The 144,179-nt window shown below is 40.2% G+C and overlaps 4 protein-coding genes and 1 pseudogene across 6 annotated transcripts in view; 3 read left to right on the top strand and 2 right to left on the bottom strand.

Annotated features, from left to right (window-relative positions):
• Window positions 1-17,899, top strand: part of LOC124133834 (protein DENND6A-like) — a 51,571-nt gene extending 33,672 nt beyond the window's left edge. For both annotated transcript variants that reach the window (XM_046498399.2, XM_046498398.2), the window contains 11 exons: window positions 602-663; window positions 2,148-2,243; window positions 4,159-4,253; window positions 6,903-6,971; window positions 7,836-7,900; window positions 9,900-9,986; window positions 10,807-10,860; window positions 11,064-11,173; window positions 11,685-11,787; window positions 12,697-12,771; window positions 14,088-17,899. In XM_046498399.2, coding sequence (XP_046354355.1) covers window positions 602-663; window positions 2,148-2,243; window positions 4,159-4,253; window positions 6,903-6,971; window positions 7,836-7,900; window positions 9,900-9,986; window positions 10,807-10,860; window positions 11,064-11,173; window positions 11,685-11,787; window positions 12,697-12,771; window positions 14,088-14,207 — 936 coding nt within the window. In that variant the 3' untranslated portion in view covers window positions 14,208-17,899. The remainder of the gene's footprint in view (window positions 1-601; window positions 664-2,147; window positions 2,244-4,158; window positions 4,254-6,902; window positions 6,972-7,835; window positions 7,901-9,899; window positions 9,987-10,806; window positions 10,861-11,063; window positions 11,174-11,684; window positions 11,788-12,696; window positions 12,772-14,087) is intronic.
• An 18,986-nt stretch (window positions 17,900-36,885) lies between these two features.
• Window positions 36,886-38,901, bottom strand: LOC124133875 (annotated as a pseudogene).
• Window positions 38,902-44,241: 5,340 nt separating this feature from the next.
• On the bottom strand, window positions 44,242-50,249 carry LOC124133891. Its single transcript, XM_046498477.2, has 4 exons — window positions 50,151-50,249; window positions 47,590-47,793; window positions 46,006-46,932; window positions 44,242-45,269 (listed from the first exon to the last, which is right to left on the bottom strand). The coding sequence occupies exons 2-4, from the start codon at window positions 47,785-47,787 to the stop codon at window positions 44,955-44,957; spliced, it is 1,440 nt and encodes a 479-aa protein (XP_046354433.2). The 5' UTR covers window positions 47,788-47,793; window positions 50,151-50,249; the 3' UTR covers window positions 44,242-44,954.
• An 11,571-nt stretch (window positions 50,250-61,820) lies between these two features.
• On the top strand, window positions 61,821-63,844 carry LOC124133892. The gene is made up of 3 exons (XM_046498478.2): window positions 61,821-62,073; window positions 62,455-62,883; window positions 63,288-63,844. The coding sequence occupies exons 1-3, from the start codon at window positions 61,870-61,872 to the stop codon at window positions 63,711-63,713; spliced, it is 1,059 nt and encodes a 352-aa protein (XP_046354434.2). The 5' UTR covers window positions 61,821-61,869; the 3' UTR covers window positions 63,714-63,844.
• A 15,011-nt stretch (window positions 63,845-78,855) lies between these two features.
• LOC124133836 (glucose-6-phosphate 1-dehydrogenase-like) lies at window positions 78,856-138,704 on the top strand. 2 transcript variants are annotated; one of them, XM_046498400.2, is made up of 12 exons: window positions 78,856-79,011; window positions 90,580-90,617; window positions 91,069-91,177; window positions 92,007-92,215; window positions 95,129-95,290; window positions 100,781-100,906; window positions 101,412-101,505; window positions 103,136-103,262; window positions 104,762-104,851; window positions 106,511-106,719; window positions 108,976-109,145; window positions 131,925-138,704. In XM_046498400.2, the coding sequence occupies exons 1-12, from the start codon at window positions 78,913-78,915 to the stop codon at window positions 132,016-132,018; spliced, it is 1,527 nt and encodes a 508-aa protein (XP_046354356.1). In that variant the 5' UTR covers window positions 78,856-78,912; the 3' UTR covers window positions 132,019-138,704. The 2 variants fall into 2 exon arrangements, with proteins under 2 accessions (XP_046354356.1, XP_046354357.1); XM_046498401.2 differs by lacking the exon at window positions 131,925-138,704 and adding an exon at window positions 125,037-128,586 and having other exon boundaries at window positions 78,857-79,011.
• The last annotated feature ends 5,475 nt before the right edge of the window (window positions 138,705-144,179 follow it).

The following is a 144,179-nucleotide window of genomic DNA, read 5'->3' as shown; positions in this document are numbered from 1 at the left end:
CTCCAGTCAGGAGATTGCTTTTGCTAATATTAGAATGAACTTCCATTATCCACTTTATAACAGAAAGTGGTCAATTATTCACTTTCGTTGAATATATAGAAACATTTCATTTTGGGGGGATTTGGTTAGTGTGGCAAGGAAGGTTTGTGTTTCTGTCTTTAGTCTAATTAAAATGTCCGACATGATATTTTTGACTTGTTGTTTACTTAACGGGGAATAAAAAGTGCCTCATTCTTACAAAGTTTTATCTTGTCTACTTGCAAAATATTTCCTTGTTGAAGCTTTAAAGATAATTTTTCCATAGTAAATTTGTATTTGTATGCTACTCAAAAGAAGTTAAGGACCACCCGATGCTTTCATATTACTGGAGTTCTGCCCTGATCCTTCACTTCTTTTGAGTAGTATGTCTGGGCAGTATGTTAATGAGTTCCTGAGAGAAAGCTCATGTGATCGCTGTCTGCGCTATACACATGAGTACCTGACCAGCAACAACAAATACAAATAAATGAATTAAAAAATGTGGAAAAAACTCCTTGTCCCATATGAAAGAAATGTGATGTGCTAGTGTTTGCGAGCGTGCTGACTGATGTCTGTGTTTCAGCCGATTGTTGTGATGGCCGCCTCCCCCTCGGTCACCAGCAACTGTGTTCAAGCTTTAATCAAGTGAGTAGTGATTCACACCCCAGTGTCTTATGCTGCTGACTCAAGAATTTTCAGTATTTGCAGCTAAAGTGGATACCTAGCTAAGGATGGACAACATGTGTTAGCTGTCTTTTTTTTGTTTTATGTTTAAAATGGTTCACAATGGAAGCCTTTTAGGGCCATTTGGTTTTTTTTGGGTTTTTTCCATACTATCTTGAAATTTCAAGATCCTAAGTTGAAATTACAAGAAACTAAGTTGAAATTTCAAGATACTAAGTTGAAATTTCAAGATATTAAGTTGAAATTTCAAGATACTAAGTTGAAATTTCAAGATAATAAGTTGAAATTTCAAGATACTAAGTTGAAATTTCAAGATAGTATCTTGTATTCCAAGAAAGTATCTTGAAATTTCAACTTAGTATCTTGAAATAGAAGTATAGTATCTTGAAATTTCAACTTAATATCTTGAAATTTCAACTTCTGTATCTTGAAATTTCAAGATAGTATCGAAAAAAACAAAAAAACACATGGCCCTTTTTATAAGGCTTCCGTGGTTTACGGAAACCACCATCTCTAAATATCTCAAATGTGGGAAACAATTGTTGAAGATTTTCCCATCATGTCTGCCCGTGTATGTCTCCAGAAAATGATAGTGTCACAGTCAGGGGCCCAAATTTGAGGCCCTCAACATGAATGTTTTATTGTTTGTATTAATTGCTGCTGTTGTTTACTGCAATCTCATTAAAATCAAATCTTTGTACTCGCTACTGCTAAACAAAGATCTGAGGACATCCCATTAGGGGTCACGTCAGAACGACCTTTCATCCGACCAATCAGAGCGTCGCTTACCAGATCATGAAAGTGACAGTCGGAACGTGTTTTCTAATCATGCAACCACAAAATATTTGACACGGGGTATTCCGAACTACAGTTACGGGTTTTATGATTATATCCATACAATCTAGGCCATCTATAAGCCATTCCAGAGTGTTCTTCTTATCAGTTTTATGTTTCGAAGCGTAGTCGCCAGTTGGAAACTAGTGGTGTAAAGCTCGAGAAAGCTGCCTTCTGATTGGCTAATGTCGATTTCTTGTCAGTCATTTCATTGGTTGGTCAAAATTCGAGAAAGGTCGTTCTGACGTGACCCGTAATGGGATGTCCTCAGATCTTTGTTTAGCAGTAGCGAGAACTAAGATCTGATTTTAATGAAATTGCAGTAAACAACAGCAACAATTAATACAAACAGTAAAATGAGATTGTTGTTTACTGGTTCCGGAATTTTGGCTTTTAAATTTGTTATTCATCATATGTGATTTTTTAAAACATTGGCTTTGCTATTGCAGTTATATTTTCTTGTTTATTTTGACCACTTAAAAGAAATGTGATAAAAGATAAAAAACCTTAAGTCCAAGAAGTTAGGATCCTAACTAGTGTCAGAGTACCAGACTAGTATCCTATCTGCCCTGGATAGCCGATACTAGTGAAACGGTGTGCGCTGTTTGCAGCTTGATCGCCCCCCTGCGATACTGCTCGGACTTCCGGCCTTACTTCACGATACACGACAGCGAGTTCAAGGAGTACACCACTAAAGTACAGGCGCCGTGAGTACACTGGGTTTCCTTGTACACGCTGTGGAGCTCATTTCGGGGTTTCTGTAGAAATATCGGGACTCTACCGTTTCCCTTCACCATGTCTTTGTTTATTACTACATAGGTCTGGGGATTGACCCAGTAGAAAAGTCATCCAAGTACTTCTATTTGCCTACAAATCCAAAAATAGTTTTGAAAACCTTTTTTTTCCTGTCTCTTCTTAAACAACCTACATGTTATACCGTATTCGACGTAATAAGCGCCCACGGCTATATTTGCTAATATATTGGCAAGTGAACAATCCACTTCCGTCTGAACAATGTACACACGACTTATTTATTCGTGTATAATACGCACTCGTGTTATATGTCTCTTAATTAAAACCAATTAAATTCTGGAAAAATATATCTGTTGTATATAAACATTTCAGGCTGTCAGCATAAACCACGAAATTTAAGGTCTTTGAACTTCTTTTTTTTCACCTAAATAATATTCTAATAAGAGCCCCCTTTTTCTAATTTTGAGAGCGCTCTGGGCGCTTATTACGTCGAATACGGTACTTTGTTCATTGGAAGTGAACATGGAATAGGGATTCCAGAGTGAGCAGGACTCCAATATTTCTTGATGAAACTTGCTATATAGATCAATCTTATGATGAACTGGTGTCTTTGGATAATCGGGGCGGTCGGGTAGCCTAGTTGTTAAAGCGTTCGCTCGTCACGCCGAAGACCCGGGTTCGAATCCCGACATGGGTACAATGTGTGAAGCCCATTTCTGGTGTCCCCCGCCGTGATATTGCTGGAATATTGCTAAAAGCGGCGTAAAACCAAACTCACTCACTCACTCACTTTGGATAATCAACAGCATTTTCTTCGTCTCAGAACTGAAGGTATCCAATGGCAATGAACCAAAAGTAGACTCCATTTTGAAATTGCACCAGATGGGGGGATGTGTCATCTGCAGATGACTCTTGTTTCTATATTGTCTCGGGTCTGAGAGACTAATGCAGCATCAGCCTTCTACCAAATTTGTTAGAGGCTCCCTCACACACAACCTTACATTGACTGTAAACATATATACAGAGCCCACTTTCTACACTTTAGGATGTTGGTTGTTACCCCGGCTTATGCCTGATAAAATAACATGCTTCTAAATGTTGCTTTTGCTATCAGGAGGGCAGAATCTGGAGCTGCCGAGGAAAAATACATTTTTGGTTCCTGAGTGTAGAACTTAATCATCCTTTCTGTGTGGAAAATAGACTTTATTCTTGACTCAGTGACTATTAACTTCCTATTTATTTTTGGAAATTGTTTGAGAAAGGACGTTCAGTTGTTTGACAAGATTCCAACATTAACCCACAAAAAAATTAACGTATTCGACGTAATAAGCGCCCAGGGCGCTCTCAAAATTAGAAATAGGGGGCTCTTATTAGAATATTATTTCGGTGGAAAAAACAGAGTTGAATGATACGTTTCGAGGTTTATGCTGACAGACTGAAATGTAATATGCAACAGATATATTTTTCCTGAATTTAATTGCCCATAATTAAGAATGCATATAACACACGAGTGCGTATGATACTCGAATAAATAAGTCTTGTGTACATTGATCAATCGGAAGGGGTGCTAATTGGGATTGTTCACTAGCCAATATATTAGCAAATATCGCCATGGGCGCTTATTAGAGCGGTGCGCTTATTATGTCGAATACGGTATGTATTTTTTATCATCTTTTCTCATTGTCTTTTCAATAAAACGGTGAATGTGGTGACAAGAAGCTATCATTGTTAAAGAAATATAAGATGGGCATACTCACTCACTCACTCACTCACTCCACTACTAACTTGAGGGATATACCTTTGCTGGAAGCTATTCAATGATAACCAAGGTTTGCTTGCTCTGTCCATGGCTTTCCTGCTCTGTTCCAGCCCCTCGGTCATCCTGGGAGTGACCAACCCTTTCTTTGCCAAGACCCTGCAGCACTGGCCTCATATCATCAGGATCGGGGAGATGGGTGGGATAGGTGAGACTGATGCCAGCAGGTGCTTGTACCCGGGTACATGTCATCATGATCGGGGAGAGGGGTGGGATAGGTGAGACTGATGCCAGCAGGTGCTTGTACCCGGGTACATGTCATCAGGATCAGGGAGTGGGGTGGGATAGGTGAGACTGATGTCAGCAGGTGCTTGTACCCGGGTACATGTCATCATGATCGGGGAGATGGGTGGGATAGGTGAGACTGATGCCAGCAGGTGCTTGTACCCGGGTACATGTCATCATGATCGGGGAGATGGGTGGGATAGGTGAGACTGATGTCAGCAGGTGCTTGTACCTGGGTACATGTCATCAGGATCGGGGAGATTGGTGGGATAGGTGAGACTGATGTCAGCAGGTGCTTGTACCTGGGTACATGTCATCAGGATCGGGGAGAGGGGTGGGATAGGTGAGACTGATGTCAGCAGGTGCTTGTACCCGGGTACATGTCATCATGATCGGGGTGATGGGTGGGATAGGTGAGACTGATGTCAGCAGGTGCTTGTACCCGGGTACATGTCATCAGGATCGGGGAGATTGGTGGGATAGGTGAGACTGATGTCAGCAGGTGCTTGTACCTGGGTACATGTCATCAGGATCGGGGAGAGGGTTGGGATAGGTGAGACTGATGTCAGCAGGTGCTTGTACCTGGGTACATGTCATCAGGATCGGGGAGATGGGTGGGATAGGTGAGACTGATGTCTGCAGGTGCTTGTACCTGGGTACATGTCATCAGGATCGGGGAGAGGGGTGGGATAGGTGAGACTGATGTCAGCAGGTGCTTGTACCCGGGTACATGTCATCAGGATCGGGGAGAGGGGTGGGATAGGTCAGACTGATGTCAGCAGGTGCTTGTACCCGGGTACATGTCATCAGGATCGGGGAGAGGGGTGGGATAGGTCAGACTAATGCCAGCAGGTGCTTGTACCCGGGTACATGTCATCAGGATCGGGGAGATGGGTGGGATAGGTCAGACTGATGTCAGCAGGTGCTTGTACCTGGGTACATGTCATCAGGATCGGGGAGAGGGGTGGGATAGGTGAGACTGATGTCAGCAGGTGCTTGTACCCGGGTACATGTCATCAGGATCGGGGAGATGGGTGGGATAGGTGAGACTGATGTCAGCAGGTGCTTGTACCCGGGAACATGCCATCAGGTGCTTGTACCCGGGTACATGTCATCAGGATCGGGGATAGGGGTGGGATTGGTGAGACTGATGTCAGCAGGTGCTTGTACCCGGGTACATGTCATCAGGATCGGGGATAGGGGTGGGATTGGTGAGACTGATGTGAGCAGGTGCTTGTACCCGGGAACATGCCATCAGGTGCTTGTACCCGGGTACATGTCATCAGGATAGGGGAAGGGTGGGATAGGTGAGACTGATGTCAGCAGGCGCTTGTACCCGGGTACATGTCATCAGGATCGGGGAGATGGGTGGGATAGGTCAGACTGATGTCAGCAGGTGCTTGTACCCGGGTACATGTCATCATGATCGGGGAGAGGGGTGGGATAGGTGAAACTGATGTCAGCAGGTGCTTGTACCGGGGTACATGTCATCATGATCGGGGAGAGGGGTGGGATAGGTGAAACTGATGTCAGCAGGTGCTTGTACCCGGGTACATGTCATCAGGATCAGGGAGAGGGGTGGGATAGGTGAGACTGATGTCAGCAGGTGCTTGTACCCGGGTACATGTCATCAGGATCGGGGAGATGGGTGGGATAGGTCAGACTGATGTCAGCAGGTGCTTGTACCCGGGTACATGTCATCAGGATCGGGGAGATGGGTGGGATTGGTGAGACTGATGCCAGCAGGTGCTTGTACCCGGGTTTATGTCATCAGGATCGGGGAGAGGGGTGGGATAGGTGAGACTGATGTCAGCAGGTGCTTGTACCCGGGTACATGTCGGCAGGTGCTTGTACCCGGGTACATGTCATCATGATCGGGGAGAGGGGTGGGATAGGTGAAACTGATGTCAGCAGGTGCTTGTACCCGGGTACATGTCATCAGGATTGGGGAGATGGGTGGGATAGGTCAGACTGATGTCAGCAGGTGCTTGTACCCGGGTACATGTCATCAGGATCGGGGAGAGGGGTGGGATAGGTGAAACTGATGTCAGCAGGTGCTTGTACCCGGGTACATGTCATCAGGATCGGGGAGATTGGTGGGATAGGTGAGACTGATGTCAGCAGGTGCTTGTACCTTGCGTCCTTTTGCATTGGTTATTGGAGGTTTAAAGTGTATCACAATATTTTATGATGCACAAGGCTCTATTGCAAAACATAACATGACATATATGATAATTCTGAATTTTGGATTCAGAAGCAATTTGAAACACCAGTGCATGAATTGAAGTTAATAAATGAAACAAAACACGATGCTGGTACAATAATTATTGGCAAGTAATAATACTTAAGACATTATAAAAACTGCTATTTGAAATTACCCGATATACCGAGCATTAACAAGTGATATTGTGATCCCTATTGTGGAAAGAATGAACCAAAATTTACCAATATAACGGTAATACCGCACACCATTACTGTCTCTCAGAACTCTTCTGAAGGAGAATTCACTTCTCCTGCACACAAACGTATAAGATTGTCAGTTATTTGATGGACGGTGCTTTTGTGGTTTCAGGCAGTTCCCCAAAGCCTTTCAACAAATTAAAGAAAGCAAGTGCCCTGAAGACCTTGGACTCAAAGCCAGGTGAGCTACACTGCTTGCTCCGGGTGGTAGCTGCTTCCTACCTCCTGTAGAGATACATACCGCAATACATACCGCGATACTTGAGTCATGATATGTCCATTGTGATTCGAACATTGTACATGTGACCCTTGAAGATCCAGGGTAGAATAGGTCTTCAGCAACCCACGCTTGCCGTAAAAGGCGACTATGTTGGTCGTAACAGGAGACTAATGGGATCTGGTGGTCAGGCTCACTGACTTGGTTGATGCATGTCATCGTATCCCAATTCCGTAGATAGATGCTCATGATGTCAGTCACTGGATTGTTCATGTTCTAAGGCCTGACAAGACGATTTTGCTTTCAAGCTGTTTGTGTTGAACTTTCATGACCGGTTAATTTAGACTTGTACTAATAGTGTTATGCAGTCAGATTTAGCATTTTGGTAATAATGATGATAACAATAATTATCTTGCTGTGTTGTTACAAGGCTTCATGTTTCAGCATTAAGGAAATCCACTCCCACTTCCCTTTCAAAAAAGAAAATTACAAGATGTAATGGCCTTGGACGTTGATGCATTGTTAGGGGGCACGGGTGGCCCAGCCGTCTAAGGCACCGCGATTCACTGTGCAGAGTTGCGTCCCTTGGGCACGCCAGAAACCTATGATTGTGGCTTTGAATCCCGGTTCGCCCTGATTATGTTTCTAGGTTTGTCAGCACCATACCCGAGCTTGTAAACTTCGGGCTTTCCTCCCACATTAAGCTGACACGCCGCAATATAACTGGAATATTGTTAAAAGGGCGTTAAACCCAACTCACTCACTCACTGATGCATCGTTGTGTAGTGGTGTGTGTTAACCAACTACTCACTGCTGTATATGTTACAGGTGTATACACACGTTACAAAGCCTTTCTGAGTAAGGACAAGGCAATTCTCAAGAGACTCATAAAGGTAGGTGGTTGCAGTTCAAAAGTTCATCTACTGATAATATCCTTATTACTTACTTTAGTACCCATGATGATCTGAGGTGAAATTGGTCTTCAGCGACCCATGATTGTCATGAAAGGTGACTATGCTTGTCGTAAGAGGCAGTTATCGGGTGGTCAGGCTCGCTGACTTGGTTGATGCATGTCACCGTATTCCAATTGCTTGGATTGATGCTCGTGATGTCAATCACTGGATTGTCTGGCCCAGACTCGATTATTTACAGACCGCCGTCATATAGCTGGAATATTGCTGAGTGCTGTGTTAAACAAACAAACAATTTTATTTCAGTCTTTCAATATTCAGAATATTCTGTATTCCAGGGGATAAGTTAGAGTGCATATTTACTGACGTCTTGGGTGTAAATTTGAATAAATTCAATCAGAAAATGAAGGACTAGTTCATTTCCAAAAGTTATGAGGTATTTCATCTGTGGGCATGATGGCCACGTCATCTGAAGCGCTTTCGCTGTAGTTGTGTCCCCTTGGCATACCAGAGACCTATTATTGTGGGTTCAGATCTGAGATACACCCTGATTACTCTAGGTTTGTCAGTTGTATTCCAGTGCTCATAGGCTTCACGTCTTCTATATCTCCAGGTAAACCGACACTAGCCCCCATTCGTGTCCAACTCGTGTTATTCCGGGACAAGCCGAATAGCGACTCGTGCCCCTCTCATGGCCATTTTTGTGACCGGGTTCCGTCTTAGCGCAAACGGGCATACCTAAAACAATTGTCAACTCGTTGCGTAATGGTTCACATATATTTCCCCATATATTATATATATTTCAGATGCAATTTAAAGCACATCGGGACGTGCAGAATTATACAGTATGACTGAACACATTTAACTGTGTCTTGGGTATATTTTTAGATGCAAGACATATGTAAAATCAAAAATTATTTCTGAGGGATTATTTGACGAAGAACTTGAAATCATACGCGCATTCTGATTGGTTTGTCGTATTTTCGCACAAAACATTCATCGATAGGGGGACGAGTCATCTTGCAGGTTACGGAAAGGGGCGAGTGGTGACGAATGACTCGCCCCTAGTCCACTCCCGTGGTTGTGGCAATCGCAAATTACCTGCCCTTGTTTTTCATGATCATTCAAACATCGAGATAAGGAAAAAGGAAATGGGTTGAATGGTAATGAAGACACCCTTTCCATCAAATATAGTTTTTAGGGCTTTTGCGTGTCAGTTAGTTCTTCAGACTTGAATTTCTTGCAAACTCAAACGTAATCAATGGGCCTGGCCGCCATGTTGTAGGTATCGCAAACCAAACATTGAGGCTGGTTTTTAATTTGCATTCTGATGAATTTGTTAGACTGAGTAGTATAGCAAATCAAATTGGTTAATGAAAATCAAGGGCATGTAATTATCCCCCGCCCAACAAAGTTAGCGGGGGATATAGAAACGGACTCTGTCCGTACATCCGTACGTCCGTCCGTCACGTTTCGTTTGTCACTTTTTCGTTTCTGGAGCATAACTCAGAAACCATTCAATATTTTTTCATGAAACTTTGCAGGTCTGTCAAGTACATGCTGAACTGGTGCCTTTTGCTATTTAGAAATTTGAGAAATGTTTATTTTTTACGTTTCCATGGCAACAAGATGGACTTAGGTTCCAAACTCTTCTTTATTTAACAATTTCCATAACAAGTTCCACCTCGGTGAAAAAAGGTTAGGGTTTGTTTAGATTTAATTATGTCATAAATTCTGCAACAGGGGCGGGGGATATAGCCACGTTAGTTGCAAACTTTTGTTTGAGTTTGCAAGAACAACGGGAATGGATCCAGTGGTGGGTGTAGATTTACCAAAACGCAAGCCCTGGAATTATAGGAGACAGGTTTTCACCAAAGTGGCAGACGTGCTTTTCTTCAGGCCATCCTCCCACACCAAGCTGAAATACTGTTAAACCAAACTCTGGATGTTCTGTTTCTGTAATTGGCTGTATGTGTTCCAGGGACAGATGCATCGACCTGTGGAGGCCCAGAACGCCATCCTGCGGCGCCATTACCTGGAGCTGACACAGAGCTTCATGATCCCCCTGGTAGGTGCCGTCCCAAACAATCTTCTTGTGTTTGTGTCCCAAACTGTCCCAGTGGCTCTGTGTGTCCCTCCTCCTTGGTCTGATGACTTCGTTTAACTAAAATATGGTGTCCCACATCGCTGACTGTTCATCAAGTATGAACGGCCGGCCCAGTCGTCTAAGGCGCCCCGATTCGCTGTGCAGAGTCGCGTCCCTTGGGCACGCCAGAAACCTATGATTGTGGGTTAGAATCCCGGTTCGCCCTGATTATGTTTCTAGGTTTGTCAGCACCATACCCGTGCTCGTGGGTTTCACCGAAGTGGTAAACGTCTGAGACCTGCATCACTTCGGGATTTCCTCTCACATTAAGCTGACACGCCGTGATATAACTGGAATACTGTTAAAAGCAGCGTTAAACCCAACTCACTCACTCACTCACTCACTCACTCATCAAGTATGATATGCATCATCAGTTGGATTTAGGCTGACACACCGTTAGACCATAATTCCACAGAAAGAAAAAGTCAGCGACTAAAATGAAACAAAAACAGTTGCTTTACATCTTCAACAATTGCCATTATTCACAATGACAAGCCTGTTTTCGGTTAATGTAAACTTCATTTCATCACAAAAGTTTGTGAGTTATTATAGATGACCACAGTTTTATATCGATAATCGTTAATATTTCTTCCCATCGACGATAATTCCAATTAGCGACCTTTTTAGCCAATCCTCCATACAGCGGAAGTCAGTATTGCTGAGTTCAACGTTAACCATTAACAAACAACAACAAAGTCAAGCACTAATAGAATAGTTCACCTGCATGATCTTGTGTTTCCAGGAACGTTATATGGCAAGTCTCATGCCCCTGCAGAGAAATATCTCACCACACAAGGTAGGCAAAGTATATATACTAAACACTGAACACGCTTCATGGAAAGAATTTCCAAGAGCTTAAATATTTGCAAAGTATGTCACAGTTTCTTGGCTTTGATAGCTTTGTGTTAAAGTATTTGTTTTTGAAAGAATAAAACACCAGAGAACTCTTCCCAGTGCTATTTATTGTGTCATCATATTGCGATGCTGTTTTATCCTTAGGCACCTCCACATCTACGACCTTTTGACCCTGATGAGTTCCTCCGGACAGTGGAAACCTCGGGGCCACAACTGACGTCCGGCACCAAGGGGGACTGGGAGGGCCTGTACAGGTAGGGGAGACAACACAAGATAAATGTAATTATCCATTCGGAGAAAGTAACTTGTATATAGGTATTTCTTACTAACAATTAGGATCATCAGTAGTCTTATTGGAAGATAGTGTCTCCTGCCTTGGTGTTGCTGGAATATTGCTAAAGCAGCTTAAGGCCTCACTCACACACTCACTCACTCACCCACACACTCACCAACTCAATCACTCACTCACACACTCACCAACTCACTCACCACCTCACACACTCACTCACTCACCCACATACTCACTCACCCACCCACCCACTCACTCACCCACTCACTCACCCACTCACTCACTCACACACTCACTCACTCAATCACTCACTCACTTACTCACACACATTCACTCACTCACTCACTCACTCTCTCACACACTCACTCACTCACTCACTCACTCACACACACACACTCACTCACTCACACTCACTCACTCACTCACTCACTCACACACTCACACACTCACTCACTGTGTATGCTGCTCTATTACAGACGGTTCTTCCGCTCGCCCAACTTCGAGGGCTGGTACTTTGAGAGGCAGCAGGAGGTGAACAAGAAGCTTCAGATTCTCCACATGGACGTGCTGTGTAGTGCGGTCAGTATACCTGTACACAGCCAGCATGGGTTGCACCAAAGTGGCAAACAACTGAGACCTGGATCACCTCAGGCTTGCCTCCCACATTAAGTTGCCTCGCTGTGATATATACAGTTCATTGTTGTGTTGGGGGGCACGGGTGGCCCAGTCGTCTAAGGCGCCGCGATTCTCACTCACTCACTCGTTGTTGTGTTATACCCATCTTCTCGGGGCAAGGGAGTTAACTGACAACAAAAGTCCAGTTTCCACCCTTGCTGAACTATCCTGGAATTCTAGAGTTCCATTTGGCTTGACTAATGAGTCAATGCATAGTCCAATCAAAATTATACAACGAACTAGACATCTGGTTTGTAAACAACATGGATTTCAATATTCAGACTTTGATCGATATATATTACTTTCACTGTAACAATCCGAAAAAATAATTCCAGTTTTGACTTTTTAATGACCAGCCTCATACTCTTCCTTATGAATAAACATGAAATATGTCTCTCCCTGTACCATCCCTATGTTCTAACATTCGCTGTGCAGAGCTGACAGAATCCTATGATCGTGAGTTCGATACAGTAGCCCTGATTATGTTTCTAGGTTTGTTAGCACCATATCCGTGCTCAACGGTTTCGAAATATTTTTAGTCCTGCACCCCTTCAGGCTTTCCTCCCACATAAAGTTGACACACCATAATATAACTGGAATACTGCTCAAAGTGGCGTAGACCCTAACTCACTCACTCCAACAAAAGCACAAAAACATAATTCAAAAATCAAAATAATTTTTATTTATTTATGTTTTTATTGTGACCTCTTACCAAAGTCTTTGAGAGAGAAAAAAAGTGTAAGCCAACTAATAATGTGTCAACACTGCCCTGCCTCTTCCTGCCGTGTGTGATGTTTCCGTCTGTGTGTGCAGAACCTCGTGGACTGGGTCGCGGACAAGGAGGAGGTGGAGGTGGTGGATCTCATACTGCGACTCCGAGAAAAGATGGTAAGTGTCGACGGCATAGCAGAATTGAATTTGATAAAAACAATCAGAGCTCCAGATAAGCTTTAGGTGTTGTGGGTATTTTACCCATAAATTTTATAATAATTGGGTATCAGTAATTCTGGAAATAATGATATGGCTGGAGCAACTGTTTGAATTGTTAAACTCCAAGTCGCACATAAACTCACTTCTCCAATGTCCTTGGGACATTTCAGGTTATGTTGAAGATCCGGGGTAGAATAGGTCTTCAGCAACCCATCAAAGGAGACTATGCTTGTCATAAGAGGCGACAACGGCTTGGTTGGTGAAGTTCGCTGACTTGGTTGATGCATGTCATCGTATCCCAATTTTGTGAATCGATGCTCATGATTTCAGTCACTGGATTGTCTTCCGCCGTCATATAGCTGGAATATTGCTGAGTGCAGCATTAAACAACAAACAAAACAAAACAAAAAATCAGGATATGTTGATTTTATTAAAATCATTACACTGGCTTCCAATAAGATCTAGGATTGAATACAAAGTCGTGTGCATTGCATACCAGTGCTACTATAGTACAGCACCTTCCTATCTGAGGGAGGGGGCACGGGTGGCCCAGTTGTCTAAGGCGCCGCGATTCGCTGTGCAGAGTTGCGTCCCTTAGGTACGCCAGAAACCTATGATTGTGGGTTCGAATCCCGGTTCGCCCCGATTATGTTTCTAGGTTTGTCAGCACCATACCCGTGCTCGTGGGTTTCACCGAAGTGGTAAACGTCTTAGACCTGCATCACTTCGGGCTTTCCTCCCACATTAAGCTGACACGCCGTGATATAACTGGAATAATGTTAAAAGCGGCGTTAAACCCAACTCACTCACTCACACTATCTGAGTGAACTTCTTACCCTACACCAGCCAGCACGAGATCTCAGATCAGCACATAAACTCCAGTGTTGTGTCCCTATGGTCTCACTCAAAGCATTCGGCAACAGAACTTTTGCTCACACTGCATCTGTGCTCTGGAATTCCCTTCCAGTGGAAATTGGACAATCTCCAACCCTGGACACTTCCAAGACAAAACTAAAGACATCTATTTAGATGTGTCTATGACCCTGTGTGAGGCGCTATGAGCGACTACGTAGACGGAAATGGCGCTGAAGAAATGGACTTTATTATTATTATTATTATTGATTGAATTTAACCAACAGTGTGTTCATTTGCATCTTGCAATTTAAAAGATGACCTGTGCTGCAGTTATATTCATAGGTCTGCTGACGTTAGTTTATCATCCACAATCTTTCAGGTTTTCACAATACTGAACCTTTTCTATTTTTGTCTTGTAGAGATTTGCGGGAAACAATCAACTAATCGTGGCAAAGGACAGTATACAGAAACTGCAATCTCATCTAGACAGTATAATCACATCTCTCCCAGAAGATCTGCAGGTTGTTCTCAAAACATGACCTTCACCTTCACAGTAGGTCAAGGTCGTAATGGATGTGCAAGGCAGGCTACATTGACCTCTGTGAGGTCAGAGTTCACTTCTAGGCATCGTGGTGCAGGCGCCAAACCTCAGCTACGAGCGTGTGACAAAATGTGACATCTGTGTGACAACAACCGATGCCTGAATGAAAAAATGAAAAACAACACGAAGCCTGCAGTGAAATAGTGCCATCATACCAACAGATAGAAGGTTGTGTCCAAGAGTGCTACACATTAGCTGGGGCTATATACCATTCCCAGAATCAGAATCATTTCCATTTTGCCTTTATTCATTGTTTGTGCCTCTGTTGATTAAGCCTTTGGTAGTGTAGCCTAATGACACCAGGTATGGCAGTCTTACTTGGCAATGGTCAGCCATAGTTCAAACAGTATACTGATCACAGTACAACTAGTATTCTTGATTTGTGACATAGAATCGATTTGTATAATTTGGAATGGTCAATATACATATGGCATTTGAAAAAAAGCAAGCATAATGGCCAAAGTAAAGTTTGTACCCAAAGAAGTAATCGATTAATGTGCAATACAGTCTCCTCAGTGTGCATTTCTGAATGTCAGAATCAGTACCTAGGAAAATAGGTTCTGGACTGACGTCTTTGCATTCAATGACAAACCAAAGCATGAGTTGCTGGCATAATCTGGGGCAATCGGGATACAGTCAACAGCAACAATTGTCAATGGGCTTGGATAAAAAGTACTTGTTAATCCTTGATCAAGGATTTTTAGAAATTTTGTTTCCATTGTATTTAAATTTTGTTTACACATGATTTTATCTCATATGAAATGAAATTTGATTTTAGTTTGAATCTTGTTTTATCCCCCCAAATTTATCTTCAGTGAAGAGAATGACAAAAACCTAGAATGGGATCATCAGATTACTGAAATATTTTTGTTAACAAGAACAGCAAAATGATAACAATTTCATAAGCTTAATTTTTAGAAAGTAAACCAAACATAAGATTATTTAAATTTAAATAAAAGACATGTCACAAAAAAACAGGGTCCGTGGTAGAGGAACAAATTATACAGGATCCAAAGTTACCTTGATTTTTAAGGTGTTCATTTTAATAGAAAAATTACGGGAAATGTCATCATAGAGAATGACAATAAATATCAGCACATCATCATCATCATCATCATCATCATCATCATGACCTCATTTTCATTGTTGAAGCAGGGTGCATGTGATTAATATTCTAATGTATTGGTTCTAGTATTACAACAGTACTATTTTGTGTATGAATAGTACTTCCATGGTGGAAATGTCTCAGTTTTTTATATGTAAATGTCTGTAAGTTTGATGGCTCTCTGCAATCTCTCATGTCCCAATCAAGTAGATGTGCTCAGAACAGGTTGTGTAACAGTTGTCTCCCTTCCCTGCCAGAACTTCCTGGGTTTGAATCCCAGCTGTGAAAGTGTAATGCCTTGGTTTTTGGTTTCTTTCCATTCATCATATTGTTCAGTTGCTTGAATTCAAAGGAAACAAGATATATGACAATCTAGTCTGTTGGAATTTGCATTTTGATGCACAGAAAAGGTGTGAACAGGGTTCAGGGTTAACAGTCTGAACCTTGAGGTTAACTGGTGCTGTAGATGCTAACGGGTGCTTGAAAGAGCCTTATTTGACAGATTATTGAAATGCTAACCGGTGCTTGAAAGGCAAACAGCTGCTTGACAGGCTAACCGGTGCTTTAAAAGCAAACAGCTGCTTGAAATGCTAACCGGTGCTTGAAAGGCTAACTGGTGCTTGAAAGAGACTAATTTAACGGCTGTTTGAAAGAGGCTAATTAAACGGCTGTTTGAAAGAGGCTAATTTAACAGCTGCTTCAAAGGCTAAGTCATGCTTGAGAGATTGCAGAAAACTATTTCTCCACATCCTTGTGCTCTATAGTTACCATGGTTACATCAAACCTTCACCACACAACCGAATTCATCTCCACCAATCAGGAATCTCACTGAAGAGTTTACAGATGTTTTTGAAGACAGCCTACTGTTTTGTTTTCAAATATGATTTTGAAATATCAAAGATTTCAATGACTTGCAGTATCTGCTCTGTATTCGTACCCCCCAGTGTGCAGGGTGTCTCTGGTACTGGGTTAGATGGAGGGAAGCACATGGACAGTTAAACACCCTTCCAACTGCAGTCAAATTTTGTTAAAGAAGTTTTGTAATGTTAAAGCACCCCATTCAAAGTGAAATTGAGGTATGTTCCAAAAAGTTATTTTCTTTTTGAGGTACACAAACCACTGAAAATTTTAATATTGAGCAAGCTGAGAATTTATGCATGTCATACGTAATTTTAATGTTACGCAAAGCCTTCTTGGTAAATAGATATGGCAAGTTTTGTTTGTGGATGTCCTTTTGCTATTCGCCTGTCGAACTGGTTCGACACTAGCAACACGGCCAGTGACACACTATGTCTAAATGGTTCCACAATAGCGTTGAGAGCCTAAATGAACATCTGTTTCATGTAGAACCATTGAAGTGAACAAAAAAACAAAATTCTTAAATTTATCTTCAGGGCTAGAAAATATTTTGTATGTGTTTTTTTATGACGTTAAAAAAGTAACCAGTTATCCTAGCCTGTTTGATTGTAAAAACTGGTACACCCATTTCGAAACGCTTTAGTATGTATACTGAGAGAAAAAAGTTACGGATCTTGAATATTTTGGTGGATATTTTTTTAAATAGCATGCTCTGTCTTCACTAAAATATCCGTCAAAATAATCATGATCACTGCCTCTTGTTATTCAGTATATTTTTGTGATAAGTAAATCTGACTTGACAGCAGTTTTGTTTTTCACATTTTGCACGTGCATCTTGGCATATCTGTCGATCAATAACAGTGTGACGGAAGAAAGGCTGTTGATCGAGCCTGGATGTAATGTATTTGTATGCTGAATCCACCTCAAACAATATTTTTTGTAAATAACTGAGAATCGTAACCACACTGTCAACTGTGATCTTCCTCTGGTGTGTCATAATGGAATATGTCGGACATAGTTACACGACCAGCATTGTTAGGGTGTGTGACATTGTCTCCTTCAGGATAAGAGTTTAAAAAAAGAAACATGCTGTCCTTGACCTTAGTAAGTTGTTATGTGAAGTATTCTCAAAGGACCAGATTTGGGGTAGAAGGTGCTGTGTTGAAAACATTTGTCAGGGTAAGGCTTTTAGTACAGATGTAAGGACATTTGTGTTTGGAGTGAGATGATGGCGTTATGAGATTCATCTGTCGTCACAGACTAAAGTGTCTGTTGCCGGTCATACTGTGAGAGCTGAAAGATTGTAATACAAGTTTCAGCAGATGCGGAACCTTTCAAAAAGAGGCTCACAAAAACGAATCAAATTGTTTTGAAGTAAGTTTTGTAATTTTCTCTTTTAAGACAAAATGCTTGTTCTTGAATGAAACTGTTTTTTGCTGACTTTTCAAAATCGCCAAAAATGATTCCTGGAAAAAACTACAGCATTCGTAGCGCTATCATTGCTTTGTCAAACTAGTGCGAGGGCACGGGTAGCCTGGTCGTCTAAGGCGCCGTAATTCGCTGTGCAGAGTTGCGTCCCTTGGGCACGCCAGAAACCTATGATTGTGGGTTTGAATCCTGGTTCACCCCAATTATGTTTCTAGGTTTGTCAGCACCATACCCGTGCTCGTGGGTTTCACCGAAGTGGTAAACATCTTAGACCTGCATCACTTCGGGCTTTCCTCCCACATTAAGCTGACACGCCGCGATATAGCTGGAATACTGTTAAAAGCGGCATTAAACACAACTCACTCTCTCATTCAAACTAGTGTCTGACCCTCAATGCATCATTAACATGAACAAGATTGGATTTGTTAGTCTGGCATTAATTGTTTTTTTTTCTCAATTTGACAGTGACTTTAGCCTCCATAGCATCGCTGTCGTGTATCACAAGGCAATAGACACTCTACATCTGTACCCAGAAACATCCAACTTGTATATATTTATTGTTCTCCTGTGCAATTATCAGTATTTTCTCATCTTAGTCATTTTATCGCCATTGATCTTTGTTATGTTCATAATGAATGCATGGTCAGCATGTGTGTGTGTGTGTGGAAGACTTTTAAGAAGTTTTTTTTCTTCTGAAAGTTTTTACGGTTTTATTTACAAGTAATACATTATGGCTATGAAAACAGTCATAGTCTTTTAGGTAAGCTTAGTAGTCACTGGATATGCTTGTGAAATATTTTTGTAATAATTGAAAATTTGGATATTATAAGGGTAACGCTATTTTTCAAGACATTATCATTTGCAGAAGCCCGAGGTCTTCCATAAACTGCCCAACGAAGGAGGGCAGTTGAAAAAGAATGAGGGCTTCAAATGATAATGCACTGAAAAATAGCGTTACCGTTATTATAGCTAAAACGGATGGAATTTGTTATCAAATAAAAATAAACAACAATATGGGTTTTGAAACATTTAGTGCAATCAACACGAATTTCACTGACCCACTTTTACAGATATGGAAACGTCATAGAACAAACCAGATGACGTCACAATTGAGCATGATGTCACTTAACCCCTTTCCTATGACGTCACCTAACAACGGGCGTGATAATGGCCCGTCGTCAAGCAATATGAGGGCATTATCAAGTTACAGTAAGAAGATAACATGCGGGCGGTTTAGTGATAATTCTATCCATTTTAGCGATAAAGTGTTGATAAACTACAAAGATCAGATTTATTGTTCTTTTGTAGCTGTGTTTTTTGGCTACAGATCATTTAGGGTTATTTTGTGACTATTTGTCAGCAGTATATTAATAGGTTCAGTGGTGAGTTATTACCACAGTTCTACTCACATTTCTATTTTGTCTGTAATTTTGTGGAATGTGTTTTTCCTGTTGTTAACTTTTTGCTTATGCCAGGCTATTTACTGTGCTGGTCTGTCAGGGTGACCTAGCTTTGGTCATCATGGCGCCAGTACCTGCAGGCTATTTACTGTGTGCTGGTCTGTCAGGGTGACCTAGCTTTGGTCATCATGGCGCCAGTACCTGCAGGCTATTCACTGTGTGCTGGTCTGTCAGGGTGACCTAGCTTTGGTCATCATGGCGCCAGTACCTGCAGGCTATTCACTGTGTGCTGGTCTGTCAGGGTGACCTAGCTTTGGTCATCATGGCGCCAGTACCTGCAGGCTATTCACTGTGTGCAGGTCTGTCAGGGTGACCTAGCTTTGGTCATCATGGCGCCAGTACCTGCAGGCTATTCACTGTGTGCTGGTCTGTCAGGGTGACCTAGCTTTGGTCATCATGGCGCCAGTACCTGCAGGCTATTCACTGTGTGCTGGTCTGTCAGGGTGACCTAGCTTTGGTCATCATGGCGCCAGTACCTGCAGGCTATTCACTGTGTGCTGGTCTGTCAGGGTGACCTAGCTTTGGTCATCATGGCACCAGTACCTGCAGGCTATTCACTGTGTGCTGGTCTGTCAGGGTGACCAAGCTTTGGTCATCATGGCGCCAGTACCTGCAGGCTATTCACTGTGTGCTGGTCTGTCAGGGTGACCAAACTTTGGTCATCATGGCGCCAGTACCTGCAGGCTATTCACTGTGTGCTGGTCTGTCAGGGTGACCTAGCTTTGGTCATCATGGCACCAGTACCTGCAGGCTATTCACTGTGTGCTGGTCTGTCAGGGTGACCAAGCTTTGGTCATCATGGCGCCAGTACCTGCAGGCTATTCACTGTGTGCTGGTCTGTCAGGGTGACCAAGCTTTGGTCATCATGGCGCCAGTACCTGCAGGCTATTCACTGTGTGCTGGTCTGTCAGGGTGACCTAGCTTTGGTCATCATGGCGCCAGTACCTGCAGGCTATTCACTGTGTGCTGGTCTGTCAGGGTGACCTAGCTTTGGTCATCATGGCGCCAGTACCTGCAGGCTATTCACTGTGTGCTGGTCTGTCAGGGTGACCAAGCTTTGGTCATCATGGCGCCAGTACCTGCAGGCTATTCACTGTGTGCTGGTCTGTCAGGGTGACCAAGCTTTGGTCATCATGGCGCCAGTACCTGCAGGCTATTCACTGTGTGCTGGTCTGTCAGGGTGACCAAGCTTTGGTCATCATGGCGCCAGTACCTGCAGGCTATTCACTGTGTGCTGGTCTGTCAGGGTGACCTAGCTTTGGTCATCATGGCGCCAGTACCTGCAGGCTATTCACTGTGTGCTGGTCTGTCAGGGTGACCTAGCTTTGGTCATCATGGCGCCAGTACCTGCAGGCTATTCACTGTGTGCTGGTCTGTCAGGGTGACCTAGCTTTGGTCATCATGGCGCCAGTACCTGCAGGCTATTCACTGTGTGCTGGTCTGTCAGGGTGACCTAGCTTTGGTCATCATGGCGCCAGTACCTGCAGGCTATTCACTGTGTGCTGGTCTGTCAGGGTGACCTAGCTTTGGTCATCATGGCGCCAGTACCTGCAGGCTATTTACTGTGTGCTGGTCTGTCAGGGTGACCTAGCTTTGGTCATCATGGCGCCAGTACCTGCAGGCTATTCACTGTGTGCTGGTCTGTCAGGGTGACGTAGCTTTGGTCATCATGGCGCCAGTACCTGCAGGCTATTCACTGTGTGCTGGTCTGTCAGGGTGACCTAGCTTTGGTCATCATGGCGCCAGTACCTGCAGGCTATTCACTGTGTGCTGGTCTGTCAGGGTGACCAAACTTTGGTCATCATGGCGCCAGTACCTGCAGGCTATTCACTGTGTGCTGGTCTGTCAGGGTGACCTAGCTTTGGTCATCATGGCGCCAGTACCTGCAGGCTATTTACTGTGTGCTGGCCTGTCAGGGTGACCTAGCTTTGGTCATCATGGCGCCAGTACCTGCAGGCTATTCACTGTGTGCTGGTCTGTCAGGGTGACCTAGCTTTGGTCATCATGGCGCCAGTACCTGCAGGCTATTCACTGTGTGCTGGTCTGTCAGGGTGACCAAACTTTGGTCATCATGGCGCCAGTGCCTGTTTCTTCATAACAGGATTTGGCCAGAGTGGTGCATCAGAATAAATTTGAATGATTTATGGCCCTCTGAAAAAATATGTAACAGATTTGATGTCTTGAGCAACAGAATGGTTTTTAATTGTAGTTGAAAGAAACATTTTTGTGTCATGTTTTTACTTTTTTTGTAATTTGATGACATCACAAGAGTTAATGCTGAGTTTTTATAGAATAAGGAGATAGTATCTCAAGATGATTGCCTAAAGCAATGATGTTCTGTTGCCAAACTGCCTGTATTGTCCACACGATGTCACTCAAGTGCATATTTATGTCATGAAGCTTTCCTTCCCAGCTTTAACTATTTTTGTGATATGTATTTTTGATACTAATGTGTTTTGACAAATGCATGTTCTTCTTTGTGCTAACGGTCTTTCTGACCATAAAGTAAAAGTGCAAATTTGTAAGCAATTAATTGAAAAAGTAATCTTTTTAAAAAATATTAAAACATAAAAAACATTAAAACATCAAAACATGCAGTAACCAAATCTTATCATTTGACACTAAAATACATTTGATAATTTTATGTGAAAAATACATAATGTTAGTTGAAATTAAAATATGGATATTCTCTGAATTTGAACACTTTCGTAAGGACAAAGATTATGAGTTAACAAGAGAATGCATTTTCTGATTTTAATTCCTAACTTGCAGGTCTGCATGCATTCAGTCAGAAGGTTACAATACATGTAAAACATTCATCTTGCACACACTAATGTCAATGTTTGCGTGTATCATGATCTGTGTGTGATAAATGTTTTATTCTTCACAAAAGCCTTGATCCCTGCCCTCACTTGTGTCACCATGTTTGTCCTTGTCATTATTTTCAACACCTTTAGCAGGCCACAATGCATTCATTACTTGTTTCATTAATGTTTTGCTAACAATCTTACAAATATAGGTACCGTAATTAGCTGGGGGTAGGGGTGGGGGGTGGGGGAGGGCAGAATCCTAGGATCACTGGTTTGAATCCCAGATTCGGCCTGATTATGATTCCTGGTTTGTTGGTACCATGCCCATCCTTGTAGGTGTTTCCAATGTTGTCTCTAAGCTGGAATTTCCAGGCTTTGCTATTTTGATTTCAGCCTAGTTTGTCAAGGGTGGTAACTGGATTTTATAGTCAATTAACTCCCTGCCTCAGGAAGATGAAGACCTGCGTCCATAAACTTTCCTCCCACCTCAAGCTGACACTCCCCGAAGCACTGTTCAAAGCGGCATTAAGCTAAACTCACTCATTCACAGCAGTGTTAAACCAATGTCCCTCACAGGTTTAACATAGTGATGATCAGACAGGACCAGGTGGTCAGCCCTTGTGTGTGATCAGATGACTATATTCATACATGATCAAATGAGGTTCAGATCAGTTTCTTGATTACACTGCCTAACCAAAACTTGTAAAAACTTGCAATCACAATCCACATTCTTTTTAAGGCTTACAAAAATAAAAAGAATTGGTTCTCAGGCAATGTTTTTTGAAAATATAGTGCGGGCGGGCGGTGTCTTTTTTTAATTTTTGTTGTTGTTCAAACTGGTATGTAACTACTAAACAGTTGTGTACAGTTATGTACCCTCCCTACATAAATTCATTGATGAGTAAAATATTGGAATACAGTATTTGACTTGGAATATTTAAGGATTTAAAAAAAAAAAAAATTAAATTGAAGGGACACATGTGGCAAACTTTATGATGATGCTGGTGGTGCCAGAGAACCAATACTATTTCTCTTTTTTTAGCCTAACTCACAATGTTATACTGTGTACAATACATTTGTGGCTCTAGTATTGTAGCGAGTAACTTGTAAATGTGCAATGCAGAGCTGTATCCATGGCATTTGATGCAATCTTAGTAGCGTCACACCTTCAGGTTCAGGGTCCCGTTCCACAAAGCGATCTTAGCGCTAAGATGATCGGAACGCCCATGCTTTAACATGGGTTTACGACTATCTTAGCGCTAAGATGATCGTAACTCCCATGCTTTAACATGGGTTTACGACTATCGCAGTGCTTAGATCGCTTTGTGGAAATGGGCCTTGTGTTTATACACTTGGCTCAAATACTTATTGGGTAGGTAGGATGTTGTAGTTAGAGCACACAGCAGTTTATTAGATTGTGATAGTTTTAGTGTAGAAGACATTCTCTCGGTCAAGTAATCCACAGGGTATCATGGTTGCAGGGTGGAGATACATGTCCTGGGTGTCAAGATAATTTATTTACAGGGTGATCGCAAGCTTCGAATTCTCCAGGTCTTAAGCACAAGCCAATTGTTATTTCAACACATGCTATCTCTATTCACCTTGGTATTGCAAAGATTTTTTTGTTTTTTTTCTACCAAATATGACATGACAATAATATTTTGTAATTATTCAAATCTGATAAAAGTAAGTGTGGAATAATGTAACTTCAATACCCATTTGGTTTTTTTAGGTGTGTTTTTATGACATTTTTAGACGTTTTTACAGAATATTTCTTTATTTTATTAAATTGCATGACTTATCATTAAGTTCAAACCATTTCTTATTCTGGGGTTGCCTCAGATATTTATTTTCCCAAATAATCTATTCCCTAAAGTCCTTTAAAGAAATATTTTATCCTTAGTTCGGGAAGCCTAATTAGTTATGCGTTCGCTTGTCACACCAAAGCCCGGGGTTGGATTTTCAGAATAGGTACAATGTTACCAGAAGGATTGTCCTGGTTTTGACACCTGACATATGCATAAATTATTTTGTATTATTAATTAACATCTTGGGCTCAAGCATTAAGCTTGTAGAATATGCTAGAAACTTTGCTTTGGCACTCATGTTAGTCATAATATAGAGAGACATATTCGTGTGAGGTATGTGCTGCTCTCCCAGGATAATATTTATGTAATGTGTTGGGATATTTTAACTTAATGAGTGAATGGAGTGTGAGAATGGTTTCAATATGAAAATAAACATTTTCAGAAATAGTTTAATTGTTTGTCTTTTTGAATATTATCTTCACAAACAACACATGGGTGTTTGTATTGATATTATCTTCATAAACAACACATGGGTGTTTGTATTAATATCATCTTCACGAACAACACATGGGTGTTTGTATTAATATCATCTTCCCAAACAACACATAGGGTAATATTCTCTTCCTAAACAACACATAGGTGTTTGTATTAATATTATCTTCACAAACAACACATGGGGTAATATCATCTTCCCAAACAACACACGGGGTAATATTATCTTCCCAAAACAACACATGGGGTAATATCATCTTCACAAACAACACATGGGTGTTTATATTAATATTATCTTCACAAACAACACACAGGGTAATATTATCTTCACAAACAACACACAGGGTAATATCATCTTCCCAAACACAGGGTAATATTATCTTCCGAAACAACACACGGGGTAATATTATCTTCCCAAACAACACACGGGGTAATATTATCTTCCCAAACAACACACAGGGTAATATCATCTTCCCAAACAACACACAGGGTAATATTATCTTCCCAAACAACACATGGGGTAATATTATCTTCCCAAACAACACACGGGGTAATATCATCTTCCCAAACAACACACAGGGTAATATTATCTTCCTAAACAACACATAGGTGTTTGTATTAATATTATCTTCACAAACAACACACGGGGTAATATTATCTTCCCAAACAACACATGGGGTAATATTATCTTCCCAAACAACACACGGGGTAATATCATCTTCCCAAACAACACACGGGGTAATATTATCTTCCCAAACAACACATGGGGTAATATTATCTTCACAAACAACACACAGGGTAATATTATCTTCCCAAACAACACACGGGGTAATATTATCTTCCCAAACAACACACAGGGTAATATTATCTTCCCAAACAACACACGGGGTATTATTATCTTCCTAAACAACACATGGGGTAATATTATCTTCCCAAAACAACACATGGGGTAATATCATCTTCCCAAAACAACACATGGGGTAATATCATCTTCACAAACAACACATGGGTGTTTATATTAATATCATCTTCCCAAACAACACACAGGGTAATATTATCTTCCCAAACAACACATAGGGTAATATTATCTTCCCAAAACAACACATGGGGTAATATCATCTTCACAAACAACACATGGGTGTTTATATTAATATTATCTTCACAAACAACACACAGGGTAATATTATCTTCCCAAACAACACACGGGGTAATATTCTCTTCCCAAACAACACATGGGGTAATATTATCTTCCCAAAACAACACATGGGGTAATATCATCTTCACAAACAACACACGGGGTGTTTATATTAATATTATCTTCACAAACAACACATGGGTGTTTGTATTAATATCATCTTCACAAACAACACATGGGTGTTTGTATTAATATTATCTTCACAAACAACACACAGGGTAATATCATCTTCTCAAACAACACACAGGGTAATATTATCTTCCCAAACAACACACAGGGTAATGTTATCTTCCCAAAACAACACATGGGGTCATATCATCTTCACAAACAACACATGGGTGTTTGTATTAATATTATCTTCACAAACAACACACAGGGTAATATTATCTTCCCAAACAACACACGGGGTAATATGATCTTCCCAAACAACACACGGGGTAATATTATCTTCCCAAAACAACACATGGGGTAATATCATCTTCACAAACAACACATGGGTGTTTGTATTAATATTATCTTCACAAACAACACACAGGGTAATATCATCTTCCCAAACAACACACAGGGTAATATCATCTTCCCAAACAACACACGGGGTAATATTATCTTCCCAAAACAACACATGGGGTAATATCATCTTCACAAACAACACATGGGTGTTTGTATTAATATTATCTTCACAAACAACACACAGGGTAATATCATCTTCCCTAACAACACACAGGGTAATATCATCTTCCCAAACAACACATGGGTGTTTGTATTAATATTATCTTCCCAAACAACACACAGGGTAATATCATCTTCCCAAACAACACACAGGGTAATATTATCTTCCCAAACAACACACGGGGTAATATTATCTTCCCAAACAACACACGGGGTAATATTATCTTCCCAAACAACACACGGGGTAATATTATCTTCCCAAACAACACACAGGGTAATATTATCTTCCCAAACAACACACAGGGTAATATTATCTTCCCAAACAACACATGGGGTAATATTATCTTCACAAACAACACATGGGTGTTTGTATTAATATTATCTTCCCAAACAACACACGGGGTAATATTATCTTCCCAAACAACACACGGGGTAATATTATCTTCCCAAACAACACACAGGGTAATATTATCTTCCCAAACAACACACAGGGTAATATCATCTTCCCAAACAACACATGGGGTAATATTATCTTCACAAACAACACATGGGTGTTTGTATTAATATTATCTTCCCAAACAACACACAGGGTAATATCATCTTCCCAAACAACACACGGGGTAATATCATCTTCACAAACAACACACAGGGTAATATCATCTTCCCAAACAACACACAGGGTAATATTATCTTCCCAAACAACACACGGTGTAATATTATCTTCCCAAACAACACATGGGGTAATATCATCTTCCCAAACAACACACAGGGTAATATTATCTTCCCAAACAACACACAGGGTAATATCATCTTCCCAAACAACACACAGGGTAATATCATCTTCCCAAACAACACACGGGGTAATATTATCTTCACAAACAACACACAGGGTAATATCATCTTCCCTAACAACACACAGGGTAATATCATCTTCCCAAACAACACACGGGGTAATATTATCTTCCCAAACAACACACAGGGTAATATCATCTTCCCAAACAACACACAGGGTAATATCATCTTCCCAAACAACACACGGGGTACTATTATCTTCCCAAAACAACACATGGGTGTTTGTATTAATATTATCTTCCCAAACAACACACAGGGTAATATCATCTTCCCAAACAAAACACGGGGTAATATTATCTTCCCAAAACAACACACGGGGTAATATTATCTTCACAAACAACACATGAGTGTTTGTATTAATATTATCTTCACAAACAACACGGGTATTTGTTTTTTTAAATTATATTCACAAACAACACGGGGATGTTTGTATTAATATTATATTCACAATCTCATTAAAATCAGATCTGAGCTGCCGCTAAACAAAGATCTGAGGACATCCCATTACGGGTCACGTCAGAACGACCTTTTGCGAACTTTGACCGACCACTGAAATGACTAACAAGAAGTCGACATCAGCCAATTAATAAGCAGCTTTCTCGAGCTTTACGGCACTCGTTTCAACCTGGCGACTTCCATTTCAGACTATGCTTGAAAATATGTTGACACAGTTCTCGATTAAAATTTTGAAAAGTGAACAAACGAACATTCCGGAATGTCTTATGTATAGTTGAGATTGTATGGGAGTGCTTTCCACGTACTGTGCAACGCCTCTGCCGTTCAAATGTTTATCCCATGGATGCAAGGACAGACGATGATTTTAACGGAATCAGTCGTACTGGCCGTAACTGTCGTTCAGAATACCCCGTGTTAACGTTTTCGAGGTTGCATGATTAAAACACATTCCGACTGTCACTTTCATGATCTGGTAAGCGACGCTGATTGGTCAGATGAAAGGTCGTTCTGACGTGACCCGTAATAGGATGTCCCCAGTTCTTTGTTCAGCGGCAGCGAGAACGAAGATCTGATTTTAATGCTTTGTTTAACGGCAGCGAGAACTAAGAACTGATTTTAATGCTTTGTTCAGCGGCAGCGAGAACTAAGATCTGATTTTAATGCTTTGTTTTAGCGGCAGCGAGGACTAAGATCTGATTTTAATGCTGTGTTAAGCGGCAGCGAGAACTGAAATCTGATTTTAATGTTTTGTTTAGCGGCAGCGAGAACTAAGATCTGATTTTAATGCTTTGTTTAGCAGCAGCTAGAACTAAGATCTGATTTTAATGTTTTGTTTAGGGGCAGCGAGAACTAAGATCTGATTTTAATGCTTTGTTTAGCAGCAGCTAAAACTAAGATCTGATTTTAATGAGATTGTTATATTCACAAACAACACATGGGGTAATGTTATCTTCACAAACAACATGGGTGTTTGTATTAATATCTTCACAAACAACACATGGGTGTTTGATTTAATTACAGTAGACTACGGTTATAACGAACTCAAAGGGACCACTTATTTTAGTTCGTTATAACCGTAGTTCGTTATAAGCATATATACAGCATGTATACAACAAATGGCCGGGACTAAAAAGTAAGTTCGTTAGATCAGTCAGTTCGTTATAAGCGTGTTCGTTATAACCGTAGTTTACTGTATCTTATATTCTACCATGGTCAATCAGAGGTATACAATCACAATAACAACCTCTGATTGAAATAGTTGATGAAGCGGCAGCATCACCGTGGAAATGAGTATTAATCCAAAAGTTCTTTCTCAGTCATTGTCGGTAGGCATTTTGATTTGTTTGTTTGTTTGTTACTCAACGCCTCGCTCAGCAATATTCTAGCTTTCTGATGGCGGTCTGTAAATCGAGCCTGGACCAGACAATCCAGTGATTGATATCATGAGCATCAATCCGCGTAATTGGGATACGATGACATGCATCAACTTACAAGTAAGCGAACCTGTCCACCCGATCCCGTGAGTCGCCCTTACGACAAAAACGGTTGCCCCTTAAGACAATCATGGGTTGCTATCCCGAATCTTCACGGGTAGGCATTCTGAAATAATTCTATGTACCATTATAGCACACAATGCAGATTTGCGGTTACTACAATATTCAAATTACTGAGGCAAAGCGTTTACAAAAACATGATAATTGATTTTCGGGACAACAAAGAGCATGACATTGCGTGCTTTTCTAAATCCAACTATGGCGTCATGTCTTTTACGTCACAGTGTTCTGTTTGACATCAGTGTAGAACTAAATCTAGCAAGGCGTGCTTATTTTTCTTCAATGGTGACCAACTCACGATGTCTTACTGACTCACTCAGCGGATCAGTGTTGCATATGGAATGCTGTAAGGGACATTCTTGGGATCTCGCGATCTAGCTGAAGCTCGTTTCCAAAGGTTGAGATCGCGAGAACGTCCCTTGTACTACTGCTATACGTTCAGTGCCTGTCACGGGGCTGTTTGTTTTAAGTATTTGGTTCACAGATACCCCTTCTGTCTCACAGTGTGCCAAACCATATTTATTTTCCTTTCCACCCAACCCTTACTGTAATACTGTAGCCCTAAAAGAAGCAAGTCTAGATTTTCCACAGGTTCTCACATCTCACTTGGGCTCCTTTCCAATTTAAATTTAAAGTTTCTATGAAAATTATATATTTTCAGAGACTAAGCTGTAATCTAATACCCACTAAATTTACAAGTATGGAATAGACAAAAAAAATTATCCTGGTGAGTCTCATAATTAGCAGAACAACAAATAAATAACCCTGTTACTTTTCATTCCCTAAAACATATTTTTGTTGTCAGCAAACAATTATTTAAAGAAACGAACTGAAATCATTCAATTCGTATTTGATTTTTATTCTGACCACAGATCATAGGAGAGGAATACAATTATCAAGATAATACCTTCTGTTTTGCTAAGGGTGATCAAGTTTAACGCCGCTTTTAACGCCGCTTTTAACGCCGCTTTTAACAGTATTCCAATTATATCGCGGCGTGTCAGCTTAATGTGGGAAGAAAGCCCGAAGTGATGCAGGTCTTAGAGGTTTACCACTTCGGTGAAACCCACAAGCACGGGTATGGTGCTGGCAAACCTAGACACATAATCGGGGCGCACCGGGATTCGAACCCACAATCATAGGTTTCTGGCGTGCTCAAGGGCCGCAACTCTGCACAGCGAATCGCGGCGCCTAAGACGACTGGGCCACCCGTGACTTTGCTTAGAATAGAAACAGCTCCAGTACCCTGGGTTTATCAATACCACCAAGATATACATACATTCAATTCTTAATATTTTCATTCACGTGCTTGGCGTGTGTTAACAGTGTGATTGGATATTACTTATATATAGTATTTATTCAACTTGACCTTGACGCAGTTCCCTAAAAATGGCAAGCCCACCGTTCAGATAAAATTGTCTCCGCCATGAGAAGTATTATCCTGTATTAAATTGACCTTGTCTGAAATATAAAGGTCAGTCTGTGCTAACACGTTTAATCTAGGAGCAGCATTAACTTCACTACCCTACCATGATTTTGGAATTTACTCGATTGTGATTGGTCAATCAGAGGCTATTAAATCACAATAAATCCCCTATTACTGAAACAGCTGGTTTGACGGCCGCATCAGCGCGGAAGCTAATATTCATAGAATAGTACTATTTTCAGTTATTGTCGGTAGGCATATTTAAATAATTATATCTACAATTACAGGTTACAAAATGCACAGATGCGGTTACTACCATATTCAAAGGATGTGTGGCAATACATTTCATGCAGAAAACACGGTAGAAATCTACAAAGGGAATTTATTTACGTTTTGGAGACAACACAGAGCTTGAAATTTTGGCGCTTTTCTCTATACGACTGTGACGTCATATCTTTTACGTCACAGTGAGCGATATGACGTCATAATGGTGACGCGCGATGCAGAGCGTTTTGTTTTCTTTAGGGATGCCCACCTCATGTTAGCTTACCAAGTTGCCGTGCTTATATGCTTTCAATGCCTGTCATATGTTCGAGTGAAGTATTACGGTGTAAACTGCTTGAATATATACAGCGCCAAATTTTGTTCAGTGATTCCGTAATTCAGATCGATAACCCACTCAAAACACTGAACTTAACCCATGCCGCTTCACTCAGTATATTTGCTAACACCAAAGAGTTCGCGTTTTATTTAGTCATGGTAGAATGGAGATAAACAAACTGTGTTTTCAATGTAGAGCTAGGTTACCTGTAGATTTACGCTAAATTGAATTTGGAACCGAACGCGCAGCGGTTATATTTATCTCCTAAATGCCACCTAAAACACACTTTAAATTTTTTATATTAGAGAACGGTAATTTCATGTGAAGATGAAATCGTATTGATCACGTTCGGACTAAATGTATTAATTGCTAGATTTGAGCACCCGTGAAGATCCGGATTACAATTGGTCTTCAGCAACCTATGCTTGTCGTGAGGGGCGACTAACAGGCTCTCTTACTTTTATGATGCATGTCATCGTATCCCAATTGCGTGGATCGATGCTCATGGTGTCAACCACTGGATTGTCTGGTCCAGACTTGATTATTCACACGGTCATATAGTTGGAATATTGCTGAGTGCGACGTTAATCAACAAATAATCAGCTGGATAATGAGCAGGAATTTTTAATACACAGGAGATGACCAAGCACTATACGATAACACATACGCTGTTGTCACATAAACAAAGAGAAAAGCAGGCATTGTACAGTATTTCTAAACCGATGCAAGCATACAACCGTCTTCAAAGACTGCTTTAGACTATTTATACAAACACATGTCAAATCAAGTTTGAGGCGTTGTATATTTCATGCAGGTGGTCGCCAGCAGTGCCACGTGATGCTATGGTTACGAGTTGAACCAATCAGAAGTCACTTCCGGTGCACGAGTTTCTTGTGCGCGTTAATTCTAGACATCTTGAATGGAAGCAGAAGTGGCGAAAATTTGACGATTGTTTCGGCGCGTGTCAAATCCCAACAAACTGGTGAGAATTCTTTTAAAACCCAGATGAACATGAGCTTAGACACATATTATTGACGTCTGAACGACTTAAGCGCTTCATTGAACTTTCATATGGAAATGTTAGACTTTAATATGCATGAGGAAGCCAATGAAATGTTTTTTATCTGATTGTTCGTTCCCCTGCTGTGATTTTGTGGGGAACGTTGGAAATATCTATAAGGTAAGTGCAGGAATATGCGATAAGACAATATGTTTGTGGCAACATAAAGTATAACATATTCACTAATTCCCCAATTGTAACATGTATGTCTGTAGTGGTGACTTAGGGTTAGCGTAGTATTCAACAGTATCGCCAGTTTGTTCGATAGTGTTGTATGGTTGTGTAATTTGTTATTAAACAAGAGTGAAAACCATTGTCAGTTCAACGGACATCCCTTTAATAATCACGGCATACTCCTTCAAAATAAATCATATGGCGATTGCTATCCAGACCTTACTATCCCGACGTAGAGGAGCGGAAGGTCTGTGATTCGATCTCCTGACCGCATCATACCAAGATGTTAAAGGATGGAACTTTTTGTTACCGTACCTGGCTTTCGGTATAAAGGGCTTAAAACACGGACTGGTCGAATCGGTTCAACTGCGGCATGGCATTTCAGTGGGCTAGCATTATAAAACCAGCGTCCGGACTTGTACATGAGTACCCACGCACGCACGCACGCACGCACGCACGCACGCACACACACACGCACACACACACGGAGACATACACACGTGTTTGCAGTCGCTGTATTTGTGAAAATATCTTGAACACTACTTTAAACCCAATCGTTACGCAAAAACCTGGGTTCGTTTTACTTGACGTCGCGTTGCCCCCATCGTTATATACTGCTAAACTAGATGATAAACGTGACGAACGAACGCTTTAACCACCAGGCTACCCGACCGCCCCACGACCTGCTGAAGAATTAGCAATTATCATGTTGGGAGATCCAAATCAAAGTCTTGAAACTGCGTAGACAGACTTTTATAAGACCTTGGTCAGTCTATGTTGCGAGTACTGGGGACTCTCAGTTTGACACTGTAGGGCCCTTGGCTTGACAAAGGGGTGGGGTGGGGTGGGGGGTGTCCCGTGGTGACAAATGTTTATTAAACTTGGAATTTGAACCTCCTCTTTGTGGTTGAGTGAATAAACCCAGACTGACCGAACCTGGATATTTGTATGATCTCTGTGCCCATTAGGGCTAAAACAAATATAGAAAGCGCCCCTTATTGAGTTACCTACAAAGAATTTCAAGGGTCGGAGGTGGTATACTGGTCTTTCCCACTTTTAAACCCAAGTCACCTTTAGCTGTTAAACATAATCCTTAACATGTTTGGACCTAAATATGTAAAACATATGGGACGTGTGTAGGTTTGTGTTTGGGGTCTAAACACATTTTACAGTACAGTATATTCTTCGGTGTAATACACGTACACCTCTACCCAAGTATAGGTTATACCCAGACGACCAAGGTGCCTGGACATGGGTTACACACTACAGCTGTCCGTGGTCACGTGGGCTCCATTCTGAGAAAGCCATGTTATGCTGGACTTCCCTGTGAAGAATGTGGTCAGTAGATATAGGGGTGTATTTTGCTGGTCAGAATGTTCCGAGTAGCGGGGAAAGTATAACCTTCCGCATTCATGGTGAAGTGTAAGAATGAGTTGCGGGTGCTGTCCACACCCAATGATACCCCAGTTACCGTAGAAAGGCAGTTGTAGTGTCAGCTGAGGTCGTCTGGATGTCTGTTCATATGAAGAGGAATAGCTATTGGCTTCTTGATTTGGGTAATAGTGACTAAATACAATTTTAGTTTGAATGTCAGTTTTGCACAGTAGCCAGTGCAAAGACAGTGAGACCTACTAAACTGATATAATCGTTCAAGACATATCACTTATTGTCAGGCTGAGTCCTCTGTCTTACAGTGAACTGATCTGACTGACCCGTACGCCGAATAGATTTTGCAGAGATCCAGATAAGCTGCGTATCTGCGTAAAAAACGCATCAGAAATGCAGAAATACGCAGTAAAATAATATCCAAGCGTATCAAATACGCAACGAACATTACAGATACGCTACAAAAATAAAACTTGTGCGTATATTCAAAATATTGTGAAGTAACCCTGCGTATTCGATTGGCAAATCAGCAACTTATTTTGAAATTATAAACGGGCATACCGTCAACCTTGCCAAACTCCACGATGACAGTTACATCATGATCATTTGCCATCACACTTTCTTGTGGAAGTATCGTGGTATTTTTGAGTCCTATAGAGCTCTCGAACCCACACAACACCAGTTTGCAGGGACTAGATGAATAGTGTTTTTAAATATTTAACTTAAATACCCACATGTGTAAAAACTAGTGGGTAACAGAAATTTGAATACCCAGATAGAATAGCTGATACGCAGTGATTTTAAAATGCATGGGTAAAATACCCACAACACCAAAAGCTTATCTGGAGCTCTGTTTTGTCTCAAGCTTCCGTCCTGGTGAGGTGAGGTGAAATTGGGTTCAACGTCGCGTCCAAGATTATTGCACTTATATAGCGACGTGTGTGTGTGTGTGTGTGTGTGTGTGTGTGGACCAGTTTTGTTAATTTTAAAGGTATTCCAAGGGCTAAAATAATTTAAAACGTTTTTGGGGGGTAATTCTATATGTTATCACTCATCGGGCTAGTAGTCTTTATTGGTTAAATTTTATCCCTGTTAACAAAGTTACTTTTATGTCTTTATATACCCCGGAACATTTTAGTGGTAACTGAGTTCAAAACTGAGACAAATGATATTTCACAAGTCAATATATCGATACATTTTATTGACATAAATTAATTTCACGGGGTTGACATGATCAAACAGATCTGTTTAAGTTTCAACAATCAACTATTGTATTTCCTCTATGCCCGGGTGTCTATTTAACTCAGACTCTTTACTCCCGGAGTTAAATCGGGGAATTACGGTATACAATGCACTTTGTGGCATAAGCCCAATCTCTCCCGGTCGGCATCCCCCCTCTCGCTGAATCTCATACTCTTTAGCCATGATCTTATCAGTTGTTCCCCGGCTCTAGTGAAGCAGGCATGGGCAAGCTGGTCCAAGTTTGTTTACTTTAGGGCACTGATGTCGTGGGCCAGCATGACACTCTTGGATTGAAACATAACACTCCAAGACAAAACAGTGAAACTGCAGAGACCAAATCAACTCTTTAAAAAAAAGGTGCCTTGATGCAATGACTAATAAAGTGTCTATTCACTGGAAACTGTCATCTCTTAACTAATATTTGAATTGCGTTCCATATCATATCATATATATATATATATATATATATATATATATATATATATATATATATATATATGAGATTAAATTGCCTAATTAGGCTTATAACCGGTTTTAAGCCTAATTAGGCAATTTACTATATATATGGGGGCGGTCGGGTAGCCTAGTGGTTGAAGCGTTCGCTCGTCACGCCGAAGACCCGGGTTCGATTCCCGACATGGGTACAATGTGTGAAGCCCATTTCTGGTGTCCCCCGCCGTGATATTGGTGCAATATTGCTAAAAGCGTCGTAAAACCATACTCACTCACTCACTTATATATATATATATATATATATATATATATATATATATATATATATATATATATATATATATATATATGTATGTATGTATGTATGTATGTATGTATGTATGTATATCGGTTTTAAGGCAAATATTGAAAAATGGGGTTGGTGGGGGGAGAGACTATGGTATTTACATGTAAGAAAAAACAAGATGAAACTATTCCTATACAGTTTGTTTAAATTTTAACTCGCATCTACATGAATGTCACCAGAAGACCAAGTGCACCAATTGTAGTACTGGGCAGTTACATGATGTACATAACACCTGCAGGTTTATGAACACGCTTATAGCTTATGAGCACCATAAATGTAAATGTACCCTTGTACCACTAATGTGTGACCCGTGAAGATTCCGGGGTAGAATAGGTCTTCAGCAACCCATGCTTGCCGCAAAAGGTGACTATGCTTGTCGTAAAAGTCGACTAACGGGATCGGGTGGTCAGGCTCGCTGACTTGGTTGATACATGTCATCGATCCCAATTGCGTGGATCGATGCTCATGATGTCAACTACTGGATTGTCTGGTCCAGACTCGATTATTTACAGACCGCCGTCATATAGCTGGAATATTGCTGAGTGCGGCGTTAAACAACAAACAAACAAACACTAATGTGTATGGGCTTAGGGGCGAGCGACAGGCACCGTTAAACGGAGTACTCATAGTTGCCAAGTTGTTGAAAGATAACTATGACAGCAGAGAAAAGGCTCAAGTAATTTATTACTAACTACCGACATGATGATGGCATTCCTGCATTTACTTTAATGGCCACGGACTGGCATATGAAGATCATTAGTTACATTATTGCAGAGCAGATTAACAATTTACAACAATACAGTGCATACATTATTCAAACAACACGCAGAGGACTTTGGCCTTTTACACATTGGAATTTTAATGCATGTGGCCGGGATTCGAACCCACAATTATAGGTTTCTTGCATGCCCAGGGGACGCAACTCTGCACAGCGAATCGCGGCGCCTTAGACAACTGCCCCCCCCCCCCCCCCCCCCCGTGCTCTCTCTCCATATATCACGCACATACTTCACAGTTTTGAATTCTGTGGGGAATTCCACTGCCATTTTAGGCAAAGCAAAATTACTGAAAATTACCTCTGAAAATTAGATACATCGTAAATGTCGACATATTTTTACACATTACTAAATAACCATTCACGGCGTTATTTACAGCATTTTTAAAAATCTAAATGTCTGTAAATAATCGAGTCTGGACCAGACAATCCAGTGACAATAACGGTTTACGACAATGGGTAGTGTTCTAGATTTTTCCAAAATAGTCATTACTGAATGCGTAATCAAACAGATCAAACAGCCTTTCTCTATCCGGGGTACTCCTTATGGGCATATATAGGGCATTGATACAGGTAGAACTCTTAGGAAGAAAACTCGAGTCTTCCACAAATTAGATGCTTTGGGAGCATGAATATCCTAGAATAGGTTCTTCCTCTGACCCTGTTACAAACTTGAGAACATCACCCACAGTTAATTTCCCATTTGTCGTTTCTCGTCTTCCAGCTGAAGTTTAAAAGAAAGAAAATAACAGTTTCTATTGATATTTCATTTCTGTAGCAATTGTTACAAATCTGATTTGACACTATGTACACTATCTGTTGGGCGAGCCTTAAAAGATTTATCATCCAAAAGTAACTTTGCAGACCATTGTGGCGTCATAGGTTACCATGACGTCACAATCAAATGACATCACTAATATCTCTACCACTGATGCTGGATAGCTGCACGTTTAACCCCTGGATGCCATTTGAACATATATGTCCCTACACATAACGCAGTTGCTGTGCAAGAGGGACTATATGTCCTTCTGAAACATCATATTAAAAGAATTGAAATAAAATATTTTTGGATTACCCCAAGCCCATAGCAATTGCAACAACGCAAAAAATAGTAAATTTCCAACACATCTGTGTCATTTTCACAACCCTTCTGTCAATAAATAACGCATATGGAGTTAGTCAAATTCCCCTTGTTTACACTTTCGTTCAAATGGGCCGCCATTGAAATATTTTTTCATTTTGAACCAATTGCACCGACTGATTGAAAATCCACATGCGAAGGAATGTTTGAAACCTTCATTAATATTTTGGTTAAAAGTTTGAAAAAGATCAAATATCTACGCATCTATGTATTAATTAGCTAATGAAACCCACTAAATGCCCAGTTTATCGATGGTGAATAGAGTATATTTTTTCTTCACAGTAATTGTTCAAGGCCTCGTTCATCACATTGAGTATCAAAGCGTATTCAAAAACACTCTTGACACAAGTTACGTCTGTTTATTAGTTGACACGTTGGTAGAATTATGCTGGGAGATAAATAAAATCTCACTCTCGTGTCTTTTGATATGAAACATATCAATACCCGTCGAAAAAAGTTTTAAAAAACTCTTCGAAAAGCCTGAGAGTTTCAAAATTGCATCGACCTGTGTAGATATATTTCATATCAGTAGAAACGAGGTGATATTTTCCATGTATCGTAATAATTCCATACAATCATCGAATGTTCTACTGATCACAATAACACATATAGAAAGTGTATGATAGGTAAATGTACTTTTTAAGGAGCACATAGGCATGTGGCTGGACATGATTTATATACTTTACGATCTAGTTAGGTGCTATATACTTCACATAGGCAGCGGTAGAAACTAACAGTTTTCGTCCACTTGTCCTTATAATGATAACATATAGCAAAACCCTTTTAAAGGGCCATTTTCTACTGGTCCTTGCGATACCTTAACTATTTGGCAGTATAGGACTATAGAGGACTAGTGCCAATTTCTAAAGCTGCATGATTAAATTCTTTTCAGGAGTACTGAAGAAAGTGTTGTTATTCATAAATATCGTTATGTCAATAACATACGGGGTTCCTCGGCGAATAATTACCTGTCATTCTTTCAAATATTTGAGGAATTCTTCATAGATCATTTCTTCTTTTGATCTCTTGTTTGACCAATGATCTGAAAATTGGGGCTTCAGAATATGTCGAAGTTTCCTCAAAGTCAGATCCAATTTTGCAGTTTGTCGTAACAGCTAGGTACCTCGTACAAAGTTTCGATGTCATCAACTAAAAGACAAAAAGATACAGATAGTATACTCCTTTATAGTTACATTGTTTTATCGTGTCATGACATGGTGATGTGCATAACAGTAATTGGTAATATTTTAAATAATTATGTCCTCACAGTTTCTATCCCGCATTTGGAAAATAAACTTTTGCCACGGGACTATATATGGTCCCTCACTTTTCACACCCGCATAGTGCCAGGGGACCATATATGGTCCCGAGAAAATGCCCTTTTTAAACTGTGAATTTTGATATTTAACACTGAGTGCGCAAAGTCAAAACTATAACCATCATCACCCCTATCATCTTAGCTTTAACATCGTGTAACTCATACTTTATACAATGCTACGGATTGCGAAATATGGCGAGATTAGTAAAGTGGCTACCGCTCTTCTCGGTCTTTTTCTGCCATGTTTGAACACCAAGCGAATGACGGCGAATTTTGATTATGCAACCCATGTCACATACACGTAAATATTTTCAGACAAAATCCTTGTTCATAATAAAAAATATGACCTGAGTGGTCAGAAAGACATATTTTTCTCAACTGTATACTTATTCACGTAAATACAATTCTGTTCACTCCTTTATGAACAAGTTTATTTACACGTTTTGTATATTTTTATCGACTATCGGTAATGGCGGAATGGTCGGTACACATGAGAAAACGACAGTGTATTTTTCCATTACATTTATGACGTTCATTGAATGAGATTATAACCATCATCACCCTAATCATCTCAACGTTAATATCGTGTAACTCATATTTTATGCAGTGCTACGGATTGCGAAATATGGCGAGATTAGTAATGTGGTTACCGCGCTTCTCGATCTTTTTCTGCCATGTTGAACTTCATGCGACTGAAGGCATTTTCTTATTATGCACCCATGTCACATACACGTAACTATTATTATATCAGACAGCCAATTTGAAAAAGAAATCTGATCGGACTGGTCAGAAAGATTTACTAGTCCCCACTGTACAGTTATTGGCGTGAGAGTACTAACGTTTAGTCGGCCACGGAAGTTTTTTGTTCAAGTATTGCATATGTTTATCGAATGTGTGTCATAGGCCAGTAGAAATATTGAAACACCTAGACATTTTTGATAACAGACACATTTTTTGTTAAAATGAATCATCTACATATTCTGTCACACCATACCAAACCCAACCAAAATCAACCTCTGGCAAATATATATATCATGGCGATTTAGCACGGCGCTACATACCAACCGACAGTGCAGATTGTCTTTTGTTTATGATGCTGATTTACAGAAAATATTCAAATCAAAGACATGGAAAGGTAGCTATAATCGTTAATATTAAGTTGGTATAGTGTATATTTATGGGCATGAGGTTCATGATTAAAACCTAAACATTGAATGGCCAAGCCCGAAGTGATCGACAGGGCACGTTCGCATCATATCTGTGCCGCGATTTCTTGTTTACCGGTTGTCCTACATACTCGCCCGTTCAAACAAATAACTGCTACTTTTTTCATATGAAATGACTAAGAGTCATGTGTGATTGCTCAAACTACCTGACCGTGTGAGTGACTTACCCTAACTGTTTCACATTTTGTCGCAAATGGAGATTTCAAAAGTGTGGCCACTACATCTAACGTGAGTCGACGCAATATTGTAAACAAATTGTGTCAAGGTCGGTTCCACATGTGGTAGCTCGGCCCCTGTTTCTGTCGATGGTACACGCGATACAAACATAATGCAACTACTGAAAACATCAACATAACTTCTACAATGATGACATCAATACCTTTTTTGTATTTTGATTAACCGCTTATGGATACGCTGTGCTGTTAAGTTCAATTTCGATTTGTTTTTCCTTTCATAGAAACTGTGATAGTGGCGCTGTGATTGGTTTGCTGAAATAGTATTTTCCATGAGTCTAATGTACATGGTACATGCTGTGATTTTAGAAGATAATTGATAACCAATTGTGTATGCATATATATCATCAAATACACATTACTAATCTCTTCAGAAAATGGAATATATTACAGCCCCTTTTTAAACCCCATTTCACCTCACCTATCAAAGCCATAAAACAAGCCATGACGTCAAATAGAATGGTGTTATTTTTTGGGTATTTCATTACATTTGATGATAAGGCTAGTGCTCTATTTATAATGGTGCAACATTAGTCAAATTACACTTACACATTCAGGAGAATGTTGGAATCTAAGGACTAAGTTATTGGTTAGATGGGGCCATCCATTTCTCTATTACCTCTTTCTTATAAAGAACGATGTCATTTCTTATGGGTTTTTTTATAACTAAACGTATACAGTTTCTTTATCGAAATTTGTGTTGGAATAGTTTGGTTCCTCGTGAACAAAACACCACGAAAATATATTATCCTTGCCCACAGCTAATTCTCACCAAGTGACCTGAGTTACAATAAACTAGTGCTGAGCATAGCGGAGTTATGCCCCCTTTTCTTTGTACGTGTGTAACCTCTTTGTCGCCTTTTGACGTCATAGAGAAAAATTAGTTTTCGTCATTTACGGCATGCTATTTTTGGCATTGAATGTATGTCGCATATGTATGTATACGCATATAACTCCATTTGATATATAGTTATGTCGTCCAGATATTAGACAGTATTTTGTTCGCTCACAGTTTCCGTAAAATTTCTAAATAAAAAAAATCGTCGCACAGTACTTTTATCAGTGTACGATAAAAAGCGGAGAAATTTACTGTTTTTCAAAGCAGAATAAATTGTCGGACAACACTTAGAAGTGTATTTTTTAAAAACCGGTTTAATATTTGCAGTTAACTTTACACCATCAAATAGGAAATTTCATATTCTCCACCTCTGCGTAATTTTAATGCCAGAGGTAGATCCAGTGCCGCGTGAGCGCAATTCTCGCACAACCTTCACTTTTCCGATCTTAGGAAAATGTGCGTCAGAAAACCTCGGCATCCAGAGGGTAAACAGTGTGACCTGACTATGTGATCATGAATTCTCGGCAAGCCTCTGAGTTTTTTCCACTTTTGTCAACTCGTGTTGATATATTAGATATCAAAAGACACGAGGGTGAGATTTTATTTATCATCCAACATCATTCTTCAGATTAAAGGAAATACTATCATTGCGCTATTGTGGTTTATGTGGCATTAACATGTATTGGATAAGTATAAATACCCACACGAAGACAGATTATGCCATGGGGAGAATATAACTTTTTCATATTAGGGCACGGTGCATGCCCAGTCGTCGTGAGGCGTAAGAAACCTATGATTGTGGGTTCGAATCCCGGTTCACCCCGATTATGTTTCTTTAGGTGTGTCAGCATCACACCCATGCTCTTGGGTTTCACCAAAGTGGTAAACGTCAGATACCCGAATCACTTCGGACTTTCTTCCTACATTAAGCATGATGGAACTGGAATACTGTTGAAAGCGGCGTTTAACCCAACTCACATATTCACTCTATAATATATTTTGTTGGTATGCATTTTTTAATAATTACGAGGTAATCGTACGTGGGGTAATCGTATATTTAAAGGGCAGTGTATCATGAAGTATGGGTTTGGTAAACGCCTGTAGCATATAAATATATTTAATAACAATGTCATTGCCATACATACCACAACCTCACCACTGCAAATAAACGAGCACATGTTTCACCTACTGCTACCAACTAGACATAGATCTACTCATGCGGTAATTGCATGTCTTTACACATGGCAGTAGCACACGTTTGAATGTTTCATAATCAGTTTATTTGACATTGATTCTTGAACATTACTGCTTACATATACCAGATTCGTAGATTCCTTGACAACCAGTTCTGAACCAAATGCCAATTTACGCTTATTAATAATGGCATCATATCGATTACTGGAGACAATAGAGTCAAGTTGGCTTCATAACAGATGGTCGGTAGACGATTGTTCAACACCGACGTATCTGGATATTTGTTTTTAAAAGGGGTCGGTTTACAATCCAGACAAAAATCTGGTGAAAACCGAGAATGTCATTTTACTCATTGTTTTGACATAAATTTCAAATGCGAGAAAGATGTAAATGTATTGGCCGCATTAATCCTATTAGGTGATCAAAATCATGTTGAAACAATGTCTGTTGCGTCGTTACGGTTACGCACGGTCTAACTTCAGTTTGATAATCTAACTAGTGACGGCGACTGGAGCTAAATTACATTACCGGTAGTGATCATATATTGATTGCGTCGCCTTCTCCGGTGTTCGCGTGGTTTAAGGACATTACAGCATCGAGGCGGAGGTGTCGGGGATTGTGCGAATGAAACTGTATGCCAATACCATTTAAGATATAGAAGCCACAATACTGAGTGTGCCATAAACCTGAAACTTTTCAGTCTTTTAATCAGATTTATCTTCCCTGATCTTCTATCTTCTACTTCTTAGCACGCACGAACCCACTCACGTATATCCGCACATGCACACGCACTCGCGCTAACTCGCGCGCGCATGCACACACATACACACACATAATATCACCATATGTTATGGGGATCTTGCATTATGAGCATATTTTTCTGTCCAAGCTATAGTCATTGTATGATGACCGCCTCCGTGGTCTAGTGGTAGAGTGTCCGCCTGGAGAGCGGAAGGTTCGGGGTTCCATCCCAGGCCACGGCATACCAAAAGACGTTAAAAGATGGTACTTGCTGTTACCCTGTCTGGCGCTCAGCATTAAGGGGCTGAAATATGGACTGGTCGGCTCGGAGTCAGTATACTGTGTCTGAGTGGGTTTTCATGTTCAACTGCGGCATGGTATCTCAGTGGGCTAGCACTATAAATCGGCATCAGTCCGGACTAGTACAAGCAGCCACACACGCACGCACGCACACACACACACACACACACACACACACACACACACACGTGCATGCAAGTCGCTATATGAGTGCAATAATCTTGGACGCGACGTTAAACCCCATTTCACCTCACCTCACCATTGAATGCTTGCCTGTGGACTCATTGGTGCTGAATAACTGTAGTAGGCTTCATATCTGGAGCGACACAATGGCCATATTTAAACGATGGCTATTTACCCAGCTATGTACGCATGTAAGGATGTGTAATTTTGAATATATGTACAGGGTAGCTGCGGGATGTAATAAGGTTATCGTATTTGTCGTTTGACAAAGTCCAAGGTTTCTTCTGATGCCCATGTGTCCTAGGCGCAACAGTTTGCTATGAAGAGTTTCCTAATCATGCTAGGTTAGTGGGTATGAATCCTAGATCCGCCCTGATAATGATACTTTGTTTATCAGTGCCATGCATATGCTGCTGGGTTCTCTTGGTTAGACGTCAAAGAACTCCCCCCCATGAACTGTCATGCCATGGTATAACTGAAATATTGTTCATAGCAGCTTTAAATCAAACGCACTTGCTCATTCTCCTAAAATGGAGCTCATCTATTTAGCATTGCTCATCCTAACAGTGCCATTGATCTCTGTGGTTGAAACAATTATATTATTTGCTTGTGAAGTTACAGCAGATAAATAGAGAAAAGACCAGGTGTAGTCATTCCATAAAACTCTTTTATTTTCTGTTTGGATCTACCAGAATTATTAAAACACATATTTCACCCCAATCAGTTTAAATTATTATACAATATTATGATAGTATTGTGAGACGACCCGGAAGCTTGAAACTTGAGCCCAAAATGGAGTTCTTACAGGAGTCGTTTGCTACGCAAGCATTTAAAATCTCTCAACGGTTGACACAAGAACACGACACATACAAGCAGGACTGGGGGTAAATGAGTGTCCAAGGTGAAGTTCTAAAGGGTTCGTGTAAAGTGCTTGGCACGATATTTGAAACCTGACAACCACTGACACATGAATCCTCAACGCAGGATTGACGGTAATTCTTACTAGTTCTAAACCAAATGCCAGTTTACGCTTATCGATAATGGCATCATATCGATTACTGGAGACTATAGAGTCAAAGTTGGCTTCATAACAGATGGTCGGTAGACGATTGTTCAACACCAACGTATCTGGATATTTGTTTTTAAAAGGGATCGGTCTACAATTCAGGCAAGCATCTGGTAAAAACCGAGAATGTCATTTTGCTCAATGTTTTGACATAAATTTCAAATATGAGAAAGATGTAAATGTAATGGCCGCATAAATCCCATTAGGTGATCAAAATTGTTGAAACAATGTCTGTTGCGTCGTTACGGTTACACTCGGTCTAACTTGAAACCTTACAACCACTGACACATGAATCATCAACGCAGGATTGACGGTAACTGTATGTTCTTCTCAACAACTATGGCTTCAGGTTCAGCCTCTGTTGTGTCTGTGATATCAACACCACCTGCACAATCTGGACTCTCCCTGTAGCTATGGAACATTACGGCCACATCGTCGGGCAGTGTATTCCATTCCCATGCGATGTCTATTTCACACATGGCACTGAAGTAACTGGCTTCATCCAAGGCAGGGTTTAGATCCTCGGTGTCGGTCTCCTGTGGGCACTCTACACTGCCCACTCCATGCCCGGGGCAGTTGTTCAAACTTGGATCTTGCTCCCTGGACTGCAGCTGAAACAGTTATAATACCCATTACATCCTAGACCTGTGAACATCCGGGTTAGAATAGGTCTTCAGCAACCCATGCCTGCCGTAAAAAGGCGACTATGTTTGTCGTAAGAGGCGACTAACAGGATCGGGTGGTCAGGCTCGCTGACTTGGTTGATGCATGTCATCGTATCTCAATTGGTGGATCCATGCTCATGATGTCAATCACTGGATTGTCTGGTCCAGACTCGATTACTTACAGACCGCCGTCATATAGCTGGAATATTGCTGGAATAGTGCGGCGTTAAACAACAATCATACATGTCACATGTAGTCGTGTACCTATCACCCAAATGGACAAAACCACTAATCCTGTAATTATATCTCTAGTCTAGATGCAGTATCACAATTGGTGCAAGGCTTGATACTCTTGGTGCTTTCATGACTTATTTTGAAAATGCCAGTTGTTAGATGATATATATGGGACTACACATTCTAAGTAAAGTACAATTTCTAGCACTCTTTTTCGTGGAGCTCCATCGAGGATTTCGAACCCACATTCTACTAAGAAAGTGTCATCCCAAATACAACATATGCTACATTTGACTACTTTCCAAAAGGCATTGTCTATTCATAGCCGAGCCAATTTACACAAAAACCTTTTGAGCGCTTTTATCAGAATACTAGTGACAAAACGCATGCAAGAAAAGATTTTAAACTATGTACAATGAATATGCTGACTTAATATTTTAGTAGTTACCGTGATTTCACAAGATAAGCTCTGGTGAACGACGTTTTCTTTATCTGGAACAACTGTCACTGGACCTCGAACCATGACAGACTCGGACCCAGGCTTCACTGGCACATGGGGTAGAGACATAGGGCTATAACCGCACCGAGAACTAATCTGCTCATTCGACGGAGGTACCTGTGAACTGTCGTCGTCTTGTGGGAGACGCTCTGGTGCTTGACCCTCTGCAGGGGATGATGACACCACTGCATCCGACTTAGGAAGGATTCGTTTAAGTTTTGTAGGTTGTCTCCTGTTTGGCAAATGTGGTGACCCTACTGTCTTGAAATGTGAAACATGACTGTTTTGTGACGTGTCTTTCATTGGTAGTATCCTTGGCAACGCTGAAGGGCTGAACGTCTGTATATTATAAACTATTGGCGGACTTGTGGTCTGTTTGTCGGATATCCCAGAATTATATGCTTCAGTGAGGATCTGGTTATAAACATTGTCCGGCAGAGATAGTCTTTTGTGTATTAACGGTTTGGGTTTCCCTTGCGGTCCATTGAAATTAACGCCTGCCTCGTTCTCTTTATAAAGTTTCTCTGATCTCCCGACGAGGTCGGAGGTCCGAGAAGCCAAAGTTTCAACTTCCGGTTCTCTTGTTTCGGTTGTACGAGACCGCTTCCGTTTGTGGCAAGGATTTGAGTGTTGTCCACTTTGCTGACATTGTGACTTCTTTCTGAGTTCAAAGCATCTCCCAGTGTTTATAATATTCTGCTTTGGTTGCAAGTTGCTCAGGTCGATCAGCTTTCTATGTTGTTTCGCCGCCTTCGTTTCCATGACCGATGTTTGTGCGACTGTATCTTTGATTCCGGAAGATTGTACCGGATGCGTATACAAAGATGTAGGTTTTGTCTGTCGTCTAAATTTGGCTCTCCTGTTGCAAAACCACGTCTGCAAAATGAAACAAATGCATAAATTAACCATCTTATTCTCTGCATACAAGAGAAGGGAAGACATATATGTGTAATAGGCAGACTCACAAACACCTCTGGGTTGACATCCGTCAGATTCATAACAGCAAAGGCACCCGTGAAGAGAGATACGAGTTAGATTGGTGTTCAACGACCCATGCTTGTAACAGGCGACGAACGGGATCGGTTGTCAGACTCGCTGACTTGGTTGATGTATGTCATGGTATCCAAATTGCGTAGATTGATGCTCATGATGCCAATCACTGGGTTGTCTGGTCCAGACCCGATTATTTACAGACCGCCTTCACATGGCTGGAATATTGCTGTGCGGTGTTAAACAACAAACAACAAGAGTCCAGTAACCAACGAGACAAGGGAACTGCATCATTTTGATTTATGAAGATCCAAAATCCTTAAGGCGACGCACATCACGTTGAAGAGTTGCGTCCCACAGCCATATCAGGATCCGCTCATCGTGTGTCCAAATCCACTTATTTTGATAATTGATCTGACAGCAATACACCAGCAATGGTGGCATCTTTAGAGGCTGAAAATAGTATACAAACGGCGTCTCGCATAACCTGTTTGCAAAGCAAGATGTCTAAAAGTCATACATTCAAGACGGGCGTAATCTTACCGAAACAGTGGCCTCGTCCACATCTAACTGCTCAACGAGGTCCTGTTTGACCTGAAGGTCGATGTAGCCGTCATGTTTGCTGAAGGTCGTCTCCAGCGTCTCCAGCTGCTCCGTCGTGAAATGCCGTCTACGTCGTCTCGGCGGCTTCGGCTTCGTCTTCGCATTCACGGTTGTTGTTGCTGTTGTTGAGAATAGCATGTCGTCCTGGAAATTCAAACAGTTTTCATGAAACAAAGCGACGAAGCTCAATCCAAACGTCGACCCGTGAAGATCCGGGGTAGAATAGGTCTTCAGCAACCCATGCTTGCCGTAAGAGCCAACTAACAGGATCGGGTGGTCAGGCAAGCTGACTTGGTCGATGCATGTCATCGTATCCCAATTGTGTGGATCGATGCTCATGATGTCAATCACTGGATTGTCTGGTCCAGGCTCGATTATTTACAGACCGCCGTCATATAGCTGGAATATTGCTGAGGGCGGCGTTAAACAACAAACAAACAATTCAATCGTCAGCCCTAGCCTTTGTGTTATAATGGTATACTAGCATATGTTCAGAAACGTCGCGTTGAAAGACTGTAGACTTTGAAGTCAAATGTCTTCAATTTTATAGTCTTTCAAATACCGACGTGTGTCTGTTGGCTCGTTTCTTCATGTAAATCAATTTTGTAGATCAAGATCCCCCTAATTAAAAAGAGAAAATATATCAACATTTCGACCTACCCTGGACGTAGGCACCTTAGCATGCGTGAGTCGAAATTCTAAATTGTAAACGAAATGTTTCCCTAATCAGTGAGCAGTTCTTAAAATAAATCACACAAAATCCACATTAGTCAGTTGAATTTAATTGAAATCGGTATAAGTATCTTGCATTACATTGGGGAGTCCATATAAGACTCACATAGTCTCCCTTATTACATGCGAATCTTTGAATGTTAACATATGTGCCGTTAAACCCCGTAATTCCGGACGATACCGTTTCGAGAGATATCGTTTAGAGTAGTGAATTTCCCGATAAAGGAATCTTGAAAGTAGTGTAGGCCTTTTACACAATCATTCCCTAAACTTCGGAAGATGAGGTTTCTGGATTAACAGTGCCCGGAATAAAGAGGTTCCACTGATCACGGAAAATCAGTGATGACATCAGGTGTTCGGGAAAAAGGTTAGCAGGTCCTGCTCTACTGGCAGAACCCGCCACTCACACAACTTGTATAAAATGGTATGTGACTGTTGCCTGACGTCGCACGGCATTGCTCGTGTCATGCGACAAGTTAGACGTCCAATTTACATGTGTGGAATGTGCGTGACAGTAGGAAAACCAACCAGAAAACCTGGGATTTAAACTCATGACTCTTTTGGGGCATAAAAGGTTAGAATAAAAGCAACAAGCTACAATGGTTTCTGCTTATTTGAGAACTGGAATACGTTGGAGTTAATTGTTGCGTCAAAAGCCACAGACCCATTGAACGTAACGTTACATTATAAAGTATACATTAAATTTTACAAGTAGAAAATACGTATCTCCAAGTGAGATGTCTATGATATACACATTTCGATATATTTTCTAAGGTAGTTCGAGAACTCGTATACATACAACTCAAAGAAGAAGTTAATGTACCATGGCAGATTAACTTTTGTAATATGAAAGAATAGGGCGTTGTTTAACTTCTTTTGAGAAGTATATAATGAACACTCTCTTTTCTACGAATTCGGGTCCACGAGAAGCGCGCGTTAAATCTTCAGCCTCAAAAGTTCTTGTTCATTTTGGTATAAGAGTCGTTCCAGAAACGGTTGCTTCATCTCACGACTCCTGGAACCAATATGACCAACATATGTGGGTTTTATGCGCAAAGAGTATTGTCTCTCTGATATACGGGGTTGCTAGTACGTGTTTCATCCTGAAGTACACCTTGTTCCAAGTCTTCGTTACAAAGAGTTAGCTGTCCCGTTATACAAGTTCTCTATAATTATTGAACGAAGTCGCCCAACAGTTGACCCTAGAGTCCATCCTATCTGTTAAAAAAGCCCTAGCATGTTGCAATAAATGTCATGTCATACCATCAAAAAACGGTCTTTATTCTAAAACGAAACAATGGACTAAATTGTCAATGAAATATCAAATCGTAAATCAATATAACCAACATAAATAGTGGGTGACCTGCCCAAGGGACGCAACTCTGCACCGCGAATTGCGGCGCCTTGGACGACTGGGCCCCCTGTGCCCACGTCAATGGATGAAACATAAATTAGGGCTGGGGCAACTAAATTACAAGGACACAAGCACTGTCCTTTGTTTTATGTACGGCTGATTTATTCTGCTGCATCAATGACTTTGATGTAGTAGATTTTAATCCCCTTGCGCCAGATATACACAAAGCTTTGTTTCTTCAGCTATCAATCACTGAAGTTGAAGGTCAGTGTGACCCAGCAGATGACGCGTCATGATCAATGTGGGATAACAACACGTGACACCAAAACTATGCGAAAGGGGGACTCTCGACATGCAGAGAGCTTCAGACACATTCAAAGTTGATGGTATTAACAAGAGAAAGGTAGATATTTACGGAGTTCCTGGTTGGTGCTGAAATGAACACCGTGTGAAAACTGCGACGACATTCGGCCTTGACCCCAGGAGACCTTTGACACGGCGAAGAAAGCGTGCAAGTCCGTGACTTGGGAGAGAATACATGATTGCGCGTGGGAAATACTCACTTTGTGTGGAAAATGTAAGGCGCTCTAAAAGAGGAATCACTTGTTAAACACCTGTCACACATATTGAAATCACTTGTCAGGTACTCCTGTTTTCACACTGGATGTCTTCAGAAATGTAACTTGTCAATGACCGATAACCGAAAGTAATTCGAAAACAACAGATTCGAGTAATTTCTCCGAATTGAACCATGTTATGGTTGATGTAAAACTTCTCAATAATTTTGCATAATGACCTACAGTTGCGTCATTTGTAGTTGTTTAAAATAATTGTTCTGTGTGTCCAGTGACTTCCAGGCTTAGAATTAAGTGCAAGAACAATAGAGTGACGTCATCATTATTGCTTAATTGAAATTAATTAATGAAGGAGATTATATTTATGGATGATGAATCCTACATTATAAGAACAGCAGCCTCTTTTGAAAATGATACTATCCTAAACAAAGAAATATATCTTGAAGAGATTATTTTTTAACATAGCTTTAACTTATACTTGATAGTGTTTCTTTTCCCTGAACTGTGTTTAAATAGGGAATTATATAGCGCTTGTATAATAAAGGGAAAGATCGACCGGACCATCCAATAATTATCGTGGTATTGGCATATCAAATTGTGCAGGAAAGTTATTTACTTCTATCTGAAGTTAAACAGAGTCTCGACTATTTTGAAAGAAAATAGTTTGAAATAGGTCCGAGCTGGTTTTCGAAATGGTTTGCAGAACATATTTACGCTTTACAGTGTTGAATAGAAATCCTGAAGACTCGAAAGCGGGAGTTATTTAGTTGATTTGGAGAAGGTTGGTTGGTTGGTTTGTTGTTTAACGCCGCACTAAGCAATATTCCAGCTATATGACGGCGGTCTGTAAATAATCGAGTCTGGACCAGACAATCCAGTGATTAATATAACGAGCATCAATCCAAGCAATTGGGATCGATGACATGCATCAACCAAGTCAGCGAGCCTGACCACCCGATCCCGTTAGTCGCATTTTACGACAAGCATAGTCGCCTTTTACGGCAAGCATGGGTTGCTGAAGATCTATTCTACCCCGGATCTTCACGGGTCGATTTGGAGAAGCTTTTCATTGTGTGTGGAGAACACGTCTGTAGCGAAAGATTTCACATTAAGGTATTGGTGGGAAATGTTTTAGTTTAATATTTAGTATGTTTTGTTTGTTGTTTAACGCCGCACTCAGCAATATTCCAGCTAAATGACTGTGGTCTGTAAATAATCGGGTCGGGACAAGACAATCCTTTGATTGACGTCATGAGCGTCGATCCTCGCGATTGGGATCGATGACATGTATCAACCAAGTCATGTACCAGTGAATGAGTGAGTATGGTTTGACGCCAATTTCAGTCATTGTCACGGCTGCGGACACCAGAAAAGTGCTTCACACATTTTACCGATGTGGGGAATCGAACCCGGGTCTTCAGTATGACGAACGAACGATTTAACCACAAGGCTATCCCACCGCCCCTATTATGTACCAAGGCATAAAGTCATGTGTGGTTTTTTTACATGTTTTTCCCCATGCAATTCAGGGCCCACTTGCTCAAAGCGTTCTTAGCGCTAAGACTATTGTAAGCGTATGTTAAAGTATGGGCGTTACGATCATCTTAGCGCTAAGATAGCTGGTGTGCGACAAGAAGAAAAACTCTCACCTACACTTTTTGGCTTATTTATAATGTTGAGAATTACTTGTTGAGTATATATTGTAAAGGCATCAAACTTGATTCTAGCATATTGGACATTTATATAGACACTGTCACCATGTTACTGCTATTGGTATATGCCGATGACACTCTTTTGGTTATATAAAGATGCGGGGGCACGGGTGGCCCAGTCGTCTAAGACGCCGCAGTTCACTGAACAGAGTTGCGTCCCTTGGGCACGCCAGAAACCTATGATTGTGGTTTCGAATCCCGGTTCGCCCCGATTATGTTCCAAGGTTTGTCAGCACCATACCCGTGCTCGTGGGTTTCACCGAAGTAGTAAACGTCTAGGACCTCGATCAGTTTGGGCTTTCCTGGAATACTGGTAAAAGCGACGTTTAACACAACTCACTCACTCACTATGTAAAGATGTGTAAAATATTTCAAACAGGTTTTAGGGACAATTGTGAGTTATGGAAACTTAGAGCGAGTCCAAAAATATAATGCCCTGTTATATTCCAGCAGCTCCCGCCTTTGGCGCCAACCTTTCTGAGGTTCAAGCGAGCATGATCTTTCCAAGAAGATTTCAAAGAGAGACTTGCTCAAAAGTTGTTTTATCAGGGTTACAACATTCAAGGCCTCAGCAGAGCTTTCAAAATTTCTTTTATGATAGGCATGTGGAGGACATGTCCAGATCTGACGCATCAGTGACAAATGACTTGTACCATACGCTCCCATGCATGTTTTCGTTCAGTTGAACAATTGACTTGCCTTTGCATGTGTTTGTGGCGGGTGCCACCGGTGGGATACACACACCTTTTCGCAAAAACTCGCGATTATCTGCCGAAACAGATTCCATTGAGCGTGAAAGGCAAAATAGCAATGAAAATTATATAAATGTATCACTGAGAAATCAGTGAGAATCGGTGATGACACCAGGTGTTCGTGAAATGGTTTTGACGCTTTTACTTAAATTTGAAAGTTATGTACATATTTAGCTAAAGGTAACTGGAAAAGGCTCCTGCAAATACCGTACTGCTGCTAATTATCATCTGCCTGTTATGTCGAAAGATATTTCACAGACCCGTTAAATCCAGGGTAAAATAGGTCTTCAGCAACCCATGCTTGCCGTAGGAGGCGACTAACGGGATCGGGTGGTCAGGCTCGCTGACTTGTTTGATGCATGTTATCGTATCCCAATTGCGCGGATCGATGCTCACGATATCAATTACTGGATTGTCTGGTCCAGACTCGATTATTTACAGACCACCGTCAGGCCAACAAACAAATCATATTTCACACAATGATAGAAAATGTATATTTGCAATAAATCTTTTTGAGATGAATATGTTTCAGTGTCTGCAGTTTTGGAAGCTTTATGCACAAAGCAAATATTATATAAGGCCTAGAGTTATTAAGTTTTGGCTCTTATTTCATAATGTAAAGTCGGGAGTATTATGAAACCTTAGTTTTGTAATATAATTATGATAACGTATAAATCGTCTGTTTCCAATTATTAGTTACAAATTTATGTAATGTGTTTAGTGTTTTTTTGCCCTGTCGCCCAATTGTACGGCCTGAAGCCTGAATAATGGAGATATTGTTTCTGTGCAATTCACTTTTAACTGATGTACTTAATATATGTCAGCTGACCAGATCCTGGTGCATTTTAACATCACATGAACATATACACGTATATTTTATTACAGATCTGAATGTAGTTCCCGTCAATATTTCGCAACTCCAAGAACCGAATTATTTTCAGGTTTTTATGCGACGAGAGTGGATTAAAGCTACGGTGTTTGTCTCATTTCACCCAATGTTATAAAGTAATTGGGTGGAGCTGCTCAGCTGATGAGACTAGCCGATCCCATGTAAAGAAGGAAGTTTCAATGTTGTAGCCTGCGAATTCGTGGTGTTACATTATCATAAATCATTTAAATTACCTGTGTGGTGTCTTGCCCTCGGAGAATTAGCCAGGTAACAAAGATAAGTGTCCAGGAAGTGTTCGTTAGGTGGAAATGGCGGTGAACTCCCTAGTTCCCATCTATATTGTATAGGTCAAGTGCTTGGCGTGTGTTTTAATTGTTGTGTAAACTAATCAGTCATCTCGCACGCGCTGTCAGCAGATTGTGGCTGGACAGTTAGACTGACTGATCACATATCGTAATTAAATACACAATGACCTCACCGAGAGTTCACACCTGGCTCAGTTCTTCCTTGGTTCACTAATGAGTCTGCTTTGTATTCATTACGTTGGGGTCAAAGGTTACCATCAGTGAATTAAACATGGCTTCCAGGGCGAAGAAGTTGTGGCTATATTTCATTCAATAATTGACGCGCGCCCATTGTGGAGTACTTAATTCGTTCTAAAAATAATGAATACACCTTGAATTTTAAAAAAATGCCATGCAGGCTTATTCTTCTAAATATAATTAATACTACCTTGAATTTAAAACAACAACATACAGGCATATGAGACACTTTAAATATAAAACCAGCAGTCTCGGTTATCCGCCTAAAGTAAACACATCAAAATTCGCGGATGATGGAGCCATCTGGATCCGCACCAAAAGCATGAACATGGTCCAAAATTTACTCCAAAAATCTCTTAATAAAATACGACAATGGGCTGACAAATGGGGCTTCTCCCTTAACTCAGAAAAAACAACAGGAATAGTATTCAAACATAAAAACATGAAACCCGCCTCCCCAATCCTCCAGCTAAACAATCAAACAATCAAATTTCAAAAACAAACCAAATTCTTAGGACTTATTTTCGATGAACATCTCACCTGGGATGCTCACATCCAAAACCTAACAACTAAATGCAGTAAAGACCTAAACACCCTAAGATGCCTAACTGGCTCTAACTGGGGAGCCTCCAAAGATACCCTCCTCTCTCTCTACATATCACTAATTAGATCAAAACTAGACTACGGCTGCGCCATATACAACACCCTAAACAACTCTCTATCTAAAAAACTAGACTCAATACAATATCAGGCTCTCAAACTAAGTACACGCACCCAACATGACACCTCCTACACCTCACTTCAGGCCTTAACAGGAGAAATGCCACTAGGTCTACGCAGGGAACAGCTAAGCTTAAATTTCTGGGCCGCGTCCCAATCAAACCCTCTCATCCAAAACTTAATAAACCAAAACATCAGCCCCAAAAACCAAGCTCTAGCTCGTAAACACCCCTTACTTACCCCAATATCCCAAAGAATAACAAACTACCTAAATGAACACCAAATTAAAAATCTTAAACAAAACTGCAAACAATCAAATATCTTCACCCCTAAACTTAAAATACCCAAAATAGACACAACACTAGCTAGCCAAATAAATAAACAAACCGACCCAAACATAGCTAAAACTACCACACTAGCATACATACACGAAAATTGGCCAAATTAGTGTCACATTTACACGGACGGATCCTCAGATCCGACCTCCAAACACACAGGTTTCGGAGTCCATACCACACAACCAACTAAAACCACACAATCCTTCCGACTCCCAAACAACCAATCAATATTCACGGCAGAACTAATGGGCATGGCCTCAGCCCTCCATAATCAAGAAATCCAAAAAACACAAAAACATCCTAATACTTACCGACTCCCTAAGTGGACTGCAAGCCCTCCAAAACAAAAATACCAAAAACCGACCTAAATTAATAAATCAAATACTTAAAAGCTCCAACGACCTAACTAAGGCAGGCAAACAAATAACCTTCTTGTGGATACCTGCCCACATAGGAATATACGGTAATGAAAACGCCGATAAAGCAGCTAAACTATCCCTCAAAATCCCAGAAATAAGCTTAAACTTACCCATCTTAAAATCAGAAATTAAAAGTGTGAACAAGCAAAAAATCACAAAAATGGCATAACCTATATCTAAACTCAAATAGCCAAATCAAAAAAGTGCTCAGCAAACCACTAACCAAACCAAAATTCTCCATCCATCCCAAAAAATTGACAGAGTAATCACTAAACTCCAAACAGGACACACCAACCTAAATAACCACCTAAAAAAATTTAAAAAACACACTACAGGTATCTGCCCACACTGCAAACAACCAGAACACGCACTCATCCACTGCACACACTACCTAACACATCGAACCGCATTACAAACCCTCAATCTAAACAAGGCTCTAACTCTAGAAGCAATACTAAACCCACAAAATAAACTAGAAAACTTCAAGGCCTTAGGCGTATTCTTAATAAAAACGGAACTAATAAAACGCATCTAAAAACACAATAACCTACCAAATCAAAATCACATAAACAAACAAACATCCACCATACCCAGCTCCCTTAGTTCTCCTCCCCAATCCCATCAGCATCTATTCCAAATCTCAAAATTCCCAAATTCTATATAAGCAACCCCTAAAACCCCCCTCTTGGGTTGCACAGACCACTTTCGCCCCTTTCGGAAACACATTAAATGGCCTGGCCGGGCCCGTGTGCGAAATACGCATCAGTCGGAAAGCGCACGTTAAATCTCCAAAGTAAGTAAGTAAGTATCCGCCAAAATACCTTCCATTGTTTGATCAGAGTGGTAACCGCCGTCATATAGCTGGAATGTTGCTGAGTGCAGCGTTAAACAACAGAACAGAACAGAAGTTTATTACTCATGAATCACGTATTGTGATATAGAGCATACAATATACATATTTATATTTACAGACGTGTATCAGTGTGCATAAACATAAAGTAACTACAAACATAGTATATACAGCAATTGAATTCTTACTTAAAAAGTTGTAAACCATCCTTTAGGTATTTCGCCAGCTTTATAACAAGAGGTTTGTAAGAGCAAACCGTAAGCTGTTTAAATTTTTCAATAGTGGGATACTTACAATAATAACTCGGGAGATATTTATTTCTTAATTCATGAAGCGATGGACATTGTAGAAGAAAGTGGAATCCGTCTCCAATATAACTGTTGCATAATGTACAGAATCTCTGATCTTTATTAACATTGAACCATCTTCCCTTTTCAATTGGTAATAACAAACAAACAACATCAGGTGGTAAACGATCTGTATCACCTCGGGCTTTCCTCCCACCTCTAGCGGACACTCCGTGTGTCTATATACAATGCAGATCAAGATGGTAACAAGCCTCAATAAAAAAATATATATAACATTTAAAAAAATGACACTTTAACGTAATAATGTGTTCAAATGTACAATGAATCTAGACAGATGTTTCAAAGTGGATATACATTTTAGGTGATAAGGTTTTACGCAGTTTACACATATTTGGCCAGATATAAGTAGGCATGTGTAGGCATAGGGAGTGTAGGCATAGGCACATCGGGGATGTAGACACAATGGACGACACCCACTGACGCATGTTACAAGAAGCGTTGAACCAGACAATGTTCGAACACCCTGCTGTCTAAGGGCTGCTGTCCGGAGGGACCCACTATATATAACATCTAATACTCGATGTCTACCCTATTGGCCGAAGTTATAATGTATGCCTGAGCATCGTTTGCCAAAGAAAGCCTATAATATGCCGGTATATCTTGATAATATTGAGCAGAACACGTGGGCTTCCCGTATACGCTTAACTCTCTTAAATTATGGCTTTGGATTCATATGGATATCGCAATCTACTGGTGACATCAATTTGTTTTTACAACAATCTCGTACTCGTGCTGTAGATATGTTCCGACAGCCTTGCATTCTATACTTTCAGGAAGTTACATATCGCATATCGTGACATTGAGTCACCTTGAGTCGTATCTTTCAAATTTAAGAATCAAACACCTCCGCCGTACATATATACGCTTTAGACTTGGTCTGAATGATTTAAAAGTGAATAGAGGAAGATATTTAAATATTGAAAAGTCACTAAGAATTTGCCCCGCCTGTAACCTGGGTGAAGACGTATTTCATTTTATGTCTATTTGCCCTGTATATAACAAAATCAGGAGGGAATATCTACCAGCCTGGTCATTTTCGTGAATATCTCTACTAATAACTTAAAATGTCTGCTGTCAAGCAAAAAGTATAGCGTTCAACTACAAGTATCTTTATACATTCATGCTTTTGTGTTGCGTCAGTTATTGTTGTCTTGGTACTCCGTATGCTACAATATTTGTTAATATGGCCAATGGCCTTTCATACAATAAACCATTGAATTGAATAAGTTACGCCATGTAGTCTTTTCAGTAATTCCAGGACCCGGTTGTCGTTGGGGTGTGGATCCCATGTTCACCCCGATTATGACACTCGTACTGCCAGGAACTTATCGCTACTCGTCGGCGACCTGTGACGCCTTGAGGTTTCCTCACACATGAAACTGACAAGACGTGATATAATTGCATTTCTACTCAAAGCTGCTTCAAATCTAACTCATTCAATCATTTATTGTTTTTTGCTGACCATAGCTTCAAAGTATACTCAAGTGAAATATACCTATATTAATATAGATTGGAGAAACCCATGTGTGTTAATGATGCCCCGTGGAGTTTCAGCGTTAAACCAGATCCACAGCAATCGATGGTTGTGGTAAGGGACGACTAAATGGATCGGTGACTTGCGTGCTGCGTTTCCCGGCGGTGGAGAACGTTGCTCGTAGTATCAATCACTAGTTCGATCAGGGTCAGTCGGTTAGCCAAGTGGTTGAAGCGTTCACTCGTCAAGCCGAAGAAGCGGGTTCGATTCCCGACATGGGCACAATGTATGAAGCCCATTTCTGGAGTCCCCCGTCGTGATATTGCTAAAAGCGGCGTAAAACCATACTCACTCACTCACTAGAGCAGTCATTACTGATTATCGTCATCGTGCAGGAATAGTGATTCACAATCACATGCCTGTGATATAGTCCGACCTTACAAGGGACTCAGCCTTTGTTAGAGGTTCTAGAAACGAGGAGACCCGTGAAGATCCGGGGTAGAATAGGTCTTCAGCAACCCATGCTTGCCTTAAAAGGCGACTATGCTTGTGGTAAGAGGCGACTAACGGGATCGGGTGGTCAGGCTAGCTGACTAGGTTGATGCATGTCATCGATCCCAATTGCGTGGATCGATGCTCATGATATTAATCACTGGATTATCTGGTCCAGATTCGATTATTTACAGACCGCCGTCATATAGCTGGAATATTGCTGAGTGCGTTTTTAAACAACAAACCAACTTTCCAATCGTCAACTTTCCCTTTATGTCGAGCAATATACCAGCAGCTGCAGGCTTTGGGGGTCTACATTTGACACGTTTTGAGGTACAAGCGAGCATGATCTTTCTACCAAGATTTCAAAGAGCGCCTCTTGCTCAAAAGTTGTTTAATGAAGGCCTCAGTAAAGCTTTCAAAAGTTTTTATAGTAGACATTTCAGGTAGGTTATGTCCAACTTTGACGCATCAGTGACAAAAATGTTTCCGATGCAATTCCCAATTTTGACTCACCATATATATGTTCCAGTGGGTTTTTTTCAGGTTAACGATTGACTTGCCTTTGCATGTGTTTGTGACAGGACACGCTCGCCTTTTCGCGAACACCTGGTGTCATCACTATTTGATAGGGATACATAAACACATGCTCATGAAATAGTCGGAATCGTACAATCGACTCTGCTTTTGGCGGAGATTTCTTAGGGATATGTGAAGGCTTTTGTCGCTTTGATTATAATAATGAAAATGTTTTGTTTTTTGTAGCTTTTTTAACATGTGTCTGTGTGTCTTTTCATGTAACTCCTCGAGTATGAATACGCCTTGGGGAATTCTTATTTCTGACCAATCTGTTGAGCCAGTTGATCAGTGCGTTAATGTTCATTTTCCAAGGGGCGATGGGGGTAGCCAATAGTTAAAGCAGTATCTAGTCACGCCGAAGACCCGGGTTCGATTCCCCACATGGGTACAATGTGTGAAGCCCATTTTTGGTGTCCACCGCCGTGATATTGCTGAAATATTGCTAAAAGCGGCGTAAACCCAAATTCAATCAACCAACCATTGTCCAAAATACGAAGTGAAGGGTACGAGTACGTTGTTTGTGTATCCTCGCTGTAGATCCCCAAACCGGTCCCTGAGTAGCCACGTTCACAAACTGTACTCACAGAATACGTTCACCAGTGATCCATGAAATATGTGACAACTGCTCTCTATCACGTCACTGCAACGCATGAGCGAGTGAGTTTTGAATATTACTCTACCAACATCGCGCCGGGGCGTCAACGAATGGTAGGTAGCATGGAATATACTTTCAGGCAAGCAGATATTGATGTCTTAAGAAGACGCATCAAGAGTTATGGAAACTGTGGTAATTTTGTTTTTGTTGGTAAAACAAACAGGAAAAACATATGTTTGTCTATAACTGTTAAATATGCGGAGGTAATAATCAACACTAAGATACTATTGGTATCAAAACGAATAATCAACTTCCAGTGAAAACACTAAGAAACACCGAGCATTGTTAACTTGTTATTAGATAAATAAGCCTCTTATAATAACACTAAGAAAACATTACCATCATAAAAGTTATACCACGATGTATTAGCATATACCAGAACGGCAATTTTTATCTATCCATCCGCCATCACAAATATGGAATATTGGTGCGTGGTCGTTAAACAACAAAAACACATATCCATCCAAACACATTGATCAGATACATGTCCCCATCATGAGACGGGTATTATCAGATTATTGAGATCCCACACCTGGGAGATAATTGGAAGCGACGAGAGAGTTCAGAGCTTGCTCACCAGGGAATAATACCGACAGCATGTCTGATATACTACTGAGTAACGAACCATCGGATTCGTTCATATTGGTATAGTTAATCTGACATGGCATGACAGATTAACTCTGGTAATAGGGAAGAATCGGGTGACCCTTACCTTTATGAGAATATATATATCTGATAGTTCATGTGTTGACATCCGATAGTTCATAATGTTCATACAACACTTCATTTTCTTCCGTACTGACTTCGTATAATTAATTTTCCATAATATTAATATCCAATTCTTCTACATTGACATCCAATATTCTGCTCTACTGTTATCAGATAGTTCATGTGTTAATGAACTCACATTATTTAGTTTACATTTGTATATATAATGTTCTTCTCAAGTCACCGTTAGGATTAAGAATAGCAGTGGCAACATAGAGTTCTGTACAAACACAGTTTACTATCTACTTAACCTGGGGTCACATGCACATTCTACACACACGATAACCATACTGTATAAATAGATATTACTCGGCTGTTTTATTGTTCGGAATTTGCTGTAAAATGATTTGGAATGTTTCCTTTCACTGTAGACTTAGCACAGAGTCAGTGATCCCTGTCAGAACATACAGTCACACCATAGGCCAATTCACCTTGATCTAATTAGATTAAATTGTTAACAGAGGCGAGTGATAAGACACCGCGAGGATAGCCCAGAGATAAGACACCTATTGTTATCTGCCCCTGACAACCTTGACACCAAGGTGGGAAGTAATACTACCACTTTCATCTGACCGGTCACGGGTAATTTACGCCACATAAATATCTCATTATCTCCCGGGTGGAATAATCCTTCCGCGCAACCTGACAATCGCGCGGTGACATCAAACTTGTTACACCTGTTAAAACACCCTCGACGCTGAGGTAATTGCATTTATCGGTGTCACAGCAGAGACGTGAACTCCTCGACTTCAAAGACCGAGGTGCCGCGTATTGTTTTACACATGTCCGAACATGCTCGCTTCTCATTGGCTGGCCGATTTGACAGCTGATTAGTGTCAATCAATTCACCTGTCATACGGACCGATCGCTGGCACTGAAGGCATTACTTAAGACCCAGTTAGCTACAGTGCAGCGTTTAAATTGTGTATAAAATCGGCCATCTGGGGAAGGATACATTACGTTTCTGTTTTGTGTGTGATATTAACGTTTATACATCTGACATGGATCCAGAAATTGTCGGTGAGGAGGTTGACAAGACTACTGATGTGGTCAAAAAGAATAATGCATATTCAGAGATTCGAAAGCGTCAACTGCAGAAGCTTGGAAAGCCCAATGGTTGTGGAAATACTACGAGGAAGAACATGCGCGTTAATTCCGGAATGCATTTTTCTACTTATGTTGGAACTCCGTACCACAAATTGAAGGTAAGGATGTCACAAGTTTGTTATGAACACATGAAACAGTTTGCATACAGACCTAGAAAATGTAAATACTTTATCAGGATAATTTTATTTCGTTAATAGAAGGAATGTGTTTGATATCTTTAATCATGCATTCATGAATAATAATTTATGAAATCTCACATAATAATTGTCGGAATAGGGATTGAGCAAACTTAATTAGCATCCTAAGAATTAATATATCTCGTTACATGGCGCTGCGGATTACGGCGATGCTTCAATGATACCATTGTGTTGCTGACGATGGTTACGTCAGAATCACATGATGTCAGTGGATGACATTGATTCACACTTAATTAGATCTGAACACACTCGAAATTAACTTCCGTTGTTTGACTTTTCTAGAAATGGTTTACACAGCGACGTAATAAAGGACGACATTGCGTTGAACAGGGTTCTTCTGACACAAAGAAGCAGGAAGGCGAACTAGAAACGACACAAAATGAACTAACAGTCCGCAAGCTTCCCGGACTCCCGCTCCTACCTATGTTTCCAACGACAACCCAGCAGACGACACAAACGGTGCGGCAGACGACATTGAATTGGAAGATGCAGACGATAACCCAACAGACGCACACCAAGCCCTTGTGTTGGCCACCAGCATACCAGGCCGGCCTGGTCTCCCACGCTTCCCTCCTGCCTTCCTTGTCCAGGATCCTGGTCGACCATCTCAAGGAGAACCCTCATCTCCTCACCCCCGTCCACCCCGCAAAGCGCCGTCGTGTTGAACACGAGGTGAGCGACTGTGACGCTGTCGTTCTCGACAAAGTCAAGGTATGTTATGGTCAATGTAGTAGCGAGTTATTGGTGCCCTGTCGTACAATATTATGTGGTATAATAGTATGGTATACTGTAGTATAGTGTCGTCGAGCCTTAGTAAGTGGATTAAATTTGATACCAAAAGGTCAAAACAATATTTCAGTTCAATGTGTCCGCGTGGCATCAAGACACTTACAATGGTACTACTACTACTACTATGAAAAGTGAGTGGGTGTTTTATGTTTAAAGTGTCCACGTGACATCGTCAGCATCTTTCTTGCGAAAGCCTGATCGCCGCGAATAGCTGCAAAATTGCTGATGCGGCGTTAAGCAATATTCACTCACTCACTTGCGAAAGCCTGTAAATAAGTATCTGGCGTTCATTTCTAACATATACTTTCATTGACTTTCTTTCACAGACATGGCTGATGACACAGACTACAGACAACGTCAACGACTGCGAAAACGACGACCCTTCCAGAGACAACTACGACATGAGTGTCCTCGACACAAGCGTTGACAAACGAAAACGCCACGCCTCTGATGATGTGTTAGATTTAAGTTGCCCCAAGCGATTGGAATCCCCAACTAGCAGCATACCAGATGATGTCTCCGTTATGTTCAATAGTTACCAGAATATCTCGCGATTAAGTTTTGATTCTGAAAAGTCAAAGGAAATTGTCGTTACAAAGGCATACAAGCATGGGGACGAGAATGGACGTCCCAATGACGCAATGTCAGAAAACGAAAACTGCCACAACACCGAGAGCATTGGCTGCCCGGCCTTGAGGAACATACAGGGAAAACAAGCATATATTCCTCCGAGCGTGAGGAATTATCTGTGATATAATATTATGTTTATACACACCCTGTGAAACAAGACGTTAATCCAGGCCCGGGGCAGTTATTGTAACGGGCCTGTTGTAACGGGACAGCATTTTCTGTGATAAAGACTTATGATTCCCCATGGTGCAGTTGAATAAATATTTATGACTTGTTATTTCGTGTCATGGTGAATGTTTTCTTTTCAAGGCCAATAACAGCCCGGTGACGCGGAACGTGCGCTGAACCCAGTACTATAAGGTCTAAATCGGTTCAATGTGACTGAAATATATTGAGAGTTTGTATACGGAAGGCCTAGAGCCTAAATAAGATGATGGTATATCCTGCCAACTATGAAATTAGAAAAAAAATCACGCAACACGAAGAGAATAACGTAACACTGGAACGACTTTGTGAACCCGTAGCCTTAACGACTGCCTCAGGAATAGTGCCATACGACCACGAACTCGTAGCCTTAACGACTGTAGTGGGATTAGTGCTATACGACCCATGTTCCCGAGGCAATAGAGTCAACTGACTTTTCAAGTTTCCACCCTTGCCGAACTAGGCTGGTATTATGGAGATTTTGGCTGCACTAAGGAGTCTATGCACAGTCCAATCAAAATCGCTCAATGAAATCGAAATCCGGTTCGTAAACTGTCATGCAGATATTTTCCAAATCTTTTCATGTTTTTGATCAAGGTGCTCACGTGATTTGATGCACTTCGCGATGTAAGATCCGTTTTATCACAATATAGATCTTGGTTATCGATCAGATCGTCTTGACTGGGCGCCGTCATTATGTTTGAAGCAAATGCAAGTGATACGAGGGGTGGAGTCTGATTGGTCCACAGGAGAGGCTTAGAAGGGACATAACTCGTAATATCCACTAGTGGCGCTACGATCGAGCCCAGGAATGTCAGCCTAGTTCGGCAAGGACGGAAACTGGACTTTTATTGTCAGTTGACTCCTTTGACTCAGGAAGATGTATACGACCATGAACCCGTAGCCTTAACGACTGCCTCCGGAATAGTGTCATACGACCACTAACTCGTAGCCTTAACGACTGCCTCAGGAATAGTGCCATACGACCACGAACTCGTAGCCTTAACGACTGCCTCCGGAATAGTGTCATACGACCACTAACTCGTAGCCTTAACGACTGCAGTGGGAATAGTGCTACACGACCATGAACACGAAGCCTATATGGCTGTAGTAGAAATAGTGCTATACGACCGTGAACCCGTAGCCTATACGGCTGTCGTAGGAATAGTGCAATACGACCATGAACCCGTAGCCTCCACGACTGTAACAGGAATAGTATTATACGACCTAAACCCGTAGCCTACACGGCTGTAGTAGGAATAGTGCTATACGACTATAAACACGAAGCCTATATGGCTGTAGTAGAAATAGTGTTATACGACCGTGAACCCGTAGCCCATACGGCTGTCGTAGGAATAGTGCTATACGACCTAAACCCGTAGCCTATACGGCTGTAGTAGAAATAGTGCTATACGACCATGAACCTGAAGCCAATACGACTGTAGTAGGAATAGTGCTATACGACCATGAACCCGTAGCCTCCACGACTGTAACAGGAATAGTGTTATACGACCTAAACCCGTAGCCTATACGGCTGTAGTAGGAATAGTGCTATACGACCGTGAACCCGTAGCCCATACGGCTGTCGTAGGAATAGTGCTATACGACCATGAACCCGTAGCCTCCACGACTGTAACAGGAATAGTGTTATACGACCTAAACCCGGCTGTAGTAGAAATAGTGCTATACGACCATGAACCTGAAGCCAATACGACTGTAGTAGGAATAGTGCTATACGACCATGAACCCGTAGCCTCCACGACTGTAACAGGAATAGTGTTATACGACCTAAACCCGTAGCCTATACGGCTGTAGTAGGAATAGTGCTATACGACCATGAACACGTAGCCCATACGGCTGTAGTAGAAATAGTGCTATACGACCATGAACCTGAAGCCAATACGACTGTAGTAGGAATAGTGCTATACGACCATGAACACGAAGCCTATATGGCTGTAGTAGAAATAGTGTTATACGACCGTGAACCCGTAGCCCATACGGCTGTCGTAGGAATAGTGCTATACGACCATAAACACGGAGTCTAAACGACTGGCAAGAAATAGTGCTTAATACAACTGAAACCTGAAGATGCTTTACTTGCATGCACATGTTTTAGTACCCAAGCAATTGCCAGTGGGGAATCCTGGTTAGAATTAATCCCCATTATACAACCTATGCTTGTCGAAGGACGCGGCTAAAATTGACAGTGTGGTCTGGCTCTGTGAATTACTTGATCGCTCGACGCCGTGGGTCGATGCTCACGACATCAACCACTGCCTTGCACGATTATTGCCGACTACGTCGTAAAAACGTAAAAAAAAATTCAGTGAACACGACCCGAGGAGACCCGGGGTGGAATAGGTCTTCAGCAACCCACGCTTGTCGTAAGATGCGACTAACGGGATCGGGTGGTCAGGCTCGCTGACTTGGTTGATGCAGGTCATCGATCCCAATTGCGTGGATCGATACTCATGCTATTAATCACTGGATTGTCTGGTCCAGACTCGATTATTTGCAGACCGCCGTCATCTGACTTGAATAATATTGAGTGCGGCGTTTAACAACTGACAAACAAACCGAACAACAGTGAACACCTATAGTCTCCATTCCGTGGTCTTTTTCTGGTCAGGGGCAATATGATTTAACGCCGCTTTTAGCAATAGGCCCCACGTCCAAACGGTATAAATAATCTTACTTTTAACAGAAGACCATACGGAGCAATAGGCTGGGACTCCTTGCAGACATTAGTGTATTACACAAATGTCGGGATGGATAGTCTGCGCATTTCCTTCATTTTGGTTCATTCACAGGAATTGTGAGGTATGTGCATTAAGTGAACTTCGTCTTTTGTACAACATTTGCGCGTGTTATTCGTTCGACGAATTTTACTGTATATGGTTGTGTCCTGACCGGAACTGAGCAAGGGCCAAAGGGCTTTTTACTCACTTGTGACAGATACTCTTGACATATTTAAAATATATTAGTGTTTAAAGATTGTTACATCAATAAGCATAGGAAATCAATGGAACCACTCAACGCATTACATCTTTGCTTGGACCAAATCTTAGGGTGAAGTTCTATCTACAGTAAACTACGGTTATACCGAACACGCTTATAACGAACTGACGGATATAACGAACTTACTTTTTGGTCCCGACTACTTGTTGTAGTCTTCATGCTGTATATGTACTTATTACTTATAACTACGGTTATAACGAACTAAAACTAGTAGTCCCTTTGAGTTCGTTATAACCGTAGTTTACTGTAATCTATAAATGAAAACGTTCACTACGTTATTATACGTGCTATTTCAGTGTCAGAAAACAGTTTTGCTTGCTGGTCAGATGTTTCTTTGTTGTCGACGAAAGCTACATACTGGCATCTTTACATCGCAGGCGAATCATACATCATCTTTATAACTGCCAGTCTTTGTTTACGTTAACGTGTACTATTGTTTGTTTAGTTTGTTTGTGGCGTTCTGTGGAGACATCCCTTCCCCCCGCGTGTGGGGAGAACTGCTTGTGTATGCTTGATCCGTTAGAAGCGAACGTACAATAATGATTTCACGCGGTCAACAAAATTTTAAACTCATTGATCGTTCAGGCAATGTGCGATGGAGTGACGGTAAATGTTGACCTCACATTGACTCATATTACCTCGTATTGACACATATTAGTCCAAAGCGTAGAAAGACCCGGGGTAAAAACTTTTCGATATTTGCACGGGCACTTTAGTGATCTATCAATGCTGCTTGGTCAGTTTAACGAAACGACGTCATATGACGAAATTATGTACGTTGCAACGTCATCCAATCTTTACACGCGTAAAAATAAGAATTGAAAACATAACGACATAACAAAACAATGAGCTGACTCCAGAAAGTTGAAATGAAGGCTGAATTTCCAACCTTTTTTTTTCTTTCTTAAAATGACAATAAAGAATATATGAAACAACCTTCTCGGAACGACGGATTATGAGTCCCCTTTACATGGAGGCTGAATGTTCCTCGCCAAAGGCCCTGGGCTTAACCCATTCACCTTAGACAGATAAACCGTAATTCCCTCGTAACTCTTTAGTTGTTCTGTAATCATTTTCAAACAGCGGACTCTACCTCTCCACTCTCACCAGGGGCAGTTGTTCAAACTTGGATCTTGCTCCCTGGGCTGCAGCTGAAACAGCTATAATACCCATTACATCCTAGACCTGTGAACATCCGGGGTAGAATAGGTCTTCAGCAACTCGCGAGGGCGTGGTATCTGACTCCTCGCTTTTGCTCGTCAGATACCAGAACTATTCACTCGTTTAATAAAATTGGTATTACACGGGAGCTCGTTTAGTATTCTATATATTGACGTCATACTAATCGTATTGTGAGTGAGTGAGTGAGTTTGGTTTTACGCCGCTTTTAGCAATATTCCAGCAATATCACGGCGAGGGACACCAGAAATAGGCTTCACACATTGTACCCACGTCGGGAATCGAACCCAGGTCTTTGGCGTGACGAGCGAACGCTTTAACCACTTGGCTACCCGACCGCCCCGAATCGTATTGTGACGTAAGGTTGGAATGACGTAACACTAGTAACATAGCTGTAGATCGTTGAAGTCATACGACAAGTGTGGTTTTCTCAGACGGCGGTCGGAATCAGTGCATTTTTCTAAAGGGGAGGCCAAAAGGATTAATCATTAAGAACTAATGGGTAAAAAAGATATTGGTACACTTGTTAGTGATACTGAATTTACGAAACTCACTCGAGATTTTTACATCTCACCACAGCGCTGTCTTCTGTTCCAGCCAGTTTGGGACAATAAAGTACAATACAGAAGACATTGCATCTATGTGACAGTTAATTTTTAGATTTGTTTACCAGAACACATGACATACTGAACTTCTAGAACTTACATGACATACGAAATATATAGAACATGATCACAAATGATGGCAATAATAGCAAAAGACACATTTACAAAGGGCGATGATGAAAACGAAATAGCAACTAATGCCCACACAACAAAGTATGTTGCAATATCTTTACCATTTTGCCACATCCCTACTCTTGATGAAACACCACTGACTGATGTGAGTCGTCATTATGAGGTTTGATTGTCATGGCAACGCTATCATACTCGTCACTTGAGCGTTGGTTATGACCTAAATTATAATATCACGGAGGCGGACGTAATCACATGACTTGAATTTCATTTGAACAGAGTGATATTAAAGGATATTTTCGATAGATGATTGGAAGGTGGGTTTCTATTAAATACATGACATTCAGAGCTCTGCGGTGTGATTGTGGTATCGCTTCTCTTATCATGGCCACAATTTATTGTCGTTTGTTGAAACAGACCTGACGAAATGTCCGTTTTATTTCGACATTGTTTGTTAGTTTGTTGTTTAACGCCGCACTCTGCAATATTCCAGCTATATGACGGCGGTCTGTAAAATAATCGAGTCTGGACCAGACAATCCAGTGATTGACATCATGAGAATCGATCCACGCAATTGGGACACGTTGACATGCATCAATCAAGTCAGCGAGCCTGACCACCCGATCCCGTTAGTCGCCTTTTACGTCAAGCATAGTCGCCTTTTACGGCAAGAATGGGTTGCTGAAGACCTATTCTACCCCCGTCTCGACATTGTAACAGAAATTGGGTGGGGTGTATTTTATCTATAAAAATAAATTTAAATTGTTTGCAAACACTGTTGAAAATACAGAATATATCTGTCACTACAATTACATCGTTGCAAGGTGTTCTTTATCAAACATTATTTGTCCACACAAAATTCAAATTCTATATCAAAATGGGTTGACTAAAGTAGAAATAAAACTTGATGCGTAACTAATTCCACCCTGCCCCCCTGGCTATGGTTTTCAGAGATAAGCCCCATTCACATGGACACTTTTACTTACGTGAGTATATATACTTACATAAGTATTTACTTATGGTGGCATGTGAACGCATTTGCTTACGTGAGTAAATATACTCCAGGAGTAAAGAGACATGAGTCAAAGTATATTTGCTACACCTGATGAGATCTAGTAAAAGTATATTGACTCATAAGTATAAATGCTCCTGGAGTATTTCTGGTCATGTGAACAGATTCTCTATTTGCTTAGGTAAGCATATTAAATCCAAGATACTGATAATCAGTAAAGAATTCCGAATGAAACTAAACTCCGCAGGGGAGGCAAGCCAGTAAATGGTTATGGCCACCTTGTGATCCAGCTCCAATGGTTCCCTCACATACATTTCCTGTGCAGGAAAATACGGTTGTAGTGTTTCGCGTGTCAGGCGAAAGTTATCGATCCACAGTTTATCATCAAATGATCGTTTGACGACATTGTTCCACCAGTGTTGAGAACGTTCTCTCTTCCACAGTTCTCTTTCCTGGCATAATCCTAAGACTAATCCCATACTAAGAAAGTATGGAAAGTCTCTCTTTCGCCTCTGGTTGACTATCTTCCACAGCGACATGGCCTCAAATGATTAAAGTCCATAATTTATTTATGAAATGATGTTTACTTCTGCCTTGCATAAATTTCATGTGAACGCAATGTAAATATACTTTTGCTTACATGAGTAAATATACTCCATGTGAATGGGGCTTAAGATAGTGAAAATGAAAACCAAATTTAATTAACAGAACATTTCGTGTCACTGTTTGTTTATCTCATCGTGTTACCTGGCCACCCGATCACCATTGCAGTTTAGTCGACTCTTACGACATAAGCGGCCCTCTTTTTTCAATTGTTTGCACACTGACAATGTCAACATTCTTGTGGGGCCTGGGACAATTGTCACATACAGGATTGTTTGGGTCACTGAACGCGCTCAAGGATCTTACTTCAGCACATTTCTTTCAGGACACCCAGACTCTCTCTCTCTCTCTCTCTCTCTCTCTCTCTCTCTCTCTCTCTCTCTCTCTCTCCCTCTCCCTCTCCCTCTCTCTCCCTCTCTCTCTCTCTCTCTCTCTCTCTCTCTCTCTCTCTCAACAATGCATTGTTTGTTCTTTAACGAAGCAATATTACAGCTATATGGCAGCGTCTGGACCAGACAATCTACAGTGAAAGCGCCTCAGATGACGTGGCCATCATGCCCACAGATGAAATACCTCATGACTTTGGGATATGAACTTGTCCTTCATTTTCAGATGGATTTTATTCAAATTTATACCCAAGACATCAGTACATATGCACTCTAACGTATACCATGGAATACAGAATATTCTGAATATTGAAAGACTGAAGTAAGTTTGTTTGTTTGTTTGTTTGTTTAACACCGCACTCAGCAATATTCCAGCTATATGACGGTGGTCTGAAAATAATCGAGTCTGGGCCAGACAATCCAGTGATTGACATCATGAGCATCACTCCAAGCAATTGGAATACGATGACATGCATCAACCAAGTCAGCGAGCCTGACCACCCGAAAGTCGCCTCTTACGACAAGCATAGTCGCCTTTTATGGATCTTCACGGATCTTCACGGGTCCCATTCATAAAGTAAGTAATATGGACCATTAAGGATTAGATGAACTTTTGAACTGCAACCACCTACCTTAATGAGTCTCTTGAGAATTGCCTTGTCCTTACTCAGGAAGGCTTTGTAACGTGTGTATACACCTGTAACATATACAGCAGTGAGTGAGTGAGTTGGGTTTAACGCCGCTTTTAACAATATTCCAGTTATATCGCGGCGTGTCAGCTTCATGTGGGAGGAAAGCCCGAAGTGATGCAGGTCTCAGACGTTTACCACTTCGGTGAAACCCACGAGCACGGGTATGGTGCTGACAAACCTAGAAACATTATCGTGGCGAACCGGGATTCAAACCCACAATCATAGGTTTCTGGCGTGCCAAAGGGACGCAACTCTGCACAGTGAATCGCGGCGCCTTAAACGACTGGGCCACCCGTGCCCCCCAACAATGCATCAACGTGGAGTATTCAAATATCCAGGCCATTACATCATGTAATTTTCTTATTCGAAAGGGCAGTGGGAGTGGATTTCCTTAATCCTGAAACATGAAGTCTTGTAACAACTCAGCAAGATAATTATTGTTATCATCATTATTAATACCAAAATGCTAAATCTGACGGCATAACACTATTAGTACAAATCTAAATTAACCGGTCATGAAAGTTCAACACAAACAGCTTGAAAGCAAAATCGTCTTGACACGCCTTAGAACATGTACAATCCAGTGATTGACATCATGAGACATCTACGCAAATGGGACACGAATGACATGCATCAACCAAGTCAGCGAGCCTGACCACCCGATCCCGTTAGTCGCCTCTTACTGAAAGTATGTTATGCTGAAGACAAATTCTACCCCGGATCTTCACGGGCCAAACAATGCATTGGAACAAACTAGCCAATCAACACCAGGCAAAAATCTCCGGATTAAGATTTTTGCTTAATGCTGATTGGCTAGTTCGATCCAATTATTCCAACAGTACTGTATATGTATTCTCTCAGACCGAGTACATCGGCACATGAGGTACAATAAGTATTTGTACCATATGTACCACACAAAGGCCGAACTTCAGAATTCAGGGGTCTGTTCCACAAAGCTACCTTGTAGCAGCACTGAGGTGATCGCAGCTTCCATACTTTAACGTAGACAATGATAGAACTTTACTATTAATATTATCTGAAATATATCATATATATATAACCTCTCGTAGTCATTCCAGCTTGATAACCGTGTAAGAATCTACATCGCAACGCCGCTAAATGTATTAAACCAGAAGTTGTTATCTCTAAAGCTGTATGTTTATGTTAATATCTGAAACAGGGGCGGTCGGGTAGCCAAGTGGTTAAAGCGTTCGCTCGTCATGCCTAAGATCCGGGTTCGATTCCCGACATGGGTACAATGTGTGAAGCCCATTTCTGGTGTCCCCCGCCGTGATATTGCTGGAATATTGCTAAAAGCGGCGTAAAACCATACTCACTCACTCACTAGTATCTGAAACGGTCGTCAAATCGGCTGTTTCAATCAGAGGTTGTTATTGTGATTTGATACCCTTGACTGACCATTCAGAATCGACTAACCTACTAATTATTTAAAAAATACACTGCGTGATAGGAATGCCTAGTGTATTCATGGTGTATAATATCAGCTTGGCAGTTTATAGAAAGTGATATACAGCCGTCATTTAACAAACATACTAAAATAACATGTCACGTGATCTGTCTCTGCACGAGTTTTGTGATATAGTATATCAGTAGTACGAGACTTGCATTTCATCTGCCGGGAACGGCTCTTACTTAGTGTACCACACAGAAGGGAATAACTATGTACAACTATGGAAACCCTGCATGGACACATTCAGCCGGAGTCCAACCCGTTTTAGGTCAAATATATCTCCGCCTATATTTCTGCTTTGATTTGGCTTGCAATTTTAGTGTAAATCATGAATTAATAACTATTTAGAAAGAATATGGGAAATATTTAGTCCAAATTAACAACACTGCAGTGTAAATGTTCAAAGCTTAATGGACCGCCTCCGTGGTCTTGTGGTAGAGCGTCCGCCCGGGGAGCGGAAGGTCCGGGGTTCGATCCCCGGCCGCGTCACACCAAAAGACGTTAAAAGATTGTACTTGTGGTTACCCTGTCTGGCGCTCGGCATGAAGGGGCTAAAACAAGGACTGGTCGGCTCAGTATACGACTGGGGTATTCATGTTAAACTACGGCATGGTATCTCAGTGAGCTAGCACTAGAATTCGGCATCAGTCCAGACTAGTACAAGCAGCCACACAAACACACACACGTGCATGCACGTCGCTATATAAGTGGACGCGACGTTAAACCCCATTTCACCTCACCTCAAAGCTCAATGTGGCTGAAATTGTAAATATTAACTCAGTCAAAGGCTGTCGCTGTATGCCGTTATGTTTTAACTCACTCAAAGACAGCAGGTTCTTTGTATCTAAAAACACGTTATAGTAAGAACATAATCACAGTTACTTTTATGAATATGTTTCTGTGTAGCATGTATTAAAATGCGCGTGAAGATCCGGGGTAGAAAAGGTCTTCAGCAAGCCATGCTTGCCGTGAAAGGCGACTATGATTGTCGTAAAAGGCGACTCTCTAACTTGGTTGTCATCGTATCCCAATTGCGTGGATCGATGCTCATGATGTCAATCACTAGATTGTCTGATCAAGACTCGATTATTTACAGACCGCCGTCATATAGCTGGAATATTGCTGAGTGCGGCGTTAAACAACAAACAAACAAACAAACATGTATTGAAAATGTATCGATTAACTATAATTGCACAACAACGTCGTATAACTTCATGGCGAAATATGACTAAACAGAAAAAGGTTTAGCCTGACGCGCTTATAATGCACAAGCATTTAGTTCATGTTAGTTCTTTAGTAACGTGACATGACATAACTGACTTAAACATAGTGTGTACATTCATTAAATTCCCATGTACCACCACAGAGTATTTCGACAAATGAATGTGATTGATTCTTGTTTTATCGATCTGTTGCATTTGATACCATGATTTGTCCACCTTCGTAAGGAACGGTCACACTGACCTTTGCAACTAAGGTCAGCTAGTCCGCTATTCTTAAACTGAATTGGGGCGGTCGGGTAGCCTAGTGGTTAAAGCGTTCGCTCGTCACCCAAAGACCCGGGTTCGATTCCCGACATGGGTACAACGTGTGAAGCCAATTTCTGGTGTCCCCCGACGTGATATTGCTAAAAGCGGCGTAAAACCATACTCACTCACTCACTCACTTAAACAGACCTGTGTCCAGTCATTGCAAGCGCGTATGCAAATATGCGCGGATATATGTCTCTTGCCGCTAACCATACGCCCCTAAATGGCACGCGTGGATGACACATCGACCTCATGGCCTTGTTAATTTTACCAATAAATACATGGTGTTTCTCCTGTACCTCTTCATTAACCAGCAGCAGTGTGAACATCAATACAGACTGCATCAGCTAACGGTACTGCTATACACATTATCAGGGTTGTGTTTGTCTTGTGAATTATGTCGATTGCTTCTCCACATGAATAACGGCAGGTCACAACGCCCCACAGCTCTCTGCCAAACACCGCACGTCTGTATACTGCGACTGTTTGACAGACAAAACACGGCTGGAAATAGGGTGTACTTACAGAGTGACATGTGCGATGGGGCAATATAGTGTTTATCTGCCTCAGGAACAATTAATCTAAGTGGACCTGAGAATTGAATGTCGCCAACAACATACATATAATTTCGTATGTTTATTTCGGTTTCAATAGGGAATTGTACAGCCCAGTACAATGTATTGGCGTTGCTGTATTAAGTATCGGAGGTACAGAGTGAGTGAGTGAGTTGGGTTTAACGCCGCTTTTAACAATATTCCAGATATATCGCGGCGTGTCAGCTTAATGTGGGAGGAAAGCTCGAAGTGATGCAGGTCTAAGACGTTTACCACTTCGGTGAAACCCACGAGCACGGGTATGGTGCTGACAAACCTAGAAACATAATCGGGGCGAACGCGGTGATTGTGGATCGGGTGGTCAGGCTCGGTGATTGTGGATCGGGTGGTCAGGCGCGGTGATTGTGGATCGGGTGTTCAGGCTCGGTGATTGTGGATCGGGTAGTCAGGCTCGGTGATTGTGGATCGGGTAGTCAGGCGCGTTGATTGTGGATCGGGTGGTCAGGCGCGTTGATTGTGGCTCGGGTGGTCAGGCTCGGTGATTGTGGATCGGGTGGTCAGGCTCGGTGATTGTGGATCGGGTGGTCAGGCGCGGTGATTGTGGATCGGGTGGTCAGGCGCGGTGATTGTGGATCGGGTGGTCAGACGCGGTGATTTTGGATCGGGTGGTCAGACGCGGTGATTGTGTGTCATCGCACCCGTCCGAGAGATCCTTGCTCACAATGAGTGAGTGAGTGAGTTAGTATGGTTTTACGCCGCTTTTAGCAATATTTCAGCAATATCACGGCGGGGGACACCAGAAATGGGCTTCACACATTGTACCCATGTCGGGAATCGAACCCGGGTCTTCGGCGTGACGAGCGAACGCTTTAACCACTAGGCTACCCGACCGCCCCTGATTACAATGAACCACTGCAGCCATCGATTGTCTAGAACCATGCAGAAGCGATTATTTACTGGAATATTGCTGATTGTGGCATGTGGCGTTAAGCCATAAACAGGTGATATCGGGAGCCCGGATGCGACGATTAGTTGATCCATTCGCTGCGCTGTGCACATTCAGAGTCATGTCCCAATACTACGCTAGTCGTGGGTTCAAATCCCAGAATCGATTCCTTGCGAGCTTTGGTTTGTCAGCACCATACCCGTGCTCGTGGGTTTCACCGAAGTGGTAAACGTGTGAGGCCTGCATCACTTCGGGCTTTCCCCACACATTAAGCTGACACGCCGTGATATAACTGGAATACTGTTAAACGCGGCGTTAAACCCAACTCACTCACTCATGGGTAGGTTTCCCGGCAGGATAACGTCAACGGATGAAAACCGTATCATCTGGTATAATTTCCGGATAAATATACAATCGTAAACGTCTAATTAAGACTTGCATCACTTTGGGCTTTCCTCCCACAATAAGCTGACACGCCGTGATGTAACTGGAATACTGTTCAAAGCGGCGTTAAACTTAACTCACTCAATAACCAAATTTAGTAGTAAACTTGTAAGAACACCATGCATCATGTAGGAACTTTCTCCCTCAATGAAGTGGCACGGAGTGATCATTAAATCAATACTGTTCAACCCCTTCTTCCCTTTGGGGACAAGTTCTCATTATTTTGTTTAACCCACTTAAACGTAATTGCATGTATTGTATAAAATGAGTCAACAATAAAATCGCATGTCTTTGACATAAATGTAAATTGTTTTCCTGAAGCCACGAAGGGACATTTTTTACAGAATCCGGTTGCTCTTTTGGGGTCATGTTTACCTAGAAATACTTGGTCCGATACTTGCGGATCTTGTAGGACTATCTAACATATATAATAGCCGGATATACAGTGACATACAGGAATCTATGGAAGCACTGTCAGTTTCAATTCAGCGACTTTCGGTAATATTAAAACTGGAACTTTATAATCCGACGCAAACATAAATAAATATGTTTTTGTTTTTTTGTTTTAAATAAAACCCTTGAAAATAATTCCATTATTTTGGTCTTTTCAGCGTTTGGGTAGCCCAGTGGTTTGTGTGTTCGCTCGTGGAACAACGAGTCTGGTTTCTATTCCCCTGCTGGCATCCTTGATTATTCAGTGTATCATGTCTCCTTTCTGCTGTTGGGGCGGTCGGGTAGCCTAGTGGTTAAAGTGTTCGCTCGTCACGCCGAAGACCCGGGTTTGATTCCCGACATGGGTACAATGTGTGAAGCCCAGTTCTGGTGTCCCCCGCCGTGATATTGCTGGAATGTTGCTAAAAGCGGCGTAAAACCTCACTCACTCACTCACTTTCTGCTGTGACTTCGAAACTAACACCACCTTCCCCCATCGCCCCATTATCACTAACCTAGCGCAGAAATTATTGCGCTCATGAGCTTGAAATCAACAAAGATGAATATTCAACTCCGGCAAAGATCAATATTCAAAATAACAGTCTCGTACAAACCAGACATGTTCAGTCGATAACAAGACTAATTTTCACGAATATTCAGCTGGAAAATATTTTATTCTGAGTACAAGACATGGGTAAGAGACGACTAGCGGGGTCGGGTGGTCAGGCTCGCTGACTTGGTTGATGCATTTCACCGTGTCCCAATTGCGTGGATCGATGCTCATGATATCAATCACTGGATTGTCTGGTCCAGACTCGATTATTTACAGACCGCCGTCATATAGCTGGAATATTGCTGAGTGCGGCGTTAAACAACAAACAAACAACATGAACGTCGTTATATAAGTGCAGTAATGTTGAACGCGACGAGCTGACCACCCGAACCCTTAATCGCCAGCATTGGTTGCTGAAGACCTGTTCTAACCCGGACCCACGGGTTGGGCGTTCATATGTGTGCGTGCGTGCGTGCGTGCGTGCGTGCGTGCGTGCGCGCGCGCTCTTTTACTAGTCCGGACTAATGCCGGTTTTATAGTGCTAGCCCACTGAAATACCATGCCGACTTATAACGTCTTTTGGTGTGATGCGACCGGGTATGGAACCCCCGACCTTCTGCTCTCAGGGCAGATACTCTATCCACTAGACCACAGAGGCGAAATTATATGAGATTGAATAATACAATGCACCGTGGCAATAGGGTTAATGATACAAGCGTATGAAATAACAATTCTATTTGCAACCTTTTTTGTATGTTTAACTAAGCACTCAGAATACTCCAGCTATATGACCACGGTATGTAATATTCGAGTCTCGAACCAATGACATATTATTAGCATAGGTTACTGGAGACCTATTCTAAGCTAGAGTGAGTGAGTTGGGTTTAACGCCGCTTTTAACAGTATTCCAGTTATATAGCGGCGTGTCAGCTTAATGTGGAAGGAAAGCCCGAAGTGATGCAGGTCTCAGACGTTTGCCACTTCGGTGAAACCCACGAGCACGGGTATGGTGCTGACAAACCTAGAAACATGATCGGGGCGAACTGGGATTCGAACCCACAATCATAGGTTTTTTTTAAATCACATAGCTGTTTATATTCAGATAAATATAGTTTTCCATCAATAAATACAAAATATATAAATATGGTCGTTACTAAGCAGACCTCGAGTTACATTGTATTAAATAAATTATGTTAACGTTAATATTTGTAATAGGAACATGAAAGAAAACAAGCTTACGGAAGCATTGTCACTCTTATTAATAAAAGGTTATCGGATTGTAGTTCCTTAATTAGATTCCCCGATACAACACAAGGTCAGGTATGATCATACAATGACCCACATATTGACACATGAACAGGACTCTGATTACAAGCCTATCACTTATGATTTGTCGAAATTCTGAACAGCCGATGTATATCAGCCGTTTTTTGGAACGAGAGCACAGTTTTCAAAATTATATCCTTTACGGTGATCCATACAAAGAGCCGGACCAAGCGCAGAGAGGCACGGCGCATCCGGGAGATTTACTTCCTGCTCAGTTCGTCTGCACAGTACGGCAAACATGGATTCGCCGGCAACAGAGGAAGTTTTGTCTCGCATTCGAGATTCCTTGGAACACGAAGGCCACGGTGCTTATGTCTTTGTCGTTCTCGGTGCCTCGGTAAGTACTGTCAGTTGTTTGCTAAATGTTGGGAATTTAGTGCGTGACAACTTGGTCTAACAGAAATAAGTTACACAAGGGACAAAACTGTCAGTGAAAATGACTCGGCGAAATATCAGGCTACAACTTGGCTTAATATTAATAGTGGGTCTCTCGCGTTGGTGATAGTGTTGTTCGCTTTCGTTCAGTAGATTTATGAATAATTTCAATCATGGTTATCTTCGGCGTCTGCAATGTCACTTTGATTCAAGCACGCCAGAATGCACGCTAGTTGTAAACTTACTGTAGGTAAACGATGTTAGCTGGACCGGGGACGCTAGGAGGGGAGGGGGTTGTGGGAATCTCTCGGAGCACGTTGAAATTAAGTGTTTCCCTTGTAATATACAGGATTTACATGCAAAATTAAATACAAATTTCTTTGGGTGACTTCCTGTCAGACAACCTTACTTGACTTGTATTGTGAGTTCGAGAATTTATCCCTTGTCAATGTAAGTTATACTGGCACAAGCAGGAAGGAAATTACCAGAGCAGAACATACACATTGTATGCCCGCACGCTAAACATTTAGACATTTTGTCAGTATGTTTTATGGCAAGTTCCAGTGGTATCAAAACACTTTATCATTTGATAACATTTTTTGCACTCGCACATTTTATGAACCTCAACAAGCGAGGAACTAAAGTATGAATCTAAAACCTTAGACTCATGACAGTTTGACATACCGTATTCGACGTAATAAGCTCCCTCCGCGCTGTCAAAATTAGAACTAGGGGGCTCTTATCAGGATATTATTTTGGTGAAAAATAAAACAGAGTTGAAAGATAAATTTCGTGGTTTATGCCGACTGCCTGAAATGTTTATGTACGACATATATATTTTTCCAGAATTTAATTGCCCATAATTAAGGGTGCATATAACACACGAATGTGTATTATACGCGAAAAAATAGGTCTTGTGTACATTGATCAATCGGAAGGGGTGCCAATTTGGATTGTTCACTAGCCAATATATTAGCAAATATCGCCGTGGGCGCTTATTAGAGCGGGGCGCTTATTATGTTGAATACGGTATGCCATATATTTTTTATGCATCATACATTATTATTTGTAAGGTGATATGAATTGTTTTTTTATTTGGTAATAACTGATCAAAATTAATCGTGGTTGGGGGTGGTCCTTCAGGTTTGGTACTAGAATTATATTGAATTTGAATCTAGGAGCTTGTAAAACTTGTAATATTAAGGTTATATAACTTTGAAATAGTTTAATATTCTGTTTTCATTAACTTTGAACTTGCTTAATGGATTTGAACATTTAATGGAGTGGAAATGGTGTTTGGCTGCTGCAGCTGTTACAGATGTATTGAATTTAGTTTGATAAGTGATACCATGGATACCATGCATACTATGCTTCAGGTCGATTTCTTATTAAATTTCATGTAAAATGATGATTTTCCAAGTAACCATATCACATCTAATCTAACTGAAATAATATTTACGCCATGCTCACCTTTTAACCGTTTGTACAGAAAGGATTATGACAGAAATCAAAGAATGTCATTATTCAAATCAGATTTGTAGTTCAATATATTTAATATTTCATTGCTTTCCTATTTACATCTTACTCAAAATTGATAGGAATGCTAAGACATACCATTTACAAAAGTGAAAATTAATTATTCGCATTGGTTAACTATCTTATTACCACTTTTGACAGAGAAAAAAATTATTGACAGATTGAATATACCGTATTTGACGTAATACGCGCCCCGCTCCGATAAGCGCCCACAGCGATATTTGCCAATATATTAGCTCGTGAACAATCCCAATTAGCACCCCTTCCGGTTGATCAATGTACACAAGACTTATTTATTCGTGTATAAGAACACTTGTGTGTTATATGCACCCTTAATTATAGGCAATTAATTTTTGGAAAATGACTTTTCTTTTGTTTCATTTCAGGCTGTTAGCATAAACCATGAAATTTACGATCTTTTTTCACCTAAATTATATTTTTAAAATAGCCCTCTATTTCTAATTTTGAGAGCGCCCTGGGCGCTTATTACGTCGAATACGGTATGCACAATTCTTTTAAAAGATTTCTGCAATGAATCATCGGTGATGAGCAGACTGTTTGGAACGTTTACAGTAGTTACTTAGTAACCACTGCAGTCTGATTCTGACTGTAATGCTGATGAAGCATGACAAAGCATTATGTGCTGATAGTGCAGTGGGTTTTACTTCCAAGTGTCCTATATGATCAGTTTTTTGGTAATTCAGGTAGGTGTTCAGAAATGTATATGTCATCATGATTATACGTCCTGACATTTCGTGAAAACTATGTAAATAATCAAGGGACTTTTCTAGGATCCTTTACTATTTGCCCTTTGCAGATGTAGCAAAGAAACATAATTTGTTCAGAAATTTGATTTAAAAAAGGCTAAATATAGTCTTAAATTCAGGAGTATATTGATATTTCAATCAATGCAAACGTGTTCTTGTTTATTGGTCCTGTTATCTGTGAAATGCAAGTCACCTCTGTTTATTGATGATATTACTGTAATAACATGACTTGGCAGATTCCTTAATCAAATACCCGGTATGTGATTTTTGGCTGACATCAGAGCAGATCTGGATAAATCGGTGGATTTGCCAGTTTTTTAATCTGCTTGAGCTGGAGCTGTCAGTGTTCACATGGTAAAAGCTAGATACTGTGGGTTCACAGGGTTAGAACTAAACTGAAAAGCTTTACCAGCCCAAGTAAGGATAAAATGCCCTTGTAATGTTAAAACAATGGGGAAACTGGAAAATTTGCATTAGCCCAAAGGAATTTCTACTAGCCCCAGGCTAGCGGGCTAGTGTAAATTTCTAACCCTGGTTCAGTTGATTCTTGTAATTTGGTTTCTCATGCAAGTTTTGTTTTTTATCCATCAGCCATCATTGAAACATCTGAATATTCTGAAAGGGTTCATGGCATTCGTCCAACCAGTTGATGATGACTCGTGAAGATTCCGGGGTAGAATAGGTCTTCAGCAACCCATGCTTACCATAAAAGGTGACTATGCTTGTCCTAAAAGGCGACTAACGGGATCGGGTAGTCAGCCTCGCTGACTTGGTTGATGCATGTCATCTGTCCCAATTGCGTGGGTCGATGCTCATGATATTAATCACTGGATTGTCTGGTCCAGACTCGATTATTTACAGACCGCCGTCATATAGCTGGAATATTGCTGAGTGTGGCATTAAACAACAAACCAATCAACCATATTTATTGCTGCAGTTTGAATTGCTTTTGTAAAAGTTGCATAAATTAATATTTCCCTTACTGACATTTACTGTTTCTATTTTGGCTATGCATTTAGTTTTGACATTTTCCCAAACAAATGTGTTACATCTGGTTGAAGTGGCTTGTTTCTGTTCAAGTAGGTTAAAATGTTTCTTTTGTTAACACATTATTAGAATTTCCATGCATTCATTTGAAGTTCATGTGTTGCATCTGGTCCCTGGTATGGGTGTAATTGTATGGACCCATTAACCACTGTGTTCTGTTACCACAGGTATAGTTACAGCTTGTTTAGATCAATGCAGTTTTCAAATCAGATTTTTATCAATCATTAGGGCATCAATTTAACACATATGATATGGAATATACCTTTTTTCCATATAATGCTTTGGACTCTTACTATTACTAAGATTACAGTAAAATAGTTTTTAGCAGCAGTGTTTAGTGTGTGTTTACATGAATCTGACTGCAGTCACAGATATCAGTGGAATGTGACTGAGTAGTCATTACTTTTTTGTCAGCATACCGTATTCAATATAAGCGCCCAGGGGGCTCTCAAAACTAGAAATAGGGGGCTCTTATTAGAATATAATTTTGGTGAGAGTTGAAAGATTGTAAATTTTGTGGTTAATGCTGACCGCCTGAAATGATATAAAAGAAAAATATTATACACGATAGATATGTTTTCGACAATTTAATTGCTCATCATTAAGGGTGCGTATCATACACGAATAAATAAGCTTGTGTACATTGATCAATCGGAAGGGGTGCTAATTGGGATTGTTCGCTAGCCAATATATAAGTAAATATCGCCGTGGGCGCTTATTAGAGCGGGGGGCTTATTACGTTGAATAAGGTATACAAAAAAATATGTGATTCCAAAAAAGGTATCACAAAGGATATTACAAAAATCATTGGGCAGACCATCACCCCATCATAATATGTCACTGAGTAAGGGTGAGCTTCAGTACCTGTCCTACTCTGGTTTTGTTGAAAGCCATGTGAGGGTACTCAGCAGCTTGATTAAAACAGATTTCCCTAACTTTCATTTGGAGAAAATGATGGCATTAATGATGTTTTCTGGATACAAATGTATGGATATATAGGAGGAAAGAGGCATACAATGTCACTGGTTAAGATTTGGAGCTTGGCATGTAACAGAAAATATGCCATATTTTGCTTGAATGATAAATGGAATTGTACATGGCTATTACTTTCAAGGTTTTGCAATTGATGCACAAAAACTAATAAATATAATTGGGTAATTCCTTTTAACAAGATTGCTGATGCTGCTTTTAGCAATAATTACTTATTACTTTAAGGGGCAGTCGGGTAGCCTAGTGGTTAAAGCATTCGCTCATCACACTGAAGACCCGGGTTTGATTCCCGACATGGGTACAATGTGTGAAGCCCATTTCTGGTGTCCCCCGCCGTGATATTGCTGGAATATTGCTAAAAGCGACGTAAAACCATACTCACTCACTCACTCACTACTTTAACAGGTGTTGTTGGTGGAATAAAGACGTCATGTCAAAAGTTGATGTGTTAGTGGTTTATTAGTGACAGCAAGTTAATTTGTGACGAAAGGATTCCCTTTTTTATGGATTTTTAAAAAATGTTCTTGTTTTGCCTATTTGTGCTGTTATGATTTTTGGCACACTAAGACTAGAAGATATAATCTTTATATCCTTTTTTTATTACATGTCAAAAACATATCTTGGAACTGATGTAAAGATATAAAAAAACTTCTTTTCAAAATGTGTTGCTTTTTCTAAAGTGGTTCTGTTCCTTCTGAGTATTATCCGGGGTCACAAAGCTGATAGATTTGGCCTTAGGTGATGTAACACAATTACCGGTACTGAGTGAAAAGTTGGATAAAAGTGGTGTTATTGTGCTCATACGACTTTAATCAATCTGACGACATGTGACATTTAAAATCTGTGATTAGAGTCTGTGAGACAATGACTTGACAAATCCTTCCCTTATCACACACCAATGTTGTGAGTGGAATTTTTTCAGCACTGTCGAGATTAAATGACTCCTAAGTAGAGATGTGATAACGTGCTTCGTGAGTAACTCTGGCCTCAAACACACTGGTTTAGCTTGACACAGCACTCCAAGATACACTTCAGTTCCCTTAATCTTCATTACTTCTAGAAACAGGTTCGAGTGTCAGATTTGCCTCCCGGTTCGCCCAGATTATGTTTCTAGGTTCTTCAAGCACCATACCCATGCTCGTGGGTTTCACCAAAGTTGTAAACCTCTGAGACATTCAATGAGACATTCAAGCTTTCTTCCCACATTAGCCTAAAAAAGAACAATAATCTTGGTTCTCAGGCACCACCAACATCATTTTTATTTTCATTTTAATTTAAAAAAATAAATCCTAATACAGTAAACTACGGTTATAATGAACTCAAAAAGACCACTAATTTTAGTTCGTAATAACTGTAGTTCGTTATAGGCAAATATACAGCATTTATACAACAAATGGTAGGGACTAAAAAATATTTGTTATATTGGTCACTTCGTTATAAGCGTGTTTGTTCTAAATGTACTTTACTGTACTTTAAAACAGTGCGATCCAATATATATATATGTTACAGGAAACAAGTATAATCAGTGATTAAGTCTAATAACTGGAAATTTCAGTGATTATGTCTAATAACTGATTCACTCGGTGGTTATGTCTAATTACTGGAATCTTCAGTAATTAGACATAATCACTGAAATGAATCAAGGGATTTTATACTTGTTTACTGAAAGCATATCCCTGCCTTTTTATAATAACTTGTGAGAAGGCTTCATTATCCTGTCCTAAGCCAATCTCCTGTAAACAAACAGAATCATGTGTTGTAACAACATTTGAGAAGGCTTCGCTAGTTGTCCATAGAAATCAAAACACAACATGCTTCTCTTAACAAGCATATATATATAAGCTTTGCAGGTACTTTTCTTTACAGTGGACTGCAAGCCCTTCAAAACAAAAATACCAAAAACCGACCTAAATTAATAAATCAAATACTTAAAAGCTCCAACGACCTAACTAAGGCAGGCAAACAAATAACCTTCTTGTGGATACCCGCCCACGTAGGAATATACGGTAATGAAAACGCCGATAAAGCAACTAAACTATCCCTCAAAATCCCAGAAATAAGCTTAAACTTACCCATCTCAAAATCAGAAATTAAAAGTGTAAACAAGCAAAAAATCACAAAAAATGGCATAACCTATATCTAAACTCAAATAGCCAAATCAAAAAAGTGCTCAGCAAACCACTAACCAAACCAAAACTTCTCCATCCATCCAAAAAAATTGACAGAGTAATCACTAAACTCCAAACAGGACACACCAACCTAAATAACCACCTAAAAAAAATTAAAAAACACACTACAGGTAACTGCCCACACTGCAAACAACCAGAAACCCCAGAACACGCACTCACCCACTGCACACACTACCTAACACATCGAACCGCATTACAAACCACCCTCAATCTAAACAAGGCTCTAACTCTAGAAGCAATACTAAACCCACAAAATAAACTAGAAAACTTCAAGGCCTTAGGTGTATTCTTAATAAAAACGGAACTAATAAACGCATCTAAAAACGCAATAACCTACCAAATCAAAATCACATAAACAAACAAACATCCACCATACCCAGCTCCCTTAGTTCCCCTCCCCAATCCCATCGGCATCTATTCCAAATCTCAAAATTCCCAAATTCTATATAAGCAACCCCTAAAACCCCCCTCTTGGGTTGCACAGACCACTTTCGCCCCTTTCGGAAACACATTAAATGGCCTGGCCGGGCCCGTGTGCGAAATACGCATCAGTCGGAAAGCGCACGTTAAATCTCCAAAGTAAGTAAGTAAGTAGTTTTCTTTACACGCACACTGCTTAACTGTGCATCTCGTGTTACGGTAATGGCCGCAACAGGAGTTTGTATGCTTGTTTATGTAGAGAGCCTCTTCACATGTTGATGGTATGCAACTGTTTATTTGGTTACATACAAAACAAAAAACAAAAACACTGCCCGCCTGCACTATGTTTTCAAAAGTCATTGCCTGGGAACCAATTCTTCTATTTTTTTAAGCCTTAAGCTGACACGACGTGATATAACTGGAACACTGTTCAAAGCAGCGTTAACCCAACTCAGTCTCTCTTAGATTTTCCCAGATTTTGATCCTTGTTTGTCAATGACTTATTCATTGTTGTCAGAATGAACGCCTCAGCTGGAGGACAACAAATAGCATCAAGCTCCAGAGCTGCTGTGATTAAATTTTCTATTAGGAAACTAACTAAAATGTTTGAATGTGCTCCTTCAAATTTTTTTTGGCCAACATTTGCAGCTCCATACTTGTTATATTATTAAAGCCAGCAGATGTTACATCAAACACTCCATCATTGCCATGTCACTCAAAACAGGTTGGCCTCACTCCGAGTCTCCGATATGACATGTTTCTATGCACAGAGGATATTAATGCAATCAAAGCCCGTCTGTGGTAAAGTAGCTTGTCTGTCAGTCTACAGCATTTCAGGGGGCACGGGTGGCCCAGTCGTCTAAAGCGCCGCGATTCGCTGTGCATTATGCTGAAAGGGGAGACTTACTCTACTTTTAAAACATTATTGTTTTAATATTTTTCAAACATGTCTAACATGTCTAAGATATCAGCTGTATTTATCATCATTCATTCAACATTTGTCTCCATAATTTCTTGAAGTTAATTTTAGCATGTGTGAAAAACACATAACTATGTTATTCTCCAATGCTAAGGGGAGCACGGGTGGCCCAGTCGTCTAAGGTGCCGTGATTCGCTGTACAGAGTTGCGTCCCTTGGGCACACCAGAAACCTTCGCCCCGATTATTATCACCGAGGTGGTAAACGTCTAAGAGCTGCATCACTTCGGGCTTTCCTCCCACATTAAGCTGACACACCGTGATATAACTGGAATACTGTTAAAAGTGGTGTTAAACCTCACTCACTACAATGCTAAAATTGGCATCATTGACAATTGATGACTCAGCATTATCATCATAAACTGTGCATGAAAGGACAGGAAAGCTGACACATTCAACAAAGTAGTGAAGTCAGTGTCTGAATATTTTGATAATAATTTGTTACACAAATGATCAGCGTTAGAAATTAGCACTAGTCCTGTAGTCCTTGCCAAGCTGCCCAATAGTTAAGGTATCATAAGAACTGGTAGAAATTTACCATTTTTAAGTGTTTTGCTGTATGTTAACATCGTAAGGACTGGCGGACGAAAATGTTAGTTTCTACCATTGATGAGTGAGTGAGTGAGTGAGTGAGTGAGTGAGTGAGTTTTGTTTAACGCCGCTTTTAACAGTATTCCAGTTATATCGCCTCGTGTTAGCTTAATGTGGGAGGAAAGCCCGAAGTGATGCAGGTCTCAAGACGTTTACCACTTCGGTGAAACCCACGAGCATGGGTATGGTGCTGACAAACCTAGAAACATAATCGGGGCAAACCGGGATTCGAACCCACAATCATAGGTTTCTGGCGCGCCCAAGGGACGCAACTCTGCACAGCCAATCGCGGCGCCTTAGAGGACTGGGCCGGCCGTGCCCCCCTACCGCTGATGATATGATGGATTTTCAACCCCTTTGTAAAGAAGACATGATGGATACTTCCGATGGAATGGCTGCAGATGTATAAACTAATTTACAGGCACAACGTGAACCCATGTTCTCATGTCCCAAACATTTTCCATTACTCAAGCAGTCGTCCTTTCTTAACAGATTATCATGGAAGCCAAGCTTGGTAATAACACAGATATTTCACGATGAGATTTGTCTGACCAGAGAGTGGGCAAACTGTCAAACAGCTGGCCAGAGAAAGACCTGACCTATGCCTCAGCAATACTTGATTAGCAGGGAATTAGTTTATGTCAAATGAAGACCTTCGATCAATATCTTTGCATCCTGAAACCATGGTGAATTCTATTAGTCTTTCATGATCATATCCCCCTCAGTGCTGGTCGTGTAAATCGAATCTGCCTGCAGTAATTGATGTTGGTAAGGGATTCTTAGCTTTTAGGATTGATTTATCTTGATAATCCTCACCTAGCGAACCTTTACGAGAAAGTTACGCTTTGATATTTACTGATGCTTGTGGTATTGACTTTATTAATGTGTTTGGATTAATAAGAGGGTAGGATATGAAGGCAAGAGCAGTTAAATTTCTTTTAACATGTGTTTAGTTAAACAATAAATTGCAACCGTGTGTTTTGTGTTGGGAAGATTTTTTGATTTTTTACCATCTTCCCATTTACCTGGTACTATCCCAAATCAGACAATTTATCGAGGCCAGGAGTACTGTTCTTGTGGCTGTGGTCAGGTAGCCTAGTGGTTAAAGCTCTCGCTTGTCATGCTTAAGACCCAGGTTTGATTCCCCATGTGTTAAGCCTATTTCTCGTGCCCCTTGCCTTCATCACAAAAATTACTGTGGAGCAATAAAGTTTATCCACAAATAGAATAATTACTCTTGGCAACACCTTAAACGATTAGTTGAGTTTTGATTGGTTAATGAATCACCTAAATTTGTTACCTTTTTTATCTAAACTTAAACATTCCTACCAGTATCATGTTTAATGTGCGTACTTCAGTACAGATTTGTTGACATGGTATTTCCGGTGTTACATGCTCACGGTAATATCTTTGCATTGGGCAAAAAATCCATCAGAACTCATTATGGGATGTATAATGTGCACCCCCTTTATAAAGCTGTCTTTAGGCAAATTAAGTGTGCTTTATACCCAAGATAATATCATGCTTGACATCAGAATATAATTTGGGGAAAATACTTCTATAGATGAATGTTAGACGGTACATGTATGCTGTGATGCGTATCTGATACGTTTTTTAAATTATCACCCACCGTGTTGTGCTTTTTTTTGTCTGTACATACGCCGACACAGCCTTTATCTGGAGCCCTGCATTAACTGTTGAAGGATGTGTTTTACATGCATGAACTTTATATGTACAGCTGACATGGTGTTTTTCATCAAATAAAGAAAGAAGGGAGGAACAGCATTAGAAACTGGCACTAGTCCTGTAGTCCTTGCCAAACTGCCCAATGGTTAAGGTATCATGACTAGTAGAAATTTGCCCTTGATAAGGCTTTTGCTACTTGTTATCATTATAAGCACTAGTGGTATAACAATGTTAGTTTCTACCCCTGCAGAAACATAGCAATCTTTCTTGTGTGTAGGTAATGTCTGCATGGACTGATGGAATGAAAATTAAATAATTTATTCCTGACCGACGGCGCCTTGTTAAGACAGTGGCGTGGAGAGATCTCCGAGTAATCAGTTAAATCACCCTGCCTTGATGAGCACATAATTGATAGTCGTGTATTGAATACCATATTCAGCTAATGCATTGAGACTATCATTTCTGGTCAGATATTGAGGTTTCATCACAAGCATCAGACTGTTCAGTTATTAATACAAAAAAGAAAATGAAATAATTAATAACTTCAGCATATTAATGTGTATCTGTTTGTAAAATATTTAGGGAACAACTGCTATTGTATATAACTGTTTGAAGTAAATAATTTTCAGATAACAAATTTTGTGCATGTGACTTTTAGGGCGTGACAGTCTGTATTTTGGACAGTCATTGGTAGCAATAACTGAGGAACGGTTACACCACAGCACCAGATATGCCGTGCTTTGGGGTAAAATAAGCAAAATAATTTGCCCTATGATAACCCAATTAATTTTGAGTTATTTTGAAATCTAAAATATTAGTGTTACAATGAAAAGAACACTGCAGTATTACCCAATGAAGGCTTTCAGGCTGTGAACCTGTATTTCTTTGCTGATCGAAGTCAGGCATAATATATACATGAATTATACTGCAATGAATAATGCACACTTGTGCTACGTCCCACTGATTAACATAGACATATATATATATAGCTGTTGAGAACGTATGCGACATGTGACAGAATTGGCAGCATATGAACAGATGCAAATGTAGAGACGGCTTAAGCTGAAACATCATTTTAAGCAGAATTTTAATCTTTAAAAAAGGCCTTCTCTTTGGTTTAAAAATACCTTATAGACTGACATATAGAGTGAAAATATTTTGAATACCCCCCAAAACAATCATGACCTAATCATGCTAATGTGAATGTGAATGATAACATTTGAGTAAACAGGTGGTGAGCTGGAGCTGTTATATCATCTCTTCTTTCACTGTGTATGCCACCATGGCCACACATTGGTTAAAACAAGAATCATCTTTTTTGTTTCAGGGAGATCTGGCAAAGAAGAAAATTTACCCGACATTATGGTAAGAATGAGAAATCTTCGTAAAATAGCAATCTTTTTCAGTAAAGTTGTTAATTTCTGTTTCATTATAACCATTAGAGTACTTTTTTAATATAAAATGTGAAGATCCGGGGTAGAATAGGTCTTCAGCAACCCATGCTTGCCGTAAAAGGCGACTATGCTTGTCGTAAGAGGCGACTAATGGGATCGGGTGGTCAGGCTCGCTGGCTTGGTTGATTCATGTCATCGATCCCAATTGTGTGGATCAATGCTCATTATATCAATCAATGGATTGTCTGGTCCAGACTCGATTATTTACAGACTGCCGTCATATAGCTGGAATATTGCCAATAATATTGGAATTAAACCCAAACCAAATCTTATAAAATGATTCCTTAAAAATCATTATAATCCTGAACATTGCTGAACGCAAATGCCAAGTTACAAACATGACCGTGAACATATCTCTTTAGGTGGCTTTTCAAAGATGGACTCCTTCCTCCAAAGACTTACTTCATCGGCTATGCAAGAAGCAAACTTACTGTAGAGGATGTCAAGAAGCAATGTCTTCCACACATGAAGGTAAGCTTGAAGCAATTATACATGCACACTATGCATGCCATCGTACCCATGGCACAAAACATCAACACTGGTTTGTCCAGCTAGACTTCAATGTTTAGGATCACCTGTGATGTTGCTGGAAAATTGCTGATGGTGGCATAGAAAAAAATAAACATGTATGCTAAATTATGGATCTTGCTATCGATATTGATTTTTAGACACTACCAGTGTTAAGAAATACTGAGGGGTCCGGTACTATACTACTTTCTACTGATCTTGTGTATGAAGACCAGAATGGCAAGATACGTAATGTCACTCACTCACTCACTCACTCACTCACTCACTCACTCACTCACTCACTCACTCACTCACTCACTCACTCACTCACTCACTCACTCACTCACTCACTCACTCACTCACTCACTCGACTGCCTCCGTGTTCTAGTGGTAGAGCATCTGCCCAGAGAGCAGAAGGTCCGGGGTTCGATCCCCGGCCCCGTCATACCAAAAGACGTTAAAAGATGGTACTTCTTGTTACCCTATCTGGCATTAAGGGGCTAAAACAAGGACTGGTCGGCTCGGAGTCAGTATACTGTGACTGAGTGGGGTATTCATATTAAACTGCGGCATGGTATCTCAGTGAGCTAGCACTATAAATCGGCATCACGCCGGACTAGTACAAGCAACCACACAAACACATACACGTACATGCACGTCGCTATATAAGTGCAATAATCTTGGACGCAACGTTAAACCCCATTTCACCTCACTCACTCATTCACTCACTCACTTGCATATTGCTCAGATCAATGGGGAAAAACATTTTCTCACTCTCCTAATTGACCTCCAGGTGAAGAACGGGGAAGAAAAGAAGGTGGATGAGTTTTTCAAACTGCATCAGTACGTGGCCGGGAGCTACGACCAAACAGGAGACTTCTCCAGACTGAACAAGGCCATCGAGCAGAAGGGCGACCCCAACAGGCTCTTCTATCTGGCTCTGCCACCCTCAGTCTTCGAGAAGGTAACCCTCAACATCAAGGCTGTCTGCATGTCAAAAAAGTAGGTATTTATATTTTTATATTTATTACACAAGGGTCAAAACATTGGTGTACATATTAGGGCTGTTACGATTCACCCATGTATTCAGTGAATCGAACCGTATCCTTTCATGAATTGAATTCGTTAATCATGGCCACTAGAATCGAATATTTATTAATATGCAATCATGTGCATTTACATACCCTGCACCTAAAAATACCCATAAGAACATATAATATGCATAGATTTCTTCAAAGGCAACACTCTTAGTCTTATGTTTAATTTGACAGTAATGTCACTGGTCATTGTCGCATTTGAGCAGATACTAGTACCTGGATAAGTGCTGTATATAAATGTATAAATATATTAATAATTAACAAACCATGTAAAAAATATTATGTTGCTTTTAATTCACTGAATATAACAAATAATACATCAACTGCTGATTTGGTATTGTATTCGCGAATTAATATTCGTATTCATTACCCTATATTTGTGATATGAATCGTATTCGCTTCATAGTGTATTCATTACAGCCTTAGTACATATATTACTTATAGTTGCACAGTGTGCACAAGTCACTTTTCAGTTGCTGCTTGTAGAAGTTGATCATTTTTGGACTACCTTCGCTACATATGTTTATTATACCCCCGACCTAAAAGGTTCTCTTAAACCATTCAGTGGATTCATCTCAAACTTAGTACATATAATCTGTGTCATATGGAGGGGTGCAGTCAAAAGAAAAAAAAATGTTTTTATTAATTTTCCATTGTTTTATGAATTTTTCAAACCCTAACCCTATCCATTATTTAATTTGAAACTACTGACACACTAGGCGGGTTGGGGGTATTAGTGAGCCTTGCTCACTTTTGACCTTGTTCTTCATATTTCAATCATGATAAAACCATGTTTGTGTTTTTTAGATGCTACCAATTCTGTCACAGAGTGACTGAATTGATGTTCCTTTTGGTATTTATTAAAGAAAACGAAAGAGTTTAGAAGAACAATATCTTATTCAAACTGTTACATTTTCTCATCACATGCTCATGCAGCTGATAGTTTGTTTGTCCAATGTTTGACAGTTAGGTATTTTCAAAGAATTTTGTACATGTTGTATCGAGCCACACTGTTGGTGTAATTTCTCTCAACTGACAAACTGCAAATTGCAAATCACAAATCTGACAGTCTCCGTGGTCTAGTGGTAAAGCGTCCGCCCGGAGAGCGGAAGGTCCGGGGTTCAATCCCCGGCCGCGTGATACCAAAAGAAGTTAAAAGATGGTACTTGTTGTTACCCTGTCTGGCGCTTGGCATTAAGGGGCTAAAACAAGGACTGGTCGGCTCGGAGTCAGTATACTGTGTCTGAGTGGGGTATTCATGTTAAACTGCGGCATGGTATCTCAGTGAGCTAGCACTATAAATCGGCATCAGTCCGGTCTAGTACAAGCAGCCACACACACACGCACACACCTGCATGCACGTTGCTATATAAGTGCAATAATCTTGGACGCGATGTTAAACCCCATTTCACCTCACCTGTTTGTCCAATGTTTGACATTTAGGTATTTTCAAAGAATTTTGTACATGTTGTATCGAACCACACTGTTGGTGTAATTTCTCTCAGCTGACAAGTTGCAAATTGCAAATCACAAATCTGCAAAGTAGGCGAGTTCTTCCATTAAATGTGCTGTACAGAAGCTAAGAGGAACTAGGGGTGAAACGATACATCAGTGCATCGTGACTTTTTATGCAACAATACTATACACGATACATATATTTCTGTATCGATACAAGATGATACATTTGCTAAAATTAATTACGTACTACTCGTTTAATGACCTGCAGCGTTTTTAAGTCAAATATCGTAAAACGTGTTGAAATTAGCGTTTAAGTTAACCACGATAAATAGATACTACGAACTTGTGTCTACTTTTGCTTTTGCATTTGAGCTACCTCTGAAATATTTATAGCCAAGAAGTTTCCAAGCGATTTTATGTAAAGATGTGTATTGCAATATGTATCGTATCATGACCTATGTGTTGAGTTCCTCGTAACTTGACCTTGCTGTATTGTTTCACCCCTAAGAGAATCGACCAGTAAAGTTGTTAATTTCTGTTTCATTATAATCATTAGAGTATTTTTTTAATATAAAATGTGAAGATCCGGGGTAGAATAGGTCTTCAGCAACCCATGCTTGCCGTAAAAGGTGACTATACTTGTCGTAAAAGGCGACTAATTGGATCGGGTGGTCAGGCTCGCTGACTTGATTGATGCATGTCATCGATCCCAATTGCGTGGATCGATGCTCATGATATCAATCACTGGATTGTCTGGTCCAGACTCGATTATTTACAGACTGCCATCATATAGCTGGAATATTGCTGAGTGCGGCGTTAAACAACAAACCAAACAACCAACCAACAACCTAAGAGAACCAGTGCTGTTTGACATCAACATTGTTAGACTTCTAATACAGCCTTTCAATTTGCCAGAATATAGAAGTTTGTTGTTTACCTTCCGTGGAAGAACAAAAGAAACACAAACTATTTTTTTACAGCAACATGGCATCAATAACCTCTGCTGTGGTTAGGTCAATGAGCTTTGTAACCTCGACCTTTCTCGGTCACTGTAAAATGAGTTCAAAAACCGTTTTTGTTGATTCCTCTTCAAATCGCGTCTGTGGTAATAAGAAGAATATTACACTCATCTTCTGTTAGATATCAAGTTTATCATATTTCTGTCCCTTGTGAAATTATTTTCAGTTTGCGTGAACCTTGGGAAATCTGTAATCTTTCTTGTGAATGACAATAGTTTAATGTATAACATTGTTAGGTCAAACTTGAGGGTACAATGTCATGATTGTGGAATATCTGTCTGTGATTGCTGGCAAGACAAATGACAAATTCCTTAGGATTATATTAAAATTAACACTTGCAGAGACAAATGGACACGTATCATCGTAGAGAAGCCGTTTGGACATGATCTGGAGTCGTCCAATCGTTTGTCAGCCCATCTGTCCGCCCTGTTTAATGAGGAGGAGCTGTACCGAATTGATCACTATCTTGGCAAGGAGATGGTGCAGAATCTCATGGTTCTCAGGTGAGACATTTTTATCTCTACTAAAACTTTGCTGGGTCGGAAACTCTTACGTGCGTAAAGTTCCATGAAGGAGTTTGTGACACAGAAAACGTGGGATGAGAGTCATTATCGTCGCGATTGTGGTGGCCACTAACTTGACAGCCTCCTTGTTCTGTTTGTGGGTGATATTAATTGAATCAACTCAAAGTTCAAAGTTCACAGTTCACAGGGTAAGGTGACAGAGGCCACTCTCGGGATCTACAGAGCTCCAGATAACTTTTTGAGCAATAGAGTTTTTACTCGAAGGTGTCTATTTTAACTGGGTTATTACATTTGTCATTGTGTAACCAATATCTATTTATCTATTCATCTATTCACTCATCTATTCATCACTCTTTGGGTTTTTTCACAAAATGGTAAGCATTTTGAGATTTAAAAAAAATTTGAAATAATGTTTTAGATGTATATAACCGTTCTAACTATAGGCTTGACTCGGAAACTAAATTAGCTCATAATTGTGTTTCGGAAATTAGTTCCGTTGTATGCATGCTGAAAAAGCTTCATTGGGTATTTATGCGTGCTGTTTTCGAACAATTGAGTTTTCCATTTAATGCATGCATTTCTGTATGCAAGTTAATTGAAAGTAATAGGGTTTTGAATATTTTGGGGTGTGTTTTACACAAATACACAGCTTATCGTTACTCTGGATTTGGAAGGAGAGAAAATCTATATGGAGAGAAAATCAGACACTATCACTGACAAATAATCAGTGCTTTGTGTATACCACCAAAGGTTCTGATACAACATTGTAATGAATTGAAATTGTGCTAAAAGATTTTTTCACATAAGGACTGAGTAAAATGTACAGGGCCTTTTGGGTCAGTCTCTGGCTTAACATAATTAATAATCATAAAGACTTCTTGGCTGCTGAACTAGAGACTGGCTTTCCACTGCCAGAAACAGTGTTGTGGGTAAGGTTAAATCGGGACAGATTACAGTTTAACAGTGTGTGACGATAACATTTGATTCTAATAGCCCGAACTTGCCTCTTTGGATAATTCTTTTTCTACACTTAAGTGATATCACATCACTTTTATTAGCTGAGCTTACCAGACCATACAGAATCTTACTAGAGTCGGGGGGGGGGGGGTGGGGGGGAGTGGGTACATAGTTCCACTTTTCACAAAGTCTTTTCATTGCAATATTTTGTTTAGATATTTTTGTCCTTGATCTTTTGGATATGCCCGGAAAATGTCAGTGCAGTCAGGACAAATGTCATGACAAGCATCAGCTTTCTGTTTAAAAAACTAGAAATGTGCTCAGTCTCGTAATTTGTGTCCTCAATTTTTTCCTGTGTTTAACATTTCCATTTTAGTATCATATGTACCCTAGACCCATTCCCCACCGTATCTTTGTTGCTGGCGAATTGGTCCAGAGTACTTATTGTAGTAGAATGGAAACTTATGTACTGGATAATGGTTTATTTTAGTCATAAAAATGATGTTTGTGACTGTAGGCCTTGAAATTTACTGCAGGCTTTAAGTTGTTCCCACCCCTTTTGACATTAGGTAGATTGCAACACTGTAGTAGATCATTCTTGACGACAAGTGTAAACAAATGTTATATTTGGGATAACACTTTCTTAGTAAAGTACAGATTCTTGAACATTTTTGGGTCGAGTCCCGTACTTTACTATGAAAGTGTTATCCCAGATATAACATTTGTTACATTTGACCACTTACTAAATGGCATTGTGTATTCATTGACAAGTGCAAATAAAAAATATTCGTGCACGTGCAAGGATATTACCTCAAGATAGTCCTTGGAAATCAAGTCAGGTGCCACATGTCACAAGCCTTGACACCCATGTTCAAGCCTTGGACACCTAAAAATTACTACTGAGCAGTGTTAGAAATTATTCTAATTTTCTAAAATTCTGGTCCACAAGAATAATCCACAAGCTAATGTCACTGAAGTTTAAAACAGAGCCAGGTGCTTTTGAATTCTTAACATTTCTAAATTTTGTTACAGGGATAGCATCTAGTTTGGACTCCTATTACCATTTATGACCAGATAGTGTGATAACAGGTTTTAACTTGCGATTTGTTGATATGGTATGTCTGGTGTTACATGCTCACAGTAATGTCACAGACACACGTACTCAGACACAGACCGACAACCGACCCCCACCGACAACCGACCCCCCCCACACCTCCACACCCCCACTTTCCTTGGACACTCCAGAAACCTATGATTATGGGATCGAATCCCCGTTCCACTAATTATGTTTCTAGGTTTGTTGTTGTAGGAAGGTTTCACCAAAGTGGTAAACATCTGAGACCTGCATCACTTTGGGCTTTCCTCCCACATTAAGCTGACACGCTGTGATATAACTGGAATACTGTTAAAAGCGGCGTTAAACCCACCTCACTCACTAACAGCATTAAAGAGCATGAAGGGTTGTCTGTACTTTCCTCTCACCCAAGACCACCTCCGTGGTCTTGTGGTAAAACGTCCGCCAGGGGTTTGCTATATGTTATCATTATAAGGACTAGTGGACAAATACTGTTAGTTTCTAACACACACACACACACACACACACACACACACACACACACACCACACACCACACACACACACACACACACACACACACACACACACACACACACACACACACACCTCATCTCAGCCAAGGCTCTATGCCACACAAAGTTGTGGTATGCTTTAACAGTAAATTACCTTCATAATAGAAACAGTCATGGGTGGCTTCATGAGATGCCTCCACCATTTATGAACACAGGAATACTCTTTGTAGTTCAAGTTAACACTTAAGAAGGTATTCAGTCACTCTCCCATCCACACAGTGTGACATTCATTACCCTTTTCACACCACCCACTCCTGCTTGAAAGACAAACGTTTAGATGGACATTACCAGGTCGTCATAATTTTATGTCTGCAAAACTGCCGATGTCAGCCAATCAGTGTCATCAGTGGATTAGAAAGTCAGTCTCAAGAAATACTTTGTAAAATTATACAATAGTCCTTGTCATTATTTTTCCATTATTTCTCCATTATTTCTCAGAAGTTATAATGGGAAGATTTTTACCTGTCATTTCTCTCAAATAAAGTTTATGTGCATGCATCAGTGGTGTTGGCCCATTTTACCCAAAACTGAACAGGACAAAAACATGAGGTTGAGGTGGGGTTTTAGAGACGTGGGGGCGGGGGTGACTAATGGGGATTTATGCTGGCCCACATAGAACAGTTTGACACGACATTTATAGGACCTTTTAGCTCACCTGACTGAGAGTCAAATGGGCCTATGTCGTGGCTTGAACTGTCTGTCACCAGTCATCAATTATATGTTTCACAAACCTCTGTACCAAACTTGACATGCAAGTTTCAACCCATTATGAAACCCTTTGTTAGAGAATTTTAAATCTGATTTTCAATATTGCTGCTGCCTATTTAAGGACATTAATAAGTTATTATCCCCCGCGTCCGTCCATCCGTCACGTTTCGTTTCCGGAGCAGAACTCAGAAACCATTCAATATTTTTTCATGAAACTTTGCAGGTCTGTCAAGTACATGCTGAACTGGTGCCTTTTGCTATTTAGAAATTTTTATTTTTGACGTTTCCATTGCAACAAGATGGACTTAGGTTCTGTGAGGATAGGGTTCGTTTCCGGAGAATAACTCATAAACCATTCAATATTTTTTCATCAAACTTTGCAGGTTTGTCAGGTACATGCTGAACTGGTACCTTTTGCTATTTAGAAATTTAAGAAAAACTTTTTTTAATGTTTCTATGGCAACAAGATGGACTTAAGTTCCAAACTCTTCTTTTTTTTACAATTTCCATGACAAGTTCCACCTCGGTTAAAAAAGGTTAGTGTTTGTTTAGATTTAATTATGTCATAAATTCTGCAACAGGGGTGGGGGATATAGCCACGTTAGTGGCAAACTCTTGTTTCTGTACTAATGTAATGTGATTTGGTACATGTGTTTCAAATTTTACTTCTAATTACTATGAGACCTGTGAAGATCCGGGGTAGAATAGGACTTCAGCAACCTATGCTTGTCATAACATGCGACTATGCTTGTCGTAAGAGGCGACTAATGGGATCGGATGTTCATGATGTCAATCACTGGATTGTGTGGTCCAGACTCAATTATTTACAGACCGCCGTCATATAGCTGGAATATTGCTGAGTGTGGCAAACATGCGAACAAAACTCGACCTTTAACACTTGAGCCATAATCTTAAATTCTCTTGGGTATTCTTGGTTAGAACAGGGACCTGTTTGTCATGCAAGATTGGGGGCGGTCGGGTAGCCTAGTGCTTAAAGCGTTCGCTCGTCATGCCGAAGACCTGGGTTCGATTCCCGACATGGGTACAATGTGTGAAGCGCATTTCTGGTGTCCCCCGCCGTGATATTGCTGGAATATTGCTAAAAGCGGCGTAAAACCGTACTCACTCACTCATGCAAGATTGTTGTAAGCCTGTGTTAAAGTATGGCAGTTACAATCACCTTATCGCTAAGATAACTTTGAGGAATCGGGCCCTGGTTCAGAGAAGCCTATGATGATCTTAAGAGGTGACCAAATGGATCGGGTTAAGATTTGTGTCATCATATCTCGATGGTGTGGATTGTTGCACATGATATCAATCACTGGATTGTCTGGTCCAGACTCCATTATTTCCAGACCGCCGTCATACAGCTGGAATATTGCTGAGTGTGGTATTAAACAACAAACTTTGTGGCATTCATCACACAGGTTCAGGTGTTTGCAGTATTTTATACATCTTCCCGAGGCAAGAGAGTTAACTGACTTTAAAAGTCCAGTTTCCACCCTTGCAGAACTTGGCTGGAATACCTGGGCTCGATCGTAGCGCCACCAGTGGTTATTACAAGTTATGTCCCTTCTAAGCCACTCTTATGGACCAATCAGATTCCATCACTTGCATTCGTTTCAAACAAGACAGTGTTGTCAAGTCAAGATGATCTGATCTCATATTACATATTCGACTCGACCCGTGAAGATTACGGGGTAGAATAGGTCTTCAGCAACCCATGCTTGCCGTAAAAGGTGACAATGCTTGTCGTAAAAGGCGACTAACGGGATCGATGCTCATGATATGAATCACTGGATTGTGTGGTCCAGACTCGATTATTTACAGACCGCCTTCATATAGCTGGAATATTGCTGGAGTGCGGCGTTAAACAACAAACCAACCAACCAACATATTCGACTCTGTAAACTTGGCAGACTGAAAGTCTTGAACTTCAGCATGTATGCTCCTTCTTATGATAACATCATGTTTTGTTCAAATTATTAGAGTTTAGTTTGTAGTCCAATGCAAAAAATACTTGAATATCAATGCTGGAACTTTTTGTCAAGTGTTGGTCTTTGTTCACATATAAAACTGTTGACATATATTCAGGTGAGCTACAGTGTCACTGTACAACTACTTCTATATGACTGACATGAATACTGTTTTGTAGATTTGCGAACCGCATCTTCAGCCCCATCTGGAACCGGGACAGTATTGCCAGCGTTGTCATCAGTTTCAAGGAGCCATTTGGCACTCAGGGAAGAGGCGGATATTTTGACCAGTTCGGCATCATCAGGTATGATTGATACCATATATTTCACCCGTGAAGATCTGGGTTAGAATAGATCTTCAGCAACCCATGCTGGCCTTTTAGAGGCGACTATATGCTTGTCGTATGAGACGACTAATGGAATCGGGAATCGACTTGGTTGATGTATCTCATCGTATCCCATGATCATCGTATCGTGATGTCAATCACTGGATTGTCTGGCCCAAACAGGCAGATATGGTAATGGAAAACATTGCTGAGTGCGGCATTAAACAACAAAACACACAAACACTCATGCACACATACGCACGCACGTGTACGCACACAATGTCCAGTTACTCATGTCAGACTTGTGGTTTATTTAACATAACATTTTTATGGAAAAAGACTGGTAATTCAAGATTTTCACAAGTTGTGGACATGCTGACCATTGGCCATATCAAACCCTGTGATATACAAACTTTCAGAAATATTGTTTCTATAGTATTTTGTGTACATTTTGTGTGATTTGGTTTTTTACTACCCTTGACAGAGATGTGATGCAGAACCACTTGCTCCAGATCCTGACACTGGTTGCCATGGAGAAGCCACCTTCAACAGGAGCTGAAGACATCCGAAATGAGAAGGTAGGTGTTAGCAATGATGTGTGATGTGTTGAGGTATGCTGGTATATTAAGTGCACAGTCAAGACTTAAATGGGTAGTAGATTGAATGAATTATAGGTATTACATACAGGGGGCGTTCAATAAGTTTTGCAACTTGGGCATTTGTGTTTACACAAACAATGTCAGCTTGTGGCAGATGTGACACTAGTCATAACATCAGGTTGACACATGTCATAACAAGTTCCAGACACAACAATAAGTTAGATGTGGTTGCTTCATTCACCTAGGTGTGGTCACAATCATGGATTCTCTCAAACATGAACAACACGCTGTAATAAAGTTTGGGTTCACAAGTCGAGGATTGCACAGGCCGCCATATGTGAATGTGGATTCGAACAGTTAAAGACTTAGGCCCTAGGGACTATTTCCTGTTCTGGCAAATGAAATCTGCCCTACATGGAAGACGCTTCCAGGATGAAGAGGAAATAAAGGCTGCCACAGAGGCGTGGTTAGAGGGCCAATCTGAGGATTTCTATAAAAATGGTCTTAAAAGCTTGAAGGACAAATGGAATAAATGTATTGAGGTGAATGGAGATTATATTGAAAAATAAAAGTGCAAAAGATATTCTGCGACTTGGTCTTATATTGAAGTTGCAAAACTTATTGAACGCCTCTCGTACCTTCAGAATTAGGATGAAATAAATGTGAAGTGACTTAAAGTGAACTCCCCCTGTGAAGATCCAGATTAGAATAGGTCTTCAGCAACCTATGCTTGTTCTGAGGGGTTACTAATGGGATCAGGTCATCAGGCTCACTGACTTGATTGAAGCATGTCATTGTATCCCAATTGTGTAGTTTGATGTCCATGATGTCCAGACCGCTGTCATATAGCTGCAATATTGCTGAGTGCTGGTTAAACAACAATCAAGTATGAGTCAAGCTATCTGTAGTTTGATAGTGTTGCACCAATGTTACACATGAATACATGACACTTTTTTTATGGATAGCAACTTCTTTATTGTTTATAAGACGTTTCAGAGCTACTTCTTGCTCCTTCATCACCCGATAGAAGTAGCTCTGTAACGTCGTGTAAAGAATAAAAGAAGTTACTATCCATAAAAAAAGTGTCATGTATTCATTTTCTCCCTATTTCTAAATGCTTATCAAAGACTTCGGGGCGGTCGGGTAGCCTAGTGGTTAAAGCGTTCGCTTGTCACGCCTAAGACCCGGGTTCGATTCCCGACATGGGTTCAACATGTGAAGCCCATTTCTGGTGTCCCCCCGCCGTGATATTGCTGGAATATTGCTAAAAGCGGCGTAAAACCATATTCACTCACTCACTCACTATCAAAGACTTCAATGTTACAGAATAGATGAGGATTCAGCCAATGGGTTTAATTTCGTCATCCTAAATTATATATCAGTGGGGTCAACAAGGTATCACTGTGTGTTAAAGGTTGAGCTCCTTAAGAATCAAATGTGAAAATGTTTCAATGTTTCTTCACAAAGCTTTGCATCCAGCAGGGATAATGTTCCATCTTCTGATAACTTTTTTATGTGAGTGCTTATTTTTGAATTTTCAGAATTTGTCAACACATTAGTTTCTTTGAAATATGTAATATATCGTTGATGTTGCCCCTTTATTGTATAGGTCAAGGTGTTACGAAGCATCCAGCCGGTGAAGATGGATGAGGTGGTGCTCGGCCAGTATGTGGGCAAGACGGATGGCAAGGGAGATGAGAAGGATGGATACCTAGATGATCCCACCGTCCCCAAGGGTAGGTACATTCCAGTCAGTGTGCAGCAGGACAGATTAGCTGCTCAGGCTTAAAGTTCATGCGTAGTGTTAATGGTTTGAGACAGAATAGAATAGAACTGACAGGATACATCCAGACAAGGATCCCTTGCTGCTTTCCCCCCATCAGATGTGAGTGCTGAAGATAATAGACATATTCAATGCTAGTCTGGAAGCATAAGGTTGGTGAGTGAGTGAGTATTTTTTTACGCCGCTTTGAGCAATATTCCAGCAATATCACGGCGGGGGACACCAGAAATGGGCTTCACACATTGTACCCATGTCGGGAATCGAACCAGAGTCTTCAGCGTGATGAGCGAACGCTTAAACCACTAGGCTACCCCACTGCCCCTTAAAGTAATAAGTAATTATTGCTAAAAGCAGCATCAGCAACTTTGTTAAAAGGAATTACACAGTTATATTTATTAGTTTTTGTGCATGACGAGCAAACGCTTTAACCACTAGGCTACTCGACCGCCCCCCTAAGGTTGGTGAAGAGGGATGTAGATGCTGACATTCAGTGTTAGAGATGGTCATGTGTCTGTCATGGGACAAGAATGTCTGAGCCTTCTGTGTCAAGTATTCGATGAAGATGTTCGTGACCACTAATACAGATGTACAGGGTGTGACTTACATGGTACATGCTTATGTCTGAAACTACACTGGATAGATGTGCTTTGACAGGAATACCTGTAACCATTATTTGAAGCCAATTTTTATGATACAGGATCAGAATTAGATATTTTGCAAATAACTGCAGAACACTATGATTTACCAGTGTATTTGAATATCATTGATATGGCATCTGTAGCATAGTATAGTGAGTATAATAGTGTAAAATCAGTACTCTTATGAGTTTAATATACTCCAGAATCAGATGCTACAAGTGTATACCTCAATTATAACATGGGCACTAGCTATCAATACTTCATATTGAGGTGAGGTGAAATTGGGTTTAACGTCACGTCCAAGATTATTGCACTTATATAGCGACGTGTGTGTGTGTGTGTGTGTGTGGCTGCTTGTACTAGTCCGGACTGATGCCGATTTATAGTGCTAGCTCACTGAGATACCATGCCGCAGTTTAACATGAATACCCCACTCAGACACAGTATACTGACTCCGAGCCGACCAGTCCTTGTTTAAGCCCCTTAATGCCGAGCGCCAGACAGGGTAACAACAAGTACCATCTTTTAACGTCTTTTGGTATGATGCGGTTGGGGATCGAACCCCGGACCTTCCACTCTCCGGGCGGACGCTCTACCACTAGACCACGGATACTTCATATTGACAGGGGACTCGGAGTCAATGACCCTGAACTAAAATCAATTGCCCTTTTGGCATTTGTCCACAGAAAGCCTACATCGTTTCCGAAAGTAATGAATTTCCAACCCTCTTCTTGTGAACAAATAAGAAGCTGTGATCTATGGTGTGTTGACCATGAAGTATATGTCCAGTGATGCGACCATTTTATGGCTTCAGGTTCAGTGACCCCCACATTTGCCACTGCTGTGATGTTTGTGAGGAATGAAAGGTGGGACGGTGTGCCATTCATACTCCGCTGTGGCAAAGGTAAGCAATTCAAAACTAAATCAATAAATGTGTACATTGTTGCATGCCATCATTTACCCATTAACATGTCAATTGGACTATTTTATTTTCCACCATACAGTTCATTAGTAAAATTGGTTGGGAAAGTGAAAGTGATCGCTGGAGCTACTTTGATTTATTGCCTGAAAGGAGCTGAGGGCCATTTAAGGGTATAAACGCGTCATAGTACCAGTAGAGTAGTCCTACAAGGTGGACAAGTGAATTCCTCACAGGCACAGGGGGGGCACGGGTGGCCCAGTCGTCTAAGGCGCCGCGATTTGCTGTGCAGAGTTGCGTCCCTTGGGAATGCCAGAAACCTATGATTGTGGGTTCAGGGTGGTCAGGCTCGCTGAGTTGGTTGATGCATGTCACCAATCCCAATTGCGTGGATCGATGCTCATGATGTCAATCACTGGATTGTCTGGTCAGACTCGATTATTTACAGACCTCCGTCATGTAGCTGGAATATTGCTGAGTGCAGCATTAAACAACAAACAAACAGGCACAGAACCGGTTCTCCTGGTCTGCCATAGAAAAGAGGAAAACAATTCAGATCGTCCATTTTGACATACTTATAATAATGTAAACAACTGCGTACATTTAATATGACAAAGGCTAGAAAAATGGCTGCATCAGTCCTATTGTTTATTGGACATCAAAGGAATCTTCAGTTTTGGAAAGTGGATTTTAGTATTCAGCAACTGATAGCTCAATGTACATATGTAACCTCTTCTTTAAATTGCTGACAACTCTAGCTTGTTTATATTTCTTACACTTGCAAGTTTTGTACTTGATCAAGTAAACAAAAATGGCTAATATGAGTATAAAAGGCTGATTTTTTCCAATTCCAAAGAAAACCTATCTTTAAGCAAGCCTGATACCAAAAATATTTTTTTACCATATATTAGTTTGTGTATTTACAAAAAATCAGCTTGTTCAAACGCTTGTTAAAGTTAAAATTTTACAAAAGTTTCTTGAAAACCTTTATAACCAACCTTTAAGTACATTATAGCCATATGCGTTATACATGTTAGAAGGAACAAAGTCTAGTTTCCACCTTTATAAGTATCAGAGAGCTTTCATAACCATTTCTATAAGTTATGCCCAATTGTTAAATGATGGAGTCCTTGCTGGCCCAAAAGGGTCTTTATCATGCCTAGTCTACCTTAGGGACCAACACTAGTCCATCAACACATCAGTTTAGTATAATCATGATAATACGCATCATAACAGTTGCCTAGCTGCGAATATCTGGAGTGAGTGAGTGAGTTGGGTTTAACGCCGCTTTTAACAGTATTCCAGTTATATCACGGCGTGTCAGCTTAATGTGGGAGGAAAGCCTCAAGTGATGCAGGTCTCAGACGTTTACCACTTCGGTGAAACCCACGAGCACGGGTATGGTGCTGACAAACCTAGAAACATAATCGGGGCGAACCAGGACTCGAACCCACAATCATAGGTTTCTGGCGTGCCCAAGCGTCGCAAATCTGCACAGCGAATAACGGCGAATCACAACTGGGCCACCTGGTCCCCCGGAATAGCTGGAATATTGCTGAAGCCTCTTAAAGCAACAATTACTCACTCACTCACAACAGTTGCAAGTAAGATGTTCTGGTATCTGACAACCTGTTTCTAATGCAGCCCTAAATGAACGGAAGGCCGAGGTGCGTGTACAGTTCCGTGATGTGGCTGGTGATATCTTCCCTTCTGGTGAGGTGAAGCGCAATGAGCTGGTGATCCGCGTCCAGCCCAATGAGGCGGTGTACTTGAAGATGATGACCAAAACTCCTGGTATGGCTATTGAGTGTGAAGAATCGGAACTGGACCTGTCCTATGGAAGCCGCTACAAGGTGAGTTTGAAACTTCTTTAGTTAATCCCATGTGACTTGCATGTACTTCCATGTTGTATTGCTATGACTGAGAACATTCAGAACATGTTTTAGTTCATTTGTAGGTACCGTATTTGCCTTATCAATTGCCCTGTTGCCTTAAGCTCCCCCTGACCAACTTGGAGATCAATCTGTAAATAATCTTTGTCAGCGTCCAATACTTAGCCTGTACATTTATATGACAGTTTTTATTTTCTGTCGTGTCTATTACAGATTTTTTTTTTTTTAAACAGCAGTGTAGAAGGTGATGATTGCCTTGTAAATATTGTCTAAAATGTTTTTGTTTTGTTTCATCAACATTTGAACAATGTTCTGATTTTCTCAATTTCTGACAACTTTAACTGGTTTGAGTAAGTTTTGTCTTTTTCACTTTTCGTTTCTTTTTTTCACCCAGGGTACTTATTATGGCAAATATGGTAACCACATATATTTATCTGTATTGACTAGTATCCTATTCATCCTTCCATGTAGGATTTCAGAAATGGCATCACTAAATGGGGTTAAATTTGATTTTCAACATGGATACCACAGCAGCCATATTGAAAATATCATGCATGTGTAAATTAGTCTTAGATATTCTTGATGTTTATTTCATGAGAAACCTTTGGACAATCAAGGTAAAAGCAGGTTGTATCTGTTTTTGCATCTGTTGCAAACACTTTCCTATTTCAAGACCTCACAGGGATTCTGGAGAGAAGTGGGTCTCCAGTATTCTATGCAGGGATTTGTCTGGACCTGTTCAGAGGCCGATATTCCTGCCCAAGGATAAAGAGAATGTCATTATGAAATATCCACTCACTGTCTGCTTCATGTAGATTTGTCCTTGTTTCTGCAGAAATCCTGCAGAAATCCTGCAGATCATCTAAAATCTATAAGGCCAAAATAAATTATTTGCTAAATACTCATCTGCTTTTATTTTCGAAAGTGGGGAGGGAGGCTTTTTATTTTTTCTATTTTATTTTCTATTTTCTATTTTCTATTAAAGTCATAAGTTTGAAGACTGGACACCTTGGTAGGAACAATAGATAACTGAAATGACAAAGATAATAAATAAACATTGATTTCAACAGTAGCAGACGGATGTATCTGTGTCAAACCTATTTTCGTTGAAGATTTCCATGAGTCATAGACTCTGGCAAAGGACAGGCGTACCTCTCTTTAATGGTTTGCACACCCTCTCGTATTTTCAAAATAGCGAGCACCATCTTGACAGCTGAATGCAAGCAGACGATAGAGTCAGTTGTAGACTAGTTTACGGCATGTCGTAAATATGAAATAGCTGTTTGACAGCTGATGTCTTTACACTGCTCTAAACATTTCAATCAGCAAATAAAATTATTTTGCCAAGGGGGGTTTAATTGTGGGTCGGACGGTGATGATAATCTATTATTGCCTAATATATCTTTCTTTGAAAAGAACTTTAGAAGATTGTAAGTAAATAAGTAAAACATACAAATTTATTGGAAAACAACTTTATTATGGTTTATTATACCCCCAACCTTAAAGGGCAGGGGTATATAGTTTTTTCCAAGGAATTCCGTCTGACAATCCGTCCTTCCGATGACATTTTTGTGTGCGCCCTATGACTTGAAAACTACTTGATATGTTCCTTTCAAACTTGGTGTACACTTTCTATGCCAATAGGAGAGGTGCAGAGGGAAGTTTGATTTCAACATTTGGATTTTCTGAAAAAATACAGTTTTCTTTTCTTTTTTTAAAAAGAAGTTAATTTTTTTTATTGTTTAAACCTTTGTGCGACCAATAACTTGAAAACTACTGGTTGGATTCTTTTCAAATTTGGGGAATGGTGTCCATGCTAATAGAAGATGTGCAGTGCTTAGTTATATTTTAATATGTGTATTTTCTGAAAACATTTTCTCATAAGGAAGCGAATTTATGGATGTCAACTTCTTTATTATGAGGAACACAATGCTTACTCCTTCATCAGGTGAATGATTGCTTAGTTTCATTTAGCAACGTTTTGATTCCTATTCCCTTAGCTGGGTAGTTTATTGGGTAGACTACTGTAGACGTACAGGTTACAGTCACCCTCACCCCTCCCTTCCTCTTGTGATACCGGCCACGCAAACTTGTCTTTTACCCCGATAGTATACAGCATAGAAAAACAGAATGAAACAAATATCCAGTATGAATTGAATTTGTGGTCTTTTGTGGACTGTTCCTCCAAGTAATCTATAATTGCACTTGCATTTTCAGGACGTAAAGCTCCCTGATGCCTACGAGCGTCTAATCCTGGATGTCTTCATGGGGTCTCAGATCCACTTTGTCCGATCTGACGAGCTGTTGGAGGCGTGGAGGATCTTCACACCGCTACTGCACCAGGTGGACAAGGAAAAACCAAAACCAATTCCCTACGTCTATGGCAGGTCAGTGTTACCCTGGTTGATACAACACAGAAATAAACTCCACGTACATACACGTCTTGTAGCAGCATCTGAAACAATGTGGATCCATCTCCATACTTAGGGTTCTGTCTGATCCCTTGGAACCCTGGTTGATGACTGAGGCTGTGAATTTACAGCCTTTCCCATGGAGACTTTGATTATGGACAAATATTTGTATCCAGCAAATTGAACATGAGGAATAAGTGTTGTTATTGAGTAGTTAAAAGTATGGTGGAGCTTATTTCTGAGTTTTGTGCTTGTACTTCGTAGCTGATAACCGTCCATTGCTTTTCACTAACACATTGTGAGTTTGTCGTCAGGGGTTTATAACATTGGCAGGTGGACATGCGTTCTAGAATTGGCGAGTAGGTCCTTGGCTCAAAATGTATTCAATAGCATTCACCTGTGTATAAATTGGGAGATTCCTGCATTGAATAGGCTATCCATATCAATGCCTGTCATTGAGACATAGGGCGGTCGGGTAGCCTAGTGGTTAAAGCGTTCGCTTGACACGCCAAAGACCCGGGTTCGATTCCCGACATGGGTACAATGTGTGAAGCCCATTTCTGGTGTCCCCTGCTGTGATATTGCTGGAATATTGCTAAAAGCGGCATAAAACCATACTCACTCACTCACTCACTCATTGAGACATAACAGTGAGTGAGTCAGTGTGTGTGGTTTAACACTTTTAGCAATATTACAGCAATATCATGGCAGGCATATTGTAATGAGCTTCACACATTGTACTCTGTGGGGAGGGCGGTCGGGTAGCCTAGTTGTTAAAGCGTTTGCTCGTCACGCCGAAGACCCGGGTTCGATTCCCGACATGGGTACAATGTGTGAAGCCCATTTCTGGTGTCCCCTGCTGTGATATTGCTGGAATATTGCTAAAAGCGGCATAAAACCATACTCACTCACTCACTCACTCATTGAGACATAACAGTGAGTGAGTCAGTGTGTGTGGTTTAACACTTTTAGCAATATTACAGCAATATCATGGCGGGCATATTGTAATGAGCTTCACACATTGTACTCTGTGGGGAGGGCGGTCGGGTAGCCTAGTGGTTAAAGCGTTTGCTCGTCACGCCGAAGACCCGGGTTCGATTCCCGACATGGGTACAATGTGTGAAGCCCATTTTCTGGTGTCCCCCGCCGTGATATTGCTGGAATATTGCTAAAAGCGGCGTAAAACCATACTCACTCACTCCCTCACTCTGTGGGGAATTGAACCCAGGCCATCCGCATGACGAATGAACGCTTGAACCGCCAGGCTAACCCCCTGCCAAAAAACAGAAGAATGTGGCCACAATTGCTGCTATGCATTAATTGTACTTAAATGGGTGATCAGGAGAGAAGGTTGGTTTTTGACCTGGCATTATTACCACATTGGCTCAGATCAGTTCCGGGGGGCACGGGTGGCCCAGTCGTCTAAGGCGCCGCGATTCGTTGTGCAGAGTTGCGTCCCTTGGGCACGCCAGAAACCTATGATTGTGGGTTCGAATCCCGGTTGGCCCCGATTATGTTTCTAGGTTTGTCAGCACCATACCTGTGCTCATGGGTTTCAACAAAGTGGTAAACGTCTGAGACCTGCATCACTTCGGGCTTTCCTCCCACATTAAGCTGACCTGCAGTGATATAACTGGAATACTGTTAAAAGCGGCGTTAAACCCAACTCACTCACTCAGATCAGTTATCATACTGTGGGCAGCTGGTGTATCATATCCAGATTGGATATATTCTTCAGACTGCTGTGGCATTAACCTTATTCACTCCCTCACTCTGAAATTAAATGGAATTATAAGTAATAAAGTTTTTTCCATCTTGAATAAGGGACCGTTTCCTGTTATTTTAACCCCTGAAGTTCCTTTATTTTTGCACATATCTGGCTTCTGTTTGTTGATGTGTTTTGTTTTGTATAGTTACCGTTATTGTGTTCATCATTGCAGTGTCAGTTAATTAATGGTCATTCTTATTAGCACTGGGACGGGTGACTCGGGTACTGGGGTCAGATGGGTCCTGAGTAAGACCTGGGTACCCACAGGACTACCCAGACTCATAGATTAATGACAATACGCTACAAGTCGCTGAAGTCCACATTACTTTCTGACTATGCATGCATTCCTTCTGACTTATGTGTTTGAGTAAACATAAGGCTTTAGTCAACTACAGTGTAGAGATGATCAGATTGTTTTATACATGTATCTAAATAGTTTTTCCCAGGGGTCTGGTAAAACTATTCCCAGTTGGACTTTTTGTATCGAACTCAGTCCTACAGCGGGTACCCGAGTATGGTCGGGTAATAGGGGGTCAGGTAATAGGGGGTCAGGTACCAGGGTGGAAAATTTGGCCACATCCCTGCCCTAATTTTTATGTCCCTGTTCGTGAACAACATAGTGTCATCGACTGAACTGACAGTTATGCAAGGTGTGCATGTAAATTATGAGTTATGATGTCGGTGAAACATGTTCAATATGGGATGGTATATACATACATGTCATTATATGGTATTAACATACATGTCATTATATGGTATTATCGAAGGACACGGTGTACATAAATGGTGTCGCTGTCAGTAACAGGTGCTATGGAGACCAAAATATAGGAAAATTGAAGTTTCAATGTCCTTGTTTGTTGTTAAACGCTCTGCTCAGCAATAATTTGACGATGGTCTGCAAATAATCGAGTCTGGACCAGACAGTCTAGTGATTGACATCATGAGCATCGATCCAAGCAATTGGGATACGATGACATGCATCAAGCAAGTCAGTGAGCCTGACCACCCGATCCTGTTAGTCGCCTCTTACGAAAAGCATAGTTGCCTTTTACGGCAAGCATGGGATGCTGAAGACTTATTCTACCCCGAATCTTCACGGGTCAACTTTTATAAGAATGTTTTTAAAGATGTGAATGTGATTTGTTTTGTAACATGCTATTTTGCTGATGTTTGCAGTATTTGTAGTAGTGCTCACTAGATTTGATTAGATAGTGCATGAATGATAACCTAGAACCATAGCATGCATTGAATTTCTTCCATAACAAGATCAGTACATCTTATGGCTCTTGGTAACAGGTGAATAACTTGGATCAGTTGTTAGACTTGGTGATTGGGTTGATCATCGTACCCTCACACTCACAGTGTGGAACATTGATAAGTAATTCAACCACTGATTTGTCTGACAAGATTTGAGGGCACAGGTGGCACAAATGCGTTGTGCAATGTGTCTTCCAATTGGTTACGCCAGAAACCTATAATTCTTACAAATCCTCTACCTCTATTACATCACTGACAAATCCTGTATGTTGGCTGCAATCACGCAAATGTAATCTTCAGAATTTTCAACAGAAGTCCTCTTGACCGTCAACCACAGATGACTAGTTGTCAAGATAATAAAATAATTAGTTGTTATCTATTGTTCAACTTATTCAACACTTAAAAGTCCGTCTTGGTAAAAGTCCTTATTAGCCGATACTCACAGAAGTATTAGTGTGTATGTGTGTATGTGCAAGTCCAAGGTGGCATCCTCAAGCTCTCCTCCTACCTTTAATCATGTGGGAGACGCCTCATGCGCAGAAGAGACTCACTGTGAGTCGTGCACATCCCCATCAAATGATGCAAACTACACGATTGTTTGCCTTGGCAGTCTCTCTTGCCGAGGGAAGATAGTGACAACAGATATATATTTGCATGTGCAGTTGGAGCCTGATAGCATGAGCAAAGACATGATCACTAATTTGATTGGATGCCATATATGATGACTGATGTTGGTGTATGAATATTAGGACATACAGGGAAATTATTATACAAGCATGTGTGTCATACTGATTTCACAAAACGAGTGTCAGAATTCTTGCATTTCCTGAGCGAGAGCAATATGAATTCTTACACGAGTTTCGTAAATGAGACACACATGTGAGTGTAATGATTTCTTTACTACCCACATTTTCTTTATCTTTTGAGCTCCCTTTTAGAAGCATGCACTGATTAAGACCGCCGTCTTAGAAAACCACAATTGTCAAACCACAGACGTCAGCAATCTTCTGCTATGACATCGTTTCTAGTGTGACATCATTCCGACCTTGTTTCACAATAAGATTCCAATGAATGGGAACAATACATTAGTGCTCTTGGAGTGGTATTTGCACTAGTGTATATATGATCTTGGCTATTTCTAACTCTATGGGCAATACGTGATATTTAGGGCACTCTATTTGTTGAGATAACTCAAAGTGCATGAACTTCATCAGGCGTAGAGTGTAGAGTGTAGAAAATGGCACTAGTCCTGTAGTCCTTTCCAAACTGCCCAATAGTTAAGGTATCATGACGCCTAGTAGAAATTTGCCTTTTTTAAAGGTTTTTGCTAAATGTTATCATAAAAAGGACTAGAGGACTACATTTTTTAGTTTCTACAGCTGTGCATCCCATTTAGTCTACCTCTACTGTAGCAGTATTAGTCAGCCAACTGCCAACACGTGTTTAGTGAATTGATGTGGAATTGATCTCAGTGAACATTCCTCGTGTGGAGTATCTCAACATATGCTGCGATAATTAAAAGTTGTTTAATTGAAATGGTATTACATTTTTAATGAAACCTGTTCCGTCTCAGATGAAAAGGACATGCTTGATAGAAAATTGAACTACAAGCTGATTTGATGTATCGTGGCCCAGTGGGTAATACAGATGGTAATATGTCCCCTGTACCCCTTGCTTGTCATGATAGCTAATTAAAACTAGGTTTGGTGGCTACCAGGTTGACTCTGTGTCACCACCACGACATTGGTCATGGTATGACAGAGTGGTTTGCGTGGCCCCGGTTTGACTTTTAATCGGCTGCTATGATATTGCTGGAAAAGGATTGAACAAAATGTCACATAAAACTTCATTTACCTTTCACTCACTCACTATATTTAACAGAATATCTGTGCATTGAACATTATTGAATGCATTGTCTGTGTTGAATGAAGGCAACACATTCGGAAGAGGACATACTCTTAAATCAAATGAATCATGAAATATAAATGTTAATACCATGTATTAGAACAACGATAAGTATTGACGACATCATCCTATGCAAGAATGTTTATGTCTCTAAAACTTTGCACCACAACACATCTTATAGGTTTGCAGGCCGCCTCCGTGGTCCAGTGGTAGAGCGTCCGCCCGGAGAGCGGAAGGTCCGGGGTTCGAGCCCCGGCCGCGTCATACCAAAAGACATTAAAAGATGGTACTTGTTGTTACCCTGTCTGGCACTCAGCATTAAGGGGCTAAAACAAGGACTGGTCGGCTCGGAGTCAGTATACTGTGTCTGAGTGGGGTATTCATGTTAAACTGCGGCATGGTATCTCAGTGAGCTAGCACTATAAATCGGCATCAGTCCGGACTAGTACAAGCAGCCACACACACACACACACACACACGTGTATGCACGTCGTTATATAAGTGCAATAATCTTGGACGTGACCTTAAACCCAATTTCACCTCAACTATAGTTTGCAGGTGCCACATGCAGTAGAATCACACACTTGCGTAGGGTGTCATTCCGGGTTTTGACACTTTCAATTAAGGTTGGTTAATCTCTTTGGACCACCATTTCTGTCAATCTTATTGGGTCTTTTTCATACAGTTGTGATTTACTTGATTTCATTCATTGTTTGTGTATGAACGTGCGATGTGGTGTCTGCAACGCATGGAGCATCTATGGGCTATTGACATGCTGGAAACTGTCCGAAGTCGGCGTGCAGTGGCCAATACATTCAATATTTCGCAGTCTGTGATTAGCAGATTATGGAACACATACCAAAAATTCCAAAACGTTTACAGTCGACCCCTGTTCTTGGCGTCTTCAGTCAACAACAAGAGTACAGAATTGATTGAGTCGACTGAAACTCTGAATCATATTAATGCAAACGTTTCATGAGGCTACGATTCACTTTGCACTTCCCTGATAGGCCTCTTGTCTGGCAGTGTCGAATTGAAGGTCAAGCCAATGTCAGCCTGAGAGCTCCACACCATATTGTACAAGGTTGGGTCACTGGACAGTACTTTGGGGACAACACACTGACAAGGGAAGAAACGATACAGCAAGGTCACGATATGTTCATAAGTCACAATACAAATCGCGATATGCAGATAATCTTAATGACTACAAATATTTCGGGGTAGCTTCAAAAGGGAAAGCTAGCTGTAGACACATTTGTAGCGGCTATTTCAAGTTGTGAATTTGAAACGCTAATTACAACATATTTTGAGATATTTGACTAACAAAAGTGCAGGGGGGTTATGAAACGAGTAGTAAGCATGGTAAGTAATATATTTTAGCTAGTTTATTATCCTGTATCGATTTAGTAAAAAATGTGTCGTGTATTGTATAAAAACTCATGATGTGCCGGTGCACCGATGTATCGTTCACCCCTAGTACTGACACCCATACTGAGGAAAGCCCGAGGTGATACAAGTCTGATATGTTTACCACTCTGGTGAAACCCATGAGCTTCATGATGAGGTGGGGGGCACGGGTGGCCCAGTCGTCTAAGGCGCCGCGATTCGCTGTGCAGAGTTGCGTCCCTTGGGCACGCCAGAAACCTATGATTGTGGGTTCGAATCCCGGTTCGCCCCAATTATGTTTCTAGGTTTGTCAGCACCATACCCGTGCTTGTGGGTTTCACCGAAGTGGTAAACATCTGAGACCTGCATCACTTGAGGCTTTCCTCCCACATTAAGCTGACACGCCGTGATATAACTGGAATACTGTTAAAAGCGGCGTTAAACCCAACTCACTCACTCACTCATGATGAGGTGAGGTGAAATGGGGTTAAACGTTGTGTCCAGATTAAGGACGTCGTGTAAGATTATTGCACTTACATAGCGACGTGCATTCCGGACTGATGCCGATTTATAGTGCTAGCACACTGAGATACCATGCCGCAGTTTAACATGAATACCCCACTCAAACACAGTATACTGAGCCGACCAATCCTTGTTTTAGCCCCTTTATGACGAGCCCCAGACAGGGTAACAACAAGTACTATCTTTTAACATCTTTTGGTATGACACGGCCGGGGATCAAACCCCGGACTTTCCGCTCTCCGGGCGGACGCTCTGCCACTAGACCACGGAGGCGGTCGCTTCATAATGAAGTGGACAGTGTTCAGTGCAACCTTGTTTACCTTTCTAAATAATAGTATATTCTGCTGTCACATGCACAGTGAAAGGTACATTTAAGTCCTGGGCAGATTGTGTGATATTAATGTTTTCAATCTTGGAATGACTGAGGTGGTTGGCTATCATTGTTTGTATTTGTGTTGTGCTGATGTTCCAGTAGTGAATGGGTACCCGGTAGGATGATTTACCAACTGTTAATCTGCTAGTGCCATATTTGATTACTAATGTCGTGACAAAGATCCAGGTTCAATTCCCCAAATGGGTACAAGAATTGAAGAATATGCATAGGTAGACACCAATTGTGCTCTAAGTGACATAGCTAGCTTCTGGGAGACATATTCACTAGCCTTGGGCTTACAATGTTGTGGCCATATTTTATCCTGATGTGTCCCTTGCCATAATGATAATACTCGCTATGTGGCTGAAATAATGCTGATGCGACATTAAATTTGAACTCACTACTGGTATATGGATACAGCTTGGCGCAAGGCCGCTAGCATGAGTCACTTTGTCTTGTGTTAAAGATGCCCTAATGGCTGGTAGAATTTAAGGCTTTAATAGAAGAGTCGTTATATCTTATCACTACTCGGTCTAGTAATTTTTCAGGTTACCTAGCATCCCTGAATATAGCTTGAATATCACTACAAGAAGAGTTGATCTATACTCTCTCACTCCTGATATGGTTCAGTAGATATGTCTGGGCATTATAGATCCTGAGCAAGTTCTAGGGCAGAATAGATCCTGATATGGTTCAGTAGATGTGTGTGGACAGTATAGATCCTGTGGAAGTCCCAGGGCAGAATAGATCCTGATATGGTTCAGTAGATGTGTGTGGACAGTATAGATCCTGTGGAAGTCCCAGGGCAGAATAGATCCTGATATGGTTCAGTAGATGTGTGTGGACATTGTAGATCTTGTGCAAGTTCCAGGGCAGAATAGATCCTGATGTGGCTCAGTAGATGTGTGTGGACATTATAGTAGATGTGGAAGTCCCAGGGCAGAATAGATCCTGATATGGTTCAGTAGATGTGTGTGGACATTGTAGATCTTGTGCAAGTTCCAGGGCAGAATAGATCCTGATGTGGCTCAGTAGATGTGTGTGGACATTATAGATCCTGAGCAAGTTCTAGGGCAGAATAGATCCTGATGTGGCTCAGTAGATGTGTGTGGACAGTGTAGATCCTGAGCAAGTTCTAGGGCAGAATAGATCCTGATATGGTTCAGTAAATGTGTGTGGACAGTATAGATCCTGAGCAAGTTCTAGGGCAGAATAGATCCTGATATGGTTCAGTAGATGTGTGTGGACATTATAGATCCTGTGGAAGTCCCAGGGCAGAATAGATCCTGATATGGTTCAGTAGATGTGTGTGGACATTATAGATCCTGTGGAGGTTCCAGGGCAGAATAGATCCCAGTACTCTGTATGAAGACTAACATGGTGGTAATTATGAGTGTCTTTCAGTCGTTATAAAACATGAAAGTCAAAAGTCACTGACTCATAAAAAAACCCCGCAGCCATGACATATTTGTGTACCTTGTTATGAGCCCAATGACCTGGGCAGTGTTAGAACTGGTCTGAATTTAGGGTGTAACAAGACTCTTTTCTAATTAATGCATATCAATATGATCTTGCTGAACCATATGGTCTATTCTTCATAGAAATACACATTTTGAAATTTCTAAATGAACAAACTTACAAGCCAAATGGGTCCTCCTGCAATGTTTACTGTGTACTGGCAGTCAAGCTATAATTTTGAGCTCTGTTCAACATGGGACATCTTTGCTACATTTTTAGTTGATAGATGATATCACTGTAAGGAATATTTACGTCAACAATGTTAAATCAGAGTTGCATCCCTTTCATGGACCTGTCATCATCGGCTTCATACCTAACCAAACTGCCAAATTGGAGCCCCACAGACCTTCATATCGTTTTGACATAAACAGTCAAAGGTTGGAGGTTCAAACATGATTGATATGATACAGCAAAACTGTCATTGTGAGAATTGCCAAACACATTTCTTTCAATTCTGAGCAGTGGTTGAAATTTAGCACGAAAGTCCAGGAATCCCCAATGTTACACATTAAGTGCGGATCCTGTATTCAAATTCTGTAGCAGGGAGTCTTAAGGAAACCCCGGGCCTCCTTTAATTTTTTAACATTGTTGAAATGACATTATACACAGTGTGACACAACCCAACATGTTTTCCGTGTTAGTTAAGAGACAATTATGGCGATGAAAGATCAGTGATCACTATGTGACTTTATTGGCTGGTACTGCTATCACAATGTGGGTGCGAACACGGCAACTGTACCGTGTACGTTCCAGTCAAGGACAAACTACTCTGCATGACTGGCAATGGCAAAGGCTATCACATTTAACAAAGGCAAGTAGAAAGTCTTCAAAGATACTTGGGGGCGGTCGGGTAGCCTAGTGGTTAAAGCCTTCGCTCGTCACGCCGAAGACCCGGGTTCGATTCCCGACATGGGTACAATGTTTGAAGCCCATTTCTGGTGTCCCCCGCCGTGAGATTGCTGGAATATTGCTAAAAGCGGCGTAAAACCATACTCACTCAAAGATCCTTGACATTTATTTATTTTACCATTGATGACTGAATAAGACATGGCAAAGGCTATCACATTTAACAAAGTCAAGTAGAAAGTCTTCAAAGATCCTTGACATTTATTTATTTTACCATTGATGACTGAATAAGACTTGGTTCAATTTCATAAGACTCGTATGTAAGAACAATTTATTCACGTAAAAAAACTCTCATGTCCTTGACTTAAAATTCATGATTTTGATTTTAATTGTGTACAGTAAAGAAAGAAATTGTGTGAATATCAGGGGTAGAAACTAACATATTTACTCCACTAGTCCTTATAATGATAAAATATAGCAAAACCCTTAAAAATGGCAAATTTCTACTAGTCCTTAAGATACCTTAACTATTGGGCAGTTTGGCAAGGACTACAGGACTAGTGCCAATTTTTAACACTGGAATATTACAAATTAACAACTGAAATTTCATTATCAGTTACAGTTTCACATACATAATCTGTGGTGAGAGTTGATGGAGGTATGCTTCAGTGAAGTTTAATGTGGTCTCGGTCATCAAGTTCACAGATGTGGGTGAGCATGAGCCTGCAATTTGTCTGACCACTAGACCAGTGTGGACATGATATCCATTATGTCTGAACACTCCAGTGCACTCCACAGAAAGCCAAACTCAGTTGTGTACAAGCAGTGGGTATTAGCAAGACAGGAGGCACAGGACATGTACCAGCTTCAAGCCCTGGGCCCCGTTCCACAAAGCGATCGTAGCGCTACGGCTGTCGTAAGTCTATGTTAAAGTATGGCAGTTACAATCATCTTAGCGCTACGATCGCTTTGTGGAACAGGGCCCTGCAATAGAACCTTGGGAGATTTGTTTTGATGGGCCCTGTTTAAGTTTGTGCTTCACTGGGGGGAAACGGCAAGGCCCTGAACGTTCAACCTGCTGAATTGCTTTCACACTTCTTACCCCTGCCTGCTGGATTCATTTTAGCATAAGGGGCTGTAAAGAGGGTGGGTACTTTCAAACAGTCGAGGCTTCATTAAACAGCAATGTATCGTCAAGTGCAGAGGTCGCAGACAGGGGTAGTCTGCTAAAAAAAATCAAAAGAATTTTGTAAGGATTTTTCTTTGATAGACCTACGTCAAACCATGTGACAAGTTAGGTAGAATTATAACTTTAAGAATCCTCATTTCTGAGGTGTCCATATTTCAACAAAAATATTTTATTTTTAGGACAAAACATGAGCTGTATACCTGTTTGGTGATGTAAAACAAATTCTTGATTTAAAATGTGAAAAGGAATCACACAGATGAGACATCTTTTTTATCCCATCGTTTCACAAAATCCAGTTGAAATGTGCTCCTTTTTTTTACCCAATGATTTTGTACCCAAACTTGTATGTGATTTTGTACCTAGAACAATTTTGCATTAGTTTGAAAGATATACATTGATTTTAGTATCTTAAAGTAATTTACTATCACTTTCTATGAAGACAACAAAATTAACTATTTTTTACCAATTTAACTGGCCTCTTCATCAGTGACAAGACATCACTTACTATTAAAACCAATCACTTTGAGCTTTGCCAATTAGACTGGCCTCACTCAAGGATCACAGTCATAGTGATATTATGAACTTGATGAAATGTTTTATTATATGTTCTGCTCATTTACTGTTGTTTGCAATATACATGAAAAAATAAATATAATATGCCAGAGCTCCAGATAAGCTTTTGGTGTTGTGGGTATTTTACCCATGCATTTTAAAATCATTGGGTATCAGTAATTCTATCTGCGTATTCAAATTTCTGTTACCCACTAGTTTTTACACATGTGGGTATTTAAGTTAAATATTTAAAAACACTATTCATCTAGTCCCTGCAAACTTGTGTCGTGTGGGTTCGAGAGCTTTATAGGACTCAAAAATACCACGATACTTCCACAAGAAAGTGTGATGGCAAATGATCATGATCTGACTGTCATCGAGGAATTTGGCAAGGTTGACGGAATGCCAACTTATAATTTCAAAATAAGTTGCTGATTTGCTAATCGAATACGCAGGGTTACTTCACAATATTTTGATGATACGCACAAGTTTTATTTTTGTAGAGTATCTGTAATGTTCGTTGCGTATTTGATACGCTTGGATTATATTTTACTGCGTATTTCTGCATTTCTGATGCGTATTTCACGCAGATACGCAGCTTATCTGGAGCTCTGTATGCAGAGATCTATTGTTTTATTTTCATGGGTACATATTCAAAGTATTTGGGGTACAAAGCCACATAGGCCTATGCATCCTCCATCCATTCGCTGTGTACCTAGTTTCATCCGTTCGGAGGACTAGACGTTCTCAGAAAAAGTTGTCAACAACATTTTTAGTTCTAAATTGTCCTTCTTGCCATGATAGACCAATAACAATATGTTATTACCGTATTTTCTTGAGGATAGTGCACACTTTTTTTTCCAAAAAAACACAGCTGGGTAGAAGGGGGTGTGCACTTTACACGCCTTACTGAGTTTTGATGTTTTTTCCCCCAACTCAAAGATGTACATTACCGTGAGCACATAACACCGGAAATACCATGTCAACAAATCCATGCTGAAGTACACAAATTAATCATGTAATTACACTGTCTGGTTATAAAAAATGTTCATTGTATATCTGGACTTATGTTTGTAGCTTATTTCATTAATTTTATTCAAAATTCCTTTTAATATTGTTTGAATTAATTTCGGCAAAATCGTGTGTGAAGCGATCGGAAGATTATTACCATTATTAACAGCAACCATGGTCAGATTACCACTATTGACGCCTTGAAATGAACTTTAGTTGATAGAGAAAGGATATATATATCATAAATGCCATACTTTGAATTGTTATTTGTTGTAGTTTGACAATTCTTTGTCAACACATAGTTCTTGCGATCACGTGCTCGGGAGCCTCAACAGTTACTAGTCAAATTGTGAAGAAAAATAACCGGCAATAGCGATCAGCTGTACCGAAGTTAGGGTTATTATTATTTTAAATATATTTAGTAAAACCTGCAACTAAAATAACTAGATATTGGAATATATTATTCCAGTTAAAAAAATAGTTTCAGATACAATTTTTCCCGATCCTTGCATCAAATTCCTTTAATGTTATATCATTGGGAATATCTCAACTGAATCACTGGTACATTCCAAGAAAACGTGTGTACAGCTGATTGCTGTTTCCGGCTTAGTTTACGAGAAAATACACAAGGTAATCTTAATCCCTGGATGTAAAACAATGCCTAGCAGAACAAAAAATACAATTTAAACAGTAAATCAACATGTCTAGTGATTTTTTTTTATCTCAAATGTCATATTTTTACTGTACAAGTTCCTTATCACTCGGGAGGGGGGGGGGTCACAGGGGGCCAGTCGTCTAAGGTGTCCCTTGGGCACGCCAGAAACCTATGATTGTGGGTTCGAATCCGGTTCGCCCCGATTATGTTTCTAGGGTTGTCAGCACCATACCTGTGCTCAAGGGTTTCACGGAAGTGGTAAACATCTAAGACCTGCATCACTTCGATCTTTCCTCCTACATTAAGCTGGTACGCCGTGATATTACTGGAATATTGTTAGCGGCGTTAAACCAAACTCACTCACTCTTATCACCTGTTTGTTTACCGGAATTCACTGAAGGGGTACTGTGTCATTTTTTTCTGTGCATAATATTCGCAAAAAAAATAATCAAAAATACTGAATCCGCTAGAACGGGGTGCGCATTATAATTAGGTGCACACTATACCATATAGAGTAAACATGTGACGATAGATATTAAATTATGTCATCTCTTTTCAATATGAATTTATTTTGAAATTTTCTCAATTATAGTTTATCAAATTTGCATATTGCCTCGATGTGTGAGATGCGGTATTTGCTTCCGGTTTTAGCAATGATAGATAAAATTGCAAGGATTTTGATTTCTGAATGGTTTACCAAGAATGTATATAAGTTCAGATTTTGCATATCATCAAATATTTTTTATTATTCACAGCCTTTGTTGACTTTGTTCGTAATCGTAAGTTAGGCCACGCCCAGACGTCACTTACCTTTGTCGCCTTGTCAACAGCAGGTCAATGTCCGAAACTTTATCAAACGAAATCATTTGCAAACTCATTAAAAATGAGATGTTTTATTACAAAGATTTATACATCTGTGTAAATAATTGTAGAAAATTAGGTTAGATGTAACAAAATGATGGTGATAGTATTACAGGATCAGATGCATGTGGAGTTGTGTACCAGGATACCATTATAAGGAATATGTCGGACTGCATGCCGCTCAATGTGAAGTGCAAAAAGTCAACAATGGTAGTTGTGTGCCTAAACTTTTTTAACTCGTGATATTTTCTTTTTGAGGGAAATAAACTACTGAAAGTTTTGATATTTAGCAAGCTGAGCATTTATTTATGGCGTACATAATTTAAATGTTACGCAAAGCCTTCTTGGTGAATAGATATTTCCATTTTTGTTTGGGGATGTCCTTATGCTATTTGCCTGTCGAATGGGTTTGACATTAGATGCACGGCTAGTGACACACTCTGTCGAATGGGTTTGACATTAACATTGAGAGCTTTAAAGCAAAAGTTTAATGTGTTTAATAATGACTGTAAGTAGTTTCAAATGTCTCCAATCAGTTGTAGATGACATTTGCGAAAAAGATGTTTGTGTGTAAGCTTCACAATGACATGGAAGTTTATTGCACGTTAAAAGGATTGACTCTTAGTTTAATGATGGATAGTGAAGGTTTATGTTTCGGGGATAATTATAGGGTGCGGCCTTGTGCTTTTAGCCCCTAAAATTGAAAAAGGCCCACATTTTCAAATACAATGGGGCATTTTAACATGGTTCTGTGTGGGCAAGTTTGGGTGTACCTCTAGAATATTTGAAATTTTCACTTAAAGGGCCCATGTCAGAAAATTCCTAGAGTGAACCCTGATGTTTTGTTATTCAAACTGAAGAAAATACATTCTTATTTTTCAACTTATGCAGAAAATGAAGAGAAATTATGTCCTGGAAGTACGTTGCACTATATGTTGAATTTTGATTTAACTTTGATAAAGTTTTACACTTTGAAAAATTCCTCCAATCATGAAAAATAAATGTTATTCAAGGGTTATTAACATTTAAACTGAAGCAGCTCTCTGTGGGAGGAAAGCCCTAAGTGATCCCGGTCTCAGGCCTTTACCACTTTGGTGAAGCCCACAAACATGGGTATGGTGCTGACAAACCTAGAAACGTTATCGGGGCGAACCGGGATTTGAACCCACAATCAAACCCTTGCCAGCCATGCCCATACCTGTCAACTCACACACACTTTGCTTGAGGCTCACGCTTTTTCAACAGACCTCACTCTCTCACGCAATGCTTCTCACACATCAATTATGCCTCGCTCAAAACAACTTTTAAAACATCGTGCCTTAATTTTGTGCCGAATTGCCTCGTTTGTCATCGAAATGTCACAGAGCTTATGTCATTGTTTCTACATCTTTCTTTAATAACATTTTATAAAAACAACTTTCAAACAGTTTTTGGCTGGGCGGCTTTAGGCTCCAAGGCTTTAGGAGCCGCCTCCGTGGTCTAGTGGTTGAGCGTCCACCCGGAGAGCGGAAGGTCCAGGGTTCGACCCCCAACCGCGTCATACCAAAAGACGTTAAAAGATGGTACTTGTTGTTACTCTGTCTGGCGCTCGGTATTAAGGGGCTAAAACAAGGACTGGTCGGCTCGGAGTCAGTATACTGTGTCTGAGTGGGGTATTCATGTTAAACTGCGGCATGGTATCTCAGTGGGCTAGCACTATAAATCGGCATCAGTCCGGACTAGTACAAGCAGCCACACACACACGTGCATGCACGTCGCTATATCAGTGCAATAATCTTGGACGTGACGTTAAACCCAATTTCACCTCACCTCACCTCACCAAGGCTTTAGGCTCCAAGGCTTCGACCCAGGCCAACGGGTCCCGACCATGGCTGGTGTTATATACATCCCACATATTGAATACGTTTTGGGGTGACAGCTATTTGCCCCCAATGAAAGTATAAAAGTGGTAGATTCACAGAAGCCAGATTATCTAATTGTTGTATTTGTTAGTATCTAATGTCCTTATTTTCTGGTGATTTCAGTCGCGGTCCATCAGAAGCTGATGATCTTATTGCCAAGAAGGGTTTCAAGTATACAGGCACATATCGCTGGAACAGTGACAAAAAATAATCACTCATTCTTAAAGAAGGATGCTCTTTTTTTCTTTCACATTGTCAATTTGGGATTATCTCACTGTCCACAACAATAGTTTTTTCTGTGTTTGTTTGAAAAGGTGTAGAATTCTTTCTTTCTACATACCAGTAGTGTTCAAAAAGAAATGCATAAATATGTTACTACAGGTAGTATCAATAAAGAAATATCTACCGGTACTGCTATTGGTGCAAAGGTCTGATTTTACATAGAGTAGTTTCTACATATATATAACTGTATGAAAATGTCCAATTTTGTGGATATTATTAATATTATGATAGTTTTGGTATCCATGTGAATAATGACCTTATATTCAACATACCACTTTATACCTATATGATTAACAATTTTTGGTTCAGATTAACCTTTGAGACTTTTATTGAAATAGTTGGGATATATTATTTTGATTTATGAAATGTTAAGTTTTCATAGTTGATTTATGAAGTTGTTGATATTTGTGATAGAACTGTTTTCTTATGTATATTTTGGGTATATTTCACCGTTTCATCTTGACAATCATGTCAGACAGACATGTCAGTATACCCTCTAAATCCAGACTTTACCATTGCTTTGTGAAATTACTTTGTTAACTAAAATCTGGATTACAAATCAAATTGCAGAGTAATATCCACTGTATATGTAGACATTCTGAACAGAATTGTTGAGAAACAGGGTTGCCGTCAGGTTCACAGTAACAGGTTTCACTGTGTTTAGGGTCCAAGCCATTCAGTGGGGATATCAATATTCCATTACCATATCACAGGCAGTTTGTCACATTACCGTGTGTGGCCATGGATATTGTGATGCTGTCATAACCTTTCTAGGGGTAAGGATGGAGAAATCATACACATGTTTGAACACAGTATAAATATCAATGTGAAATGGTCACAAATGTCATTTCTCTCATTGTATTCTTTAAACAGGTTTCAAAACAAATATTTAACATAGACATTTGTGAAGAAAAGCATTTATTAAATCTGTTTGACAATCTGTCTACCTGGCTTTAGTTATAGTTTTGTAAGTGAAAGTGTATGATGACGTGTGTGGAATTATTTGCCGGTCAAGATGAGTATCGGTTTGAACACCGTAAAAAAATCAAACAGTAAATTCCTGTTGGAATCTAAAATGACAGGGGCCCCAGTCGTCTAAGGTGCTGCGATTCGCTGTGCAGAGTTGCGTCCCTTGGGCATGCCAGAAAACTATGATTGTGGGCTGGAATCCCGGTTCACCCTGATTATGTTTCTAGGTTTGTCTGCACCATACCCGTGCTCGTGGGTTTCACCGAAGTGGTAAACGTCTGAGACCTGCATCACTTCGGGCTTTCCTCCCACATTAAGCTGACACGCCGCGATAGAACTTGAATACTGTTAAAAGCGGCGTTAAACACAACTCACTCACTCTAAAAGGACAATCACTATGAACATGATAAGCTCTTGTGTATGCAGTGTTCGAAATACCTGCCTGCCCGACTGTCCGAGACGGGTTGATTTCAACTCGGGCTGCCAGATTTTCAAATTCCCCTGCCCGACGGTCGGGTTATATTTCATATGTGAAAATATTCTAAATATTTCCCGATGATAAGCATTAATTCACATGTGAAGATGAATGATAAAATGTAACCAAAAAGAAACCCCGTTAGCTTATCCTGAGAAACATGATTATAGTGGGCAGGCAGGTTTTGGTCAGGGCTGGCAAGTATTTCAGCTAGCAAGTCCTGTGGACTGGCTGAAAGTTTTGGGAGTTTCATACCCTGGTGTATGTGTGACATGTTGCCGTGCACTTTCAGTTTTACATTGCTGTTCATATCAGTTGGGTAGTCACACACAACAAATACAAACTACACCCTGTTATCTCAAATGTATCGATATCTCAAACATTTTCTCCAGTGCCAGCTGCCACACCATATAAATACATATTAATTTAACTGCTGATGTCAAAATCAAGATAAAAATTCCATGTTGCTATCGCAAACATTAGACTTGGTCCCACAGGCCTCAAGTTTAGATATTTACCAAGTAGCCATATGACTACAAGTATTTTTTTCCAGGCAGCCAGTGATAAAATCAAGAAGTCAGGCCAATATTGTATTTTTTATCAAATAACTATTATATGTACAAGTCATAGCACTTGTCTTGGAATCGTATATTAGTAAAAACTGTACTTGAGTTTTGTTATTTATGACTAGAACAATGATGCAATTTAGATAATATAGGTATATCCTTGCTTATCCAACAAACTACCAACTAAAATGAAATACTGATGACATTAATATTTATTCATTTCAGAATTATTTGCGAGTACAATAAGTAACAGACGTCTCTTCCAGGATCAACTGTTATTTATTTTTGTGTCTACATATGTGTAGCAATAGAATTTAGTTGCCACAAAATATTTTTCAAGGTAGTCATTTGGCTACCTCTGTATTTCAGACAGTAGACAAACTGAAATTTAGGTTGCACAGGTGACCGTTTTAGTCGCAACTTTGAGGCCTGTCCGGACTTTGACACCACTTTTTTAATTTTGTATCTTTATCTCGAAATTGGCATTTGCCACATTAACAGTTTGGAGATAGCAAATTAACATTTTTCTCATACCATTCATATCAAATATAGGTAGCTTTTCTGTTTGTTCATAATTATCAGCCCTAAATATATGAATTTGAAACAGAATAAATATTTTGTGTAGAACACCATACTGGAATACATGTCACCTTTCAGTGGTTTGATGATGGTATGATGATAATAGCATCATGTTGTTCTTCCATATCATTCCTTACCAAGTTTGTTTGGTGCAATTCTGTGCTTAAACCAGTGCTTGGTGTTCAAGTACTTGTTATTGATAATATATGTGGTTGATACGCATACAAGGTGCACTTTGTACTTCAAATATGAGCTGATAATTGTTGATGTTGATAATTGTCGATTCATTAATCAAATCACAAATGCATTTTACTTTGACATATTTTTCTTTTTTTTGTCTGTACTGTTCTATATTTGATTTTACACATTATCTTTCTAGTTGTACACAATGTTCTTGTGGGTTATCTATTATTCCTGCACATACATGTACTGGTTCCATATTTTCAGGGAAGAAAATAAGTTTCTTGGCCTTGGAATACAAGTTTTGATAATTCAAAACATTACATGTGTTTATAGTTTTTAGATTTTGGAAATATATTTACATTGTTATACATGGAATGCAATGCTAGTATGTTACTGTAATAAGCTGATTGAGGTGTCTGTTACATGTAAATGTCTACTGTTTACTGTGCTGTTTTCTGTCCCCATTGTTGAGTAGTAACAATATGTTCTGTCTGTTCAGATGTATGAATCCAGGTACTGCTAATAATAAATACTGCTTATACTATTCAATACTTTGATAATAAATAGTGCATAATGAATAATAATTAGAAAAAGTTTTGAATAAAATATATTTTCAAGAGCAAACGTTTGTTCATTTTATCTACATGTTAACAGTATGTTGAAAGCTTGGTTAAGGCCAGGCGTTTTATATTTTTCAGATTACGGACCCGCCGACTCTAATTTTTGAGAAAATGTATAAGAAAATCAAATCAGATTTCCATTTTTTTTCCCTGACGATAGCCTCGTAGTCAGTTATTTTATTTGTTATCATCACCTTTTAGTATAAAACATATGAATTTATGTTGTAAACTAGTAAAAAGATACATAATTGATCTTTGTTGATCTCGAAGCTGAGCATGAATAGCCTCCCTTGACAATTGTCCATGTTGTAAGTGGTAGAATTTTTATTGTTACAAGGGGCTTAACGTCACAAATGGCAGTCTTTTGAGCACAGAATATGTTCATAAAGTATGCCAGAGGCATTTTGCATTAAAAAAAATGCATCTGGCATCTTTTATTTTCCTCCTCCAACCCTGGACTTTGGGCTGAAAAATCTGTAATCCTAAAAATAAAAAAAGGCTGGCCTTACAGATGCATTGATGAATACTGATGTGTAGATACACAGCTAGGGTGACTTTTACATGAAGGAAATAGTTATTGCTCATAGGGTGTGCTGGTATATCAGTGTTGTGTCATTAGTACATTCACGGCTAGGTGCGGTCGGGTAGCCTAGTGGTTAAAGCGTCCGCTCGTCACGCCGAAGACCAGGTTCGATTCCTGACATGGGTACAATATGTGAAGCCCATTTCTGGTGTCCCCCGCCGTGATATTGCTGGAATATTGCTAAAAGCGGCATAAAACCAAACTCACTCACTCACATTCACCGTTAATCCACCGATTTGCTGTGGCGGGAGCTACAGCAGAGTCCTTGGAGTATGAGTCCGGCTTCCCCGGAACTCTCTGATTTTCAAATTTGGTGTTCCCAGCCCATAACCGCATGGTGCATGGATGTATGGATGTATGTAGGGTTGATCAGGGGAAATACAGTGGAAGCCTGCTGAGTCGAAGGTTGTGCCCTGTCCGTAATGACAAGTATTTACGACTGAAGAATGGAATGTTATCACATTCTCTGTTCTTTTGTCTTTGTATTAATCCTTGTGATTCATCCTTCTAAAACTTGCAACACAATCTGCAGCATCTACTGCCTAACAAGAAGCCAAAACATGACATTATAGGTTAGGTGGTGGAGATAGGTATGATCCAGTACATGACTTTATAAGACCCGTGAAGACCCCGGGAAGAATAGGTCTTCAGCAACCCATGCTTGCCGTAAAAGGTGACTTTGGTTGTCATAAAAGGCGACTAACGGGATCGGGTGGTAAGGCTGGCTGGCTGACTTGGTTGATGCATGTCATCAATCCCAATTGCGTGGATCGATGCTCATGATATTAATCACTGGATTTTCTGGTCCAGACTCGATTATTTACAGACCGCCGTCATATAGCTGGAATATTACTGAGTGCGGCATTAAACAACAAACCAACCAACCATAAACCATTTGTAGTGACTTCGTCTCGAAATATTTTTAAAAAAAGAGAGAGAAAATTGTGTATGAAGTTTGTGTGAATGATGTATAGATCTAACTAAGTTACCTCCGAGATGACATCTTTGCAATGAACATGATGTTGAAAGAATGAAAACCAAATAATTTCCACACGTTTTTTTATTTGTTGAAAGTTGGGACTGGCAAAAATTAGGAGGGACTGGTAATTTTTAGAGTTGCCAGTCTACCAGGACTGTCAGTTTCAAAAGCCAGCAGGAACACTGCTATATGCAAGTAGCATTGGAATGTCTTCCCTGGTACTGGGCCATTGCATTTGTCGAATGTCCCATAATTTTTGTAAGGTGCCAAGATTTGATTCCTCAGAGGGGTCGAACATACTCAAAGCCCATGCTCGTGCATCTGATGCATTATTGCGCTCTTAGGCTGCTTAATGAAATTACAAGTCCAAGGTGAACTTAAAACCTGATGGTGCCTCTCTTGGTAACATCACAACACATTTTTGGTACAGCCACAATAAATAAATTAGATTTTACAGGTGGGAGGTATATTTTTTCATTATATTCTTCAAACGTACCCTTAAAGGCGTCTACATAATCTGTCAATGGATGTGATTCATATGAGTAATGAATGTATGGTATGACTGTGTGTATAAGTATGTCATCAAGTAAAGAAACAAAAGACAAAATGTAGTGTGTTTCTTTGTTGATGCTTGAGGATTGTATGACAATGTGAGGTTGGGTGTTTGCTGGGGAGGTGGCTAGGGATCATCAGGCAAGAGGTTTATTTCTGTTTTTACTTGAAATGCATTTGTATTATTTCAAACTGAACGCATCTATCGTGTTACAGTATATCACACTTTATACTACAGATATACTGCAGGAATTTTAATGAAATTTAGTTATTGCTTCAGTATTTTTGCAAACAACTGCAATATTGTGCACAGACAAATTGGCGTACATTATTGGAAATGTTTACTTTTATAACACACCTGTCCTCCCCAGCTGTGAGCATGTTTTGTTGTCTGAAACTTAATACTGAACTGTAGCCAAGCATGAGAATTGTTATCACACATTACTGGTTAAGTACAAAAATGAATAATTACCTTAGTTATCATGGGAAACTGGCTCCCACAGGAGATATTGCTTGGGTGAGATCAAGCAGTATCTACACTGTAGATATCGCTGCAATGAAATTGCATCACAATGCTTTGTAGTCCATTGTGATGTCATTGGTTACCATGACGTCACAATCAAATGACATCATTAATGGCTCTGCTATTGAAGCACTTTTTGCACTTAAGAAACTCGTTTTGATATATTTGATATCAAAAGACACTCGAGTGAGATTCTCTATTTTATGCATTTGCTCAGCATAGTGGTATGTTAAATTTTGTTTTTAAGTGTTGGACAAAAATGATTAAACTTGTAAGTTTCTACGCATACATTCCATTTTGAACTTATTTCATGAATATCAAATACATATCTGAGAATGATATATGCACAAAAAGCTCCTGGTAAGTTTTCATTTTCTCATTGTTTTCTAACTGGCACGTAGTCCTGTGCACAGCATACAGATCACCAATCACATGAAGTTGAGCAACGTCGGTCATGGAGAATAGATGGATAGGGTGACCATGTTTAGCAGCTTAGAGTTTGTAGGGCTTCTATATGCCGGCTCCTTAGGCAGGGGACTTTTTTCGAAATAAGCCTCTATTCACCCAGCAGTAAATGGGTACCTGGTAGGATGAGATGGATAATGTGACTAACCTTCTAGCGCATCATCATCATCATCATCATTATTATTATTATTATTATTATTATTGTGTCTTCTGAATGTGTTATTTTGTGTTTCAGCCGAGGTCCCAAGGAGAATGATGAGTTGTGTGCACGGTACAACTTCACATACACTGGGACCTACAAGTGGGTCAAGCCCGATGCCAACTTGTGATGAGGGAAATAGCCTTTGTCACCCGACACATCATCTCCCGCCATCTTGTGCACATCTCTGTGAGGGATCGGTTGTAGAAGACATCGTATATACCAGACTGAGAGCATGTTCCATAAATCTGTCTTAGTCTTCCAGCTACGATTATGTAATGGAAATAGTGCTAAGATGTTTTGTGGAACAGCTGTGAGTTTAGTTCAACAAAGTCACTGATGGATCCAGAGGGCGCACTCAACTTATCTTCAGGCGCCTTACCCGTGAACTGTGCCCTCGACCAAGTCACGATGTGAAGACTGTCACTTTGTGACTTGGGTATTACGTGTACTCACCCCTTGTCAAAGTCCTGGATCCACCTCTGAAAGCGATCATCCTACTCATATGTGTATTTTTTTATTATTATTTTTTTACCAATGTTATTATGTTGAACTGCCCGGTGAGTGATAAAGGCCTTTTATCTGTATCTCAAAATTATGATTAGTCATGAAAGTGTTTCAACTCGGTGAATGACGTTTCTAGTAGTTCTACTTATACTGATCTTATTCATAAGTGAAGGAACAAGAGTATCAGATACCCTTAACACATGTGACTTTTACATGTTTTTTGGTTATGACCCCGACATGTAGTCACGGGGACACTTGTGACCCATTGATCAGAGGCACTGCAACTTGCTGTACAGAGTTGTGTCCCTTAGCTGGGATGAGTTGTGTCCCTTAGCTGGGATGAGTTGTGTCCCTTAGCTGGGATCAGCTGATCGAGATTTGAATTCTGTGTTTGCACAGAAAATGATTCTCGGTTTGTCAGTACGATTCTGTGGTTGTGGGTTTTCGCCAGAGTTGTAAATCTGACCTGCATCACTTTGGGCTTTCTTCCAACTCTCATACCATGATATAACAGAAATAGTGTTCGGAGCAGCGTGAAACCTTACTCACTCACTCACTCTTCAGAACATATATTCCACCTGCATATGGTTGACAACTCCGCAATACTTCTGTTCTACCTTTGTCCGTGATGTTTATGTATCCTGCCTTAGATATAATTTCTTTTTGAAACTTGCACCACTTTCAGATTCGTGAAAATGTTTGAATAATTAATTAGAAATATATTGTCTGTTTCCATTTTGGACTGAAATGTTTAAAATGTCACCTTTGATCTCAGATATGTTTTGTTGAGCTGATGTCAAGCTGTTTACTCAGACAAGTGCTCTTATACTTAAAGTGCTCTCTTATTATTTATTGCAAAAAACTACCATATTGTCCACATTTTCTATCATGTTGAATGGTAACTATAACGTCAGTCGGTATTTTATCCCGGTGTTCTGTATATGTTATGGACTGTCGGGTAGCCTAGTGGTTAAAGTGTTCGCTTGTCACGCCGAAGACCCGGGTTCGATTCCCGACATGGGTACAATGTGTGAAGCCCATTTCTGGTGTCCCCCACCGTGATATTGCTGGAATATTGCTAAAAGCGGCGTAAAACCATACTCACTCACTCACTGTATATGTTACAGCCTGTTTGAAATGTTAGAAATGTCAAGATTTAGTACTTGTAACATTTCAAACATTGATATTGTCTGTTCACTGTTGACTTACTGATCACTGGGGGTGTCACAATATATCAATCATCATGAATTGACACCTGACGCTACCAGACAGGATATGGCTACCTTCGTATTGCATTCAATTGGCATTACCTTTCTGTGTGTCACAAAACAGCTAAATCACATCAAACTATCAGAACAAAACGGAATAAATCAGTCATGCAAGTTAAGCACATATTGATTGATAGCAACAGCCCCTTTTTAGCCGGGCTGCGTGGAATATTTCATGCAAAATTTATGCAAATTAAGTATTGATCACTTCGAGTATCACAGTCTGTGTCAATACATGAGCTAAGCATATCGTGACACCGTTATTGATGATCACATTATGTGTTTTCTCATTCATTTGTACCTGCCTCGCCATATATCTTGTCGGTCAATTAATCTTAAAGACTATATACGAAAGGTATTTCAATTTCAGTTTCGTATTTATGAACTTCTTTCGAATTTTTCTTGCAGGAAGGATGTCTGTAGCCAGTATTGTCACCATTTTCTGAAAGTGAATTTTAATAATATTAATAGTTTGATCTTACAAGTTGATTGAAACGTAAATATTTTGATATATTGGTTTGCGGCTTGTTTCAAACTTGTGTAATGAGGTCTTTGCCAAGTGGGTTTCCAGTTTCAAATTGATGGTAGTAAGAGGCAAACAAATACATCAGGTGGTCAGACTTAGTGAGTTGGTTGATTGTGTCATCTAATCACAACACCCTGGCGAGTTGCTCACAACATCGATCACTGGATTGTCTGGTCCAGACCCTATCATTTGAAGGCAGTCGTGTGTAGCTGGAATATTATTGAGTGCAGCAATATACAAACAAACAACAACCTTTGCCTCATTTTAACATGCTGCCAAACATATGCTATCACATTGACTATTTCTATTATATACACGGGCACTCAAGTCGTTAGTCTTGTCTCAGTTTTGCAACTTATGTCCTGTCCAGTGATAGAATACGACTCCATAACATCCCAAGCATCAGGTTTTTCTGTATAATGACATGTATTATATACTAATCAAAACACATTAAGAACACAACAGATTCGCAATAGTAAAAATGAACAAATCGGGTGGTCCTTAACTTCTTTTGAGTAGTATATGCCATTATTAAGATGGTTTTTGTATTGGGACATTTGAAACCAATGATGACAGAATCTATGATGTTTGTCACCATGGTAACTTGTACCATAGTCTTCCACCAACTGTAGTGTATATAGATGTTTGGGTATATACTTGTCAGTATTCAGGGGTATCTGTACGGTAACATTCATGATGCGAGCCTTGTTGGAATAGCCATGCAGAGGAATGCCAGAACTAATAAGGCCTTCCACACAAAAGTAATCTCACGATTGTCCTGATTATCAACCATGGTTTGTTATCATTGCTCATGGGTTTCACGGAAGAGGTAACCATGACTGATCCCCAGCAACCTAGACGAACTTAAAGGCTTGATGACTTCATTAATTGAGTGTCATTGCACCCCTACGAGTTGCTGATAATATCAATCACTGGATTGTCTGGTCCAGACTGAGACGTAACAGACTGCCTTCATTTAGCCAGAACATTGCTGTGTGTGGCATAATACAACTTGACATGAGTAATGCCCCATTTCACTACGACCACGAATATCCCGAATGTTCGTAGATAAATCTTAGACATTTCTTGAAGTTCTTAAGTGAATCTTATTTGATTCCCAAACATTCGTACAGTTCGCGGGAGTTCGTCGAATCAGCGAGAAAGCTTTTGTTTGTCAAAAACTTTCGTGGAAGGGTCCCCGAATTGCAATTTCGTGGCTGTATCGTAATCCATTCGTAATGAATTCTTATGTTCCGCAACAGCTTTGTAATCGATTCTTTTGCACACTTGGCTATTCTTAACGATTCGTGGCTCCCATAATTTCTTGTCCTCAACCTGAAAACATCCCGAAACAGCCACGAATGACCCGAGTCAACTACGAATCATGTAAGAATTAAGTAAGAACAACTTTCGGCATATTCGTAACTTAGTCGTAGGCAATTTGTGCATGATCCGTACATGAATCTTGTAATTAGTACATGTTTTTTAACCCATTCCTCATATTTTTCAACCCGATTAGCCAAGAAAGTTTGCATTATTGGCCGAATCATCACGAATTTCGAAAGTTTCCGATTCGGGGTGATTTGGGATATTCGGGGTCGTAGTGAAAGGGTGGCATTAGTGAGTTGGAATGAAGACTCAAGCTGGTTCAGAGATCGAGAGACTCGGCTACAGTTCAGGTTACACACTAAGTTCAGCTTAAGGGACATAATAGAGGTAGGCAGCTAATTATACCACTGATTTAGGTGCAGTTCATCCTCACAAAGACTTTAGAGCGATCATCAACACAAGCCTGTAAATGTTGGATCCTCTGGAACAAGTTTGCATTTTTATTTTGATCAATAATAAATTCATAATTGATATGAATATACTCGTATATGGCCAGTATTTGGAATATTACCCTTGTTATTGGTTGTGTGAAATATTGTATGACTCACACAGATCAACTGGGCAATCATATTCGTTTCTCTATTCCACGTGAGGGCAGGGTGTTAATTGCTTACTGCATAATGGCTTTAATATTCACGTCAGGTGTTTTATCACTGTTTGCCTATAATTGGTGCCATTGAGTGGCTAACAATGTGTATATTTTTATGATCAAACTGTCTTGTGGTTGTGCTTGAAGTAACTGGTACATGGTTTATGTAATTTGTTGATTGTTATTTTGCAGTACTAATACATCTCTGTATCAGCTATATGGTACAATGTTACCCACCTTTATCAACAAAGAACAAAGTCAAGAAACCTTTTTTTACAGGACTTAGTCAGACTTGTGATAATTCTAGCTGTCAAATGAAATATTGTTATTTTATCATTTAATCACCTTTTTCAGCTTGAATGTTGCCAGATTTACCTTGAATTATAGCTTCTAATCTATATATCCTACTTATTTCAAATTGTGTGAGTGTCGGATGCTACCAGGAGGGCAGGATATGCTTACCCTTCTTACAAACACCTGGTGTCGAAACTGATTGTCAGTGATCCCTTCATTGAATTTTCCCCACTATTTCGCCCTTTACGTCCAATTGAATCTGTTTCGGCAGATAATTGAGACTGATTATTATCTGACTTTGACGTTATATATTTACTATCTCATTGTATCTATTCAACAAATGATAAAGGACGTATTTTGAACACGTTGAAGGGGAATCTTTGAAAAATTAACAAATAAATACAAAGACTAATCTAAACATACAAGATCCATTGTGTCAAAAGTGATTTTCTTTTTGAATCCTGCGAAATGTATGAAAGTGACATACATTTCCCTTGTCTGTCAAACACGTGGGTATTCCGAAGATGTTTGAAAAAGATACCTGAGATAATTTGTCGTATGTAATTTATGTAATGTAATGAAATATACCACCAAGCAGCATAACAAATTCCTGAAGAGGCAAAAACATATAGTTGTTAGAAGACAAAAGCAAATATGATCTTGAACCTTTGATCCAAACTCATCCAGTAGATTCCATAAGATGTGTCAGTCAGTAGCCGCCTACCAATATGCTGGTTGCAATGAGTGCAGATGCAGTTGTTTTGTTGATTGCGTGACATCATGCCCTGATGGTGTGTGGCATCGCTCATAACGTCAATCACTGGTTTGTCTGACCCATGCTTTATTATTCACGGGCCACCATAATATCTTCTTGGCTTTGGTTTACCAGTGACTTGTAATAAACTTGATTATGATATCTTCTTGGCTACTGTTTAATCAATGACTTGTAATAAACTTGAGTATAATATCTTCTTGGCTACTGTTTACTCAATGACTTGTGATTAGGTTGATTATAATATCTTCTTGGCTATAGTTTGCACAATAACTTGTAATAAATTTGATTACGATTTTGATTTCTATTCCATGTGCTGCCAATGTTATTCCAAGCATTCTTGATCATTTTTGCAAAGAGTAATTTATTGAGTGTGTTTGATCATTTTTACAATGAGAAATTTAGGAAACACATACCGGTGTTAATATTAGAGCTTTTGTTTCTGTTGCTTGTTACAGTTGTTTATCTGCGTAGTTATATATTGCAGTGATGTTTTAGATGCTGTTTTGTAATCAAATACTCCATGTAGACGATGATAACAATAGGTGATTGTTATTTACCTGTAATACAGGTATGTATCTGATCCATCCTTTGTATTTCTTTTGTGACATTGTTGAATCAAGATGTATTTTGAACATATATTTTAGTATACATATGACATTAATTGTTGTCAGCATCATGATTGTTGTTTTCCTGGCTTGGAAATGATCAGCAATCACTGAAATGAAACAGTTGCAAGTAAATATTTTGAAAATTCTTTGTTGATTATGTAGGTCCTTCCATGCATTCATTCATCAACATTGTGGTATCAAGTGTTACATATCTCCGGTCCACAAGATTTCCCACAATTCTAGCTGATTCTAATCCCGTGACGCAGGACATGTTGTCCTCACAAAATGGCTTCCATTCTGTAATGGACCTGGCCAGAGACATCAGGACTCACCTGCAGACCACTCTACTCCCACTGTCTGTCCGTGACCAGCTGGTGATTGAGGGATGCAGACTTACTACAATGTTTCTTACTTCTCCATGTTAAACACTGAAACGTTAATTGCCATTATTGCTGCAGAAGCCTTTGTCATTTTGACAGCCAAACAGACTCAGTGTAAACATGTAACTGGTCCATAGGTAAGTCTAGTTTTGATAATGGAAAGTTTCGTTGTATTCTTTATATTCTTGTTGTGGTTTTTCAACAGTAAACATGTTCAAAACTGTGACTTCAGAAATCTATAAGATGAAAAATGTTTCCTTGGAAGTAACCTTATGCTGTTAAATGTGGTATGTGCATGTTTCTACTGTCAGAAATGTTAGAGATCTTATTCCTAAAATTAAAAAGAAATCTCTAGTCTGTCACAGATTTCGAATGCTGACTTTGCTTTGTTAGCCAGATGTAGGCTGCAAATAAGAGTTAATGATTGTGTGAATTTGTACACAGGATAAAAACTTAAAAGCATAAAAGCAGTGTAAAATATATCATATTGGGTTTTTTATCTCTTCATCAATGATATTGGATATATTACTTCTTTTATTATGTTTTCATTATGGTTATTTTATAATTATTTATTTCATAAATCTACATAGTCGGCAAAGAGCGAAGAAAGAAAATATAAAATTGCAATAAAGGTAGTAATGTTGATTTTCAAACATTGCATAATAAATAGTTAACACCAATCTTGTGCTAATATAGCAGGATCAGAGATCAGCTCAGTCAGGGTCCCCTGTTCCACAGATCTGCGATCTACTTCTGGTGCCACTCCACAAAGCGATCTTAGCGCTAAGATTATCTTAAGCCTATGTTAAAAGTATGGGAGTTACAATCATTTTAGGGGGCACGGGAGGCCCAGTCGTCCTAAGCGCCGCGATTCGCTGTACAGAGTTGCGTCCCTTGGGTACGCCAGAAACCTATGATTGTGGGTTGGAATCCCAGTTCGCCCTGATTATATATCTAGGTTTGTCAGCACCATACCCGTGCTTGTGGGTTTCACCGAAGTGGTAAACGTCTGAGACCTGCATCACTTCGGGCTTTCCTCCCACATTAAGCTGACACACTGTGATATAACTGGAATACCGTTAAAAGCGGTGTTAAACACAACTCACTCAGTCACTGCAATCACCTTAGCGCTAAGATCGCTTGGTGCAAGTGGGCCCAGATCTGTAGGGAGTTAGTTGTGTGATAGCGGTATCACACTTTAATCTGGCTTTCGTCATTGTAATCTGTTAAAGACTGCTGTACATGAAATGGCTCCACTAAAACAATATGTTGGCAGCAGGAATATCAGGTCAGTGACATTCATATTGCACCCACTGTTACCGATGAATGCACCATCACAGACACTGCATGGCTTCTCGCTCCAAAAGCCATATTTGCTTCAATCCATCCCAATGTATTTGGGTATTTCTCCAATGAACATCAAAATCAGTTGGTAAACCATGGAAGGAGATGGTATAAAGTAATAACATGTCAATTTGATAATTATATTTTTTGTTATGAAGTACTGTCAATAAGATTTCACTGTTTGATGTCCTGGTGCTTGATGCACTGTTCTAGTGTGTTGACCTGTAACAGCCTGTGAAGTGCCTATATCACAGTCATGATGAAGTCACTAGAATTTGGCTTCACATATACGCTTGATCATAACTTCATAGTTCAGCTCTGTGTGAAATAGATTTTATTTTTATAAACCAATTTGTTCCAGTTTCACATCTATTATTTTAAACTTTCCAATTTAGAGTAAATGTATTTTTTGAAGTCATTAATACTGGTATGTTAAAAGCTATGCAGTTTGGTACCTTTGTATCAAGCTTTTCCCCTGATGTTCCATGCCTTTTTAACCAGCAAGGAATAGAAATATTATCCAAGGCCAGGTTTTATGCAAATTCCTATTATATTAATTAATGGTACATAAATAACTTATTCACTGCTGGTGTATAAACATACCTTGAACATAAATATCTGCTCAAGTACTTGAGATCAACACGTGTTTTCAAATCTCCAAAGTTTTTGTTGTAAGATAACTTGATTGATTGTGGATAGGTAAATCAGTATTCATAATTTAGATTATTCAAAATCTTGGAAGTCCTGTATTTTCTAAACAAATACACATTTATGTATATTAAGAGATTATTTATGTGTCATAAGGGTAAACTAGTCTCCCTGTAGTAGGTAGCGCTTGATATACCGTATTTGACGTAATAAGCGCCCCACTCTAATAAATAAGCGCACACGGAAATATTTGCTAATACATTGGCTAGTGAACAATCCCAATTAGCATCCCATCAATGTACACAAGACTTATTCTGGAAAAATATATTTGTTGTGTATAATACGCACAGACTTTTCTTTTGAATCATTTCAGGCTGTCAGCATAAATCATGAAATTTACGATCTTTCAACTCTTTCGACAAAATATTATTCTAGTAAGAGCCCCCTATTTCTAACTTTGACAGCGCCCTGGGTGCTTATTACGTCAAATATGGTATGTGTCATAAGGGTAAATAGTCTGCCTGTAGCAGGTTGCTCTTGATATACCTCACTTTACATCCAGTGCACAAATAAGACATGTAGTAGTTTCACTCTCCCTAAAATCAGATCTTTGTGCTCTCTACTGAGCTTTGTGTATCTGATTTTGAGGAGACAGATCTGTGTATGCAATGTTGCTTCAAAATGTATAGTTTCTAGATATACTCAGTCTATGCCATGATTGAAACAAAGTTGGATATAATTTTTAGAATGAAAACATAGCATGCATTTACATCTAAACTGGGGGGCGGTCGGGTAGCCTAGTGGTTAAAGCGTTCGCTTGTCACGCCAAGGACCCGGGTTCGATTCCCGACCTGGGTACAATGTGTCAATCCCATTTCTGTTGTCCCGCGCCGTGATATTGCTGGAATATTGTTAAAAGCGGCGTAAAACCATACTCACTCACTCACTCACTCACTACATCTAAACAGGTAAAGAGACAAGTGAGAATAGAGACAAATTGTTTGTTATTCAGGTTTGTATCAAGTGAACATATGAACTGTGCAGGCCCTAAAACTTGTATTTTAGACCAAAATAATAAAAATGTGCATACATCAGGATGCATGTGTTGGATAGGAAAAACAGTCGGAGCCACAGTTCCAGCTCAAGTCTAGAATGTCAGGTCATTTCAGCTTTTATGTCAGTCCAAATGTAAATTCCACTTAAAAAGATGTTAAATTTTGCATGGTAAGTTCACAGTTTATTAACACAGACTGGACCTTCTTTCTGAATGTACAGCATGTATTTTACTGGTAGGCTCAAAGGTTAAAGTGCGCTTACTTGGACTTTCCTACCGGTGCCTGTATGTACCGACCCAATGTTGCCCAGTTGTACTGGTAATGATCTAGAATGTTCTTTCAGTAATACTAGTATTCAGTATATACTACTCAAAAGAAGTTAAGGATCACCCGATTCTTTCATATTGGTAATGTTAATCTGTCATGGCATGAGAGATTAACTATTGTAATATGGAAGAATCAGGCGATCCTTAACTTCTTTTGAGTAGTATAGATGCAGGTAATGCACCAAAACACATGATTAGATCCTGTACATATTTTGGTATTTATTTTTGTGTGGTATTTTTTTAGAAGTCCATGTCAAGGATGTAAGGTGGGGATAGAACAAGATATATGTTTTAAAACAACTCCTTTCGTATGCCATTATTTTGTCTCTGTCGCCCTTACATCCGTGGCTGTCCTCATCCCTCCACTAATGCAGTCAATACTGTAGGGCATGACATGCTACTGATGGCGATGGAAGTTTTCAATCTTCCCAGGCTTAATAATGGTATTGATTACAAACATGGATAAAAATATCCCAAGTGCTGTTAGAATTTATGTTAAAGATTACCTCTAGCTTCTCAGAATCCACCAATACCATGAAAAACCTATTTGGCAATAAACAGACAGGTCCTCAAGACCATTGCTAACAAGTGTCTTTTCGAGTCCTGTCAATATGTATTAGGTTAATGAAGCTTTATGGGGAATGAAACGTAAGAGAAAACTTGAGCCATTCATGAGAGCCAATATTGTTTGATTGCTGTGTTAGACCAGCAGCTACTTCAGGGAAGCTAAACCCCCCCGGGTCTCGTGCCATGAAGCAATCCCTGCATTACGACTGCAATAATCCGGTGAAACAGTTTATGCTACTCAGAAGCAGGCCAGGTTAAACCCTTCTGCTGAAAAGCATTTCTTTTTACAGACAGTTTTATTTTGTTTATAACACACCACAATCTCAACATTACTGTCTTTTACTTGCAACTTGTGCCATGCTTGTTATGTTAGAGGCTTTGTATTTAGTTAATCCTTTGCCAAAAGTGGCATTTGTAACTGTTGTGTAATAAAATAAACAGTATCTATTATTTGTCAAATGTCCTGTTTTCAATAATAGGAAACAAACCCTGAATCAAAATCACATAGCAAATATGTTTCCCACTAAATGTGTCCATCTTGCTGTGATGTTGTTGTTTGTTGTTTAACGCCACTCTCAGCAATATTCCAGCTATATGACGATGGTCGGAAATAATCGAGCCTGGAGCAGACATTCCAGTGATTGACATCATGAGCATCAATCCACGCAACTGGGATACGATGACATGCATCAACCAAGGCAACGAGCCTGACCACCCGATCCCGTTAGTCGCCTCTTACGACAAGCAGTGGCCTTTTGTTGGGAGGTAGATATTGTGTTGTTTGATGTAGATCGCTGTGCAGAGTTGCGTTCTTTGGGCATGCCAGAAACCTAAGATTGTGGGTTTGAATCCCTGTTCACCCCGATTATGTTTCTAGGTTTGTCAGCACCATACCCATGCTCATGGGTTTCACCGAAGTGGTAAATATCTAAGACCTGCATCACTTCAGGCTTTCCTCACGGATTATTAACTGACACCCTGTGATATAAACTGGAATACTGTTAAAAGCAGCATTAAACACAACTCACTCACTCATTTAATTTAGCTGTAGACTGTAGACTGATATTTCATCCCCAAATAATATTTTATAGAACTGGTCATAACAACAGACCTTATTGTTCAAACAAAGCCAAAACAGATGCTCATATACATTACATGCATTTTGGCAACACAGACGTGTGGTCATATTTTACAAAATGGTTACTTGGCCACACATAAATCAGAGTTGCTTCCCCGATGTCCCTGGGTTTTCTTGTCGTCCTCCTGCTTGTACAGGCAGGGATTAGTTATTTTGTCAAATGTGCTCTTCCAAATTCCATTCCTAGGTATTTGGATTTTTGTTTTATGTACCCACAAATTTGAAAAATGCTTGAAATTAACCATGTCTGATGAAAAGTGCTAATTTCTGCCATTTTATCAATCGGCTATCAATTTCTTGTGGCTTACCACATAAAATATAAAGACTGCCTCTGTCTTTTATGGGCTATGTACGGTAATTACAAAAAACGGTCACGAATGTTATATCGACTCCCCAACCCACCCTCAAAGGAAATTCTTTAGGAGGAATAAAAGTGGTCCATGAAAACAAAAGTTCTTCCTTGAAAAGTGCTTAAAAAGCTCTTAAAATTTACAGTCCAAAGATCTGTATGAGCCCTGTAATATATATTTGCACATGGTCAATTATTATTCTACAACATATGTAATAAAAGGATATTTTGACTTACCGTATATATTCCAGTTTTGGTTCAGCTACAGTGGAGGGGGCATGTGTGGCCCAGTCGTCTAAGGCGCCATGATTTGCTGTGCAGAGTTGCGTCCCTTGGGCACGCCAGAAACCTATGATTGTGGGTTTGAATCCTGGTTCGCCCGATTATGTTTCTAGGTTTGTCAGCACCTTACCTGTGCTCGTGGGTTTCACCGAAGTGGTAAATGTCCGAGACGTGCATCACTTCAGGCTTTCCTCCCACATTAAGCTGACACGCTGTGATATAACTGGAATACTGTTAAAAGCGGCG

This window comes from Haliotis rufescens, unplaced genomic scaffold (assembly GCF_023055435.1).
Source record: "Haliotis rufescens isolate VD_foot unplaced genomic scaffold, xgHalRufe1.0.p SCAF_16, whole genome shotgun sequence".
Taxonomy (NCBI): domain Eukaryota; kingdom Metazoa; phylum Mollusca; class Gastropoda; order Lepetellida; family Haliotidae; genus Haliotis; species Haliotis rufescens.
Note: the sequence above shows the minus strand (reverse complement) of the source record. Positions and strands in the feature narration are given on the sequence as shown.

Coding starts and splice junctions, on each gene's coding strand:
- LOC124133891 (XM_046498477.2), bottom strand. CDS start 47,787: ATGCTATTCTCAACAACAGCAACAACAACCGTGAATGCGAAGACGAAG. Junction 46,933..47,589: donor TGGACGAGGCCACTGTTTCG/GTAAGATTACGC, acceptor TTCATTTTGCAG/ACGTGGTTTTGCAACAGGAG. Junction 45,270..46,005: donor GCTTATCTTGTGAAATCACG/GTAACTACTAAA, acceptor TAACTGTTTCAG/CTGCAGTCCAGGGAGCAAGA.
- LOC124133892 (XM_046498478.2), top strand. CDS start 61,870: ATGGATCCAGAAATTGTCGGTGAGGAGGTTGACAAGACTACTGATGTG. Junction 62,074..62,454: donor CTCCGTACCACAAATTGAAG/GTAAGGATGTCA, acceptor TGACTTTTCTAG/AAATGGTTTACACAGCGACG. Junction 62,884..63,287: donor TCGTTCTCGACAAAGTCAAG/GTATGTTATGGT, acceptor TTTCTTTCACAG/ACATGGCTGATGACACAGAC.
- LOC124133836 (XM_046498400.2), top strand. CDS start 78,913: ATGGATTCGCCGGCAACAGAGGAAGTTTTGTCTCGCATTCGAGATTCC. Junction 92,216..95,128: donor GCTGTCTGCATGTCAAAAAA/GTAGGTATTTAT, acceptor TAACACTTGCAG/AGACAAATGGACACGTATCA. Junction 106,720..108,975: donor CCTATGGAAGCCGCTACAAG/GTGAGTTTGAAA, acceptor TTGCATTTTCAG/GACGTAAAGCTCCCTGATGC.